At 43.8% G+C, this 128,856-nt stretch overlaps 4 protein-coding genes across 9 annotated transcripts; 1 reads left to right on the top strand and 3 right to left on the bottom strand.

Moving 5' to 3' along the window:
• Positions 1 to 486: 486 nt before the first annotated feature.
• ACTR2 (actin related protein 2) lies at positions 487 to 26,088 on the bottom strand. Its single transcript, XM_063328390.1, has 9 exons — positions 25,951 to 26,088; positions 19,736 to 19,846; positions 13,867 to 14,082; positions 9,660 to 9,732; positions 7,101 to 7,237; positions 6,137 to 6,286; positions 5,344 to 5,489; positions 4,787 to 4,919; positions 487 to 3,558 (listed from the first exon to the last, which is right to left on the bottom strand). Exons 1-9 carry the CDS (start codon positions 25,996 to 25,998, stop codon positions 3,388 to 3,390), a joined length of 1,185 nt encoding a protein of 394 aa, XP_063184460.1. The 5' UTR covers positions 25,999 to 26,088; the 3' UTR covers positions 487 to 3,387.
• Positions 26,089 to 55,912: 29,824 nt separating this feature from the next.
• Positions 55,913 to 70,548, top strand: RAB1A (RAB1A, member RAS oncogene family). The gene is given in 7 exon segments (XM_063328389.1): positions 55,913 to 56,282; positions 56,285 to 56,330; positions 63,204 to 63,276; positions 65,491 to 65,586; positions 67,198 to 67,293; positions 68,275 to 68,406; positions 68,688 to 70,548. Coding segments are annotated over 7 exon segments (1,011 nt in total). The 3' UTR covers positions 68,886 to 70,548.
• Positions 70,549 to 71,947: 1,399 nt separating this feature from the next.
• Positions 71,948 to 96,954, bottom strand: CEP68 (centrosomal protein 68). Of its 6 annotated transcripts, none has more exons than XM_063328382.1 (9): positions 96,815 to 96,954; positions 89,761 to 89,912; positions 86,765 to 86,903; positions 77,405 to 77,833; positions 75,484 to 76,932; positions 74,500 to 74,622; positions 74,223 to 74,319; positions 73,370 to 73,524; positions 71,948 to 72,283 (listed from the first exon to the last, which is right to left on the bottom strand). In XM_063328382.1, the coding sequence occupies exons 4-9, from the start codon at positions 77,786 to 77,788 to the stop codon at positions 72,233 to 72,235; spliced, it is 2,259 nt and encodes a 752-aa protein (XP_063184452.1). In that variant the 5' UTR covers positions 77,789 to 77,833; positions 86,765 to 86,903; positions 89,761 to 89,912; positions 96,815 to 96,954; the 3' UTR covers positions 71,948 to 72,232. The 6 variants fall into 6 exon arrangements, with proteins under 6 accessions (XP_063184452.1, XP_063184451.1, XP_063184453.1 ...); XM_063328381.1 differs by lacking the exon at positions 96,815 to 96,954 and adding an exon at positions 90,330 to 90,663; XM_063328383.1 differs by lacking the exons at positions 86,765 to 86,903; positions 89,761 to 89,912; positions 96,815 to 96,954 and adding an exon at positions 82,007 to 82,073.
• Positions 90,800 to 127,398, bottom strand: SLC1A4 (solute carrier family 1 member 4). The gene is made up of 8 exons (XM_063328388.1): positions 126,810 to 127,398; positions 116,696 to 116,738; positions 115,582 to 115,644; positions 109,093 to 109,259; positions 105,685 to 105,918; positions 104,377 to 104,571; positions 102,772 to 102,906; positions 90,800 to 100,412 (listed from the first exon to the last, which is right to left on the bottom strand). Exons 1-8 carry the CDS (start codon positions 127,325 to 127,327, stop codon positions 100,178 to 100,180), a joined length of 1,590 nt encoding a protein of 529 aa, XP_063184458.1. The 5' UTR covers positions 127,328 to 127,398; the 3' UTR covers positions 90,800 to 100,177.
• Between the last annotated feature and the right edge of the window lie 1,458 nt (positions 127,399 to 128,856).

Here is a 128,856-nt window from a genome sequence, read left to right as displayed (position 1 = left end):
AAGAGCTGCTTCAAGCCAGTGCATCTTTCTAAATGCTACACGTTAACCACTCATGCAGTTCTTCTAGGGGTTGAAATGCAGGTGATGTAGCATATGAGGTCATAATGCCAAGGAGATTCTTCCTAAACAGAGCATTATTATGTGGCTTCTGAGCTTAGCCAGGGATGCTGTAGTCAATAGAAGTTGAGGGGGTCTTCCCATTTCACAGTACTGAGGATAGAGCTCGAACTAGAAAAGATTTATGTCCAAGCGTAAGGATTTTATTTTATTTTTAAAGAAACTAAGATGGAGGGAGGGGAGTCTTGTCTAGAGAATGCAGTAGGGGTGCTTTTCTCACTCTGTGACAGCAAGCAGTAGGGAATGTGTTATTTTGTCATGTCAGATTTCCTCAGCATAAGCAGCTCATGATAGTTTAGTGATGGAAGTTAAGTTAGAGAAAAACTGACAGAACTGTGATTTCCCAAAGGAAACAAAGCAAACATAATCTACTTTGAAAAAAATCTGATTTTATTTTTGTATTGAAAAGACCTGTCAATTTAAATAGATGTTTATTTCCATTCATGGTCTCGACCAGTGTTGTGTGTTAACATTATTCAGAACTGTATAAAAAGCCATTTGTGTTACATCCGTTAACATCCTAGAACACTTGGAGCAGGGGGAGGGGTTTGAAGCAGCTTAACATTAAAAATAGGATGTTCCCAAAAAACTTACAACTGATGCGGCATCTTCTATTCTAATTTTATAGGAGCTGAAGCATATTGCAAATACAACTCAAGTTATTTGGTCTTCAAAAAAACCACTTTAAAACCAGATTGCTTTCATAGCAATATTGAAGCTGTCAGCTGAGAGAACACACACATACACTCTTGTGTGTGCAAACACACACATGGAGAACCACACTGAGCACAACTGGAACACCCCATTCAGTATTTGGATTACGTATGCGTTCTTCTGAATCCATGATTGCTGTAATTAAAAATGCTAGTTGCTTTTTCTTTTTTTTTTTTTTTTTTAATATATACACGGTTTCCATGGAAACCCAAGATTCTGCACAATCAACTGACATTTATTACTCATGGTGCTGTGAAGTTCTCTCGTGAAAGGGCCAAATTCCAAAACCTTTACTCAAACACGCACATACCTAACCAAGGCCAATGAACAGGGGAGAAGATGGTTTAGAAAAGAGGTTGCAAGGTCAAGGTCTAGATTTGAAAAATCACATGACAGATTGTCATTCAAAAAAAAGGTTTTTAAATCATTCTTTGGTTTATTTCCATGAGTCTCAATACTGTCCGAAAAGCCCAGAGACAGTCACATGAGAAACCATAGCTCCAAAGCAAGCCCACAGCATTTTTAAATCTTGTGTATTAAGTGTTCAGAAGACTACAGGAATTCAGAGTACCCCTTACATTCATGTCCCCAAAAATCTAGTAACTGCTTAAGTGCATGCACTGAGGCATGACCGGCATGCCTGTTAATTCATATTGTTCAAGTTAAGAGTAAATATAGCTGCAAAAAACCCCACCCACCTATAATTAAATGGTCATTACTAGCAATACTATAGTGACTGTCTTGTTATTAAAGAAATGCAGACGTGGTTTCTGCCTGTTTGGCGCTCTCAGCCAAAAGGAAACTGTCCGCTCGATTTAGAAAGAAAGCAAATTTTAAGAGTCCAAGGGAGTTTAATATTTCCGTGTTCCCGGGGTCAATTATTACTGTAAAGATGTAGACAAATGGCAAGTATATGAAAGCATCTCTCTTACATTCCAAGGTTTGGAAGTCAAAAGCAGACTTAACTTCCTTACACTTAAATGTTATGGTAGGCTTGGAAAACCAGTAAGAAGTGATACAATATTTCCATGAAAAGCAAAGTAGAACTAAGTCTAACTGGCATTTGGATGCAAGTAGTTTTTGCTATGCTTTATGTAAGGCAGATTTTATTGCAAAGATAGTTACCAGTCTACTAGTAGGAAGAAAAATACAGGCAACTATACTCAGAGAAGATGGCTGATAATTACTAGTGACAACTTCCATTTTTCAGAATAACTCATCTTTAATGTACTTTCTGGAAACAGCATTTTAATCACTGGTTTTCACTTCCTTTCCCATCACACATTAAGCATCAAAAATCAAGACTGGACAAAATGAATTGTGGATATTTACCAACCAACAACATCTCATATTCCAATGTTATTTTTAACTGGAACAAATATAGGTCATTCTCTATAACCTACTGCCAGTGGTTGTTTATAAATATCTGCTTGCTGCAATAAACACTGGTCATTGAAATATTCATTTGCAATAACTACTTGGCACTAGGTTAATATACTTGTAAAGTTTAATGGAAGTGCTTCTGATGCACACACAAGCACTTAAAACATCAGACTTTTAAAACTTAGTTTGGAGGGGGTTTAATATCTATAGTTAAAGTTTTCATGAGCATTTCTGAAAGCATTAAATCTCTTCGGAAGTTTAGAGGCTCCTGTCTCAGCACATCTAAGTTTCTCAACAATTACAGAATAGCTAATTTAACATTCTTGCTCCCTATGCTGAGACAACACGGTACCAAAATTTAGCTATAAAAAGAGGCATTTTTGGTCAGACTGACCCCCAGCTGTCCCTTAACAAAAAAGCAACACAGCTCCAACCTGTCTCCTCCCTCCAGAAAAAGACACCTAAGGCAACAAATTTACATTTGCCAGAGTATCAGGTGTTTCTCCGTTTGTGGCTACTGTGTACATGCCCACTTAGAGAACTACAGTATGAAAGCCCCACCACCACCTTTAAGGATAAACCACACCTCAGAAGCCAGTTTAGGCAGCAGTGCGTATGGAACCACATTTACATTGAAACAGTGTGTTAAAGCCATTCCAGCTAGTTAAACTAGTTTCTAAAAATGTTTAATCGAAATTCCTAATTGCAGGAAAGAAAAAAAAAAAGTAATCTTAACGTAGAGAGAGGCAAAAAGATGCAAAGATAACCACCACGATGATCCAATAGCAAAAGCTCCCGTTTAAAGGTTTTCTTATGCTAAAAAAGGCACACAACCCCTTGTGAACTAGAGACAAAAGCTAGCAGTACTACAGCAATAAACCCAGAAGAAAAAGCCTACCAGAATTACCCAATTGCCTACTGGGAAGGAACAATGAAGTAGACAGGCTGCTCTTGCTCTGTTTTGTTTGCAGGGAAGTGGTCAAATTTAATAGTCAAATTTAGCCACATTAAGAAACATTTAACAAAAGCTACCCCAAGAAACCAGAACAAAACCTGACCTTTGGGTCAAAAGGCCACAGACAGGCCTTTCCATAGCATGTAGCTGAGTGAGTTCAGAGATTGGCAATGAAAGAAAAAAAGCTTTAGACATGTGACGGGAACAAGCTTTGGGATTTATCGAACAGTCACACCAAGCTTCTCCAGCACACGCACTCCCTTTTCTTGGTATTCTTGTCGGGTCATCCAGAAGTTGTCTTTGTCTTTCATGATGTCTGCTAGAACTGCGCCACCCAAAAACACCATGTGCTTTCGACGAGGTGGATCTTCAATTCGGATCTTAAATTTCTAAGAAAAAGAAAAGAAACTGTTACGAGGATTCTTGAAATAAAGCCTTTCAAAATAAAATTGTGCTTTCCACCAGAACAATGAAATGGAAACCCTTTAGTGAGAAAAAATGCAACCAAAATACTGAAATGCTAGCATAGGGCACTCTGCATGAGCTTCCAGCTTGCGCAACCAAAGTAAAATAACTACTTTGCACTGGAAATTAGAGACAGCTATTGACACTTTCCCCAAAATTATACATTTGGTGTATCCACAAAAAGCCTAGGAGTCAGAATGAAAAAATACGGTCTTTAATTTTGTATTTCATGAACATGGTAAAGAGTGAAATACTTCCAAAGCTTCGATGGCTAAAATTGTCAGAAGTTACCAGATCATCAAATCACAAAATACTTTAGAATTATACCAAGTTGTAGAAGAGCAGATGGAACAGATTTTAAATTTACACAATCTAAACCAGCTTAACTAATTAATATTCCCTTAAATTCTTCAATGCTAAAGCCCTAACTTCAAGAGAAAAAATGGGTACAGTCAAAGCTATGTGTGAAATACTGTTTTTAACTTAAAACATCGGGTACAATTGAGTTGTTACATATAGCTGCAAAAGATCTTCAGAGAACGCTGTATTAAGAACTACGGAAGTTCAATTCAGTTCAACATTAGAAACTCCACTCACAGGAAATTTCTCTGTAAATGCCTCCCCCTTGAAAAGCAGACAGCATTACAACGCAGTGCTACCTCTGTAACATGAGTGTGGCTGTTTTCCGCTTATCAGGGTAACCACTGAACATGGGAAATTTATTCCACTTGAAGGTGTGTGAGAACTCTAGCTTTTTACTTTTGAGTATTTCACTTATAGCATGAACCAAAGCTTTCAAAAATAAAAAAAAAATATGTAATTTTTGCTCAATGGTGATTTCTAAGGCACAAAAACTCATTAGCTTTGTTAAACCTATATTACAAGTTGTGCCCTAGCATTTAACAGCCCATTTTACATTCAAACTAACTGAAGAGTTCAGGAATTACTTGCTATTAGCAAGGACTAGAAGGTGGCTTTCTTGCAGATATATACACAAGCCACCTACTCGAAAGGAACTGAGAGGCAGCAATTTTGCAAGTTGCATGGAGGGCCACACGCCGCTTCTGCCATTTCTGACTACTTGGTTCCCTCTAGTGGGGATTCAGGATAAATCGCTGCCCCACACAAATAAAGCCGCAACTCGCCACCTACCGAGAGTTTTTCCACGTCTCCTTTCAGAACTCGTTCCAGGTAGAGCTGTTTAAGTTCCCGCTCCAGTCGCGAAGGCAGCCCGGGGTACATGGTGGACCCTCCAGACAGCACGATGTGCTTGTAGAATTCAGACCTGACCAAAAAAAGAAAATAGTCTTTCTAGTGTCATATAGTACACTTTACAGAGCACAAATAGGTACAGGAGGGTAAATACAAATCTAAAAAATGGTCACTACACAAAAACCGCTTTTGTGTGTGTGTGGCAGAATTGCTCATGCTTTTCCAGGTGTCCTAGAAAGCAGCATTAAAAAAAAAAGCCCAACAACAAAACTGCACTTTCAAGATGTTATCCTTGCTTGTTCATACCAAATTCGTCAAGTTTCCAGATGACCCATTAAGCTCCAAGGAGTCATCTCAGATTGACCCCCACTCCTAGTATATACTCTCCCCCAGCAGCACAGATATTTGCGTCCAAAGCAAGAGATGTTATTTTGTTTGAACGCAGTTTTCGTGTCACCCTGCACCCTGTCAGAGGATTTTAAGCGTTCCGCTCTTACCTGGTATCAATGTCAGCAGCCTGGATGGTGTTAAACAGCAATTCAGCCACACCGACCCCCTCTACATTGATTAAGTGAGGCTGGAAGAGAGCCTCCGGTGCTTCAAACCGTTCTCCACCGACTTTGATAATCCTGCCATCTGGGAGCTAGTGAAGAAAACACACCATTTAGAAGACTACTTTTAGCCACTTGGATACTAAACAAACCCAGAGGAAATGACCTACATTGTTCCCTAATGTTTTAAAACAGGAAATTGTTGATAATTGTCACTGCTGCAAGAAGTCATTTGGTACTACTGAAGGAAGATACAAATTCTTCAATCATTACGCAATTTACTTAGCGACATCAGGGACCAGATACATCGATAATGACATACCAAAACACATTTCGTTGCAATACAGCTCCTAATATTGATTTAAAAGTCGATCTTACAGCAAGAGTAATGCTTTCCTGCAAGATCTTTTCTTTTGTGTGCGATCACAGGAAGTTTCCTCTAAGAGCAAGTTTACCATTCTTATCACTAGATACCAGCCTCATGTGTCACTGCCACATGGATGAAACTGAAACAATCTGACATGCTAGAGTAAGTCCACTTTCTCTATAAGTTCCCATAATTTAATACTCAAATTTCAAGGATCTACACTGACAAAAATGACTAAAGTCTTACGGAAAATGGGGGGGAAGGAGGGGAAGTGCGCTACTGCCAAGAAAAACGTAAAAGGAATCAAAGCTAAATGCTACCTGAATTTAAATTTCTGAAGTTTAGGACAAGAAAAGCTCTTAAGACACCCACCGTGTAGGATTCAACTAGTACTGTGGTCTCTAGTGCCAGTTTCTGCTCCTGTTCAATGTTGTATCCAACGTAACATAGTTTTTCCTTGATCATGCGAACCGTCTCAAAATCAGCAGAATGGTTGAAAGCATACCCTCGCAGTAAGAGGAGCTAAGAGAGAACACATTAGGTTAGCAGTAAATGAGAGGAACAGCCAGGATCTCTTTATCAGTAGACGTCTACATTCAAACATGTATCATTAAAAGTTTGTCTCCCTTTTTTAACTGCAAATTTAGTATTAAGTCAAATCTATCACAGTGTATCCGTTATTACCAGAAAAGTAGAATAGCAGCAGCATTACTCCATGTTGGAAATTTTCTTCTTCACTACAATTTTCAGTATAATCATTAAAAAGACAAGTGAAAGATAACCAAAAGAATTCTTATATATAGGACTTCACTTCAGAACACTCTGGTATTCTGGTTTAATCATCAAATTTGCCAATCCAGAATGTTGCTTCTATTTTTTTAAAAAGCAGATATTCTATGAAACATACTGTCTTATTTAATAGTCTTATTTAATAATGTAATCACTACACTATTTTCCACACTGTAAGAAAAAGTCTTTCTGCAAATAGATGAATAGAACTGATAGAATACAATTTTGTTTTCATTTTATGTACGAAGAAAGCCAACTTCGGAGTTTTTCCTTCCCAAATACGGAATAAAATCTCTTCCTACAAGATTGCTACTAAGAAAATGTGAAGTCTCTGAATAGTATCGATAATATCACATGTGATTTAGATGAAGAAACATAATAAGGATAGACTGAAGCAATACAGAGAATACAATACAGAGTTCTTTATGTAATTACCACATAAATAATAAAGGAAAAACGTATAGAGGTTTCTTGCTATCAAGGGATTTTAACTTGAACCAATGTACCACAGATATCAGCCTCAACCTTAAAAATTCTTCCCACTTACCTTAATGAGGTACCTAGTGATATCCCTCCCAGCGATATCTAACCGTCTGGTGAGATGAGGGAGAGAGAAACCTTCATAAACTGGGCAAATATGAGTTACACCATCTCCAGAGTCCACAACAACACCAGTCAACAAACCTAAAAGAAGGAGGGGGGGGGAGAAGTACAACTTTTATTAGCACTTTCATAAATAGAGCAGAATAGTAGTGTGTTTAAGATAGTTTTTTTTTTTCATTGTAATTTTAATACAACCTTTGTTCCCTCAGTGATCACTTTGGTAAAAGAAGTCACAATTTAAAATTCAGTTATTTCCATTCAGCTGGATTTTAAACTTAATGTTTTCATAGTAACAAATGCTTTCATACATGTGTTTTTAAAGTATTACCTCTACTTTTTCCTAGATGCTTATAACTCTACCGTTCACAATTTTATCTGTTGTTTTGACATATTAAATTGCACTCTAATTAAAGAGACTATCTAATATCATTAAATGCTTGTTGGGGCATAAATTCCTCCTCAGATTCAGTTGTATGTGTGCAACCTTATATTCATTTCTCAAATATGAAGAAACCTAGAGGTATTCAGGCCACAAGTTCACCTTGTTACAATTGTAAGGACTTGTTGATTTTGGCTGGTATTCGAAAAACAAAACAATGCTTTCATAAGGTAGAGAATTTTGGACTATAGAGCAGACATCTAATTTTTTTCCCACAGAAAAAGCGTTAGGCTGAATCAGATCCACTTCCATAGACTAAAGAAGTGAACTCTGGTGAAAAAAGTTTACCATAAACCCGTTAAATACAAAACTGAGATACCATAAGCATGTAGAAACAGAAGCTTCTATATTTCACTAACAAAATAAGTAAGAAGCAGAATTAACAGTGAAAGTTGACTAGAAAACAGTTTCCTAGTTTCTCCCAAGCTACCTAAAGCAAGAGTATTTTAAGGGGATCTGATCCCTTAAGATCAGATGATAATACTCCCTTAAGAGTATTTTAAGGGGAGACATTAAAATAACAAAGGAACATTTAATACATAATGGCAAGCAAGGTGCATTGGTTTGGCTACTGTAATTTGCTCAAGCTTTGTAAAGAGAAGGCAAACAAATTGGTTATTTGCCTCAAACGAACCAAAGAACACACCTTGGTTCAGTTGTGCGATCAGATCTTCAGATTTATTAGTGAACTGGAATAACGGCTACGCAAATGCAACAAGTCTTGCAGTCGGACTCACGCAGTAAGGAAGGAAACAGTCAGTCACAAGGGACTACACCTAACTCCAAAAGGCTGTTGTGAGGAATTGCTAAAGAATTTCCTAATTAGAACTAGGTTTTGATACATAAACCCCTTTGCCTTTAAAAGGCACACGCGCACACAGAATTCCAGGCAAAAGCAACAATTAGTCTTAAGAGAGCTTTAACAGCAGGAACAAAATGTGGTGCACTGAAGTAAAGCACGTCTCTGTATGTAATTCTAGCCGCTACTTTAATCTTTAATGTAATGTAAATAAGTAGGATGTTTTAAAGGGCTTTTTTTTTTTATTTTACTTTCAAAAGCAAATGTTCTATTTATGTGCAACTTGGTTTTTATATTTTAGAAGGTCTTCAACTTTGTTTTAGATGATAATATGTAGAAACACCATGAACTGCTCTAAGCCGCTTGGCATTTTGTTAGTCACAAAGTAATTGCACACTATATGGTAAAATACACGTACAATTATAGCAGAGTTTAAGACTATATGCGCTAGTCAATTAAATACTTATAAGGAATCAAACAAAAGAAAAAGCAAGGGGGAGGAAAAAAAAAAAAGAGTAATAGCACAGATTGCAGCAAATAAAATTAATATCCAGGTCTGCAAATATGGTTTTGGTTCAACTAGTTTTAATGACTTGCGTAACAGGACCACCCTTCCAGTATCCCATCACTTTTGCATAGAAACTATGGTGACATATTAGTGGACAAGGGTATTTATGTGCTGCTATGTGACAGCTAAACACACCGAGTCACTAGTAAACAGATATAAGGAGTCATGTTATTAGAACTGATGTGCTGGAGTAACTTCTTAAAATCCTAGATGGATTGCAGTCAATGGTAGAATTTCTGTCGAATTCAGTGAAGCTGTAATTTGCTCCTCAGGCTGAAGATCATTTGTTCTAGTTTACCTACAGCAAAAGAATCTTTTTTTTTTTTTAAACTAAAAATAGCGCAAAAGTCACCTAGCCATCATCTTGAAATTCACTTATGGTAATGAATTTTTCCTTTATCAGGAAATCAAAAGCATGCCATTAAGACTTGATGCCAAAGGCTAAATGACTACACCCTGAAACAATGACAGTTTTGATAAACCAGGTTTTTGCATTTACAAGCATGTCTCCACCATTGGTTCATGAAAATAACACCAACAGTGGTACCTATCAGTAGTTCCTCAAAAGAAAAAGCCAGCCCTTAAGTCAGAGCTGAGCTCACAAGAGCGTTGAATTGAGACCCATTAATACCATGTTAGTACTTTGGCTCAGCAACACATTTATAAACTAAACAGATCTTAAGTTATATTTGCCTACCTTGAGCATACAAAGTAAGAACAGCCTGAATGGCTACATACACCCCAGAAAACTGGTATGTCTCAAACATAACCTGTAAGATGAAGGCAAAAAATTAACATCCAAAACAGGCCAAATACTTAAAAGAAACTTCAGAGATGCTTGAAAACCGTATTTCTAGAATTCTGTATTTTTGCTAATCAAAAACAGTTTCCAAGAAATTTCATCACACAGATCCTACACAAACATTAGAAACCTACTTGCTTTATGGCAGTAAGTAGTACATTCAGTTCTATACCTTACCTGTTCACACAAGACAAGCCATATGAAATATTCCACATCCGTTTAGCAACGAAAGCGAATGCTTACAAGAAACCCACACACCAATTTCTGCAGCTTTACTAAGCCGTTTTCCAAAGTGCTTAATGAGTGGGAGGCAGTACTTGTAGACCAGCCAAGTACTTCATTACTGAAGCATGACTTGGGAATAGAGTGTTTGTTAAAGGTGTATGCTCTAAGTCTAACGAAGCGGGTTTTTTTATTCTTCCTATCAACGCTTACAGACTTTGTACAACTGCAAACCATGTCAAGTAAAGACCAAACAGACTCCTACAGGTATGAGTCTAGAATCAGCCCAGTGTCACAGGTTGTTCTCTGCATCTGGGCTGCCTTCTTCCCTTCTTTAAAGCACAACTGATGACAAACTTGTAGGATTAGTGCAAAACCCACTTCAATGGAAATAGCACAGGTAGGGCTAACTCCGTTACCACATACAGAAAACCACAGGTTTGCAGAACTCTTACTGAAACACGAAAAATAACTGCCTGTCTTGTAGATTAGGTTCCCCTAACCATTAAACTAGTTTCAGTGAAGAAACAGTCTCTAAGATTAAAGGATGTACAGTTTATAAGATCTTGGCTTCTTTATAAACACAAAAAAGGCCAAGTAAACAAACCATACTGTACAGCAGTTTTCCCCTCAAAATGCTTTACCAGGAAAAATGGCTGAACTCTGATTATTCCAGCACATACAGAAGTTTTGCTTTTGCTATTCTGCAGCCTCCTGAGCACTTCTGCAATTTCTAGGATTAGAAACTGATTAAATCCTGAGTACTCCCACAGCTCAAGTAAAAGATATCCAAATATTTTTAAAGAAAAAAAGCTGATGCCTGACAATTTTAGAATTCTGAACTATTTAAAGACCCTCCTCTGTTAGAATAGCATGATTTTAAACGGCTGGCCCATAGCAAAAAACCTGATCCTTGCAAAGTCAAGTTAATTATTTCATAGCTGTATCAAGCACACTGCAAAACCCCTGGGAGGACTGACGCCGCCTTTCTCGGGATATTTGCTGTGAGTGCAAAGTATAGCAGAAGTCAAGTGGAAAGGGACCCAGACAGGGTGAGCTGCAGAGCACCCTGCCATAAGAACATCACGCTTCAGGTTTTTATCAGCCCCCAATGTGAACTAGGTAATATAAAAGGAAATTTAATACAGCAGTCAGGCGCATGGGCTAAGGATGAGCAAGACATTACAAGGCTGGCGAGTAAATTCTGTACTGGCCACAATTTCGCACATACGCAATACCTTCAGAAACAAGAAGCAGAAGTGTCTGCCAGAAAAGGAACAGTTGAAAGGGCAACTGCTCAAAAAGAGATCCCATTTGAACAGTAGTTGTCTAAAACCAACACTATTCCAATGGATGAGTCTTTCAAACAGCCCGAGTGCTTACAAAATTAAAAACTAATTTAAGAAAAATCTAAATTGTCATCTTCATACAACAAAATGAATATTCAAATGGCATTAGTTACTGCCTTCACATGTTGTACTAAACCCTAGAAGCCACAGCAAAACCCTTTTATAACCTATATGCAGGCCTTTGGGGGGGGGTGTTTATTCTTTCTTTCAAGACATCTAGGTCTGTTCTATTTGACATGAGAAATGCCTTGACGCGGGACATATGCATTAACAAATCTTATGATGTAAACACTGAGCAGGATGTTCTGAAAAGATTCTTCTTCTTGTGACAGCAGTTTTTGGATTACCTACAAAGTGATGTTCTAATTGGGCACAGAAAGGAAGAACTAAAAATTAGGGAAAAAAAAAGATAAAGAATACTAGGTTGGGATTAAGAGAAGTGGCTGTGCTAGAGTATCTTCACAGCTACATGATATGCCATTGCAGTCCGGCTGCTCCTGGGGGTATTACAGAATGAGAACACAGCAGGTAACTGGAGCCAAACAAACAGCAAACACTCACTTAAGCTGAGGAGCAACCAGTGTCTTGTAGGTGCTATGAAAGAAACAGCACTTTTAAAATATATGTGTTTTACAATGTAGCTATCATGTGAACACTTGCTGCTGCTACTATGTAGCTGAGTTGATAGAGCGATGGGGTGAGGAAAGAGAATTACTGGAGCAGAATGAAGTACATTGTATGTAATTATCTATAATCTTGATATGGTCCAGATGACTAAGCTTTTCTTTTAAAATGCTGCTGCACTGTATCACAAAATGGAGAGACTTTATTATATTTACTGCAGGCTTTAGGAAAACTCTTAGTTCAGTCCTCTGCTTCATACTGTGCTAGCCTTCCTGAAAAGGAGGAGTCCATGTCAAAAGTGGAGAGAGTATAAGTATGTTGCAGTTAAAAACTAAATATTGCTAGTCTTCATAACACTGTGATCCATTCAAAATGTTAATAGAAACAGTGAGCTTCTCTAACTCAAATCTGAATTTACAAAAACGGATTCTAGGTCTCCCTAATCCTCTGGATTATGATTCAGTATCCACAATCTCTAGAGTGGTTTTAAAAAAGCAAATGGAGCAATACAAATATTTTATCAGGCTTCAGAAGCCATGAAAGACTTTTGAATTTATGGATTACTAAATCCCAGAATAACTAAAACCCAGCCTTTTGTGTTTAGCAGGAAGACAGAAACAAGAACACTATTGTAGACAGCTGAAAAGCAAAGAAGGCTGAACAGGAAATTCAACCATTCCTGCTACAGGGAGGCCACCCAGAATAATCTGCTATGTCTATCACACCGCAGCTGACTGATATACAATAGACGGTATTACTAATGTTGCATTACATAATACTTTGGTAACAGGTCCCTAATGTCCACAATTGCTAAGAAATCCTGAATTTAGATTGTACAGTTTGATTTTTTTCACTGAAGTTTTTCCAACTTTGCTATACTTCATTTGCTCCCAAGTCACTGAAAGAAAAGAGCGCAAACATATTCACTGCCACACTGCAGAAAGCCCTGCTGTAGCTGTGACAACAAAAGGATTTCAAAGGAAAGGTCGGCAGGTAATGATAAAGGTAAATTCTTATTAGAACTAAGCAACGGATTTGGGAAAAATACATACATACAAAGCTTTCATATTCAAAGTTCTGATAAATGGATAAGGTTTCAGATTTAGAACCCATTTTTCCTGCCCTATCAGCTACTCTAACACTACATTTTTTTAGTTACATTTTTATTACACTGAACACTTACATTAATTGAAAATACCTATAATGCTTGAGAAAAAAAACAAACCAAACAATGAGACAGGAAACTAAAGTTTTTGTTCTTGTCAAACGTTACTGCTCTTCAAAAATCAAGTCTTTGTCACATGGTACTAGAGCTAAACAACGTATATTTGACAACCTCCATTAATGTAAGGTTCAAACGGAGCTTAGGTCGCAGAGGCCAGCACTGTAAGATCGAGGATCCAAGAACCAGGCTTTCCTTCTTAGGAAGCTTTAATTGATAATCCCTAGCATTAATCAAAGATTAGTGAATTGGTTGTCATCACACCTTTGTCTCAGCTACCTCCAACAACACTGCTCCATCTGGTAGGCATCATCTTGCTCAAGCCTCATTTTCCTCTGAAGCATTAGTGGCTTACAGAAGTCCAAGTCATTTAGAGTAATTAATATTCATCTAATAGCTAGAATTGGCTATATTGATATATATCTTGGATACATGAAGATAAACATGTATTTCCAATTCTGCATCTTACTGGCGATATGGCTTGAGCCTGCTTATAGCTTTTGAATAAAGTCAGCTTGTTTGAATTTAACCACAGTAGCCTTCATGACTATGGCTGAGGATGAGTTTTGGTTAGAAAACAGGAGAATTGCTTTGCCTCAGACGGTTACCAGGTGTTCCAAGAAGTTACAATCTCTTAGCGATGCTTCAATGACAGTATATATCAGTTTCTATTAGACCGACATACCTCCACAATCTTCTCCCTATTTTTAGTTGGATTCATGGGAGGTTCTGTGAGTAGTATTTTACAATTTTTTGTGTCAATATTAAGTTTTTCTGGTCCAAACGTGTAATCCCAGAGGTGCTTCATATCATCCCAGTTCCGAACTATGCCATTCTCCATTGGATAATTAACTTCCAGCATCGATCGTAATTCACTTGCTTCGTCGCCAACCATGAGATCCTGTAAAATTTTAATACAGAAACATGTCAATGCTTGCAAAGTTTTCCAAACACCAAAGTCCTCAAGAATGACAGTGAACTGCTCCAGCCTCTGTACAATTGTGTTCTTAAACAATACCCACATTTTAGAATCATTTTCGGGTACTTAAGAGAAAAGTAGAATACATTTTATGCAGTATTTAAATTTGGTTTTTACCCATCCCAAACCTTTTCCAAAGTAAGCTTTGTTAATTCCATTCTCCAATTAACCTTAAAAAAACAAAAAACCCTGCTATAGCTAGGCCACAAAGACCTTTATAAGTACAGATGTTTCTCCACTGACACCTCCAAAATTCTTCAGTCAAATACTAATTTCAAAAGGCCAAGATGCAAAATAGCACATAAGGGTAGTAGGTGGGATTGGCAGAATATTTTTCCATGCATGTTGCAAATTTCTGTGCACAATACCAAAAAAGGAATAATGAGTGGTGAATAAGCATACCGAACAGTAGCAAAAGCAAATAAGAGATTAGAAGTTCCACACTAGACATTAAAAGAAACAATGGTTTACATATTGCCTATGTCAGTAGGGTGCAGAGAGACATATTTAAATATAAAATATACCCTCGTCTATTCCATGCCAGAAGGCCCAAGCAAAAAACCCCAGTAATGCATTCTTACACAAATACAACCAACTAATGCATAGTCTGTATAGTCATTTCACACTGATTAAGCAATCTGTTTCTTAAAGTTAGTTATGCAAACGTTGCACATTCAAATTAGTAGCACTGTATCTTCTCCTTTCCCACGTATTTCCCAGAGGAAGTATGCACAGTAACATCTTATCTTTGCTCCCTATTATATCCCATACTTTTCTAAATAAACCTTAACTGACTTGCTTATATTTAGCTTGTGAGAGCGCGTTTCTAAGTACCAATAACACTGTTTTCATACTAGTATTATATTAATTTCATTGCAAAAAACCCCAGCTTCATATAAAAGTATGCCACCACTTTGCAGTTACTGTGGCATAGAAAACTTTGACGTGAGGGTTACTCAGCCTACTATTTAATGCTAGGGAAAAAAGATGCACAATGAAAAATCCAGCATCCAGTTTACAAGTTTCCTTTTATAAAAGTAACCTAAATAGTTACTGTTGACCATAAAAAAGGAAGTTAAATGAAAATAATTTAAATCAAACCATTCCACTTCCACCCCCTCTCCCTGACAAGGCATTTTATTTGTTCTCCCTTCCACAGTAGGTCACACATCAGTTCTCTACTGTACAGAAGACAAAAGTCAAGACTCTAACATTTTAAATCAAATGTACTCTAGTGAAACAGTACTATGAAAACTCCACCACGCAGCCACGTTACTCCTGAAAATTTAAGACAGCAGAAACTCCAGCAGTTAGCAGAATCAGAAGCCTTTGTTTGTGCGTTATTCTCTGAGGATCTATGCTGCCGAACAGGACATGGCTCAGGGAAAGCCGCTATTCAAATGTGCAACAGAAGTTGCACAGAACTTTCAAGTCCTTTTAAAATTAAGTTAAAGGGCAGAACAACCATTCTCCAGAGCACGCTAACAAACATGCGCACTTCGTAGCTGAAGAGGAAGAAGGACAGCACAACTGAATTTGCAGAGAGGAACCCGTATCATGACATTCAATGTTTCCACCACTTTGGTACTCAGTAGTATTTCTCTAACTGAAATCTGAAAGTTGTTTCAAGCTCTTGGTTTGTAATATTAAATAGAGCAATTTCTACCATTAAAGATGCCGAGTTCAGGTTGATCTTTTAAGAGTTATTCTTAACATCTTGCAAACCTAGACGTTATGTAGCATTTAGAAGCAATACATAAAATATTCTCATTAATTAGTTGCTAGTAAACCAAAGCAATGAACAACGTCCAAAATAAGTGTGTATTCAAATGTAAAATGTAGAACAAGACAGAACAATGAATAGCATCAAAAAATAACATAACAGCTACTAGGTCCCATCAAGCAAAAATGGTAAACAAACAGCACAGGGGCACCTCACTTACCATCTTTTTGTTATTCTACTTCAACGGGTCAAGAAAGGTGAAGAAAGAAGGTAGAAGCAAGAAAGTCAGAAAAGGCCTAAATGAAATTCTCAAATTATTTTAATTACACAGTAGATATAGGCTGAAAAGAGACGCACGTACAGCAGGAAGTGATCTGAGTTAGTTTAGTTAGGGCCAAACTAACATTCTCAGGCTCACAGATTAAAATGTCTCTTTAAAGGAAGCTATAGCTACTTGTCAGCAGCATGTCATGTTTAAGCATCTTACGTTGCAAACAAGATCAGTATATCTGCCTGTTTCTCATAAATAGGATTCTGTGCATAAATATTCTGTAACACTGGAGTTTTAGCCCGGGCAAGGCATTTATCTGAACTAGACAAGACTCTGCACAAGGCATTTGATCATAACTAGCTCTGACAAATGCTAAATTTAAATTTTGTTTTAAAAATTCCGCTTTAAATACCTGAGAACTGAAAACTGTAACATAAAAGCATTCACCTATAAGCAGGCTAATCTGTTCATATATCACGGAACAAATACACAAAAAGAATCAAATAAGAGATATTTACTTAAATTATGGCCCCTACTCTCAGCATGGAAATAAAACAATCATGAAGTGCAGCAGTAAGAGCAGTGTCTCAAAGCTCTTTCCCTACAACAAACTCTGGAGGTAGGAAAATACGATAATTAAAGCAGCCAGGAAGCACTATGAGAAATCTGAAGTGTATGTGTACAAACATTGTCCAAAATTATACTAAAGCCATTTTCATGAGTACTGAGATTTTTCCTCCTTTGATTAAATTTACTTTGAGTAACCTAAACTGTCAAAAGCCATCTGATAACTATCAGCGCCATTAAGGCAAATCTACTTATTCTGCACATTGTGTCAGAGGAAAAGCACGTAGAGCTTCTGGCAGCTGCCTTTGCCCAGGCAGTACCAAAGAGGCTGGTCAGAGCACGGCCCTCTTCCTCACTTCAAATCCGGAGAACAACCTTCTCCAAGCTGTGTTTGGCAGAAACTGAGCAGAACTGCAGGACACAGACTATGGCTCAGCAGGTCACTGGGTCTGATCTGCCCTAAAATCCTGATTGTTTTAGCTACTCATCAGTTCCACCTTACTAGGAAGGAAACCTGCTTCCCCAAACCTGCTTCAAAGCTTGCCAAGCCAGTAAAAGCTAAGAGCAGCATCTATGCTTCCGATTTTAGAGTTTTAAGGTTGCAATTTTAAGCAAAATAATCTCAGTAATAACTGAATTTTTATATTTATGTCACGAACTGGGGACTCTGAGTAGGAGAACAAGCTATGTCCCTGCTGCTCTTCCCTTCCAAAAGGAAAACATGGACAAGGCAACTTGAAATCAGCAACTCAATAGATAGATGATAACCAGTTTTGATCAGCTTCCAGATTCTCTTCACAGAGTTTCTGAATTTCACAGGAATGACAGCTTTTCTGAATAGTTTTGAAAAGTTAAACTGATAATCTTCTTGACAGCTTCCTTTACTCAGTTTGAAACTTATCCCATAAGAATTTGCAGTGAATGGCTAGAATTGAGTTTTGGCATAAGACTCATCTCCTAAATTAAATTTTTTAGGAAATCTGCAAGAATCTCACAAAGAAAAACAGCTCTCACACTTAACAAGTCTTCCTACTGTATTATCCTACCAGGAAACCCAAAGTATCTATGGCAGGGATTTCTTCTCTTGATACAGTTTCCTTAAGAAAGAGTGACAAGCTATTATAGGCAGATGCTATAGAACTTCTAGGAAGAATCTAGATGCAGTTTATACTCTCTAAAATACACCATGCTCAAGCAGAAGATGGGCAATGCACGCGAAATTATAGTTTACTGGTTCTTTTACACTGATCTCATAGCAACTAATCACTTACACTTCCTATCCTTCCAATTCAACACTGTCATCTGTAATGATATAAACGAAGTTATCAGGTAATCAGAGGATACCAAAACTGGCAAGACAGGCTGTATCAGATCAGCTGGAGAGAAAACATGACTTCAACAATGAGATTTCATGCAAGAGAGCTGGCGGTTTTTTGGGGTTTTTTTTGTTGTTGTTGGTTTTTTTTGTTTTTGTTTTTTTTTTTTTACTTAAGACTTGTAAATCACTGCATAACTTTCATAAAACTCTACCAGGATCTTTTTGAAGAAATTGTCACATTAGTTCAAGTAGATATCTGAAGAAACACTTCTCTCCAGGTCTTGCAAGAAAAAGGAAGATGTTTTTTCTCTCTTCTTCCAAAAACTCCCATCTACTGTGAAGGGGAAAGATCTCCATCCTTTCAACCAAATTGTCCTAGCTGACACAAGGTTAGTGGTATTGCAATATTAAAAAAACCCCAAAAAACAATGAAACAAACCAAACCAGAAAAAAGAGTATTTTGGAAAGGTCTGATGTCTTTCATCCTCTTGACTTCCTAGTATGGCCTTCTGCTGATACTACTAACTTTTTACAGGCAGCAGCAGAAATCAGATAAGTGAAGTTCTCCTTGTCGCCCACAGGGTTCTGAAAACAGGGAACAAGACTGGGCACATTATTTTTTTTTTCTTTTTACAAGCTGCTGCTCAGAAGCAACAAGGAAAGCAAAACTGAAAGCCTGTACATGTGTAGTTCTACTTGACCTTCACCAGACGAAGTGAGGGCTTCTACAGTTCTGCATTGCCTCCTGCTTCTCCCTCAAGTTCCTCCTTCTGCCTTGCTCTCGAACCGGAGCCTGCACAATTGTCTACTAAGGCGGTCAAAACTTTACCTGACAAAGAAATCACTCTTTTTCAGCTGGATCAGCTCACTAAAGTGTCTCAACACATGACTGCACAAGCAGTACAACCAGCACAAGGTGAGAATGCGTGGCTAGGAGCAAGAAGGTAGGATGTGACCACAGCAGGGCCAAGACGTTTACTGAAGCCTGTATTGCAGAAGCAACTACTAATATTTGAAGCATTACTCTGTAATTACAAAATAAAGTGAGAAAGGATAGCTCCCCAGATTTCAGAAAAAGACGCTCAAACAGTGGTGTCCCCCCACCATTCCAAGCTTGGAATAATGTCCCAACATGAAGTAGCCTGAACACAGCCTCCACTGGTGTGGAGTACCTACATCTATCAACAGCAAAAAGAAAAGAAAACAAAAACAACAGAAATAATGAAATGCAAACATGACCAAGGTTAAACACCTCATACAAGAACACCGATGATCAACTGTGAATAGAAAGCAAAGAGTATAGAAAGACCTGGAAGCTCCAGCAGTTCTTCAGCATTGTCTCAGAATCCCACAGTACAGCTTGGTGACAAACATCAACCACTTCCATCTGATTTCTGCCTTCTAATCTTGACATCATTTATGTATTGGCATTTGAAGCCTCTTTTTGCCCAGAACCACTTGAGCCCTACCTCAGTTGGACTATCTGAAGGCCTCCAGTGCTTCAGATTACACTCTTAATAACTTTGTAGTTTGTGACAAGCTAAAACCCAATATAGAAATGAATCAAGAGATACTGAAACAGCATAAAGGGGAATTAAGGAAAAAGCATTTCCAAACATTACATAAGTCAAAAGCTGTCCTAAATATTTTTATCTGTCAGAAAGGAATAATAATGAAATAAAACCCACCAACTTACCTTGATTTCAATGTTTCCCACTTTAGCAGTTGATCTTATAATGGGTCTTCCAACCAAAGCTGGAAAAATGTGCTCCGGAAAATTTGAGCCTGCGTAGCCGCATTTCACAAACTGAAAACGAATAAATAATTTTATTAGAATACGCATTACTTTTGTTTACCAATAGAAACCTGCTTTGGGGTAAAAAATTAGAACCCCAAATTTAACTGCATGTGTCCCACTGGAAACCAATTGGAGCTACACTTTCAAACCAATTTTACACATTTCAGATGACACATACATCTGTAGAACCGAATTAAAGTACCTTACAGAATGTTTTCTGAATCAGACTGTCAGATTTTTGAGAAACAGTATTAAAATAACTAAGTATGTTGAGAGGTGTAAAAGAGTCCGGTGTTTGAATTTGGATTCATGCCGCTCTATAAAAAAGTTCTCTAGCAATATGAAACACATCATTTTGTAATGGATCACCTTACAATGAGTACCCAATGCGATCAAATTAAATCACCTCTCCAACTAGAGCACACAGTAGCATAATGAATTACACATCAGAAAAAAACAAAATCTTGTGAATTCAGGTGTAACACTGGTATAAAAAGTGTTTGACAGTGAACTAGCAGACAGTGCAATTCAGATGGATCTCTCAGAGTTTCATAATTTTCAGGGCTTCATTTAAGGAGAAAGACATGAGTTTGCAGTAAGCACTTCTAAAACCAACAGCACAACCAAAATCTCAGCTGATGGTAGTTCACACCAAACAGGATACTCTGAAAGAGTGTTTGTTACCAAAATACATATGAAAGGAAGCTTTGTATCACTAGGTCCCAACATAGTATATACACTAAGAAAACAGCAAGGATTAACTGAGTGTAAAAAAAAAAAAATACAGCCACTAGAGGAAGTGGAGCTGTAAAACAAGTAACTTCATGCTGGCCCATTTAAAGTTCAATTTTAGCTCGGTGATCAGCACATTATGTTCTTCAGCTATCCTACTTGATATTCATATATCACACACTGATGTTCTGCTTGCAGCTCATCTAGAGCAGGCGTCTTTTTTTTTTTTTTTGATGCACACCTAGCGTACATGCCAGAACAACATCCTGCAGTCACAAACTAAACATTAAGCATTTTCATCTGCAAAATTACTCAACCATCTAGGTGTGTAGCAGCAGCAACACAGCCTCACGGGATCATTCAGGTTGGAGGGAACCTCGGGAGCTCTCTCAGCCAACGCTGGGCTCAAAGCGGTCAACACTGAATTCAGACCAGGTTGCTTAGGGCTTTCACCAGTCAGGTGATGGAAGCCTCCAAGTACAGACAATTCACAGCCTCCTTGGGACCCTGTTCCAAAGCTTAATTCTCCATTTCAGGTTGTATTAAAAGCCATCTGCTAGAATTTCCAGAATGCTCAGTGAGTTTTTTTGAAGTGAGGTCTGAAGACTGCCACTGAAACAATTATCACAGCAAAGAGTACAGCTAATTGCAGCTGAAGGGAATTCTGCCATAACACTAACGGTAACATGAAAAGTCACCTTCTGTTGCTCTAAATTCTTCGCCTTACTGCAGTAAAAAGGGCACTTCTTTTAGAAAGAAATTTATAAAGCCAGTTACGGAAAGAGACAAGGGATATTTTAATTAAAGTTGGGCTAATACAGAGGGGAAGGGACTTTTTTTTGCTTTTTGTGACCCTAATTTCTTTCACCCATTCAGTGCTTGCTGTCTCCAAAGGCAGAGCTGCTTGGAATACCTGAGGAATGACACTACGTATACAACTCATTTCACTCGATCAAGGGTTCTCTGAAAAGGCAAGTATTTATCAAATCTTTTGCTTATACAAAGGCCAGAAGTACCTACAAGTTACACAGATCTTAGATCTTATCTGTGTATTCAAGAATGCAGTGCTGCAATGAGAAAGCAAAGAGTAGCCACAAGCATTTTTGGATCACACCACCTGAATACACCAGAAGACTTTACCAGAAGTTTTCTACCAGAGGAAACATATGAGCCATTTTAAAGGACTGAGCTGAGTTCAAATAATGGCATCCAAATTTATTTTAAAAATAAACTCCCTTTCAGACTTAGCAAATTACTGCATTCTGGGCAATCACACAATTTTTGTTGCGACTACAATATTTGGGTACGCTAGTTATAAATTTCACCATGCAGGACCTGGGCAAGCTAGAAGGAAGTTCTATAAAACAGCCCACACAATCCCATCCTCCAGCGCAGAGTTTCAGAAATTGTTCTGAGTACAATCGTAAGCACCTCCAGGTAGCCCATGCACCTTTACATTTGCTTACAGCTTTTCCTCCTTTTCTTTCCCCCAGCATGAAGCAACTTCCCTAACAGTCATCACCAACTGTGTTGGCCAACAGAAGTAACAGGACCAGTAACTTACTAAATGAATCTTTACAACTCAAGCCACTGAAGCACCCCTCAGTAAGCTCCGCTACCCACACAACAACTACTGCACAAAATCAGTAAGTGCCTCTGGGTCAACCTTAAAAATACCTCCCCAAGTCACATACAACTATGCTGACCTAGAAAATCCCAGCCTACAAAAATACTCTTCTAAGTTATTACTATTCAAACTGCAATAGTAACTTCTAGCCCCTTTCCGCGTTAAAGCCTTGAAACACCTTCCCAGGTCATTAACAATGTTGGCAATTAACAAATCCTAGATTTTAAAAGCAGACTGTCATTTCTCCAACCAGCCTAAAACAAAATGAAAACCAGATCTAATCTATGTGAACTACAATAAGCACAATTAATCTTGGACATTCACGATCTGTTCCCTACCTCTTTCGGGCCAGAATAGACCGCCTCAAAAAGGACATTTTAACAAAGTTTGGTAAACTCAACAGGAGACAGATGGGGCAAAATTTTAACTCGCTCTCTTCCCTTTCAAATTTGAAGTTTACCCCCCCAGGCTACATGAAAATTTGGTGAAGATGAGAACAAGTCAGCCTTGTACATCAGCTTTCCCAAAAATGAGAACATCCCCAGCGTAGTATTTTCCCTGACGTGTTACTGAATACCCAGCTGGTTCAGTAGGTTCATGACGATGTAGCATTGGAAACTATGGCTGAAGAACCAGATTTGGTAAAACTGCCAACAGCTAAATGCACCTAAGAAACACAAACGTATCCGCAGAATAGATCTTGAACGATTTTTGATTTTTGAAGGGGTACAAGAAACATAAGATATTTCTCCCTTCCTCACAGATGATCCTCCAAAACCTTCAGTTAAGTGTCATGAACTGCAGTAGCTTGGAATACAATCAGCTTCTCTTTTCCAGTGCCAGACATTAAATACTCACTGTTCTTTCCACTCTCAATGTGAAACCTTCTAACAAAATTTAAGTATAGCACACTTGTTTCTCTTCCGTTCCTTATTGTGCACATCCCTTGGACCAATTATCAAATAATTTCAGTACAATGCTTAGTATATACACCATGTCTTGAACAATAACACCAACACTCAATGAATTTACACATCTTTGTAAGGAAGCCAAGAGTTCATCATCATTCATTTTTGCAAGCATTTGATACACATTCAGAATATTTTAAGAATAGCTACTTAGCTTGCCTGTGTGCAAGACCACACATGTAAGAAGTTTTACCATATATAGTTTCTTCTCCATTTCACTGTGGTTTATACTGACTCTTTCACTTCCTACTGAGTCATCGAACAGTAAGAACTTGTATGTATAAGTACTCTTTCAAATGAAAAGAACAAGGAAGCTCGCAAACAGGTCACGTGACAAGTTTTAAAATGAATACTAATATTCTTATCAGGTCTCTGTGCCTGATTCTTTTGATTGATGCAACTCTCAAACAAAAACCCTAAACACAATTAGAGTAATTTTACAGGCCAAGTAACTTACAAGTTGTCCTCTACCAATAAGACCACCCATCTCTAATGCTTTAGACCTTTAAGATGCCATTGTCTGCCTCTCTGCTACACTATATGTTGCAAGAACTTCCTTCTAGTCACCTCTTCCTCATATATCGGTTGCAGCCAGATACATGAGAAGTCCTATTACAGCATAACAAGAACAGTAAATTTCAAAGACAAGCCTAAAGTTAAAATTGCACCTGATTTTTCTAAAGATATTCTCCATTTTTAGGTAATACTTCTGGCACCTGGCAAGAGATTTCATTTCAATCATGGTTTTTACGTATGACATATCACAGCGTACCAGAAATCATTCTGACATAAATCATCTCTTCTTTGTCATACAGAAAAAAATATTATCATAAAAATACTGGTTTGGCAATATAGGACCACTTGGTAATCTCAATACACAGTTGAGGCTCAAAAGCTTTACTGAATGGAATTTTCTTCAACTTTTATTACCCCATTTCTAGTTCAATTATCCTGATACAACCTAGTATTTTGAGTTTACTGATTTAACAATGATTTCTTGACACTTTGGCTCTCCCACACGATGAACCCTGTGGCCGGGGTGCTTCCACGGGCATGTTGTTCTGCTGAGAGGCCAAACACAACCCAAAGTAGCACAAGCTGAAGTGACACAGGCCCCTCCCCTCGGCACCGCAGCAGCACTATAAAGGTACCTTCCACTGTTATAGTTATTTATATCCTGCCAGTACCACTCCCAGAGGAAACAAAAAACGGATCATTCCAAGATGTCTCTTGATGTAAAAGCACACACAGATATGTTACACTGTACAAAATCCATGTTGCAAACCCAGCTTGAGACGTTGGGTAAAAATAACAGCTTTTACCCCATGCCTCACAACTTACTGAGACCAGCCGCAGCACAACACTGCTGTCACTACCGATATATTAAATGTTTTACAACCCAATGATTTATCGCTACATAAAGGATCACACTAAAGGATGAAGCTCTAAAATTTCTTTAGGATGTGGGCTTGACAATAACAGTATTAAACAATGAAAAAAACAAAAATCCAACAAAAAAGCTTCCACATCCCTTTGTAAAAAGAAAATGGTAAATGCTTTCTTTTTTTCTTTCCTTTTTCTAAATGACAGTATAAAAAGTGCCCAAAGGCTCCAGACCCCAGTCCTATTAACAACTTTTGCTACAGGAAGAAAAACGAGAAGACATCAGAACTGTCAAACCCCAGAACTGTCAAATATGATGTTCTTCTTCCTGAACTGTTCTAATCATTTCAGATGCTAATTGGAAAACCCTCTAATTCAGGATGCTGAATCTCTAACGTCATCCTTTGTCTCAAATATTAAAAAAGAAAGAAAATCTTTATTGCAAAAATAATAATCACTTCCTTTTTTTTTTCTGACATTCAAGAGATCTTTATATGCTATCTGCTGTGTTAACTCTCCACATAACATTTCTTCACTGGGGGAAACCCTAGGTTTCTAAACAAAATTCCCAAGTGGAAATACCCACCTATAGCATCTTATCTTTTTTTTGCTTTAAAACGGTATCTGACACTTCCTGTCGAGGCACCTCAATGCCTGTGTACCACTGACAAAAGTGTGAATTTCTAGTGGGTGCCTGCATGCTCATGGAGGGCAGAAAAGGGAAAAGGATGGGGAAAAAATCTTTGGGGTTCTCTTGATTTAAAAAACAATGCCAACCTTGAGCATGTTGCAGATGAGGAAGGTATTAATGAACGGTCCATTTTGACCAGCAGTTGCAAAATAAAATAATATCCTAAAAGTAATAATCCTGCATACAGAAACACATCCCTGATGGCTCAACGCACAATGCACTCATTCATAATTTTTTTAAAAATGGCATTTTTGGTTAAGCGCTCGTTGCCACAGGGAGACATGCTCAGGTTATGTACAGAAATAAGATATTAATGAGAAACCAGCAAAATGCCGTGGAGGGACACACACACACCCCACCAAAGACCTCCGAGGTAGATTTCCCTCAGAAACAAGGGAAGAACCGGCAAAAACCGCCGGGATCGGGGTTTTTCTGCCCCGAGCTCGCCCCGGCTCCATTCATTCCGCAGGCCCGCACCGCGCCACGGCGGGGCCGGAGCGGGCGGAAGGCGGCAAGGCCCCTCGGGAGATGGTGAAAGGGAAAGGCTGGGAGGGGGAAGGCGGCCGGGCCCGGTAGCGGCGACGGCAGGCCGGGCGCGGCCCGCGGGCGTGCCGGCAGGAAGCCGGGCCTTGTGCATTGGGGGGGTGAGGGGTAGTCGCCCTGCTTCCCCTTCCCCGTCGGCAGGGCGGATCCCAGTGCCGGAGCGACTCACCCCGGTGCCGTTGTCGCACACGACCACCTTCCTGCCCAGCGTGTCCATGTCGCCGTCGCCGCCCCGACACCGACACCGACCCGGCCGCCGCCGCCTCAACCTCCGCCGGGCCCCCCCCGCCCCGCTCCGCGCGCGCCCGCCCGCCGGAAGCTGTCAGCCGCCCGCCACCGCCCAATCAACGCGGCGACACCCCCCCCTCCCCGCACGGCCGCCCGCCTCTTCCCGCCCCCGTTGCCATGGCGACGGGCCCGCGGCCTGCCCCGGCCCTCTCCCTGACAGGAAAGCGGCCCCAAAAACGAGCCCGACAGCCAGGTTTATTTTTTTTTTATTTATTTTCGCGTTTCGCCGAGGCCCAGACGGGGACAGACAGACAGATCCTTTCTCTGCCGCCGCAGGAGCGCAGCATGAGGTGCCCGGGGCAGCCGCGGCAGGGAGCCAGGCGAGAGCAGCGTCCCTCACCTCATGAGGAGAGCAGGCCGCAGGCCCAGGGGCTGCCCACCTTCCTCCGGGCTGAGAGGCCGCACGCCTGCCCGCACCTCTCACACCTTCCCCTCCACAGCAGCCTGCGTCTAAATGGGTCTGTCTGCCAGCTCTCCTTGCACAGAGCGAAATAAGGCAGCCGTTAAAAGAACTATTTATCATTTCAGCCTAGGGGGAAAGGGGACTACAGGAAAGATGGGGAGAGACTCATTATCGGGGAGTGGAGCGATAGGGCGAGAGGGAATGGTTTTAAACTGCAACGAGGGGAGATTTAGATTAGATACCAGGAAGAAAGTGTTTACTGTGAGGGTGGTGAGACACTGGCCCAGGTTGCCCAGAGAAGCTGTGGCTGCCCCATCCCTGGAGGTGTTCAAGGCCAGGCTGGATGGGGCTTTGAGCAACCTGGTCTGGTGGGAGGTGTCCCTGCCCAGGGCAGGGGGGTTGGAACTAGATGATCTTTAAGGTCCCTTCCAACTCTAATCATTCTATGATTAATATTGTGTTATTTCATAGCTCAACATCCCAGAAGAGCTTTTACTCTCCCCAAGAGATTTTGCCCAGGTCTGCTTGGCAAACAGTTTGCATTTGTCTGCTACGCTTTGAATAAAAGAAAGAATAAGTATGAACCCCTGGCTTGCCTCTGACAGCCCAGTATTTTTTTCTTGTGTTGCCCAAAATTCCACTGACTTCCACGAGACCTGAGAAGTCAGGAACAAACTCCCACTGTTTACTTCTCTGCCATGAGCTATGTCAATCCGCTATGAACAAAAACCTCTTACAATTAGACATAGCAGAAAATATTATAATCGCAAGGGATTTTGTGTAGTTGTATTTATATGAGTTACATATAAATAATGGTGATCGTAATGTTGTTTTCTGCCTGGAATTTTACAGACTAGTGAGAACAATCAAATTTTAAAAATACCAGAATATAGGTCATAGTATTTGACTTTTTTTTTTTTTCTTTAATCACATCCAGATATTAAGAATGAGGAGAAGAGAGGGCATTACCTAGTAGGATGAAGAGGCTATACAAACAAACATGCACTAATCCAGTGCCATGCAGCTATAATGGAAGGACATCCTGGTCACTCTGGAGCAGTAGCAGCTTTACCTGGGTAGGAATTGCATTCTAATTCAGATATGTTCAACATTCATATTTTTATCTATTTTTCAGGGCATGACATTTTGATATTTAAACAAGTAAAGGGTTTACATTGCTGGTTGAAGCATAAAGCAATTGCCTTAAAAGCCTGCTCTTTGTCCAGAAAAATTAGTTAATCTGTATATCTGAAATCACTCGGCTTGTTGAACACAGCATGGAGGGCTCAGACAGGGAACTACACCCCGTTACCTGCTCTGCTGTTAGACTTGCTGCGTAATTCTGGACACATCACTTAACCTGCCTGTGTCTTGGTTTCAATAAGCTGGATACGGTACCATGCTGTGTCATACTAATACTCATGAGTAAAGCATCTGCAATCTCTGAATGAGAAATGTTTCATTTTGGGTTCAAATAATCTATTATTGATCTGTCAGACAGAATGCTTCATGCCTCCTCATGTACAGTGATGGCAAAATTTACTCTGCTTTGGGGCAAACTATGTTTTAATTTGGCAGACCTGAAGAAAAAAAGAGCAGACTAAAGAGCAGACTGCCTTCACTGACTTTTCTGAGATTAGATATTCGCTGGATCATTCTATATGTTTAAGATTTTAATTTTATTACATTAATATACATCCCCTGTAACCTTTACCACATGAGCCTTTTCCTACCAGGGATTTAGACTACTAGTTAAAGAAAACACTGTATGACAAAGGGTTAGTTTGAGAACTGCAGTCAGAAATTGCAGCGTAAATAAAGTTGAGAAATAGTGATACTGAAGTCTGCCAATCACTTGAAAATAAATGGTTACTTTGCTGCTTCTGGCATAGCATATAAGTTTACATATCAAACGGATGCAATTTCTGTACCGGAAATAGGCCTGTTAAGGAGGAACTTATGTACTGCGTGGTATAGTCAGTAAATCCATTGCTGTTCTTGCTACCAACTCTTGCTGTCAATTGTTGGATAGCCTTAAAAGATTTTGGTGTTTTCTTAAAGGTCACGTACAACACAGGAGAGGAAATATAATGTGGTTTGAACAGAAAACTATTTTAAAGTTTATTTTACTAATTTAGTTGAACTGAGATATTACTTTTTGTTCTAAAGGAAAAAAAAAAGCAGTGTTTGTAGGAAGAAAGTTGCAGAGCAACCTTGTCAGTAACAGGGAGGGAAGGTTTGTTGTGGTCTGTGCTTGTCAGTGTCATTTTCTGCAAGCAGAGTAACAGAGAATGTCTTCTCCGTGCCAGTGCCTCCACTGGTGTTTAATTAAACACCTCAGAGATCCTGCAGAGTATCAGTATTTGTGAAGTACTTGAGCTGTGCTAATAGTACAGTGTACTTATAAATAAATCATAGCCACAGAGATTTAATTTAATTACACCCAAAATACACAGGAATTGGAATTTCTTTTGTAGGTCAGCCACATGATGCAAAGAAATTTTGAAGTGGAACAGCTTAAAAAATCAGTGAATTGATGGGTGAAAATATAGGGTACCACATACGTTTGAATTATCTTCTTTGTGTATATATTGCACATGTTCCATTCTGCGTGTATTCTAGTTAGTGCAACTTGCTTAGAAGGTTGTAAAGAAATAAGCAAACAGAAGAATATGTTTTTTCTATTTTTAGAGTAATTTTGTATAGATACTTCATAACTTAGGTTTTTTGCAGTAAGTTGAAAAGTAATCTTTGCATAATATTGTGTAAGTAGGAGGTTTATCTTCCAAAAAGCTAGTGTCTGCTCGCTGCTGCTTGTAGAACCATGGAGAGAACTACCCACAGTTTCCTAGTAGGAGAAGGTGTGGTGACTTGCTGTGACTTTGGCGAGACAGCAAGTCTTCGTTATAGAAGATAATAAAAGTATGATGACTAAGCAGAGTGCTGAAGCTTATCAGATAAAGTACTACAACTATTTTATACTGACTTTAATAGATTTTTATGAAGTGGACAATTAAGTGCTCCATGCTTCTCCTAATGTGCAAGCATAGAGAAACCATATGAACAGAGTCAGGAAATACTCAGAACAGAATGGGAAAATGAGTTATGGGGACAGATGTCCCACAGCTCGGCTCAGTATAGCAAAGGAAGGTGGGTCTAGGAGGAAGAGAGACATCTCTCACACAGTGCAGCGAGCAGTGTGTTTCTTAGTCCCACTTTCACTTCCTACAGAGCCCTCTGTCTCTGTGTAGGTGTACAGGATTTGCACATGCCAGCTCTGTGCTGGCTGGAGAAACTGAGGCTAGTTCCTATGTTGATGAGGCCAATTCCAATGTTATTTTGTCAGAGCAGGGAAAGACATTCTACCTAAGTATTAGAATTAATCTTTTCTCTTCCTTAATCTGTTTTGTTTCTTATTGAGGCATTTTACCTTTGTCTCAGAATTATTTAATTACTTTACCAAAAATAGAAGATTAGAAATATTCACAGAAAGAGTCCCTTAGAATTGAATAAACACTGGGTATCATTTGCTGGATTTATGAAACAGTGGATACAGTAAGTTAAAAACATTCAGGAAGTCTGAATACTTGTAAATAGATCATGGTTTATAGGGCAGATAAGCCCTCAAGAGACACACCTCCAACATTGTGTGACTACCTCATTAGCATTAAGGGACTCTGACCTTTGCCAAATCTTGAATATCTAACTTTCCTGGTTATCAAAACCAACCTCACTCAGGTGCCAGAACCAGTGTGGTCGTGGTAGCCTATGCAGGATAATTTTCCTGCTAAGAAAAGACAACTCTGGTGTCAAACTGTGTCAGACCAGAGTGCTCAGCAGGCCTGGATTTCTATGAAGGACAAAAGGGTCTGGATTCTCCTCACTTTAAGCACCACCCATTCTGAGTCATCTGAGCTGGAAGTACTGGCGTAATCGCAAAACATCTTCAAACAGATGGTATGATCCAGTGTAGGTTACACTAGGATTCTTGAGTGAGATATTTGGCTGTTTAATTAAAATACAATGGGGACGGGTTTTTACTGTTGGGGATTTTTCACTAACATTTCTTCACAAGGGGGACAAAATGTTTTCCCTTTTTAGTATCAGAGGGTTACAGAGTATGAACTTTTAGTTTTGTTGACTTGTTTCCAGATAAACATAAGAACATATTGTAAAAGTCACTTTGTTTTTTAAATTCAACCCAAATTCAGTTCCATGTAGCATCTCTAGTGTGTATCACATCTGCTATTCAAAATTTTTAAAACACAACTTCAAAGTTATTTTATGAAGTTCAGACATTGCAAATCATAATGAATTTTGATCACTGTATATGTGATGATGCTTTGTCACACAGGTCCAGATTCCTGCAGGGCATATACTTATGTTGATTTCACTGAAAGTTAGGGGCCACAAATAGTTTAACGGTAAAGAAAATCTGCCTTTTCAGCTGCAGCTTCTTATTTGAAATGCTTTAATTTCTGATGACCTAAGCTGAAGCACTGAAATGTGGAGATGAGGTGTTAGACACTGGACACCTCACTCATGGTGAGTCTCTGGATGCTCTGGACCCTGCTCTCCATTGACCTAAATGTTTAGTTGTTGAGGCGTGTGCAGCAGAGGCAAAGTATTAATAAATCTGAATTCTCTGCTTATGTCACTGGTAACTTTCTAGGGACACTTTGCAGAGATATAAATGATAACCAATGGAAATTCAGAGTTTGAGGAATCTGATTTGCAGAGATTTTGAATGCTTTTTATACCAGCTGAAGTCAGTGTAACCATTTTCTGAAAATTGGGTTCCAGATATTAAAGTCTGGCAGGCAAAGCTGGATTATCCAAAATTAGATGCCACCCCTGAAAAGATAATTGTAAGTGATTATCTCGTAGAGGAAGTCCAAGACAAAGCCAAGACTAGAATCTAAATCATCTGATACCTGGTCCTGTGCGTTAACTACAACACTGATTTTTTTAATACTGTGAGCTGTCTAGTTCCATGTGAAGATGAGTTATGGGGAGAGTAAATGAAAGGTAGCGTTGAAGTGTGTTATAAGGATGTCTTATTTTAGTAGGAATACTTAGAAAAGGAAAAAAGCTCCAGAGAACATGACACCTGAGGTAACAGTAACTTACGTGTAGTATTTAACTAGTCTGTATTTACTTGCAGTAATGACTCTGTGATAAAGTACGACCTGAACAAAATGAAATCATTGGTAATCGACCTAGCTTGCATTTGTGTACACATATATATGACAATAAGGATATTGAATTTGTGATCAAAAGCACATTATTGTCAGCACCCCATTGTGATAGATTGATCTGTAACAATTATTGTGTACTTAACACCTCATGTATAGTTTTCATAAAAATGACATCCTGCAATGTTATAGATATAAGTGATTCAAGATCCAGTATATATTTTAGGACGTGTGCACGACTGTATGGAGTGTAGTTCCAGATGAGGATGAGTTATGGGGAGAGTAAATGAAAGGTAGTGTTGAAGTATGTTATAAGGATGTGTTATTTTAATTAATTTGAGGAAAAAAATAATCTGTACATACTAGAAACTAGACAGCAGTGAGTTTTTCCATTTCTCGCATGAAGAAAGGCTGAGAGAGTTGGGGTTATTCAGCCTGGAGAAGAGAAGGCACCAGGGAGACCTTATTGCGCCCTTCCAATATATAAAGGAGGCTTGTAAGACAAGTAGAGAAAGACTTTTTACCCAGGCCTGTAGTGACAGGACAAGCAGCAATGGTTTTAAACTGAAAGAAAGGAGATTTAGATTAGATATTAGGAAGAAATTCCTTACTGTGAGGGTGGTGAGGCACTGGCCCAGGTTGCCCAGGGAAGCTGTGGCTGCCCCATCCCTGGAGGTGTTCAAGGCCAGGCTGGATGAGGCTTTGAGCAACCTGGTCTGGTGGGAGGTGTCCCTGCCCATGGCAGGGGGGTGGAACTAGATGATCTTTAAGGTTCCTTCCAACCCAAACCATTCCGTGATTCTATGATTCTATAAGAAAGCAACCCAAGACCTGCTTCAAAACCGATGCAATTTCTTTTTTTGACTTTTTTTTTTCTTCCCACTGCCATGGCACAAGAGAAATAACACTTTCAGTGTTGCACTGAGAACTAGTGAGTACTGCCCTTGAAATTCCTAACTGCGGGCCTCTGGAAGCTACCCTGGTTTAAAAAAAGCCAAAAATTTACAAAGATTGAGAATGTAAATGGGGAAATAGCTCAAATCAGTAGATGCACCACTAGTTTAAAATAAGAAAAACCTCTCTTCTCTTGCTACGTTGAAAAATATCTGAAACTTTCAATTTGCAATTTTGTAGAGATTATTTGCCCTGTATTTCAAATTAAATAAGGCAAAACAGAAAGAAAATGAAAGGAAATAAAGGTATTTTAATTTGTAAATTGCAGGCGAAGATTGGGTGTAGTCAAAACTTCTGTATGAGAATTTTTATACTTCCTTACAAGGAGGATATTGAGGTCTCAAACTAGATAATAACACAGGAATGTGCATTCATTTACTTGGATTCCAGTAGCCAGACTGATGGAGAGAAAGTCTCAGATGTGAATAAAAGACTGTGAGATTGTCGCCTAATTGATTAGAAGCAAAGAACTGTCAGACATCTGAAGCCTGCAAAGCATAAGATTGTCCTCTAATTTCTCAATTTTGGCAGTTTTGATACCACTTTTACTTAAAGTTAGTATTAATTGTTGGGAAAAAAATGCAACCTTTCTCCCTTTAATCTTTCTCCCTTTAATCAATAGTTTCATGTCAATAGTTGACATTTCAGATGTCAGTAATGTATTTTTATCTGGCAATTGATTAATAAAATGGATAGGCCTGTTGAAAGACAGAATAGTGAGACACAGCATAGTGCTGCCTGAGAAGGAAATAATCTCTTTTTGGGATTTTCATTGGGTCTAATAGCTTTGGATATCCATGGAAATATAACTGTTTGTAAGACAGATACAAAGTATTGCATAGTTGCTCTACTTCCTGTAACTTATGTAAATATTTTTGTCTGATTATTTTTGAAGAAACATCCTTTCTACATAGAATTAGCTTTACCAGCAAAGGGAGTATTGGGAGAAGCACCCTGATCAAGTTACGCATCAGCCAGAGAGTGACTAGGAATTTAAGACAGGAGGTGGCGGTCTTGAGTAGCAACTCACTGCTCTCTCTGCTTAGTTTAGCTCGGATCCCAACTGGAGTCAGAGCTGGGCACAAAGATCTGAGTCCTTTTTCTTAAACATTGCAATGACAAGCAGCTTAGATATTGAAGATGTTAGCTGTTTCCTTTGTGCCTGATAATTTAAAATGCAGCTAAGTTATTTAATAATTTGGGGCTGTTTGAGTATTCCTAGATTTTTTTAATATTTGGATCAATAGTTGTAGAGGGAAAGACTGCCACACAGGGGAGAGGCAGAATTTAACCTCTCTCATTCTCATCTAGGTTTTTTTTATTCTAACTAGGATAATCATATTGCAAACAAGAATAACTCCTAATAAAATATTGTATTGTTTTATTCAAATAAGAGGTGTGTCTAATTCTGGTCCTCCTTTTAAGTATCCTGGAAGGTTGGGTGATCCTTCATCCCCTGACTGCCATCTACGAGCTAGTCATGAACTACCACAAAATAATGGCAAGAGAACCTACTTTATTAATAATATTACTGATAGAAATTTTCTAAGCAACAAATCAGCACAAAACCTTGCAATTACCCAGTCTCAGCAGAGAGGGGAACTTGATGACGTCATTGTTTTTCCCCTGTGAAAATGCTTAGTTGGAAAAAGATAAAAAAAGATTAAATGAATCACAGTAGCTACATCGACATCCCACTTCTAATCTTTATGAAGAATGTGAACAGTGCCTTTCACTGGGATGATCAAGATGGAACCAAGACAGTTCTGCAGCATTGCTTATTTCTGCTGGGTATTCATAGTAGGAATTTCACTTATAAATTTTATTGTAAATTTTGTATATCTATTGATTGGTTTTCCCTACAGCCTCGCATTTTAGAAATATGTATTTTGGACCAAATCTCAATGTACATTTTTTTTCATTCAGATGCACATGAAAAATCTTCCTTCAAAAGTTTTCAAAGCAACAAATCCTTCATATAAGTTGCAACTCTGCTCTACCTAGAAAGCATACATGCATGTAAGCCTTTATCCGTAACAGAACTGATTTTCTCAGCTTGTTTTCTGTCACAGCCTGTAGACAAAAAATACAGTCTTTTCTTTTTTCCCTGTGGCTTGAATCCTTCAGTTAGCCTGTGCATGCACAATTGTGTCTGCTCCACACAGACACAATAGTCTACCTGGATGGCTCTGAATGCAAGATCAGGTTTTCTGTAACAGTCCAGTCCTGTTAGAAACAGCAGACATTGTCATGAAACCTTTTGTTTAATCTTTTTATTAGACAAACATTTTCCTAAGTTTGCATAAGAAGTTGCCCAGCCATGACTTCCCCACAGTCCTTTAATAACTAGCAGGGTGTGGTGATTAAATTTCCTCAGAGGCTTTTCTTCCATCTGACTTCCAAAGAGTAATTTATTCCTCAGTTAACATCATTGCTTACTTGTTTTGTTTCTTAAACTCCTTTGCCTGTCGGAGATAGATCAGTGAGTTAATAGCTGTCTTTTTAGTGCAAAAAGGGGGTGGGGGATGATTCCTTGAGCCTGATTCCCTAAAGAAATAAGGCTTGTGTGATCATACTCTGTCTGTCCCAACAGTCAGCACAAATAACATGGAACCCCATTGGCCGTTTCACTTCAGATGGAAGAGAGACGAGGACTCCAGTCTTCCAGCTTCCTAGCAATTTTATGAAAATGGATGGCTGGGAGGAGGAGAGAGATCCTACTACTACCTTCTAGTAAGGGAAAGCTTGCAGTGTGAACTCATTTCTTATTAGACAACTGAAAATTCATTCACGCTCTCCTTTGAGGCACAGATGTCTGAGGTGCTGGTCTTCACTAGTGAGTTGCATTGCTGAGAATTTATTCACGTGAGGACAGCTCTCACTTCAGTGGACACTAGCAAAGACAAGACACAGGCAGTATTTGTACTTCAGGTGTACAGAAGTTCTGCAGTGAGATGATAGCTATCACAATGTGAATGCATGCCTCTCCTTTGTAGTGAATATGAACCTGTGCCTCTTATGTGTAGATGGGTACCTGTGTGTGGTTGTCATGGTGCTCTTTCAGATAGCACTGTCTTTAAACATTCCTGTATCCTTCTGAGGGTGGAATGTACTGTACTTGATGCTGAAGAGGTGTGGAACGCATATAATTTTTGAGTGTCTGCAACAGAACAAGGTATTTGTTCATTTAAAAGATACATGTTAAGTTTCAAATATCAAAATGATGCAATTTTAGATTTATTTGGCGTCAAGATGAGCACTTGTCTCCTTGTGTGTATTTGTTTTTTCAATAAGGCTACTGAAACTGTGAAAGAAAGTGTGAAACTTGCTTCATACAGCTGATCAGTACTGATTGGTACTCTTAGGTTGAAGGCTGAGTCTTAACAGTTGTTCTGTGTATTAGTTCAATTTTCACCTCTTTACAGTCATATTTCCAGGTTTGGAGAATGTGCCAAAAGGTATTTTGCTCTATGAAAAAGTTCAATAAACTTGGGCTTTCTAGTGCCTGTGTTGCTGGAGAAATATGGTTTCCTTTTTTTACATAGGTATTTTTGGAGTCCTAAGGACTCCGTTTCTGTTTCTTGGTTTTCTTAGACAACAACAGCTGCAGTTGAAGCAGGCTAGTTTAGAACATGGACAGATGTTTTGTTCCAAATCAGGTGTGCAGAGGAAAGAGGTTTTCCATCCACAGCCGCATGGGTCCTTCTTGCTGCTACAGACTGACCTGTCAGAGAGCAGGTTTTGTGAGTTCTCCCTGATTCATATTAAGCCCAATTAGGTACACTATTTTAAGCAGTTTAAAATCCTGGTCTGAGATATGGCCACTGGCTTTGCCTCACCTGAGTTAGCAGTACTCCCATAAACTCTTGTTAGCACATCTGAAGAGTGGTGAGGAACTTCTGCAGTTATTAATCCTATCCATAGGCATTGCTTGATGTAGAAGAAAACATTTGTAGCTCTGATAACCTGAAGTTATATGGCCCTGTTGATAATGCACAAGCATATGGCATTGCAGGCACGGCTTCTGCCTGCACAAAAGATAAATGAATACCATTTGGGTATTGAATATCCAAGCTCAACAAGCAGAAAGAAAAGGACTGACCTGTATACTTCTACAAACTAATGCCAGTGAGCAGAATCACATTTTAAACAAAGCCACCTATGGAAATGGTTTCTTACAGTGAGAAAAAATGTAGATATGTGGAAGTAGGCTATTTGAAGAACTGTTTAGTGGTTTGGGGCACTAGGGAGATCTATTCTGACTGTGGAAAAAAGTCCTCATTAAATATACATTGGAGTTTTTAAGGAGAAGAGGTAGTTGGAGTAGCTGGAGTATAAGGGATAATCTTGGACTGTGAATGGCATGAGCAGGTATTTAGGGAACCCTAGCTCTCTGTGTGGTAGGAAAGTCTAAGAGAAATGAGCAAGTAAGTCCATGAGCAATGGAATCAGTGAAGCCTGCTTTCCAATGGATTTGTGTCTCATGCAAGTTTTTTCCCTGGCCTGGATGGATTGTCTGATGTCTGTTAAGCACGGGGCTTTTACTACATCCTTTTCCATGGCTGGAGGCACCATTTGGATCTCCTCTTCGTCCTAGCTGGCTGCCTACTTCCACTAAACTTGTGACAACTTTGTATCTTGAAACCTGTGATTCGCTTTCAAACGTAGTTGAAAAGCAGACACTGGATTCAAAAGTTACTCGAAGAGGAAGTGAAGACAGCGGAATAGGCACTCATACACAAAATAGATGACAAAGGCCTTTTTTCCCTCAGGAAATCAGAACAGTTGGAGAATGCACTTCCTCCAGATTTGGGGGTTTCCAGCACTGGCAAGGTCATCTCAAATAGGGGCATAGAAAGGGTAAACGGAAGCAGCCCTAAAACCTGTTTTCACATTGCAGCCCTTGAAACTGTTTCATAGAGAGCTGGGTACAGGTTTACAATATTGTACTCTTGTGGTGGGTTTCTTGGCATTTATTTGGAACTTGGCTATTTATTAGGTGAAAATATGTATAGTTAGAATTCCAGATGTCAGTCTAAATCTATATGTAGATTACATTTTTTTAACTATTTGTTAGGCAGGTGTTACTGGTACAATTAATTTTGCTTAACATGTTAGTCATTCCAAAGTAATATATATATTTTTTCCGAGGTGGGAGCTGCAGTGTGTATGGATGGGAACACAAAATCTAGTAACAGGTGCATAAAACAATCTACCTGAACATGTATCTCAATCAATTTTAATAGGTACATTTTGTGAACCAGAACAATTTTCTGTAGTTCTTATCAACATTTTTATCAAATCTTCATCCCAGTAGGTCAGAACTCCATTGTTTTGCTAATGCTTTGGTTGACTTGAAATATAACCCTCCTTTGACTATTTGAGAACCTGTAGCTGAAATATGTGGCAGTGGCAGGCTGTGCTTTTGTCCTAGGGAAATAAAATGCTTAAATGGGAAATGAAAGAGGAAACTATCAGAAGAACTGTTCAGAATAAACAGCGCTCTGTTTTTCCCCTCTGTCTCTGAAAACTTCATTTAGCTCCCGGCATGGGTTTGAATAAGCTACCTCATGTTTGCTAACACGGGCTAAAAATTTATTCTATACTGAGTAATATATACCTTGTATCAGACTTAATAAAAAAAAGAATAGGTTTCATGTAGATTATGTTATTGCACGTTAAAAAAAATACATCTTGACTGCACAAAACAAAATGCTTTATCTAGGTGCTTATCCAAGTGCAAAAGTTTTTCCACCAAGTAAAAAAATACCTGTTGAGATAACTAGGACTGTAGATAGGTGTGATAAAAAGACTTACGTGCCTCAATAAAATTCTCCGTAAGAATGTACCGGCCACTAGGACTTGTAACAGGATAGTAATTCAGTTAAACAAACTATAACTTATGCTTCTAGAAAGTAGTAATGCTTCTACAGGCTAGGCCCTAGGATGTGTTGTCTAACAATGCAGCTCTTATACATGGATAAGTTCTTTTTAAATCCGAGGAAGTTAATTTCTCTTCCCCGCTTTTATATCATTTCATATATTACTCTATGATATAGTAGACTTTGGTATTCAGTTCCTGCCTTCCAAGCCGTGCTTTTTCAATTCTAATAAGCAGTCAGCTTGCAGGGTATAAGCCCTACTTTCAGCAATTGTGGTTTATAATATTGAACAATACTGAGGTAGTTCAATTAGGATTCCCCTCTTTAGGCAGTTCAGGGTGGTGACAAACCTGCCAAATGACTCTTTCACAACACTCTGATAGAGGTGGTGTGACTGGTGTGTTCAAATGACTCTCCCTGAGCAGTGCTGGGGTTGTTTGTAAACTAGCATGGGTATCTAAACTAGCACTGTTCAGATCTGTGCCTGCATAAGCTTAGCCAACATCTGAATCAACTCCAGGGCCAAGAAAGGTAGTAGTGGTAGGGATTTAGGCCCCTTAGACCATTTTCCTGCATTGAACGTAATGTTTGCCAGCAAGTTAGAACTGACCCTCGGGTATCATCCATGAGTTTGCTGGGTGTGTATGATAAACAAGAGTTGTTTCCCAATTCGAGGCCTCCTTCAGATATCAGGAAGGTTAAGCGCCCTCTTTCTGTTTATATCAACACTTTATGTACTACGTGAATCTAAATGAGTAGTTTGGGGTGCTGTTTGTACTTGACGTAGTATGTGAACAAAATGGTTCTCATGATTCTGTGAGTGGAAGAGGTCTTTTCGTGTGACCTTGGCAGCAGACATGGGCATGTCTTCATGAGACAAATGGTTATGGAAGCTGGAAACTGGGAGAATACTTATGAGAAATATCACTACATGTTCACCTTAGCCTGAATAGTCTTCCTTTGACTTCCTTTGGAAGTGTCTGTGTCATGGAAAACAAGATATAACCACAAAGGCTATATAGAGTGTGACCCTGGTGCCCGAGAGCACAGACCACACCCATAGCAGCCACAATCTTCCTCTTAACATGCTCAGCGTAAGTCACCACATCTCAGATCACCTTTTCCAGTACCACTTTCAGTGTTCCTTGGGTAGTATTTAGCATATTGTCAGCTTAAAAATTAACTGTTGCTCAAGAATATTTCACTGATTTAATTGGTGAATATCTAAGAAAATCTGAAAGCTACAGCTCATGAACAGGACAGTCTTTCATTTAATTTCTTTTTCTTTCCTCCTCCACATTTTTTTTTTCTCCTTGAAACTGACAAAGCCTTGTGTATAGGGATTTTTGCTCTCTGGACTCATGCCCTGAAATATGACCTCATCATTCCACACCAATTTGTGGTAGTCATTTAGCAGTATCTCTGCTGGATATGGGGATATTAAAGTTAACAAAAAGCATGTGGCTTAACTTCTACAATGCAGGCTAAAAATTTAGTGCCAAAGCATGGAAAGTCTGTTATTTTCCCAATGAAAATGAATAGACTGAATTATTAAGACAATAAAGATGGAGTCCCATGATGGTATTGTACACAGCTTTGCTTTTCTTATTGAAGAGAGCTCAGAAGTAATTGACAAAGTAAAATGAATCACACCCTAAATTCCAGCCAACTTGTCTCAGCAAATGGTCAATGGTCAATAAAGAGAAATAGGCAATTCAGAAAATGATTCGTTCCATCTATCTTTAATACCTGTTTCAGGACAGAGGAACTCGTCCCTCAGAAGGAGGAAGGGGGATGCTGTCTTGTATGTGCAGCTATCATTGCTTAGCTTTCAAATTAATTCCACTCTAACTAGCCTATCCAGCCAGTTTTTGTTACTAGGAACAAATGAAAATGCAGTCAGTATTTGCAAATGCAAAATACTGCAAAAATAGAAATCATTCTGATGTATTTCACCCTGCTCCACAGAGCAGCAGAGAAGACTTTTTAATTTACCCACTAAGAACAAAGTGCTGATTTGGCTCTGTGGTTCTTGGAAACCGTCTTTGCTCTGCTATTTCCTGTTATTTTCTCAGACTGTGTATTTTAGATGTGAACAGGGACCTACCTAAAATCTCTTTATGTTTGTAGTGGTATGACATGATTCCTTGGACAGATGTAGATGGGTGTTATTCGCCAGTAAAAAGGGAATGGAAAGCAAAAGCATGGCAGAAAGCTTTTTCATTTTAGTTTTGAGGATTTGATGCTTACTGCCAACACACCGTGGTTAACAGCCTTCCCCAACGCTGACCTGGCTTGACATGTTCAGCAGAGGCTGCATGCTAAATCGCATTTCCTAAGACTTCCAGCGCTTTGCATGAGCGTTGCTCCTTTCATCCTGAGACACACTTTACATGTCCGCACAGTGAGAGGGTCCGTGTTTGCTTTTGTAGCGTTGGCAGCGGTGCGTAAGCAGCTCCTTTCACACAGTCTGACACCAGAAAGTTGTCTGCAGGCCAGACAGTGCTGCAGGAGATGCAGACACTTTTGAACATCATTTCTGGCTGCATTAACACAAGATTAAATTTAAAGATGAGGCATTGCCACCATGTTCGTGTGAATGACTGTGGTGCTTTGGCGTATGCTAGTGTCTGTTGACATATGTAATTCATAGAATTTTGTTTGTGTCTTTTGGGAGGGGGGAATATATCACTGCAGTGATCTGACACCTCACCTGTGTTGGTGGCCTTATTTCAAACTGTTTTGGATGCCAAAGCGCATTTAGAATCTGTGGATGACTTGGTGGGAGCTGAATGATTGTCCTGAAAACTATATGTACTTTCTGTTTTGCGACCTTGGCAGATCAGTGATTGGGAAAGTTGTTCACATGCCATCTGCACCTGCTAGCTTTGCCATGCAGCAATAGGTCATTTCCTTTCCAAACACGACTGGCTTTTGATACCAGTGGGAAATTGGCAGCTCTTATATGAAAGCAGTAGATTCCAGTTTCCTCTTTCGGCTTTTCACTGAGATAGGAAAGGAGTTGTTATTGTTATGGTCCCAGTGCTCTGTGTCAGAGCTCTCTTCCCCACATAACTGCTTTTGCAGTCATTCAAAAACAGTTTGTCAATAGTATATGGCATCATATCTTGTATTGTGTATTGGATTGCCCCAAGATCATTTTTTCCCAATATCACAGACTTAATTCTAAGCAGAACTGCACAACGTATGGTGAAAATACTTCCCTCTTGTCTCTTGGTCTTTCTTGCTCATTTCTATTAAAGAATAAGAGAGTGCAGAATAAAGTGGCTATCTGGTGGCAGGGCTTAAGAAACAACATAGTGGAATTGAAGTGTACTTTTCTCCCTATTTCCTTGTCATATCAAAAAGATGAGGTGAAGTGGCATTCATTGTTCTTTCAGTTCTCTTCTCCAGAAATGATGGAAAACTGTTGCGTCGTCATCTTTGTAATGGGTGTTTAAATCAGCAGGTAGGGAATCAGTGGTGTTGGGCAGGACGCAGGCAATTGCATCATCTCCAGCCCAAAGTATCACCTTAGCAGAGAACTGCAAAGGAGCTGTGTTGCTGACAGCGAGGTGGTGAATTCTGTTTCCACTCTTAACAGCATAAAGCAGCTGCACTGGCTTTACAAGTGATTCAAAGATTTGCTCTTCCTGAATGTTAGCGTAAATTGTTTGTTGCATCCAATGCATGTCTTTATAAATGTGCACTGTCTTTTTCTTCTGGTCAGTTACTGGAGATGGAGATAGAATCATGTGTTTTCATCTGTGCTTTCGTGTAGCATTATTAATGAAACAGGTAATCCTATTTGTCTTAAAATCCAGGCAAATATCTCTTGTGTTCTGTCCATCTGTTCCAGACACCAACAGCATGCTCATCACCATGGTATTGGAACAGCCTGGTACACAAATAGCAATCAGCAGTTATTAACAGAATATTATTACTTGGTCCATAAAGGTGATATTGGCAGAGATACTAGACATCACACACTGTGATGAACATGCTTTGTTCTGGCAGCATATGATAATATTCTGTACAAAAATCAGTAAAAGGATGAATTTTTTTATTATTTCATGCAAGCAGCATAAATTGCCAGTATAATATATGTCAAAGTTTTCTCTTTGCATCCAGTACTTTATGATCCATTGCTATCTTGTTGTAGAACAGCATTCTTCAGAAAACGAAGGGGTTTTTTTTCCGTGCATTAGATGAAATCAAACCACTGAAAGTTCCCCTTTCCCATCCTTTCTCCCCTAGCTGTTGATACAGACTGATACAGGAGTGGCTTTTTACATGCAGAAGGCCATTTATCTCAAACTTGAACTAGACAAGTTAAGGTTTATTTAGCGTGCAGTCTGCTTTTGTACTATTGCGGGGGGTGGCATGTTCATTGCAGCCCGCCAGGAAACCTTAAGTCACTCTCTTTCTGCAGACGCTAAATCTGCTCTATGCTCTTCTAGCCTGTGGAAGGAACATGGACCATTCAGACCAACTTTTTTCAGGACTTAACTTACAAGGGAAGCAGACTGCAGTCCCCCAAAAGATCCTGAACACCTTACAAAATTCAGAGGTTCCCCACCTGTCCTTATTCCCCTTCAAACATCTCACTTACACACATTCAAAAGTCCAACTTCAAATGTCTCCTTTTTATTTGGTCACTTTTCCTATGATATAATGTATAGATTTGTTTCAGAGTTGAACAGCCACACTTTTAAAGTCTCTGGTATTTAAATTGCTAGTTAAAATGAGTAGCCTCCTCTTAGGTGGCATATTTGGGCTGATCTGGTTAAATGAATAGCCCATCTAGATATCATTTTTCTTCCCTTCTTAATAAGAATATATTCTTGGGAGACCTATTGTGCAAGCTTGTCTACAGAGACTGCTATACAGAAGCAAGATGGAGCCTTTTCAGATTGCAGCGTCACAGTTTCAGTGTTTTAACTATGAAACAAAAGTGAAACTAAGGCATTAAGAGTTCCTAGTTCTTATATTCAATAACTTTTGCTTGCTTTAGATGGCAAATTGCTGCTCAACTAACATTTCTGTAAGCATTACAGTGTCCATACAAGTGCTGCTATAATGAAAGGGAACGTCAATCTGAGCTGGTTGTGATTATGTCGGAAGGCACAAGCAGACTCTGTCAGCCGTTATTAGTCTTTCAGTAAACATGAAACTTACTGGTCGTGATACTGGTTCAGTCTCCATTTTTATATCAATTGCTTTTTTTAAAAACAAAGTTAACGACAATAATCAAGCTTTACAGTAAACTAATTAAAAGTGTAAATGGATTGTTAAGAACTCTATTGCCAAACGGGATGTATATATGTGGAGCCTAACTGAAATGGATGGAAAGGCCAACAGGAATCTTGTTATAAAAATGGAGGCTCATTCCCTACAGTTCAGCTCTGCCTTGAACACTTGGCCATTGGCTCGACTGTGGGAAGGAGTCTAAAGTACTGTGTGACTTTCATACATGTCTAGATACGACAAAGGGCAAAGTGCAGCATTTTTATCCTGTCATTCCCTTTTATCAATCTCAGTTATTAAGCAAGTGGTGGATATTAAGATCAACCTTGACTTAAACATTTAATAGACATATCTCGTTAGACAAACTACATGCGTCCCATTTATATTTCTTTCAGGGTCTGTCTCTCATTGGATACATGCCAGACTGTCCTCCAGGATATAGTCCAGCGAGCAGGAGAAGAAAGGTGGAATAATTGCAATGAACATAAAGGTATAGTTGGAACTTTCTTGGAACACTCTCTTCCATCTTGCTATCGTAGGCCAGTATCTTGGTTCTCTGCAGTCAATTGCTTTGGAGCAACGTTATTGAGAAGAATGAGTCACTTCTGGCTCAGTTTAATGGGTTTATCAGGACTGAAAAAGCTGTAGCTGGACTAAATGCCATATCTGCAGTTCATTTTATGTAGCTCTTTTTATCGTGTACAGTGACTGCCCACCAAAAGAAAATGAAGATACATTACTTTCAGCTTTTATAAGGAAGATCTGTAATGGTTTTTGTCATCTCTGTAACAGAAAATAGTTACGGAGCTCTTTAGCTTTCTCTGCTCCCTGGTTGCAACGTACATCACAACATTACATGTTACCATTGCACAGTTTTCCCTTGTCCCTTTAATTTTAGATAGGCTGCATCCTCCTCAGTAATCCTTCAGGTTTATGACATGGAGCATAAAATGTAACCACGAAAATAGGGAGGATGATTATTTTGCACAGTTTTTAATGACTACTCAAAGTAGGAGCTGGGGAAGAGTATGGCCCTACAGTTTTGTAGTACTGGATGCCTCCCAAAATAGCTGCTCTGAGTGAGATGGTCACTCAGTTTACCAAGTGTTAAATTAGTACATGGGCATACCCTAGAAAAGATCAGGTGGTTTGATCTGCTTTGAATTAGTGAAGGAGGCTGGGGTTCTCTGATAATGCTAATTACGTGTTGATGGAAAGCACAGCAGTCCATTGCCCTTTCTGAACTATAGTTTTAGGACAAAAGCAATGAAAAATCATCACAGTGGGAGCTGTCACCCTTGTTCCCATGAGTGTTACATCTCTTCTATGAGGATCTCCTGTTGATAACAGATAGGAAAGCAAATACAGTTGTCCTGGTTTTTTTTCTTCAAGTGCTATCTCATGTAATAAGCCTCTGTGGCTTTCTGCCCCACCCCACTTTTTGATGCTCTTGGTTTAGATATGATATTACGATGTCTTCTGAACCGTGTATTTTAGCAGATTTTGTATTTGGACATAAAACCCCAACTATGAAATGAATATTACATGGGGCAGTATTGTGTTAGATAACAGCCGAATTTGAATAGTTAATCTCATGTATTCAAAACGTGACCTTTTTTTCCGCAGTACAAAAAGAATCTCATTAGTTAATGAACATAGGCAATGCACGCATTGTATAGGGAATGACTGCATTTAAGTATGAATTACTTAATCTTTAAATAGCTTTTTTTTTTCTTAAAGTAAAAGGAACAAATAACTTCAGTACCCTATCTTGAATAACATTCTTTCTAATTATTTTCACCACAATAGCCAGTGGAATGTAAGTAGTGAGGGGTTTTTTAATTTCTTCGTGGCAAATTTATAGCTCCTGAAATGATATATCTATTCTCTCCCCCTTTGTTTGCTTTTAGGGAGAAACTGGAGATGCTTCATCAGTGCCATTTCCAAACTGTGGCTGGTCTCAGGAAAAGGACTGCATTGATGAATTAGTGCAACAACCCTCCCAGCCATGGAGGAATACATCTTAGAAGAAAATCCATAGGTGACTAATAGGCCAGATTGGTCATCCCTCACCCACAGTGGTAAGCAGTCTTTTGAGAGCTGGGAGAAACTTTTTGGTATACCTGGAAATCAGTCTAGATCTAAATTAAATTAAACATCTAAATACAGAATTTGGAATGTAACATGGTGTGCCTTATGAACAAAAACAAAAAAAGAAAAATGAATTTCCATGGTGGATATTTTAGTCTTGAATCACGCTTTTCTACCACATTTCAGCAATATGTCTTGTATCTTAATACCTTTGCTTTCATTTTTGTTTGTTTGTTTTTTAAGTTTGTCAGTCATTACACAATGTCATTTAGAACCAACCCTTCCATTGTGTTGAGTGGTTTCCAGTGAATAATGATTGCAGGATTAGCCTGCTAGTAATTAAACGTTGCTGCCTCTTAGATTGAAAATGAAACACCTCTATGGAATTTAAGAGTGTCTTGCTTTATTTAGGTTGTGTGTCTAAATAGTACAGATAGGTATACCAGGTCAGTGCAGACAGAGTGCCTTCTTCAAAAAAACAAAAAAAAAGCGCAAAAAGAAAGGATGGGGAGAAAGAAGAGAGCAGGAAAGTGAGAGAAGGAAAACAAATTCACCCAATCATTAAAACTTTGAATTGCATGGGAAATTTTCCATACTTAGCTGAATCCTGGGGGTAATTTCCTAATTTTGCCTTTGTACAATCCAGATAAAGGCCTCACATCCGTACTCATTTTCACTCACAGATGGGTCTTCAAAATTTGCAAGCGATAAGTTGTGTAAAATAGAAAGTATTGCCTATTTGTTGAAGCCTATAGGTGTACCTATTTCAGTAAAGCAGAATCTAAGTTCTTTTACTGCTTGTGAACTAAAGAATCCGTTCAGTGCTTGCTTCTCACATTGGGATTACTGATAGGCGGGGAGGCAGCAGAACTGCCACCTTGGATTTTCGAAGGGCAGACTTTAGCCTGTTTAGGAGCACGGTCGAGAGTGTCCCTTGGGAGGCAGTTTTGAAGAGCAAAGGTGCCCAGGAAGGCTGGTCATACTTCAAGCAGGTGCTCTTAGAAGCACAGGAGAAGGCCATCCCCATGTCTCGAAAAATGAGCCGACGGGGAAGAAGACCAGCCTGGCTAAATAGAGAGCTTTGGCTGGACCTCAGGAAAAAAAGGAAAGCTTACATTCTCTGGAAAAGGGGGTTGGCAACTTATGAGGATTATCAAGATATAACGAAGCTATGTAGGGGGAAAATTAGAAGGGCCAAAGCTCAATCAGAACTCAGCTTGGCCGCTGCAGTTAAAGACAATAAGAAGAGATTCTTTCAGTATATCAATAGAAAAAGGAAGACTAGGGAAAATGTAGGCCCAGTGATGAATGAGACGGGTGCCCTAGTGGTGGAAGACACAGAGAAGGCAGAGTTACTGAATGCCTTCTTTTCTTCGGTCTTCACTGCTAAAGCTGTCTCTCACGAATCCCATACCCTGGGGGAAAGAGGGAAGGTCTGGAGAGAGGAAGATTTTCCCCCAGTTGAGGAGGACCAGGTCAGAGACCACTTGGCCAATCTGGACATTCATAAATCCATGGACCCTGGCGGGATGCACCCGCGAGTGCTGAGAGAGCTGGCAGATGTTATTGCTAGACCACTCTCCATCGTCTTTGAAAGGTCATGGGGAACAGGAGAGGTGCCTGAGGACTGGAGGAAGGCTGACATCACTCCAATCTTCAAAAAAGGCAAGAAGGAGGACCCAGGGAACTACAGACCGGTTAGTCTCACCTCTGTCCCTGGGAAGGTAATGGAGCGACTCATTCTGGAGTCATCTCCAAACGCGTTGAGGAACAGGAAGTTATTGGAAGTGGTCAACATGGATTACCAAGGGTAAATCATGCTTGACCAATCTGATAGCTTTCTATGATGTTATAACTGGTTGGCTGGATGAGGGGAGAGCCGTAGATGTCATCTACCTTGACTTTAGCAAGGCTTTTGACGCTGTCTCCCATAACATCCTCATTAGGAAGCTGAGGAAGTATGGGCTAGATGAGGTGACAGTGAGGTGGATTGAGAGCTGGCTGTGTGACAGAACTCAGAGGGTTGTGATCAGCGGCATAGAGTCTAGTTGGAGGCCTGTAACCAGTGGTGTCCCCCAAGGGTCAATACTCGATCCAATTTTGTTCAGTATATTCATTAATGACCTGGATGATGGGACAGAGTGTATCCTCAGCAAGTTCGCTGATGATACCAAACTGGGAGGGGTGGCTGACACTCCAGAGGGCCGTGCTGCCATCCAGCGTGACCTGGACAGGCTGGAGAGCTGGGCAGAGAAGAACCTAATGAGGTTCAACAAAAGCAAGTGCAAGGTCCTCCACCTGGGGAGGAAGAATGCTAAGCACCAGTATAGGTTGGGGGTGGACCTGCTGGGAAGTAGTTCTGAGGAGAAGGATCTGGGGGTCCTGGCAGAGAGTAAATTATCCATGATCCAACAATGTGCCCTTGTTGCCAAAAAGGCCAATGGAATCCTGGGCTGCTAGGAAAGAGTGTGGCCAGTAGGTTGAAGGAGGTCATTCTCCCCCTCTACTCTGCACTGGTGAGGCCACAACTGGAATACTGCATCCAGTTTTGGGCTCCCCAGTTCAAGAGGGACAGGGAACTGCTGGAGCGAGTCCAGCACAGGGCAACAAAGATGACTGAGGGACTGGAGCATCTCCCTTATGAGGAAAGGCTGAGAGAGCTGGGACTCTTTAGCCTGGAGAAGAGAAGGCTGAGGGGAGACCTTATTATGGCATACAAGTATCTAAAGGGTGGGTTGAAGGAGGATGGAGCCAGACTCTTTTCAGGGGTTCCCAGTAACAGGACGAGGGGCAATGGGCACAAGTTGGAACCTAGGAAGTTCCGTTCAAATACACGGAAAAACTTCTTTACAGTGAGGGTGACAGAGCACTGGAACAGGCTGCCCAGGGAGGTTGTGGAGTCCCCTTCTCTGGAGACTTTCAAGACTCGCCTGGATGCAGTCCTGAGTAATGTGCTCTAGGCAATCCTGCTCTAGCAGGGGAGTTGGACTAGATGATCTCTAGAGGTCCCTTCCAACTCTGAAGATTCTGTGATTCTGTGATATGCAGTTTTACCACCTGAATTCACTGATTAATGTTTTAAGCAAAATGAAGCCTTTATTTATTTTATTTTTTTCCAAATCTGCTACCAAAAATCACAGTATTTCACCGTTCAAAGACAGTCCTTTGCTTCTTCAAAGACTTTATAAAACTGATCTGTACCATCCTCCTCACAGGGCTGTAGTGGTCTACCCTCGTATGACACAAATGATGAGCTTCTGTCTGAAATAATAGGGATGATACCTAATCCTAAACTGACATCTGAAGGATTTTAAATAAAGGTTATCAATGACAGGTCTGTCATCTACCCTTAGTTAGTTCTGTCTGTCCTGTGTTAGGATGAAGATGAAAGCATTTGACTCTCTTAACAGATGCCAAGCCTGAACATTTTTCCTTGAGCTTTTGTTACATTTAAGGACTCATGATGAATAACAATAATAAAAGATTGAATCCCATCCGGTTTTCTGTTGATTGTTAGTTTAATTTAGTGTATGACTACTCAAAGTTTAGTCTGCCAGCCAAGGAAGGTATGCAGTTATCAACATTACTGATAGGATAAACCAGTTATGTAAGCTTATTTTCAAGTCTCCCTAAATCCCGTAATTCTTAACCAAGTGAAACTCTTGAGCTGAAATGCACCTGTTTACAGAAAGATACAGCATCAAACAGAGGTTTCATTTAGAGCTTTGGGTAGACTAAGTGGCCTTGTTGACTGATTCTTTGCCTGTTGCCATTTTTAGGCGTGAAATATAGCAGGAAACTGAAAGGAAAGTATGTACAAGAAAAACACAGGGTTGTAAGAAAGACTTTTGTGCTTAGAAGGCTGTGGAGGCCCAAGCACTGAAAAGATCAGTATGTGCTGTGTTTCGGGGGTCTAGTTAGTGCTGCATCTTGGAGCTGTAACAGGATTTCTCAAACTGTGCGTCCAGCCATTGCCTTGGCAGGACTCCAGATCAATCCTGTGGGGGGAGAGGAAAGTGCCCGTGGGGCTTGGCAAAAGTTGTTTGTCCTTTCCTCATGAAGATATGCATTTGTTCCTGGGTAGTGTGGGAGTTGGCTACACCTTTCTCTCTGCATTTGTAGCCACCGTGAAAACAGATAATTCCAGGAGACAGTCTGATATGCAATTGCAGACCCAAATGTCATTGTAGAAGTCTGAGACTCTCTCCCCTGACACAGAACTGAATTGTACGTGCGTGTGCAAGCAGTTTCACCAGCCTGCTAATGAATGCCCCAAACCAAATTAGATGGAGCTCCCAAGGGATGAGTAGAGAGAGAACAAAATGCCAAGGGGCAAGAAAGATTAAAAAGCACAAGAACAGTGAGAAAGAAATTCAAAATGTAGATCATGGAAAGTGTAAAACGGTATCATCGATGTCAGGCCATGAAACAAGGAGGGGGCATTCTCATGTTGAATCACCTGTTGCAGGCCCCCATAAGTGTGCAACACACAAAGTATGGAAGATGCTGCACAAGGCAGGTGTGTGAAAAGGATGCGCAAACGGAGGAGGATCATGAACAAAGAAAAATTGAGAAGACAGTTTTTGAACAAGAAAGAGGTCAGAAGAGAGAATAATGGCACAAAAACGGGTATTGAAGAAAAGAGGTGGGACAGTAGAAGGAAAAATGAAAGAAAGTACAGCCACTGATTTGATTTACTGTTTTTCATTAGAAAAGTATCCTTTTGCCACTTCTGGATGCCATACACATATATTAGAAAATACAAGCTTTTCAGCTTAATGGGGTGAATCTCCCTTTCAGCACCGTGGCATCTAAACCACCTGTAAAACCCAGTAAAACAACCTTCAGTACTAAATTGATGTCGGTGGTAAATACCATCCTGTGCCAAGCAGGGAGATGCCAGCCCAGCTGGATGAATACATGCCAGAGCATTTAGATGATAACTGGTTTGATGAATTGAACTCTTAAGCAAATAGATACCTAGGAAAAGACCAGAGGGACCAAATTCCACGGTGCACTACCCTGCTATCTCTGCTGGGTTGCAAAATGTATGAGTCAGAGGTAGAAGATAGCCCTTGGCAGTATCTGTGGCGAGTACTATGATCCCCACTTAAACAAACCCGAGTGTTCTTACTTCCTCATGTTTCTGGGCCCTTTTTAAGCGTACTTTCTAGCAGCACTCCGCCCCAGTGTCTATGTGGCAGTCAACCAAGGTCTGCATCAATAAGAAAGGGTTGGTTTACTAGAAGGAAACGGGTGCTGCAAGCAGGACATCAGGAGGCAGCAACCTCAGAGTCCGGCCTCCTGTTGCACAGTTGTGGTCCAGAGTCTAAGCTGCCATTATAAAACCAACAAACAGGCTGGATCCTCAGCTGGCATACAGCCACAGAAGCTCAGCACATTAGCTTGAGCTCTCTCTTTATCTCCTGTGGCACCGAAGATTATGATTAGAAAGATGTCCAGGATATAACAGATGAAGTAAAGTGTACTGAATTCACCAATAACCTTAAGTAAAAGCCTAAGCTGCTTAATTTGTCCTTGGAATCATTTTGCCACTGAGCTTTTTTTACCTTTCTTGTGGGTGCTGTCATAAATGGGCTGTGGAAACAGTGGAATTGTCATTTCTGGAGGTTTTCAAGAATATCGCTATTGGGATTAAAATAGATGCAACTGATGGAGAGGAACTGATTAGATCATCTCTTGGTGTCTCGTCCAACTTGGGTTTTTTTCTATGATTTTAGCAAATGCATTCAGTTACTGTCCTAAGCTTGCAGCGTTACGCTGCTTCCACTGGGTTTATGTAACAAAAGCCCCAACTACCAAACCCCTCTGCTTCCTCCATGGCTACTCATGCAAGACAAAATGTGGTATTGTCAGTTTTGCATAAGGTTGGGAAATCAAGACCTGAACCGTGGCAAGAGCGTAAAGTAAAAAGTTAAGAAAGATATCAAAGTTAATATGCAGCTAGCTTATTACAGTGTTTCATGTCCTGCTCAAAATAATTTTCTACTTCAAATTTGGGTGACAGGTGCCACAAAAATTCCCACATGCTCACAACAGTGCTGAAGCAAACTGGGCCTGGATTCTGAAGAAAGGACCCAGAGCAAGGTGATAGTTCTCCTTCTAGGAGTTTCCCAAGAGATTTAACTTACCAGAGTTGGACATCTGCTCTCTTCTCCTTTGCCCTTTACTTCCTAAATCAAGAATTAACAAGGAGAAGAACTTGCTAACACCATTTTAATTGTGCCGCCGGCATATCACAAATGGACTGGTTATATTGTCAGAAAAACACTGGTAGCTGACAAGTCCTGCAGAGAGATTAAATACAGGGGAGGACTGTGAGCAATACGAGAGAGACCTGCTGCTATTGATAAGCTGAAATCTGTGTTTCTTCCCCTGCACTCCTGATATCAAAAGAGTCAGTTGCAACATCTCAGCTGGCTGTTGTGCATTCCTGGTACGTGCCCTTCTCCACAGGGCTGTTGTGCATCTGTTGGCCCGCGAGCTTCCCACTACATGGATCAGATACTGGGAAGGGGGAGGGGAAAGGAAGAACAGAGTAAAGCAATAAGGGAAGTAAGGGAAATAAACACCTAAATTGTTTTATTCTGATTTTGTACATAGTCTAGGGAAAAGGATGCTGGCAGGAGCTGAATGGTATTCGAAAATGCTGTGCTAATGTGACAGCTTTGTGGGGAGGCAGGCTGGGTCTGGAGCCTGATTCCCCCTACCTTTGGTTCAAGAACGGTTACCCAGGGAAAGAGAGATTTACAGGGTGGAAACTGTGGTGGAGTGGTAGAGAGCAGACCTGAAACCTTCCTTTGCCCTGTGACTGCGTGGTGTGGTTATATAGCTACAAAATATTGACCATTCCATATGAAATAAGGGTGGAAGAGGAAGGTAGAACGAATCGTATGCCGGTCACTGCTTTCTGCAGGCTGCAGTCCACGGGGGCGGATTGTCACTGGGTCCTCCCAGTCCCAGTGACAGCCCCGCGGCAGAGCAGGCATGCGGGCTCCCTGCTGCAATGCAAAACCTGAGCTCATGCAGCTGTAACCTTCCTCCTCCATCATCTGTGCTGTCTTTCCTCCTTCTTCTCCCCTCTTACACCTGCCTGCAGGCACTGCAGCTTGCTTTCTCCCTCCCTCCTGTCCCCTGCCCTCCTGTCCCCTCATTTCCCAGAGGGAAATGTCCCTGTCCTCTCGCACATGCCTTTTCTGGCCTAGGGAGGAGAGAGATGGGAGCAGGGGATGGCAGGTCACCATTACAGTTCAAGGTAGTCTGTGCTCATGGCTTTTCCTGGGCTGCTATGGTAGAGCGCCATAGCCCAAGCCAAAGGCAATTCTGCAGCTGATTTCACTAACAGGATAAAATCAGCCTCTCTTGGCGCAGGCAGAATTCAGCCCTGAAGGTATATGAATAATGTTTCCCTAACTGGCATCTGATATTGCTCCTTGCATTACGCTCCTATTAGCGAGAGACAAGCAAGGCCTCTCTGCCTGTCCGGTGGTTCGGGGTGGCCAAACTATGAATCCCTACCGAAGGAAGGAGGGGACACAGGGCAGAACGTGATACACAGGTTATAAATCATTGCTCTGATCCCAGTGAGAAACCAGGCGGGTGTCCTGAGCCTCTTCATCTAGTTAAACGGGTACACATGCAGGTGACATCACAGCAGCAGATGACCTCACCCTGCAACGTGGGCAGCAGGAAGCCCTCCCTGCAGAGCTGAAGCAGACCCAGTTTTCCCACTGCCCTTACACTCAGCCTGGAGTCATGGGTCGCTTCGCCTGCCGTGCCGCCCGTGCAGTCACACAGGCTCAATATGCTCTTCTCAGGCACAGACACTGTTATTTCTCTGAGATGAAACAGCATCCCACACTCCTATTAACCCGTGCCCCACTTCAGAAGGAAATGTAATTTGCGGCTTTTGTTGTTAGCTAGTGCTGGTGTTGGTTTATCCCCGTGTCTGCTCTGACTTCACTTTTATGCAGTGCTACATGCGGAGAGCCCTCTGTACTGTGTGGCCTGTGAGCATTATTCCTCACAACAGAATAAGGAATTGAGGTGGTTGGAGCTTTTTGTTTCGCTGGGGAAGAGAGAAGTAAAAGCACAAATGTCAAAAATATCCCTGCAAAACCAATTTTTTGTGTTCAGCGGAGAATGAGGTGCTGTCTGCTAAACAAAGTTTGTCAGCCAGGATATTCCTGCACATCCAGTCACCTTCCACAGAGCGTCTTGAGAGTCGTGCTCCACAAGAGAGAGTTTCAGAGGGTTCACTGGATTTCTGATGGCAAACCTCACATGAAACAGCCATTGTTTCACAAATACACAAAGTGACGGGGAAAGGGAAGTGGAATCTTCAGCGATGGCCACCACAGCAGCAGTACATACAGTCATGCGTGTGGTAGATTCATCTGTTACCTAACAAGCAAAGCAAAGAAAGCAAAGGAAACTCAAGACCTTTTTTCACTGATGCTCAATATTTTCAACTATAGTCGGCACAGTTTGACCTTTTTTTAAGGAATTGAACAGAACTATATCAAAACCATGAAGATGCATGGAGTGCAAGTGACTTTTCACAATCTTACTTGGGGGGGGAAGGACAAGATGGTGCAATTTCAGTCCTTCTGGGGATTCAGATCTGTTGTGTTGATGTCCAACGGAAAGACTCCCGTTCATGGTGGTTATCCCGGTTGTCCCTTGGTGTATTGACATGGTCAGGTGACTTGCGGCCCACCAACAGGCTAACATCTCAATGGCCACAGCAGCACTGTCCATAGGAGGACGAAGCCCCTACGCGCATGGGTTGTTTCGACGATCTCGCAATCCATTCGCAGACTGTCCCTCCTGTTCTTGGAGCCGGCTGGAAGATAAACGTTGGTCAATGTGTTATACTATGCCCTTTGTCATGAAATAACGCCAGATAATATGTATTTAGTGGGGATTTAAATTCCCCAGCTGATTACAAGGAGCTGTAAAGACTCGTAAGGTTTAGCAGTGTACGAGTCTAGAGTGATGTATAGCGTTGTTGCTGTTCCGGTGGCACTGAAAAGGGCAGGACTTTGTTAGAAATAAATCTGAAAGCATAAACAACGAAAAATGCCAGCGATACAACTTGATATTCAGTAAGAATTTGTTTGAAGTTGTTGACCAGAAAAACAAGCTCCTGTATTCTGAATTCTTTAAGAAGTCGTTTGCTCTGACACCCCAGGCATGTGACATGTAGTGGTATGACGAGGGGAGATGGTTTTAAACTGAAAGAGGGGAGATTTAGGTTAGATATGAGGAAGAAATTCTTTCCTGTGAGGGTGGTGAGACACTGGCCCAGGTTGCCCAGGGAAGCTGTGGCTGCCCCATCCCTGGAGGTGTTCAAGGCCAGGCTGGATGGGGCTTTGAGCAACCTCGTCTAGTGGGAGGTGTCCCTGCCCATGGCAGGGGGGTTGGAACTAGATGGTCTTTAAGGTCTCTTCCAACCCAAACCATTCCATGATGATCCTGTGAACCTCTCCCTGCCCCTTTCCCAGCAGTAAAACATTCACTGCACCCAAAGAACATTATGAAATGTGACTGGATCATGCTTTTGAGGAAACAATGTCCTGCTTTGACAAAGATGCAAAAAGGGATTGTTACTGATTAAGGCGTGGAGAAGAGAGCTCCGCACCCCCATGGGCACCCATCGACGCCGGCCACCCCTGCTATCCCTGTTTTGATGACAACGCCTCCATTTTTACCCCCCACCGGGCACGAAGGCAAGCGGTAAACCGAGCAGCAGAGCGAGCTGTCCCCCTCCATCCCTTCCCTTTCCCTTTCCTTTCCCCTTCCCCTTTCTCTTTCCCTTGCCCTTCCCCACCCCGCCCGGGGCGAGGGGCGACCGCTGGCCCCCGGCCCGCCGAGGCCCCGCCCCTTCGCCCGAGGCCCCGCCCCTCGCCTGCCCGCGCCGTGACTCGTCCCAGCTGCCACGTCTCCCCGCCGACGTCACCGCCCGGCCGGCTCCTCCCCGGCCAATCGGCGGCGCCCAGCCCCGCGCCCAGCCGACGGGGCCGAGGGAAGAAAGGCCGCCCGCCGCGCATGCGCCGCCGCCGCCGCGGGGGCTGCCGGGAAAGCGAGTCCTCAGGGACGGGGGCGGGCGGGCGGCGGCGACGGGGCGGACTCGGTTTCCCGGCATGCCCCGCCGCTACCCCCCGGCCATGTAAGCGCCGCTCGGCTAGAGGCCGCCCCGTTTCCTGGTTGGGCTCCGGCAGCCATTTTGGGCTGAGGAGCGAGCGCGGAGGCCGCGGAGAGCGGGTCAGGGCGCCGGCGGAGGGGGGCAAGGCCGAGCCGGGCGAAGGCGGGAGCCGTTGGACGCCTGCATCCGCGGAAGCGCCCGCCTCGGCGGCGGGAGGTGCCAGGCCGCGACCGCCTTCCCTCCCCCCCCGCCTCATCCCGCCTCACAGCGCGCTCGCCGGGCCGCGGGCCCCACGGACATGTCCAGCATGAATCCCGAATAGTGAGTGCGGGACGGGGCCCGCCGCGACCACATCGGCGGACGGCGGCGCCGGGGTGGGGGGGGCGGGAAGGAAAGGCCGCCGGCGGGCCTGGCGCAAGGGGGGGGTGCGGGAGGGGAAGGCCGGGCCTTCGGGCCTACGCTGGGCCCGCCGGTCACTGGGGGAGGCGTTAGGCCTGTCGGTGTTGTCCCCGGGGGGTTGGGTTACGGCCACTGGGGGCTGGGGGGCATGAAAAGTTAATGATGTTTCTGCTATAAACCGGCGCCGTGATCCCTGTGGCTTCGCCTTTGCCCCCCCCCCGCCCCCCCCTTCTTCCCTCCCTCCTTCCCCGGGAGCGCTGCCGGCGGCGGGGTGAGTATGGGCGGTGTTTTTCCCGGTATTTCCCGGACCTCGAAAATGCGGAGCCCGGGCTCCAACAAGTGAGGTGTGTTTTGGGGGGGGGGGGGGGGGGTTGGGGGCGAGAAGAAAAAAAAAAAACCCAGCCCCGGCTCTTTGTGAAAGCCGATCTTCCTGGCCGGTTGCTGCTGGCAGCTTAGTAGTCAGAGGTCCACCCTTCACTTTAGCTGCAAGTCATGTGTGTGTCACATGGCTCTTGCAAAACACTTCTTGCCTATGTAGATTTTGCAACGCTGTGACTTGATAATGAAATGCTCTTGGGGCTGTCTTGAGCTGAAATAGCTCTTGCCTAGAAAACCTGGTCATGGCACAGTTTTTGGTTGGTTTTTTTTTTCCAGAGGGTCGTTGTACCTCGTTGTGTGAATATGGCCTTTTTCCTCTAATTGGCCTGCTGGGGAGTAAGGGTGTCTGAGCTCTCTGGTCAGTAGTTGTCTGTATCCTGGCAACTGTAAGAGCAGTGGCTTGGCCACCAAGATGTCAGGGACAATAAACCTCATTTTGCTCATGGCTTTTTTTGAGTGAATTAAGAGGACAGACTTGGGACTAGTTTAAAAAGCACTTTAAAAACCATCAGCTGTGCTCTCAACACTTTAGTGTTCCAGAGTGTTTCTAGGATTCCTTCACTGGTGCTGGCTTTTCTGGCACTCCAGTTTGGGATGATGAAGCCGCTGTGCTCTCCAGTGTAACTGGAGTTGTTATTGTACTGAAATGCATGTGTAGTATGGCATTAGTGCTCTAGATGCCCATTGTCTTTGTTCATGGATTATGTTTTAACAACTTCTGGATGAAATTTTAACAGCTTTTGTCCTGAAAACATTTTCCATGCAGCTGAGGCTACTGACTTGCATGGTCATGGCTTTTATGCCCTCTGCTTATGGCAGTGTGGTTGGAAGAGCTCTGGGCCCATTAAAATCACCTGAAAAGCAAGTAGGAGTAGAAGGCAAAGTAATCATCAGCTTGTGTGAGGGAGTTGGTGAAAACTAAGAGGTACAGCCAGGAACTCAAGTTACATCTTGGCAAGGTTACCAAACAGCCTTGCGTGTGTGGCTCTGGAAAACACCAAAACAGTAGCTGGAGATAGTCAGTGGGTGAAAGACCAATAAATTGTTGGTGCTTCTGTGGTAGTAATGACCCTTGGGGATTTAACTCAAATTTACTTTGCAGGCTGGTGGGTTTTTTAGTCAAAAACTGCCTGCAAAGTGTTAGGCCATTAACACTGTGCAGAAGCAGGACGAAGAGGGCTTTTTCTGTAGTTTCGTTGCCTTTCCTAATGCCTCTCAGCTTTCTAGACTGATGCAGAGGGTAGTTCCCTGCAGTGAGATACTGAATGTTGCTATAAAGATGGGGAAAACGTTTTGAGGGAGACTCATTCTTGGTGAAGAGTGCCCATTCTTGGTGAAGAGTGCCCATTCCTGGTGGTGGGGATGGCTGAGTTTCCGAAAGTGAAACAGAGGAAAAGCTGTAGTTTAAGATTAATTTATAGTATTAAATTGCTGCTTTCTGACAGGGCTGTGCCTGCAGGATGAGGATAGGAGATGGGAAGGTTGTGGTGAGATGGACAGAGAATATTTGTCACTGTAATATGTATACTTGGGTTGATGTTAAACCAGGAATAAGACTTATGGGATTATAACGTTATTCCTTCTAGTTACCTGTAACAGATACAGGTACAGGTGTCCATTTGTCCTTTAGAAGCACCTTGCCTGTAATGTAACACATTCCTGCTTCCTTATCACAGCTTCCGATCAGTCTGTAGCCCCAAATCCTCTCTCCCAGGCATGCTAGAACTCCCTGTCAGAGGTCAGTGGGATAGCTTGTTAAAATTTCTTAGTAAAAAGACCTGCCTCATTCAGTTTCCAAGAATTAGAAGCTGCTGGTGCCAGGGTTTGCAGGGAGTGTGTGTTTAAGAGCTTCCTTGAAACTTCAGGGCTGTGGGGCAGCCTAGTGGACTAGTTAGTGTGCTTTTTCATTTGAGTGAAGGAGCCCAAGAGGGGTGGATGAGATGTAGGTGCTAGCATTTGGAAGGTAAATTCTGAAAACACCTGTCCACCTAGCCCTGGGATGTATGTATTCCTTTTGTGTTACCACCACCATCATCCCCCTTATGGTGTAAATGAGCAAAATGTCAATATTGACTCTTGTGGCTCCATGGTGCCAGGTTCAGCATTTCCTACCCCTTCTGCAAATTGCAGGTAGTCAGCTGGCTAGCTTAAACTCATTGGTGGGTGAGCTATCAAGCAGCTAAGTGGTGTCAGGAATTGATTTTGACCAATGCTTTATGGTGTCTGGATCTTGTTTTAGATAACCTCTTCAAGGGGAGGTGGGGAAATGAAGTGCTTTGTGGAGTAAATCTGGGGTTTTCTGCATTGAGGTTTTCAGTATTGTATGAGTTCAGTCAATGACAATCAAGTGACAGCTGCTGGGTTGTGGGAATTATCTGAAATTGTTTGTGTTCTAGCCTTTCTAAACAGCAATCTGCGATGCAAAGTGGCATTGTGTTCTGGATTCTGTTTACTTACAGAAGCAGTGTGTAATCAGAGTGACAGTCATGCTTCTCTCAAAATTTCTTGGGTGGTAGAACAAAGACTGGGGATTTGAGGCTGCTGTGAGTACCTGTTTACAGTAAACTTGCAGCTGACACTGGTGATTAAAGCTGATTCCAGCAGTTCCTTGTTGGAGATGGATGACTACCTAGTCTTGTCTGTTCTGGCATAAAACCTTCCTGGCATTTAGAAAAAAAAAAAATCCCCATGCATCTACCTGTATAAACAACAGTATCTGAGGCCCACGGGTCCCTTGTTCCACACAGCTTTGGCCAGGTCTGTCCTCAACTTGACTTCCTGGTCTTCTGCTGAACTTGTGCTGCCTAATGCATGGAAGATGCACATAACAGGAGGATGCTGCTCTCTGCTCAGAATTGTTTTGGAGGTGCATTTTTTGCAAGACAGAATTAAACTTAGCGTATCTATCCTCTGTCTCTTTTGCAAGAGGAAGTTGCTGTATCCTCTTCCCGATGGGGAGGATTTGAAAGCCTTGCCCTTACTGATGGTACCTGCCTGCCTTGCTGCATGTGTTCCTCTTACAGGCGCTAACGCTGACTTGCCTGTATAAATGGGAGTGAGAAATAATTGAGTGATAAATCTGATCCACGCTATCTCCAAGTAGCGTGGAGAAGGCTATGCTGCATAGCTCAGCCCGCTTTGTTAATGCTCCCTAAACTGAAAGAGCTGATGAATTAATTCTTCAGGTTTACTGCAAAACTTGTCATTTTTATTTTATTTAAGCTGTTCCTATATCCTGGGAGCTGTCTCTAGCATCACACTGGGTGTAACAGGCTGTTGTTCGAGGCCCCTGTGTAGGCACCTGCTGTATTTTAAAAGGTCCTAAAGCAATTGTAACTAGAAAGCAACTGGAATGTGGAATTATTTTAATTTTTTTAAAACCTAAATGGCAAGGTTCTACTTAAATTACCTCTGAATGGATGCAGGTCTAAGTGTCTGCCTTGCTCACCTGGCAAAACTAGGTTTTTGGGACACAACACCCATGTCGAAGGTCAGAGGCAGAGCAAACTTGGTCATGGCTGTTCCCGCCCTGCTGCAGCCTGAGTGATGCTGGCCCGGGGCTTGGGGGGTGAGGCAGGTGGCTTAAGTCACCCTGTGAGCCTGGGGTTGTCACTTGCTTCTGCAAATACTGAAGCCCAAAGAGAGGTAAGGTCTTAAAGACAAAGATGTCAAACCCAGTATTCAAGGCGTTTGGGTTCTTGTTGTGTCAGCTTAACATTAGTGCTATGTGTAAACCATTATCGTTCTTATCTGCTTCTGAGCAGTGAAAGACCTAATAGTGGGGTAGATAGATCTGGCTGGGAGCCACTCTTAGCACTGAGGAACAGAGGAAGACAAGTCACTTGATGTTTGGGGGCTGGGGGGACCTGAATTCCCCTTGGAAGCAAGGGGAGGCTCTTAAGTGCATCCTCAAGACTTATAGCTGAAGCCTTACCTACTCCAGGAAGGAATTAATTTTTTTCCCCACTAATTTTAGTGAAGACAATATAGTGGTAATATTCATGTGTTACCATTCTTAAGGGGATTATAACATGCTGCAAGCTCTCATTCTTTCAAGTGTATTAGTGCTTACCGTAAGTAATAATTTAACTTCAGGATTGCTAAAAATTCTGCTTTTGTGGAGAACTGAGCAACCAAAACTTCCTGCTGAAGTAGGAAGGAGCTGTTTGAAGGCTGAGGCGATTGTAGCTTCAGTTTATGCATAATCCTGGGGAAGCAGGCAGGGGTTTAACAGTGGACCCAGTCTCAGAGCTGCTGTACCTTAGCTTGGGCTCCAGGTTACACAGCTTCTCTCTTGGGGAACTAAGCTGTTAGTGAGGGTAAGAAGTTTTAAATGTCTCTTGCTGTGGTTGGTATTCAGCAGCATCTTGCCTGGGTTCCTGGGTGATGATGATGGCTGAGAGGTAGCAAAGTTGGATAGCTGAGGGTCACTAATGCTGGTCAGCACAGTCCCACTTCAGTGATCCTTAGGCTTAAGACACTTTTCTTTTGTGATAAAGTACAACTCTGCCTTCTCAACCACTAGCTTGACAGTGTGGCTGCGGTGGCGTTTCTGCAAGGGGAAGTGCAGGAAACGCAGCGCTGCTGTTTTGGAGTACGCAGAGGGGCAACGCTTGGTGCTCCGGGATGTGGGGTTTTGGTGTCACCTCATGGGCAGCCCCAAGCCTCAGGAAACGTGTTTTGTCAGTGATCACCAGTGTAAGAGTACCAGCAGCAACAGTGCGTCTGGTCAGTAATAGTGCCTCAACGATCTTGAAGCTGTTACGATACGTGGGTTATGATGTAATGTAACTTATCTCCCCTGAACAGTTTGGGTTAATAACTGTCACTTTACTAAAACCATCTTCCCTTCTATTAGTACATGACTTGACAGATGGAGTAGTGAGTTCCGTGACCGTAAACTGCTAGGTATCCTTTGATTATTTTTTTTAAATACTATGAGTGCTTTTAGCTTTACACTGTGGGGGAAGGTTGCAATTTGAAGGATCAGCTTGTCAGTTCCTCCGTTTACCTTCTTCCCTAGCCTTGAGGAGTGCTGTGGAAACTGGTGAAGGTTTCAGTTGAGTGTGTCTTTGCAGCCCGGGACCAGCCAAGATGCCAGTCCTTTGGGCGCTTGAGCAGAGGAATGGTGAAAAGCCGAGTGGTTGACCATCTGCTTGGCTGTTGTCAGCTGGGGATGGATGCTGTTTCCTGGCTGGATTCCTGCCAGACAAGTCAATGGTGATGTTAGTAGGGAATAATAGGTGGGGATGGGTGACTTCAGGCATTTGCATAAATCTTCTCAGTTTGGCAAAGTGGGCATGGAAGTATGTCTGTTGTAAACTTGAGTGGTTAAATGAGAACAGGACTTAATCCTGGATGCTACAGGGCTGGAAGCTGTAAACCTAGAATGGGTTAGTCTGGTACTTAGAAAGCAAGATAACTCAAGTAAGTGGTGGTTCATCGCTTTTTCTCTGCTATCTGATCTCTAGTATTAAACTGTCCCATTAGTCTTACGACTGACACAAAATCTAATGTTTTGCCAACAATGAAACCTTCACTCCCTTTGAACTATAAGACTAAGTTGGGCATTGATGATACTGTGCTTGCTCCCTCAATATTGGGAGGAGTCAACATCAAGCAAAACAATCTTTGTCACCCCTGCTGGGGTGAGTTCAGGATTACTAATATCACACCTGACATCCTTGAGAGAAGGGATGTATCCTCATCTGGCAGTGGCTTTAGGTTTTTTAGTTTCTGAAAGGCAAGCAGAGTATGTGGCCAGTGTCAGCTGTTAATAGTCTGTTGTGGAAGGTGGGTGTTCATTTTGCTGTAGAAGGCCACTAGACATGGTGTTAATAGCTCGTATGTTTGAATTGCATGTGGCACTAATGGATTCTGCTGGAACCTAAATTTGGGTAATGTAACCTGAGGGAAGAATGGGCTGCTTTTGGCCAGCTATGTGGTGTTTGCGAAGCTGGGCAGTGGAATCAAGCCTTTGACTGTAAAGATGATATGAAGATAATGGCTGTGGTGGACAGCAGGCTGTTACTGCCATCTGCGTGGCACTTGTGTCACTCAAACAATGAGGCTTGCACTTAATTGTGAAGCAGGATTTTAATGTTAGCTGGATCACAAAGGGTTGAAGTAGGACGGTGCTAGTCTTGGTGATAGCCACATAAATATCCCCAGAGTAACTTCCTAGGAAAGCACAGTTCTACTCAAAAATACTGTGTTCAGAGCATCTACCTCACACTTACCTTAACAAGTAAATTGTGGGAGTGTCTAAGCTGGGTGGAGAAGCTTGGAATTGTAGGTGACTTCCATAGTAGTGAATTAATTTACCCATTTCAAACATTATAATATGCTCGCTATAAGGAACTTGGTTCTTGGTAGTGTTTTTCATTAAGTGACTTAATTTTCTTTTTCCTTCTGCAGTGACTATTTATTCAAGCTACTTCTGATTGGAGACTCCGGTGTTGGGAAATCTTGCCTTCTACTTAGGTTTGCAGTAAGTGATCACGCTTGAAAACTCTTATGTAAAAAAGCTACCAGGTACTTAGCAAGGATTTCTCAGCTACAAGAACTACTTGAAAGGACCGATGTCTGTCAGGTCTGGTATACCAAGGAATAATTGAAGTACTGCAGAGCCCTCCTGTCTTCTGCATTTGTTTGTAGCTGAGGTATTTGTTCATGAGCGAGTAATATGAAAAGAAATAGTATCAAGAGTATGTCCAGTTAAGCCTAATTCTCATTTTCTTAAGAACAAGAAGATATCTTAATTTAACTTCCATCATTACACTAGTGGTAGAACACTGAAGATGGAAGAACATACTTGAATTCTGGGGTGTGTGCCTTCAGGCATGAAGAGTACAAATGTGTCAGGGTAAGGTCTTGATCGGTTACTACTTGATCTGAGTATTTTCAGCCAGATGAAGCTTGATCGCACCATTGAAAAAGCCTACTAATTGCTTAGCTAGAGGGAGAAGTAATTTAAATGATACTCTAGGAATAATAAGGCCTTATGGTTCCTTTAGTGAATGAGTATATAATAAACATTAAAACTGCCAGTGGGCTGATGTGGCTGAATTTTAATGCAAGAAGCTGTAGCTTTCCTGTCAACAGGAAAAGTTAAAATGGGTTTGACAGCTCTTGGTAGAAAAAGCTGGAGCCCAGTGAATGCCTCATCTATGTCTGTGTCAAAGTGCAGCTTTACGTTGCTGTGGGAGGAGAGGCAGGAAGGGAGAAAATGGGGCATTTGTTTAGAAAGGGGAGTTTGATACTACTGCAAGATGATGGTGGTGGTTTCACAGCCTCAACAATTGCTGTAGGCACCTCTGGGAAGAGCCTGTTGTGTTTCGTGTTCTCAGCCAGGAAATGGCTGGCTGGTGTGTACAAACAGCACCGCTGCAGTTAAAGCTATTGCAGCCACCGCTTGTGCGGTGTTAGGACAGGGAGAGGCTCAAACCAGTACGAACACTAGAAAGATGCATCCTGCTCTGCCTTCAGAACTGGAGGCGGTGGATTGGAAGTGACACCAAGGCTGGAGCAGTGCTCCCGGAGCAGTCTAGCCTGCTTCTCTTGCAGACACTCTTGAATTAATTCTGGCTTCATGTGAATAATCCAACTTATCCCTTTTTTTTGTTATCCAGCTTTAGTTCACGCTTAGTTATCTGGTGCTTCTTCAACTAAGTAGCTTTTTCCCTTAGAAGTTTGACTTTCTAACTGAGCTATTTTACTTTGCCATAAGGAATTACCGCAGCATTCACTTCCCTGTGTTCTTCCTGCTGCAGGTTAAACGGCACTGGGCTTTTCAAACATACCCGTTTGAGTGTTGAAGTGTTAAGGAAATAAATGTTGTGTCATTCTAAAAAGCTTAATGCTTTATTCTTACTTGCACATGTATCATCTAAGGTATCTTCCATTCACAACCCCAAGAAATCCCTTGCTTTTGTGGTAGCTGTTGGTTGCAGGAAGCCTTTTGTGGTATATTTTACCTGAAGTTCTATCCTATTGGTACTCTGGGAATAGAATTTTCCTTCATGCTGGCAGGCTAACTGTTGCTAGAAGGTAGCAAAGACTCTGATCCAGCGCTTCCTGCTGGAGACTGCCGGCAGGTCCGTGTGAGCTGCCAAACCAGCGCTGCCTTGTCCTTCCTGTATTTACACAGGCTGTGGAGCGGGGGACTTCACAGGAGGACCCAAGCTGTAACTCTGAACTGCCTCAGTAACCAGCTGTGGCAGCAGAGGGTCTGAAATTCAGATGGGGAGTGCCACTGAGGCACCGCCGCTCGCTTGTAGGTAGCTGCTGTGTAATACAGATGGAAAAAAACATTGGAGGAAAACAAAAATCTGCGGCACTTTAATAACCATAATGGTTATTTTAAGTAGCTCTTTGGTCTGCCAACATGAACAAAGACTATTTTTTAAACTACAGTTCAAAAGGACTTAATTCTGTTTCCAGAAACTAGTTTTATTGGCTAGTTTTTGGAATGTAAATCTTACTGTATGAGGTGCTGCTTTTAAAAAATAAAAAAACCAACTTTGCAGAATTTTTGAAAAGTAAATACTCGGTGAAAGTACCTAGCTACCTCCTGGACTTTGCCATGAACGATGAGGCTGTTTTTGCCAGGGAATTAAGTACCTTTGCCTGCCTGGTGCATAATAACGTAGGTGCCTGCAGAAGAGGTGCAGCAGGCTTGACTTCTGTTCGCTCTTTCTCCTAGGATGACACGTACACAGAAAGTTACATCAGCACGATTGGTGTGGACTTCAAAATCAGAACTATAGAACTAGATGGGAAAACAATCAAGCTTCAGATAGTAAGTAGTATTTCTCAACTCCTGGGTACTTTAATCTGTCAAAGCACGGAATTGCATTCATAACTATTGGTCGTTATCTTTGTACTTTAATCATTAAAATATAAGCGATATCTTCCCTCTTACAATAGGGTAGGCAGTTTTTACAAGATTACAAGACTTCCCATGACCCTGTCCTTAAAGAAGGATGCTTATCAAGGCTGTCTGCCTGAAAGAGAAAGTGACCTGTTACACATGTATTTTCCTGGGAAGAAAAGAAGGCTTCAGTATTTAAAAGGCACTGTGAGCTGAAGAAGGGCAGAATCCTTGCTGGATTCTGCTATCAAATAGCGCGTCAGATTCTGCTGTCAAAACCGATGTAGTTCTGCAGTATTTAGCAAGGATTTGTGTAAGTGGGAGAGTATCCTACAGTTGTCCAAGATGCCTGAATCCTACAGCAGCTGTTAGTAGTTGGCTGCACTGTCTAGTGCTGGAAGCACTGCTTTTGTTGACCTGAATGGAAAAACTGACACAAACGTGTTGTAACTGGTCTGTCTGCCTTGGCACTGGGTGGTGTTTTCTGGTTATGCTTTTGGCCTTTCACTTGGAAGAGGCAGGGGAAGAGACTTGGCAGTTCTTTCCTCTAATCTTGAAGCACTCTAAAAGGGTGGCTGGTGTAACGAAATCTAATATCTATGCAAGGTCATGCAATCCTTGTCAGCTACTGCTTCCAGCTCAAGCAGAGGCTCTTGGGACTTGAAGGCAATGACTCAGGGATTCCAGGCCGTGTTGTGGAGCAGCAGTCCGGTTTACAGCCAGAAGCCTGAGTCTGAGCCTGCAGGCTGTCATGTAGCTGTCCCCAGTGCAGAGCAGCCTGCTGGGAATGCTGTCCCACTGACATCTGTGAGCCTGGCTGTGTTTAATACACGGCTGGCCCTATTCTTGACAGGGCTCGAGGGAGAGAAGGGTTTGGGTGAGTACTGTTCCTGTCCTGGGCTGTAATGGTTTGGCCACTTACCCCTGTTATGCTGCTTCAGAGATGCCCTTTTCTGTTGCAGAAAGGATTTGGAGACCTTTTATGACTAGTTTGGGAGAGGTCAAGCACCTAATGGTCCCTCCTTGACTCTCCCAGCAGGAGAAGGGAGCCAGGCTTGGTGTGAGTTGTTTTACTTCATCCTCTGAAGAGGATGTTGCCCTTAAATACCATTGCTGCAGCTTCTGTACTGAGGAATTCAAAGGGAGTGGTCACGTTAGACACCCACATCTCTCTGACCTTATTCCTAACAGGTTTTCAAGCCCTGTCTTGTGTTTATTCTTCTGACCACTGAACCATGGCTTCTTCATGGGTCAAAACTGCTTAATGTTTTCCTCGGTGAGATCTCTTGGGTACGCTTGTCCGAAACCAAACAAATGAGCCCTTCTAGAAAAGCACCTACTGAAGTGTAATTCTTCCCCGTTCAGATACCTTGATCTCCTCAAATCCTGTTTGTGTACAGTTTCAGAGCCACTCCTGTAGCTGTAACTCGGACACACTTGTAGTTGGATGGCTGATGAGCTGAGCTGTATTTCTGGAAGCTAACGTGCAACACGGGTACAGCTACGCTGCAGTAACTGATGCTGTTATTTGTCTTGTAGTGGGACACGGCGGGACAGGAGAGGTTTCGAACTATCACTTCCAGTTACTATAGAGGCGCTCATGGCATCATAGTTGTGTATGATGTTACAGATCAGGTAAGTGTTAAACCTGTGTCTGGAGACTTTCTCCAGGTGGAATATATCAGGCTGATAAGTAAATAAAAGTGGGAATTTAACAACATGGCCCTTCTTATGGAGGCAGTGACCGTGCTCTTCAGGCTGCGTTAAAGTTTATGAAGCCACACAGAAATAAAAGAATCAGTGGGATCTGTGGCTCTGAAGCAGTTGGATCTTAGGCTTAACCTAAAACCTGCTGGGCAGGTGAGTGATTGTTCTGTGTGAATGGTTCTCACCCTGCCTTTGGTAGCAGGAAGTCTGAGTTACCGATGGAAGCTGTTGAAAGGTTTCTGAATGTACTTGAACTTTGGTCTCCAATAAAAACTGGCATTTGAAACAGAAGACTGTCAGCATGTGTGCAGGGTACAACTGAGCCAGTGTTTTCTGTGAAAGACTCTCTGAAGATTACTGGCGCAGGTGTCCTGTTTGAAGGGATCTTAGGAAGTGTGGAGTTTCCTGAATTAATAGGAAAAAGAACAACCGGGTTCAATTGCTCACTTGAGTATCTGTTCAGCATGGCAGCTCTGCAGTTCTGGAGTCAGTTTGTTCCAGCATCTCTACAGCAATGTGGTTTGCACCTGGTATCTGGTGCTCTGTAAAGGCCTGGGATTCTCCTGGCTTCAGCTGCGAGCTGTGTCTTATCTCTGCTACAGGAGGAGGAGGAAGAGTCCCAGATGATAGAACTTGTTGACTGTTCAAGATACGAAGCAGGGAAAAACAACATGGGGGGAGTACAGCGCGGGAGGAAGGGCTGAGGAGCTGTGTATTCCCTGGGATGACTGCCCTGTCCTGAGGCGATGGGGGGAGCTGCTCTGCAGCAGAGGAAAGAGTTCCCTCTCTCTTGTGGTTGTGACACACTGCTTTAAGTACACCGCTCTGTGTTCTTTCCCAGTCATTATGGAATACGGCTGAGCTTTCCTCTTGGTGAAGGGTCTTGCTTACAGTTCTCTTATCTCCTAGGAGTCTTTCAATAATGTAAAACAGTGGCTGCAGGAGATAGACCGTTATGCCAGTGAAAATGTCAACAAGTTGTTGGTGGGGAACAAATGTGATCTGACCACAAAGAAAGTAGTAGACTATACAACAGCAAAGGTATGTGGATATTGATGTGTATTTGCTTTGGTTGAACACCTGGTCTGGCTGGTAATGTACTTGAGTATGTTCTAGTGCAGGACGTGTCGTGGTGCCCAGATGTCAAGGTGCCATAAATGCAGGTGGTTTAATCACCCCGTGCAGCAAAGTCACTGTTGGACTGGAGTTTGGGAGTGGGGTGGTGGTCTAGGAACTCACGGCTTACCCAGAAGTGCACCAGGAAAGGAGGTGAGGTGTGAATCAGTGTATGAGCTTACTGTTCACTGTTTCTTGATTTGCAGGAATTTGCAGATTCTCTTGGAATTCCATTTTTGGAAACCAGTGCAAAGAATGCCACAAATGTAGAACAGTCTTTCATGACCATGGCTGCAGAGATTAAAAAACGAATGGGTCCGGGAGCGACAGCTGGTGGTGCAGAGAAGTCCAATGTTAAAATTCAGAGCACTCCAGTCAAGCAGTCTAGCGGAGGTTGCTGCTAAAACTTGCCTCCCCCCTTTTGTCTCACAACAATGAATTTGCAATCTGAACCCAAGTGAAAAAAAAAAATTGCCTGAATTGTACTGTATGTAGCTGCACTACAACAGATTCTTACCGTCTCCACAAAGGTCAGAGATTGTAAATGGTCAATACTGACTTTTTTTATTCCCTTGACTCAAGACAGCTAACTTCATTTTCAGAACTGTTTTAAACCTTTGTGTGCTGGTTTATAAACGTGTAATCCTTGTTGCTTTTCCTGATACCAGACTGTTTCCTGTGGTTGGTTAGGATGTATTTTTGTTTTGATGTTTCTATTGGCATGTTTAGATGTCAGGTTTAGTCTTCTGAAGATGAAGTTTAGCCATTTTGTATCAAACAGCACAACAGTGTCTGTCACTTTCCATGCATAAAATTTAGGAAGATATATGTAAGATCTGATTTGCTAGTTCCTTCTTGTAGAATTATAAATGGAAAGATCACACTATCTGATTAATAGTTCCTTCATACTCTGCATATAATTTGTGGCTGCAGAATATTGTAATTTGTTGCACAATATGTAACAAAACTGAAGAAATGTTTAATAAATATTGTACTTATTGGAAGTAATATCAAACTGTATGGTGATAAATATTGTCTTAATTTGTATGGCTAAGGGGGAAATCAGGCTTGCATTGTGCACAAAACATATCTGTGTGCAGCCATGGCTCTCAGACCTTCTGGTAGACCAGAGACCTTCCCTGCAACTGAAACTAGTGACTGTGGCCCAAAAGCCCGAGCCGTCGTGGTGCTTAAGGCACGTACGCTGTACCAGGGACACCCGGCCCATGTTCACGGAGGCATAATGCACTCTGAATGTACAACAGTTCCCTAACTTAGTCTTGGAACTTAATTTATTTCTCAAGGACTTGATGTGTAGGGAATTCCTGTCCGCTTTGCCTAATAGGGGAGAGAACAGTATTTCCCTAACATGAACGACGTCAATGTAACCTTGAGGTGGTATAACTTCCTACCAGTATATTATGTCTTTTCTATATACTGTTAATTCCATCCTCTTTTAATCAGTACTCTTCTGACTTAGTGCAACAGCTTAAGTTTCTATTCTGTTATGCATAGAGGTGTCAGAAGGATGAGACGGGGACAGTAAGGCCCCACACCAGACTGTTGCTCAAAATAGGCGCTATCTTGAACAATTTGGAACTAACCAGCAGCCAAGTGGTTTCGGACAGTGTGTGATTCTTTGTACAGAGCTAATCAAATCATTAGTGCCTGATGTCTAGCTAAAAGCCACAGGAAAGCTAGCCTATAACACTTCCTATACATGTAAAATTGTTCAGCTTTATCTAAACTCAAATGTTCAGCTTATTCTGTAAATAGTCTCATGTTTGAAAGACCATGTAACATTCCCCTAGTAGTAAATACACCCTGTGATAGTAAAAAAACAAAAAAATATAGCCTAGGTATGTTGTGAGGTATAAACTAAAATTGGTGCAAATATCCTCTGACTTTTTTTTTTTTGGGGGGGAGGGGGGTTGACTTTGGCTAACAGCTTTCTTCAACATAGTTGCATCAATCAACAGGCAATTGTAATACATGCAGTATTGTCATGGTTAAGTTGAACTCTTCCACTTGAGACCTTCACAATAAAGTGATGTGCTTTCTATTAGAGATGTGCTTGTCGGTATAATTCATTATCTAATGTGACTTGCTCCTCCTTGAGAGCAGGAGCGGTAGGAGTAGTGAGCGCTGCTGAGATCAGGAAGTGAAGCAGAAGGAGGTGTATTGAGGGTAAAACATCTTCCCTTCAGAGAAGTGCACAAATGAACTTAAATGTCAAGATGCCTGCTGCATACTATCCAAAACAATGTTAATATATACAGTAATAAAAGCATTGCAAAACCAACTTGGCCTACACCAGTTGTTTGGTGGTTATTTTTTTATTTTTCCCCTAAATCATTACTGTGTTACGGTGCTGTTCAGTGCTAGAGCCTGGGGTGGAAGAGGGTAGAGCAGGCCTAAAGATCTCAGACGAGGGCACTGTAGTCTCCTCCAGGAGCTGAAATAGTAAATACCTTTGCTGTAAGACTCGCGGGTGGTAGCGAAGAGGCAGCTGTAGCCTTTCCCTGCGTGTAGCACCCGTCTGGCCCCGCTACAGGCTTTATTTAGGCATCACCCTGAATGCCCAGAGGTGCAGAAGCCGCTGAGACCACTCTTGCTGTAACCATTTGCTTGAGCCTTTTTGTTGAACTTCCCCTGATTTATAAATGTCACCTGCAACTCAGCAATAAATATATTTTTTTCCCTTTAAGCCAAAGAGGCAGAAGATAGGAGAGTATCAAAAAAACCCCAGTGAATTATTTGTCATTTATAACTGCTTCAGTTTAACTATGCTTTCACCTTCTGACTTGCGCAGTGCAGAAACTTCACGTTGTGTTCAGAAGAATGGGAGGAAATGATGTATTCTGCGCGAGAACATGATGATCGCCATTTAGTTTAAAGGTTAATTAAAGCCAGGTACCAACACTCTGTAGCTGGCTGTAACTGGTTGGCCACGTACCTTGTTAATGCTGCTTCAGAGATGCCCTTTTTCTGTGGCAGAAAGGGTTTGGAGCGCCTTTGCGAGGGGTGTGTGAGCAGCGGTGGCCTGCGCTGGCTGTAGGAGGGGACAGGCACAAACTCCTCACCCAGGGAAACCAACTACTGCAAATAACAGCGGTTTCTGCATAGCCAGGTTCTTCCCCGAGCGCACCCACCTGGTTATGATTTTATGGAGATTCATAGAGCATATTGGCTCTTCAGGTATAAGCAAGCTGACAGTTAACTAGGCTCTGCGTCAGCAGGGAATGGTAATTACAAACACCAGTTCAGTTTGCTCCCAAGAACCAGGAGTTGCTATTTCTTGGCTTCTAGCGCCTGTTTTTGAGGAGCGTAAACAAACCATGAGCACACAGCTAATAAAATCACACGGCTTTTACTTAGAAGTGAGTTGCACGGCACACTATGGATTACTCAGTTAAAAAAAAAAAACACAACCCAGCGTGCTCCTGACATTTTGCTAATGCGTGGAACAGGCCACTTCAATAAAAAAAGGAAAGCTACATTAAAAAAACAAACCAAACCAAAAAAAAAAAAGGCCAGCTGTACATTCCTCACGCACAAACCTCCCAGCCGTAGTCGTCACTATTAACGAGCCATCCGGGTAGCCAAATGACTGCTGTACAGCTTGCCTTTCTCAAGCCACGGCAAATAAACCCGACCCAACTGCCATCAGGCGGGGCTGGCTGACTCCGCGCACAGCGCTCGTGCCGCTTTGGCATCGCCGCGAGAGGCGGTTTGGCGCTTGCTGCGGCTCTCAGCCATCCCGCGACTGGCTCGCAAAGCCCAGGGCCGACGGAGGCAGCACCTGAAATGAAAAGGATTATGTTTGCTACTGTGCTTCGGCTGCAAGCCGACCACCCACCCCAACCCCCCCACCCTGCCCCGCCGTACTTAAATCCCCTCCACACACGCTTGGTAGCGTACAGCACCTAACGATGTATATTAACCTACTTAAGACGCTGTTACTCTCCTCTAAAGAGCTAGAAATAAATTTTTTCCCCTTTGCAACTCTAAATTTTAAGGCATGTCGTGGCTTGGGCCATGGGGAAATCTGAGCTGATGGAGGCGGAGAGCGGTGAAGGGTTATCCTGCAGTTCCTAAATTCCTACCTGGTGGTGCGCAGAAGCTGTTGGGAGCCTTCCGGCGCCTTGCCAACACCCGGGCTCGTTTCGTGCAGACACGGTTTGACAGTGATTTCCCATCACGGCTGGAGCGGCTGAGGGCTGTGGCAGCCCCCAGCTGACCCCATTTACGCTGCTCTGACTGCCCTGGGCCCCCCCACACCCCTCCACCCCTTTACACTAACCCTCGGCCATGCCCACCTGAAACCCTTCTGTGTCTGCAGCCTTATTTGGAGAAAGCTGTTCAAAAAAAAATCAGCAACCAAGTTTCCTAGCCTGCATTTTCCCACCTGAATTCACTTCCCTCCCTTCCCCACCGTGACATGGCAAGCAGAATTTTTCTTTGAGAAAGAGAGTGGAGGAAAACCACCCCAAACAAACAAAAAATTGCCCTTTCCCCTCTTCCCTCTGCTGCCCAAGTGATTTGGGCAGGTGCCCATGCCGGACTGCTGCCCTCCCCTCCACCCGCAGTGACGGGGCCCTGCCTGCTGCCCCCCTCCCCAGCACTGCCACCGCTCTCGCCTCGCTCTTGGGTTTCACCAGCTGGTTCATCGACACCCTGCTCTCCCCCAACACACGTTTAAAGACGGTGGGGCAGCTATTTTGAGCTCGCCCTCGCTTCCTTCTCCTTTTAGGCTTTCCAAACATCAGATTAAAAGAAATAATAGTAAAGCCTGATGTATAGTGTTTGCTAACTTAAGTGTTTCTCTTCCTACGCCTCCCTCCCTTTCCCCCTGCCGCAGAAAGGCTGGTTTGCCCCCCCTGCTTACCCACGGAGCCGCCTTCTGCTGCACCCCCTCGTCCTCCATTCCGTCCTCGCCCCGCATGGGACCCACGGCAGCTAGAACAGACTCGTACAAGTGCTCCGCGTGGGTTTCTAGCTCTTCTGACTGTTTGGCAATCAAACCCAGCGTGTCTTTCAGAGCTGGAAAGCAAAACGTACGATGGAGGTGGCAGTAACGTGCCCATTCAATGTCTGTCAGAGCAGTAAGAGTTCCACTCACCCGGAGAGACTTTCAAAGGAAATCGAGTGTTAGAAATCAATACGCTGCTCTTCATCCCATCCCGGTTGTGATGCAGAGTTTGGAGGGGGGATAGGGAAGGAACTAGGAGGCTCCAGGTTAAGAGTGAAGATACATAAATAGGGGCTCCCGAAGGAAAACTTTAGGAGGGTGTAAGAAAGCCCTTCCATAACGCAGCACTTGACCGCTGCGTGGTCCCCATGGGCGAGTGCAGACGCAGCCCGCCCTTGAGCACTCCCTTGTGCAGGATGCACCACGTCACCGGTGTGGAAATCACCTCCTCCCAGCTGCAGGCCGACAGCATCCCACAGCCCAGTGGGATCAAGATAAAAAGATAAGGACACATAAGAGGCAGAACCACCTCCACCACCCACGACGGACGGCATGGCACAAGGCAAGGGCCAAGGCATGGTGCAGCTGAAAGCGCTCGGGTGTTAATTGCATCAAACCTCCAAGTCTCTGGGCAGCAATGGAGGTGTAAAACCCTTTTACTCCCGCACAGCTGCTGAATGGCAAACTCTGCCCACACAAGTGGGGCCAGGCGTTTTGGGGGGGCAGTCTCACCACTGGCTGCATCCGTGACACATGTGCGCCTCCTCACCTGGCGAATTCGACGCCATGCAGTCGAGGAGAGCTTCTCCCCTCTCCAGCACACTCTCCGTCAGGCTCCGGTGGTCGGCCACGTCTTTCCTGAACTCCTGGGAAGGAAAGGAGAAGAGAAGCGTTGCTTAGAAGATTTTTTTGGGGAAGGCACACACCTGCGGCAGGTTGTCTGGGGAGCTGTTTCCCGCCCCCCCCCCCCCCCCAGCAAGAGTTGCTTCACGCTGCGTGCTGCCCACAGCGCTGAAGGGGGAAGAAACGCCAGCGGCGATACCTACCAAGCAGCGGTGCAGCGATGCCTTCAGGCTCTCGGCATCCGGTGAGGGTGGTACCCAGCTGTCGGTGATGTCCGCGACGTTGTATAGCCAACGGATTAGCTCTTGCAGCTGGCAGCAAAACATCTACTTAACGAAGCATAACAAAAGTGGTTACTTATCTGTTTCTGCAACAACGACAGCCCGGGCACAGCAATAGGTGAGCCAGCGGTGTTTCAGAAAGCTCCTGCTCTCCCGCCTCAGCACACAAGTACCCCTACGCTTGGGAAACCAAGGGGCGACAGAAAACAGAAAAAAGAAAAACAAAGGCAAAAAGCAAATTAAACCCCTAAACACTCCCCAAACTCACTGTGTGGCAAGAATTGAGGGTCACCCTGAAATGGCCGCTACGCAGAGGTGTTGGAAGCCAGTGGCACCCAGGCTGAAGGCAGGGGTTTGCCTCCACCACCTCCCAGCCGAAGAGACGCCCTCCTCCTCTCTGGAGCCACACAGTTAATTCGCAGTTGCTTTTCCCCAAGGGTTTGTCTCGTTCAATTAAGTGCTTTCATTTATTTTTAAAGCGTCTCGGTAAGGGATTATTTTTGTAAGATGCTGCACAAGACCCAGAGGCCTCTGCTCACACTAAAACCAGACTCCAGCCCGGCTCCTGCTCCTCGGGAGTCGGGGTTTTGCTATAAAGCTGAGCTGCTTCTCCCCGGCACCGCCATTTGGGGCAACAGATAACACCCTAATGCTGACAGTAGAAAAGACCCTTTTATATCAGAAGAGTTACTGCCATGCAAGAGGAAGGGATGAGTCGCACTGGTGCTGGCAGCTGTGTGCACGATAATAATAATGACTCTCTCGCAAACAGCGCAGCATCGCTTCCAAATTCAGCCCGAGGCTGGGGAGGAAGATGGAGGGGACGGCGGGGAGCAATGCCATGAATACAGGCATGTTTTATGCGAGATCTTCCCATAATAAAGTTTCTTTCTCATCTCAGCCTACCTTAATGCACTGGACAAGGGACTCGCTCTGCTGGCTCTTCTTTGGATGCCCCTTGACCCGTGGTTCATTTAGGTACGTCCCATCCAATGTGTCCCTGAGACTGGTCGGTAGATGAAGCCCCCGCAGAGGATCCCTATGGATCTGGCCACGTGATCCAGTGTTTTCCCAGCCGGGCTTTCGAGAGCTGCAGGGGTGCCACAGCCCAGCGTAATCCTCAATATTCCCTCTTTTGTCCCTGCCACCCGCTTCTCCGAAAGGAGCCACCACAGAGGAAAGGGGCCGCCTGCCGTCGCTGTGACGTGGAAGGTTACGGTGGTCGTGCCTGGGCGTCCTTATAGTTAAGGAAAGATCGGATAAGAAGTGAGCCAGCCTTTCCAGCTCCCGCAGTCTCGGAGGCAGGGAGAGAAATTCTTCATCATCCTCCCACTCTTTCCTCAGAGGGAGCACTCGCGTTGTAGGTAAAAACCTATTAGTGCTTTTCGCCTGCCCGTTGTAGTTTGGGAAGGGGCTCCCTCTGGTACACCAGCTTCTCCCATCCGCAGCAGGGCGGCCAGATGAACCCAGCCCCACTGACTCCGTCGGTACATCCTTAGCAAAACCTCTAGAAGGATGAGAGGAAGCACTCTTTGTGAAGGATGCTTTTGCAATAGGTTCATAGGACGAGCCAGCTCCTGAGCAGTCTCTTTTTCCAGGCCCTGGAGTGGAAGACCTCACTGTAGAGGCCACAAACTTCCGACGTCCATTTTCTCCGCTTCCCCGAGCCTGCCCACCTCGCCTGTAGATGCTGGTGGACCTCGACGTGCCCTCGGGGGAAACAGAAAAGCTGTCCAAACCTATTCCTGAGTCATTGAGGAAAGGCTCCGGCATCTTTCCCAGCTTGTATCTTGGCTTCAGCGGATAAGCATAATCCAGCAAGTCCTCGTACTCTTTATTGGGGTTCCAGTGGGGTGAGTGACGGTCTGGAGAGGGGGGTAACGAATCTGGTATGGCACACACCCAGTAATCGGCTTGGTAGGATGACATCCCTCTGATGCGCTCCATGATGGAGAGGTCATCAAGCAGAGGACTGATGGGCTTGTGCGCCTGCAGCGCCCTGCCTTCTGCCGCACCCCACCGACAGCACGGGTCCTGAGCGGCAGTGGCCACAGGAGAAGGCACATCCATGCTGGCTCGCAAGCTTCGGGACGGCTCTTCCGAAAGGCCATTTTCTTCTGAAGACAGACTGGAGAAGCTCAAGGCAGAGCGGCTCCGCAGGGCGCTCTCGGAGCTGAGAGGGGTTTGGGGCCGCAGAAGCTCTGGGGTGGAGGAAAACGGGGATTGACCTCCCAGCTTTCGGCTCCGCCGGCCGGCACGGGCACCGTGGCAGCCGCCAGCGTGGATGCTCTCCTCTGCAGAGCTGTGCTGGCTGGGAGGGCTAGATGCTGGCTCCCAACAGTTTGATGCCTTCACCTGCTCGAGGACGGGGGGAAAAAGGAAAGGGAGAGAGAGATGTGTGTAAAATGAAGCCCAGCGTCCAGACAAAAGGCTCCTTTGAGCCAGGACATGGAGATAAAAGCCCAGCCCCGGACCTGCTGTGAGGAGAGGCTGGAAGGGGAACTGTTCCATCTGCGGGACGGCACAGAGCTGCCCGGAACCTGGAGTGGGGCTTGTTTTTAAGGAAAGGGCTTGGGAAGCTTCACAAGTCATTTGGCAGCAAAAGGCGCTTATATAAGGAGCCCCGTCCTGAGCAACTTTCCAGCTCCACAGTGGCAATATGGGAATAGAGCTCAGGTGTTCGAGCCCAAGCCCTTCCCCACCACACGGCTTAGCCCATGGGCTGGAGGAGATGGAAAGCCCTTGCTAGAACAGCCCAGACACAAGTCCCCACCTCGCCTGGGACCTCCCAGTGATGCAGCACCACCTGTACATACAACCTTCTCACCTGCTGCTCTCCGGAGGAGAGGAACCGGTGGCTAACATGATGATGCGCATCACCATCATCATCCGCTGTATAAATTAGCGTCTCTGTCTCCAAGAGGCTTGCTCTTGCTCTGGGAAATCTGGATGCAGATGCTGAAGACACTTCTCGATGGTAGCTGGAGCCTCCCTGGGTAACACCAGTGGCCAAGTGACTGCGTCCACTCATTGCCACGCTCTCTGTCCCTTGTGGGCAGGGCTTGGCTTCCTCTGCCCCTAAAAGCTGGTGCAAGCTGTCCGCTAGCTCTGGGTAGTCCGTCTCCACCTCTGCGCAGTCCCACCTACTATCGCCCTCCGCCTTCCCACTCAGTGAAGCTTCAGAAGGTGATTTTCCCACATCCACGGCCATTGGGACAGAACTTCTTCTGCGAGATGATGCCAAGCCTCAGGCTCTCTGAAATACACAACACACAGTAATGGCAGCTCACCATCCCCCCTCGTCTCCAGGTCAAGTAAAGAAATTGGATATGTCTAATAAAGAAGAGCTTAAGCATGTTCTGGGTCAGACACCCAAAATCATAAAGTCGCATCTCGGTGCATCAAGTGGGACAGAGGAAAGAGCAAACCTTCGCATCTCAGCAGCGTTTTCTTGTTTCGAGGACATGACACACAGGGAAAATCTAATTAAAGCTCGGGCCGCACTGAGAACAAACCTGTACTTGATACCTTGCTGGCACGGTGCAACTGTCTCCTAAATTAATGGCCAATTTCACAAACAGTTGGTGCACTATGAAGTTACTGAGCCCAAATGAGACATCATTAATTAGGACATAAAGCACTTATTAGTGTGGCTGAGCCCTGAAGGCCACTGGGGTAGAAAGCTGAGGGTTTTTTAAGAGATAAACTCTAAACCTTGAAAGAGAAGTCACCCAGAAGTGAAAAGTATACATAAAAAGTTAGAGGGGGAGGTAGGAGGCTGTAAACCCCAAACCTGGCACTTAGCTCTGCAGTTTCTGCCTCAATTCATGAAATTAACTCTTTGTGAAATTAATTAATGGAAATACTTGCTCAACCAATGACACATTTTCAGGCGTGCTGTACAGCCAAGCCCATTGCATCTTGCTGCAAATCCTTCCAAAACAAGGTAATTATTCTCGAAGCGTGAGCCCTGGGTGCCCCACGCAGGGAGATGCTCCACCACAACCCTCTCGCTGCCCACGCTGGACTCGAGCAAGGAGCAGGACAACCCGATGAGCCAGATCAAGGGAGGATCTTGTTTTGCAAACACCAGCCAGAGCCGAGCACCTCTGCTTGCGTTTGCCAAGCTAGCAGGACTCAAAAATACATTCTCAACACCAATGACACCTTGGGGGTTCCCTGGAGAGCATCTAAACCGGTGCTGACAAAATCCAAATTGCTTTGGCAATGCCGAAGCCTCTTCCAGCAACCCCAGTCCTAACAGGCTGCCGGCATTAGGAAAACCCTGGCAGAGTGGTTTTGCCGTTACACACCCAGCTAGTGCCGGGCTAGCAATGGAGAGGCCAGCCAAGGGAGTATCAACAGCAAACTCAACTTTAAAAGAAATTAAAAAAGAAAAAAGGAGGAAAGAGTATTCCCAAACAATACGTGGAAGTGGGAAACAAGTTGATACTCACACCCTCCGTCAGCAATTTTTGTCGCGATCTCGTTTTATGATCCACCCCTCCGGCGATGGGGGTTTTCCCACGGGCCGAGCCCATGCAGGCGAACAAAGGGCGGCGAGGCGACGCGCCCGTCTCCAGGGGAGACCGAATCCCCAGCACAGCCCATGGCAGGCACCGCAGCTGCCTTCACCCTCCCCGTCACACTGCCAGGCAGCTATATTCAGCACGGCAGCAGCAGCTGAGGAGAGGGCAAATAAAGCCTGGGCTCTGCCGGCCCTCCACGTGAGCCGTGTCCCTCTGCCGACACCTGGGCTCACCCCTTTGATCGCTTAAGTCGCTACCAAATACAACCCCATGCGCATTGTTATCCTAAAATCGACACCATTGCTCTCTTTTTTTGCCCCAAAAAAGGTTGTATATCCCAACAAAAAGGCGTGGTGATTGCAATAAACGTAATTGATAAACCTATCCGATAAATTCCCTACATATTATACAACAATCTATCTTTAAAATATATGTAAGCATACCTATCTTCTTTAACAGAAGGCAGATTTCTGATGCTAACAGAAAGAGTATCCCAAACCACTCACGAACCCACGTGTGCCTCCCACACAGCGTGTGTGGGATTTCTTCACATACCCACCATACAGATTTCTAAGGCCGGAGATCTCCTGAGGCCCAGGCAGCAGCCCCCTCTTACCCGCCAGCCTTCACTGACTCCCGTTAGTCTTGTTTAGACAGTCAGGCAAGCAAGTATTAGCGAATCAAATGCCAAAGCCAACTTACAGGTGATTTAAACGGCCAGAAAATCCCCTGAGATATATTTGTTTAGTGGCTTTGAAAGCCAGGGCCTTGGCCGCAAGCAGAAACGATGCTCACTGGTTGGATTCTTCCTCTTCCAACCAAAACCTAACGAGCAGAAAGATGCCAGGCTAATAAATTGTAAGGTACTGTGCATTAAATTCCAGGATCCGTTTCAGAGCCTAAGAGCCTGCTTCAAATTCACCATTTTGGGCGCTTTCCTCTGTGACAAGCAGCAGGTGATTCAGCAGAGAACGGCAGTAATTATCATGACGTTAACGGGCACCTCACCGGCTCTAATCCCTCCTTGCACGTGCCGGCAGCACTGCACATACAAAAATGATCCAGTAAATATAAATCTGAACAGAGAAGAGGGTGCTGGACACCCATAGCTTAGGACATAAGTGCCTCGACATCAGTTCTGTTGTTGGGTAGTGATTTTAAAAAATACATAAGCGAAAGACAAGCTTAAGAAGGCACCGAAGCAGACTTTAAAGTTTTAAATTGAATGTGCAGTAATTAATAATTGACCTCGGTACCTCTTTATTTTAAGAAGATGCCGTGTTAAAATCAAAGTGTTGTTGAACATCGTTATCTCCATCAGATTCAGTGGCTTGAGTCATGTGTCAGTCAGCGCAGTAAAAACAACTATTAAAAACATATAGAAGCTTGACCATAAATCTGAAAAGCACGTGTTAAGCAACATTAAAAAAAAAACAATTATAGGTCACAACCCATCTGCTATTTTTGTAACTGTATGCAGGAGCGCAAAGGTTGAACTATTCTGAACTTCAAAGACTATTTGTTGGCCTTATGGAGGCAGAATGCAGTGATGGACATTTCTACAAGGCCATCAGTCTTTAAAGAAAGAGCAAACGCTGGTGCACAGGTTCATTAAATCTCCAGAAGCTAAGTGGAAGTTAAAGAGAAACCAGGAAACCTGCCAATACACAGGAGTGAGAGTAAATCTGCTTATTTGAGAATTAGTAAGGATATTCTAATAGCCACCAGAGATTTCGCTGCATTTTCAAAAGTCTCTAATTCAGGCAGCTAATTTCAATTAATTTCAGGGGGGAGCTGGACATCCAACCACACTTGATGCAAACAAGATGGGGAAGTCACACGCATCCTGTATGCAGAATGATCAGGCAAAAAGTCATATTTAAAAAGCAGAGTGAAAACGCTAACGCCCAGCTACAAGAGCATCTAGGAAGCAACATTTCTCACCATTTTCCAACAAAAACGCAAGAATTCAGAGGTCAGGCTGACAACGGTGGCAACAGACCAAGATTAACCCTCATGATGAGGAGAAGCGAGCCCAAATCCTCTGGTAGGACTGACACGGCTCTGAAGAGGGACGTATGACCGCAGCTTTAGGCATAGCAGAGACTTTCCACTGGCCTTAAAACCACAGGAAAACAGCCACAAATCCCGGCTACACCCAAGCCCTCTATTGTCTCACCAGCGACGGGGCGGCACAGAAACGGTATACGCATGGCTGATAACTTTTTTCGATAAGAGCTGAAGGCAGCGGCTGTTTCATTCATTTCAACGGGGGAAGGTCCACGGGGATCTCTCAAGAAAAGCAACCCCTGAACTTTTTCAGGTCGCCAGAAGAAAGCTGCCTGCCAAAGAGCTGCACAAAACCCGGCAGACAATGGGAGCTCTGTCCCAACGAGTGACATCCCACCGCCCGCGGCTGGGGGACGTCGGCAAGAGCAGCGGACACTGAGAAAAGTCTCCATCTCCCACCAGCTCGGGTTTTGCCGCGGATGGGTTTTTTGGGGGAAAAAACCCCACCACTCTCGCCTTTCAGGCCTGCAGGACCTGAGTTTTGGTGTTTGATTGGGGTTTTTTGCCCTTTTTCTTGCATGCTTTCTGCCCGAAAAGCCTTTCTGCAGCTGAAAAAAAATGGCAAATTAACGTAAAAAAAAATGTTTTAAAAATTAAGAAATAAAGGCAATAAAGCCGAGGAGGCACCGCACCCCGGGGATGCCCTGACCCGCCACGGGAAACGGGGACGGGCTTCCAAAGGGAAAGCCGTCCGCTTCCCAACCCTCTCCCCCGCTACGGGTGGCCACCGGGGCTGACTCCCCGGTCCCGGTCCCGGTCCCGGTCCCGGTCCCGGTCCCCCCTCCCCGGGGACCGCCCCCGCGGCCCGTCCCGTCCCGGCCCGCACCTACCGATCAGCGGCCGCCGCCGCCGCCACGCCCCCCCGCCCCGCCTCTCAGCCAATGGGAGAGGCCGTCGCCACGTCAACGCGGGCGCCCCGTGTCGGCTCGGCAGCCAATGGGAGCCGAGCGGTGGCGCGGGGGGCCCCCGCGGCGCCGCCGCAGTGGCTCAACACCGCTGGGCGGGGAGAGGCCGCCCCGGTCACGCCCCCTAAGCAGGCCACGCCCAGAAACCCTCCCCGGCCCCGCCCACTGCTCCTCTCTGGCCACGCCCCCGGCCCCGATCCGGGACGCGCTCCCGATCCCGCTCCCGATCCCCGTCCCGATCCCGGACCTGTTCCCGGCTCTTGACCGAACAAATTGGTCGAGGAAATTAGTCGCCGGCCACCGAGGACCTGAGGAGTCCCCCCCCGGGACCGGCGGGCACTGTCCTGGCTGGAGCAGCGTCCCCTCCAGCGCCCCTGTGAGGAGCTGATTGTCACTTTAGGGTGTTTGCTTCTATCCCATACAGGGACCTTCCCGGGGCGTTATCCTGCTGTTTCTAGGGTGGAAAACCGTAGAATCATAGAATGTGTTTGGCTGGAAGCAGGGACATCTTTAACTAGATCAGGTTGCTCAGAGCCTCATCAAGCCTGGCCTTGAATGTCTCCAGGGGTGGGGCCTCCACCACCTCTCTGGGCAGCCTGTGCCAGTGTCTCACCACCCGCATTGTAAAGAACTTCTTCCAAACGACTAACCTACTAACGCTGCTCTAGTTTAAACCATTGCCCCTCGTCCTATCGCCACATGCCCTTGCAAACAGCCCCTCCCCAGCTTTCTCGTACCCCTTCAGGTACTGTGCTGTGTCTGGGGTGGAAAACCATCTAAAAACAGGATTGCCTGAGCAATGACACTACGCATAACAGCAAACAGATTTTAGCATCCTACAAGGGCAACGCAAAGGAGGAGGTCACCAAGACCTTCATCCTTTGCAGCAGAGCAGGCCCAGGGTTGTCCCCCAACATTTGGGCAGCTTTCTGGGTTGGGTCCTCTCTTCACGTGGGCAAACGGTTTGCTCTGGGGTTTGTACCCACCCTCCGTTGGTGGATGGAGCAGCCGTATGTGCCCATGTCCTGTAGAAAATACAAGGCTGATTCTGGTCCTTGTCTGCCTATTAATGAGCAAATCCGTTATTTCACTTGCTTCTTTGGAGTCCAAACATGTTTGCGGGGTGAATGTTGCTCTGACCAATCAAAAAGCTTTTGCCACCAAAAAAAGTCTCTATGTTAGGAACTGGAGCGCACTGAACTTTCTCACTAGGCAAGAAACCAGCACTGGAGGAGGCAGGCACCTCTAGAGAGCGGTTCAGGCCACCTACGCTGGGATAGGACCAGCCTCCTGACCAGGTTTTCTGTCAGGTAGGATGAATCTGGTCCTCAGAGCAGCGTCATGGCTGTTCTTGCGCAGCTGGATGGATCCTCTGAAACCAGGAAGCTGATTTCTTAGATAATACTGAGATTTCCTAGAGGTTGGTTATCATAAAGTGCTTTATGAATGACACTGGTGCCAGCTTTAGGTCATGAAGGACCAGAGTGACATCTGGGGTTCTCTCAGCAGGCTGGTGGCAGGGTGAAGGGAACACCACGGGTACCCCAAGTCCCTGGCTGGTGTTTAGATCTGCTGGCCACACTCCTCAGCCAACCCCGTGTGTTACGGTTTATTCTACCAGGTTTATACTACTGACCTCACTGGAACCGGACCCATTTACCATCCCAGCGGATCTTCTCTCTAGAGACACAGAGCAGGAGTATCTTTTTCAGGGCTGCTTTCAGAAGCTGTAACACCGTGGCGTAACATGGTACGGCGCTCTCAGAAGAGCTCGCAGCCAAGAAAAAGCTCACACCGTCTCTGTTCCCGCAGAATATTTCTATATTGGGGGTTTCTTTGATGAATGTTACAGCAGGTCTTCCGGAGGGCTGCACAACCCCCTGCCTCAGATGCACGCTTTTTTTGAGAGATATCTTTTTTTTGTTGTAATTCACAAAGCCTCTGTGAAAGAAAAGGCCTTTAAAAAAATGTTGTTTATTGCTTATTCTCCAGGGAGCCAGTTGCCTGCCAGTCGAGGCCATGCTGACTTCAGGGGAGCCGAAAGGCCGAAGCAAACATGGATGGGTCATGATTCATACCCCGGCTCGGCTGTTTTTAGCTGGTTTAAATTACTCGCAAGCTGCCAGACATTGTTCTTGAGCTGAATAGCGCTCGGCTGTGGTCTCAGCCCCGGCAGGAAAGGTTTACGTCCTGTTCCGCCTCTGATCAAACGAGTGCCAGGATGTCTACAAGAACAGTCAGAGCGCTGCAAAATCTTTCTCCTCTCCTTGGGCTCCTGCTGAGAGGGTGTCAATAAACAAGGCAGGGGAATAAACTGTTGATCTAAAGGAGAGATTAATTAAAAATTGCAGGGAAATGATACCATTTTTCATCCGCTGACATCTGGCCCTCTTTGTTAGGTAATTTGCCGAAGATAAACTAGTTTATTTGATCTTTAATATAGGGTCAAGTCCAGCCAACCTCCCACCCCAGGTCACTCAAGACTGTCAAAGACTAAGATGGATGTTTTCTTGCTGATTTGAGACCTCAGGATTCTTTCAGATTTGTGTTTTTCCGCAAGAAGGTCCTCCAGCAAAGACAAATTATTTCACCCATTCTGTGGATGACAGCACTCCAGCAGTAATCCCCATATCTATGACATCAAGAAGAGCTTTCTTATCATGGTCAGATTTCAAAGTGGTGCATTTCTAGTATATGAGAAGCTGGGATAGGAAGACTCAATTTGCTTCAAAAACTTCTACCTTCTTGGTGGGAATATCCATGTTTTTCTGCAGAACTGGATCCATCAGGAGCACCAACTATATATATCCTGAGTTTTAGTATGCCCAAAACCAATGATATGCTGTTATCCAGAGTTTTTTGGCACATCAATTTGTAATTTCTTACTACCTTGAACAGTCTCACACTACAAGCCAGACAATTAACAGCCTGCGACGAAACCTGAAGCACGGATGTGCACCATATGCTCTTGCACAGCATCTGCACTATCTTCAGCATCAGATTTCAGTCTAACAACGCAAATGTTTGGGATGGATGAGATGTCAGCAAATGCAGGGCTTGGGCCTGACCTATTTGTTCCCAGAGCATTGCTAGCAATATTAATAGGAGTACTGCAGTGAAAAGAAAAACTGGTTGTATTCACTTTGCCATCTTTTGTCCAGCAGTATGGCATTATCTGTGGGAAGGATTTGCCTGCCTTTGGAAAATTATTCCATTTTTGATGCTGTGTCTCAGACAGCCAGAGAGTTAATATTACACGTAACCTGTTAGTATACCTGCCCGTCTTTCAGTGTTATCATCGAGGTGGGAAGGAGCTGCCACAAGCCTTCTTTGTTTCTGTTGGCTACATCAAAATGATTGACATTATTCCTCTCCTGTGTTAAAATTGCTCAGGCGCTGATTTATAAAAATACCTATGTTGCAACCCAACAGTGCCACAATTCCTCTCTCCCTAAGGACAGGCTGGCTGGCAAACGTCACCTGTGGTTCTGGGCAGGAGCCGACTTCATACAAACTGCTGAGGACTCTGTTTGCGGTGCACTTGCTCTGCCTAACCTCTCTCTGAAAGCTGTTTGCAGGGAGAAGTCCGTCTCTTCTTGAGGGTAACAAACCTTTTCTTTTCCCCAGAGGTCAGGATTTCCACAGCTTGAACTGTTCCCCTTGTTCTCCTCATGATTCTCACTCTTTGGGCCATATTTTTTGGAAGCTCAACACCTAAATCCGGTCCAAAACTCCAGCGTGGACTTGGCTATGATTAGGCAAAACTGGTATGGTAGTCCAGGCTGCTTTTCTGTTTACACACCCTGGTATAGTATCTATCTGCCTTATTCATAGTGCAGGGCATTTGGCTCACGCTTCTGACTGCCCGTAACTTCCTGATCCTGCTCCTTGATCTACCGTTTCCCACCAGTATTAGGGCAGTTAACTACTCTCTTCTAGATTAATTCTTTGCAGCCTCTGTTGCCGAGACCTTCTCTCAGTTTTTCTGATGTTGCTATGAATTTCAACCCTGCATTTTTCCGTGTTCCCAGACCTTCTCCTCCAGGTGGGGCCTAAAGATTTTCTCGGTTCCAACATTTGTGTCACTAATCAACCACTTACGGTCCTGGACCTACGGTAGGCCCCTGAGGAATCCAGTCATTCAGCTGGACAGTCGCTTTAGTAATGTCTAAAGAAGCGGGTTCAAACTCAGCCATGTTGCTTGAGCTTCTTTATAAAGTCATGAGAAGACTCATCAAAAGCCCACAAACTTTCCCTCACTCTTTTAGATCGTCATAGCTACTACTGCACTATTACTAAATATTTCCTAAAAAAGGTGGCTGCTGCTTTTTCTTCCTGATTTTGGGGAAGCAGCTGAAAATATGACTTAAGCACACCCAAGGCAACTGACACATGAAACACGTAAGGCAGGATTAACAGAGGAAAAACTAGAGTGACATCTATTTTAGTGACAACATTGAAGGGCAGGGCAATGAATCCCAGTGCTAGCAGCTGGGCAATTTCAGTTCTTTACCACTTGGTTGCTCAGCTGGACAGAGTGGCAGGATTTAGCCCAAGAAAAAGTCAAACAGAAATTGCACTTCTCATTTCTGGCCACACGATGTACCCATCGCACCACAAACAGCCTGGCCGCACAAAGGCAGGTGTTTCAAGTTTCCGTATTCCCCCCAAACATCTCCCTACCTTTCTCCAGGCCCTCTAAAACACCCACACAGCGGTAGATTAGGGCTAGGTCCTGTGGTGCAGAAGGGGGTGAATGGTATGGAGTTGGCGTGGTCCAGACGCTTCCTCTTTCCTCTTGTTGGATGAAGGTGATACATTGCTGTGAAATAAAAATAGGAGCCGTCTGGTCAAGAGGCAATGAATAATTGGGATTAATATTACTTTTTAAATGTGAGATTTTACTGCTGCTTTCAGTGGGGAATGCAAGGGATTTCTTTTTCATTCTAATTGCTGGGTCGTCTTGAGCCTTTGTCATTTGTATGTTGTCCTGAGCAGAACTGAGAGGCTCTTCAAAACCAGAGCTGGGATCTGGAAGAACCAGTTGTCAGTGCAGGGATTTGCAAAAGAGATATTGGGACTGGTATGAATGAAAATCTGTTTATGTAAGCATCAGAAGAAATAGCAGAGCAGGGGAGGGTTAAGAATGGCTTCTATTTGTAACATGAGACACCATTCCCAGCCAAAAAAATGAGACTATGTTGTTTCTGTCAAGCCTGGAAGGCCTGCACACCGATAAGACCACGGCACACACAACTCATCCATGAAAGACCGTCTTCTCTGATAACAGGAGGATGGCGGCATATCACGTCTCCCATTCCTTCTCCTGGCAGCCCAGCAGGAAGAGAGACTGCAGCAAAGGACCATCATAAAAAAACCTATCAATTCTTAAAGATTATTAAAGAACTGTCTCAAAACTGGGAGGTTTAGTGAAGATTTGACAGCCGTCATCCCTTCTTGTGTATGTTGCATGCAAGTGATTGGGGCCAGACCACTTGAACAACCATGTCTTGCTGCTTGCGAGCATGAGTAAATGAAAACTGTAAGAGAACAAGTGCGGGAGGGTAAAATCACCTTGTGTGGATTTAGCTTATGGAAATCAATAGAATCCCAGAATGGTTTGGGTTGGAAGGGACCATAAAGGTCCAACCCCCCTGCCCTGGCCAGGGACACCTCCCACTAGACCAGGCTGCTCAAAGCCCCATCCAGCCTGGCCTTGAACACCTCCAGGGATGGGGCAGCCACAGCTGCTCTGGGCAACCTGGGCCAGTGTCTCACCACCCTCACAGTAAGGAATTTCTTCCTAATATCTCATCTAAATCTCCCCACTTTCACTATAAAACCATTACCCCTCGTCCTATTGCTCCACTCCCTGAACAAGAGTCCCTCCCCAGCTTTCCTGTAGCCCCTTTAGGGACTGGAAGGGGCTCTAAGGTCTCCCCGGAGCCTTCTCCAGGCTGAACAACCCCAACTCTCTCAGCCTGTCCTCACAGCAGAGGTGCTCCAGCCCTCTGAGCATCTTCATGGCCTCCTCTGGCCCCTCTCCAACAGGTCCATGTCCTTCTGATGTTGGTGGCCCCACAGCTGGGGGCAGCCCAGCAGGGGGGTCTCCCCAGAGTGGAGCAGAGGGGCAGAATCCCCTCCCTCGTCCTGCTGGCCATAGTCCCCTTCTTTATGATCTATACTGAGTTTGGCCTCATGAGTTTCCTACCTCAGCAAGAACGCTACTGCTATAACAACAGAGCCCGGTGCTTCAGGATGTTCAGTGAGTCAAATTACTCGAGCCGATTAACGATGCAGTACCAGGGAAGTTCAATCTTAATGATTTGCCAGCTGTTGGTTGGAACCTACTCAGTTTATGAGACTTGAGTTGCAAATGTTTGTAGGCCTCCCTCAAACTCTAGTAGCTGTAGGCATCGCCATCTAATTATACTCTAGCACACCATGATGAAGAGAATCCAGATCTGCCTGATTGTGTACATGTTTTGGTGACACAGTAATTACACCAATTTACATCACATTGCTGATCACTATCCTGCGGAAAGGGTGAAGTCCTGTTACCCAAGCCTGTGGAGTGGCTTTGCGTTGCATCTCTGGTCCTAGGTTTCAGAGCCAGTTTGTAATTCGTCTGGTCCCTGGCATATATTTTGACAAACTCAACCCTTACGATCATAAGGATAACTTTCAAAATGTGGAAATAAATTCCAGCTGCTACCCTGCCTGCCCTGTTTAAATCCACAGGTATCTTCCGTAGCGTGATGGCTCAACTCTGACATCCACGATGCAAGAATGTGAAAGAACAGCAAGTTAGGTGTAAGCTTGCCAAGCTGTTTTCATACATATCACAGCTCACGAAACTCCCAAGAGGTACAATGTGCTTGTACGTTTGCTTGAATGATCATAATGGGGAGATAGCAGAGATTTGATTTTTCAACCAGCTAACATCAGTCTACATATTTTAAAGATGACCTGCTAGCACAGCTGTACCACAAAACCTGTTTGACTCAAACCATTCATTTCACAGCAAAACAAAATGGTGGTGTCTTGCGTTTAACTAACTCACAAAGCACTTCTCTATAATTATATCCATCTTAATCAGACAAACTGGGGGAGAGGAGAGGAGAGGAGAGGAGAGGAGAGGAGAGGGAGAGGGAGAGGGAGAGGGAGAGGGAGAGGGAGAGGAGAAAGGACTAATCTGCTCCTTGGCCATAATTTGATTTCCTCTGTAAATATTAAGTTACAACAGTAGCTGCAGCTTTGTTTACGAACTTATTTTTAAATGCTTTTCTTCGTGTGAACTAGACAAATGCACGTCACCTGCCTAGAGCTTTTTAGAAGGAAGAAGTGGGGAGGATTTTCCCCAAAAACTCTCTTCCTCTTAAAAAAAGATGAAATTATTAAGAAATTGGAAAGCATGTGGCCAGACTGGGAGGTTGTGGTAGAAAAACAAAATAAAGTCATTAGACTTGAATTAGAACTTCTAACTTTTATCTCTTTGTTGAAATATCGTAGGAAACTTTATCTATTTACCTATAATAATGCCTAGCAAGCTGTAATAATGTCTGGCTTGAGTCAGCTCTCATTAAAGACAAGCAATCATTCCACATTTTTCCATGGGTCTCAAAGTTTCATGTGTTTCAAAATGTCAAGGCACTACAGCTCTGCCAACCACCACTTACCTCAGAAGTCTTCAGAAAACCTGCTTGTTTTAGGCAGCAGCCACCTCTGTATCCAAAGCTGACATTTGAATGGCTAGAGGCTAAGGTTCAAGAGGACATCTCTGCTAGCTCATTGGTCTAGCATTCCTCCAGGTATCTCCTTGGGGTTTCAGCTAGGAAGCAAGAAGACAAAGACACAACCATGGGGTCAGACAGGCTTTTTGGAAACCACCACATTGATGGTTTTGTAAAATTCACTTGCCAAGACACAATACCAGTCACAATTTGTAAATCATACATGGGCAAGTCCTTCAATTCTTGCAAATTTTGCACCCTTGTTTATTAGTTCTGGGACCAGAATTTAATGCTTGAAACTAACCAAACTACACTTAAGTAGTGGATTTTTTTCAAGATTTGTGGTATGGTGTTGCGCACCTCAGGATAAAATCTACCCAATGGAGACATATGAGCTTTTAATGGAAAAACTGTATCACAACCACTTTGATAGCAAACCCAGTCCCTCAATTCTGGAACCAGCACACTGCTCAGACCGACTGTGCATGTCAAATGCAAAATTACCCTAAACTCACCAGCCCAGTTGCCCACTGCAAAGGATTTGCTGGATGATTTTTCCCACTCCTCAAATCCTCCTCCTGGGCACAAAGTCTGTTTGCTTGGCAGAATAGGCAGCAGGTTTGTCTGTCAGCCCTTGTACTCCACTATGGCACACATTGATAAAAAATACCTACTGATCTGGGCTCTGCCAAAGCCCCTTCAGAGCCGAGTACCCGTGCAGAGGGCTTGGAAAAGTGCTATGCTGCATAGGCTTGCCCTGGGCTCCAGGGGTAGGAGTTATATGCAGCAGGATGTCAATAATCAGTGTCAATAAACCGGCATGATGGCAAAGGGCACGGTCTGGGAAAGTGGACCCGATTACCAAGTTACACAATTCTCATTCGGGGGCATTTCCAAAGGAGTCACAGAGAGCTTGCCAGCTGCTTAGGCAAGGTTGATCCAGCTAAAAGGCTAGCTCTTCTCCAAACAAAGATGGAAACGTGAATTCTATTCGGGATGATTTTTATTTCGGATTGAGAAGCTACACAAAGAGAAAACAAATATACATTGCCATGAGAGAAGGGAAAAACAGAGAGACAACATCCTATTGTATCACCTCCCTAATACAACAAACCATCTCAACCTGAGCCAACGGACTGTTTGCTCCCCAGGCAGGCAGGGAGAGTTTTTACACAGTAAACATCTGTAATATCTACCCCAGGGTCACACACCCCCAGACACAGCAATATGGTCTTTTTTTTGCAAATGTGCATGTACATCTGTTCTTGGTAGATAATAAAAAGGCTGATACAGAGTCACATGGATCAAACTCATAGCTTTAAAAGAGGAACAGCTACAGATGTTCACAAGGATCAACACACCCACATGGCACAAGTACTTACTCAATGGATGGTTACTCTGAGCACTAGTTTTATGTGAAGGCAGATATCTTTGTATCAATGATACTGGATTGTACTGGAGCAGATGGCAGTGAATTTCAGAGTTCATCTGTCTGTTGTTTTATTAAGGTAATTAATCAAATGGCTTAGCATATAAAAATACAAGAACCCTCCCTCCTAATCAGAGCAATTTGTGTTCATGTAGAAATAAAAGCACACACACATACACACATCTGAGGCAGGGTTGCTGACTGAGAGCTTACAGGATAAAGAAACTCACTTTCCCCATCCCACACTAGGACATCACGTTCTCCCTCACGATTCCAGGGATAACGGAGTCTCTCACCTTTGGTGCATAGTTATATTCGAAAGCCAAACAGCAACTTGGAAGTTGTCCTGAAAGGAACCAGGACAAGGCACCTTTAAGGATAATAAGGCAGATCGTGTACCTCTGCTGCAGAGACTCCTCGTGTCTCAGGGGTGGTCCTGCTGTCCCTGAATCTAGAGGGATTAATCAAAATCTAATCAAAATCTTCACCCTCACAAAGCGGTGAGTGAGTCAGTCTCAGTTTGCCATAAACAAGCAATTCAGAAAAAGAGGCTTATCTCCCATTAGTAGAGGTACACTCAGCTATTTGTAGTGCTATACATGGTCTCCATCCTGTACAGCACATGCTTTGAGGATGACCTTACAAAGTGTAGCCAGGATAGTGACAGAGAAAGTCTAAATAAGACTATATTCTTAAAAGATTGCATTATTCAGGGATGGCAAACACATTACCTCCACACTGGTCCTCAGGGAAGTAATGTCAACAGAGCATCTATTGTGGGGCAGAACAGGGAGGCGGTCAGGGCTGGGCTAGCTTGGTCACAATTATTTGACTTATTAAGTGTAAAATGTCATTAAGGTATTGCCTTAATGAAGTAGGGTTTTCTTCAGCCCAGCCCCTCCTCCCAAGTTGAAGCTACGTCTTTGTCCCCTCATACTGGGATGTGAGACAGTCTATGTCCTTGCATGGAACTAGAATACCGCTAAGTTTAATCTATGTACTATAGGAGCCTTGTCCTGCTGGAGTCTCAGCAGACTGCAAGGACCACAGCAGACTCTGCAAGAGAGATACAGAGAAGGAAAACCCATCAAAAAATGAGGAAGCTTTGCTTATGCATCAACAATGACCATCTAGAAAACACATTTTTCTTGTGGGAGGCGCCATGTCATAAGAATAGTATAAGCACATAAAACGCCTCTAGTTATAGCCAACGAGTTTTAAAAATGTTCCTTTACTGACCATGATCATCTTAAGAGGACCAGACCAAACCCCTGTGCTGCTATGGAGGTATCATCTCCATCAGAAGTCCATGGGTCACTGAAGGCTCAGGAAATTACTTTATTGCACACCAGCGAAGGCCCTGGCCCATCTACTTTGTGGCATTCCTTCTGGTTCTTACAAAAGCTACAATCCAAACCAGTTAATATTTGGAGTATTTTTTATGGTTAAGCACAATTCTTTCTGTGGGAATGTAATCCAGGGGGATTCAGGCATGTGTAAACAGTTTCCTTCAGAGAAGATTTCCCCTGGTAATTTCTTTCTGCCATGTGTTACTGCAAACCTCAGTTGCATTGACATGCCATATGCAGTTTAGTTTCAGTTACTAAATACATGCTTGCAAAAGAAGTGTATTACAGCACTGTTATCTGAAGGAGCAAGCGAAAGCTATCCTAAGGAACATCTAATACCGAATTTCTTGGTCTCTGTGGCTTAAAACCACACCGTTAACTTTGCATTACAACAGGGTTGGCTCAAAATTCATTTCCTCGTTTTGGTTCCCATTGGTAGGCCTGCTTGCCTTGCAAACAGCATCTGTGGCCTTGGGAAAGACAAGTAGAAATGTTTCTTGTGCAGGAACTTCAAGTAAGAGCAGTTGGCCTGCTGAAACATCCACAAGTCCTCGCCTCCTGCTGGCACTGAGATCAGAGGTTAAATCCAAATGAGATTTCATAGCTGATGAGGAGGATGTATCTGCTGACACTGAGATAAAATTAGATAAGTAACCATACCATGAACTCCTCAATGAAAGAGATTTTCTTTTTCCTTTTCTATTAAAACATCCATCCCAGGGGGAAGATAACTCTCCTACTTCTACACTTCTCTTCTTCCATTCCTCCCAAAAGAGAAGTGATCATTCTGCAGTAACATGCTATTAATACTCCAGTATCAATACTCAAATAAATACATTTATAAATCCCTAGACGTTAATTTTTTTGGGTAGGTGATAGTTGTTAGCTAACAATGAACTTCAGGATTCGAGGTCTGCTCCGAGCCTGCTTGATGATTCTTCACGTGACTCGAGAAATGTGTTCTTTCACCTTTTTCTGCGTGCATTCACTTCTGCAGCTGTGAAATGGTGCCCGCTGGTCACAAATGTCTGTAAAGACCCCATGCAGAGAATGAATATCATGTTAACATTAACTTTCCAAGCCAGTGCTCAGATGTGAAGACAGACAGCTACGGGAGCCAAATAAGGCTCTTGATCGCTTCTTGTCAGACTTAAAATACTCACTGGCAACTCTCTCAACGTGTTGCCCAATGTCTGGAAAAAGTTTCAGATCGTTTGTCGTACCCTTTTCCCTCTTCCCTGAAACTGCAGCAGCAAGCGAACACGGCTTTCATCAATATGCTTGCACAGATAACAAGGTCGTCTTTGTCCTCGAAGAATAATGGCTACCATGCCATTTATCTGAGGAGCATTTGTCCCAGCTATCCTGCAAGGAGGAATGTGGGTCAATCCCTGATCCAGAACTGTACCGCTATTTCTCTGTGGTCATGGCTAGCAGCCAGGAGCAGCTTATCAGAGCTCCACGCTGACACGCTGCATTGTTGCCCAGTGACGGCGCGCTTCAGAAAACAGCACTCAGCGTCTGCCTCTCCCTGCAAATGCTGGCCAGGCAGCGGGCACGGATTTGCAACCTCTCTGCTACATGCCGGACAAATGCCTGTGGACTTTTTGATGCTATCTGTATCAAAACACAGGAAAAGATGCTTCTTTCAGTGTCTTAGGTTCTTTATCCACTTGCTTACCCTGTCCTCTGTGATGCTGCCGTGCAATCCTCCAGCTCTTCCTTCTTTTTCTCCACCTTTTTGCCCGTACTGCCAAGATAACTTGTTTTTTCAGTTGAAAAGCTCTTTCTTTCATTGAAACTAGACAAAAACAAAGCTGTCAAGACTTCTAATTTAGACATCAAATCCATGGTGAGGTCTGTTATTTTACCAGAACCTAAGTTTTCATGGGCGTCCCAGGTGGAGATGGAAGGAGGCAGATGTAAGAGGGTACTCTGCCCACCTTGAATAAATCACATCTGCATTTTGAAATGCAACTCCCACTGACAGTAGCTCCCCTGCTTCCCCAGAGTTAGCCCAGCGAACGCATACACTGGATCTCCTTTCTGTCACACAGTCATTCAGACTCTAGCACAGTGCAACTCCTGACTTCATGATGCTTGCTTTAATTTTTTGATTCCTTTCCGATTTTTGAAAAGTTCATTGTTATTTAAGATTTAGTGCTCTGTGTCTTAAGAGTGCTTTCCAAACACTACGACGACTCACTATCCTCCACACTGTTGCCTGTGAGAGACAGGTAAGTATCTGTAAACTTAATTTACAGAAAAGGAAGCACAGGCAGAGGATTTATGTGACCTGCCTAATTCTGTGCTGTTCATCAGTCACAGGATCAGTCATTACAGGCGGGTCTGCGAGTGATTATGAACTGCCATGGCCCAGTTAAGAATCAATGAAGACTTGACATTTTTCCTTTGGTGACAGTTTGTCTTTTTGTCTTCCTACCTGAGGCCCATTGCTCACTGCTTGTGAGAAGGTCAGGATTAAAAATGATGATTTCCAACAGGAGGATGCTTTCCAGTGGCTGCAGAAATGTGCTGTGCCACCAGAGGACCAGAGTGGAGATTCAGTCCGGATTGTTGCCCAACACTGCAAATATTTGCAGAAGGAGGTGTGGGTTTATACCTTTCATAAGCTCTGCAGGACATCATAACCTACAACACATGGCAGGGTGGTCACAGATTCCAGGGCCTTTGACTTGACTGAAAGAAGAACTGCCTAACACCTCAGTTTTCATTATTCCTGCTGGAAAATATGGAGGAACCACAGGAGAATGAGCCTAAGAATGGTGACACTGGGTCACGGCCATCTCTGGCACTGGCCACAGCAAGTGTCCAGGGAAGAGTATAGGAACAGAGCAAGCACATATGAAACCTTCCTGCCCCTCATACTGTCCCCCCAACCTCTCACCACCTCCAGCTCAGGACACTGCCTCTTCAGGCAGTAACAGGGCTGCCCAGAAAAGACAAAGCAGAGGTTGTTTCATCAGCTGATTTGGTACTTTGGCTGGCTCCACTTTTCTGTTATGTCTGAAGGACACAGTCCTGTTTGTCACAGCCCTGCAGGGGAAGCCCTGGGTTTGACCCTAGTCTGTTTTCAACACAAAAGCCATCCTGATTGCAAGAGCCATCCCAGAAGGGTTTTACGCCCTTTGCAATTACTGAATCTTGCAGTGCAATTACCAACACAACAGCTGAGACTCAGCTAAAGCTCAGTTCCTGGGAATAATGGTTTTTTACTGAAAATATCCTAATAGCAGCCAAGTGCTGGCTCACTACAGCTTCTAATGCATCCATAGCCACATCTCACAGCACAGAACAAGCACCTTTCGCAGGATGACAGACAGATACTGCTCCGTACTCTCAGAGCAACTCTTTAAATTACCAAGTCTCACAAACCTCTGGTGAGTTAAGGACAGGAGCAAGGCAGAATTCAAACTACTTTCACAAGGACCACGTGGAGCCCTCAAAATTTTGTCCACTCTCCCATTTATACCTGAGCCACTATACATCAAAACAGCATAGGGCATTCCAGGGAATGGGATAAGATAAGGCAGTGATGGATAAAGCATGGAGTGGGAAGCCAATCCTGGAGAAGAAGTAATAAAAGGTAGTCCAAAACAGTCAAAGAAACTTCACTGAAAAGAGAAGTTAAAAGTGGAAGAATAAATGGCATCAGAGACAAAATGGGATTGACTTGTTGATGCCAAAGACTTGCAGACTCTTCTCTTCCATATTCCCCTACCTTTCTCCCCAAAGGCAGCCGCTGTACTAGAGGGTAGGACATGAGCTGCTTGTAGCCTGCTCTCCTAAGGAGAGAATTTGTACCTTCCAAAAAAAAAAAAAAAAAGACTAAAGCCAAAAAGAAAAATAGTGTTTTCTAGATGGAATTTATTTCCTCTTGAAAGAAAAAGCAACTGACTAACGGTTTCCAATGTACAGTCATGCTGGAGAACATAAACATAAGTCTGGTCAAGAGACATTGGAGTTAAGTACCACACCAGCACCAGATTCGTGGAGTGCCCGGGTGAGAGCAGAGCAGCTACTACTGGCTGCACCTGCGCTGCCGCCGAGCACCTTCTCAGCTCAGAGCCTCTTGGAGTGAGGCTGCACGGGGATCCAAAATAGGAAACTCCCAGTGTAACACATTGCACTGCAGGTCAAGGACAGCATCTAAAATGCACATCCTTTAACAGCCCTTTCATTTTTCTCCCAGTGGCCTTACCTGAGGACCTTGACCACTTGAAGCAAATGGCAAGCCTTCTATCTCATCAGGCTTTTGATCAGGATTCGTGTTGCTACAAGGACAGTTACTGGAACGTGCCAAATTTTTACAGTCCAAGAAGAGTGTAATATCAGATCTTTTACATTTGTAACTTGAGAAAAAAATCCGAAGCCAGGTGAAGAGCCCTAGAAGATGCGGCACAGCCACTGAGGAATGGGAACATCACAGAAAAACAAGAAATATAATTTCTGACACAGATGATACAGAAAAGACCAAGAAGATGTTCTGACAAGTAGTAGTTACCCAGCGTGCCTGCTTCCATGGAAAATGCTGGGATCTCTCTTGCTGTACACAAATAAAAAAAGAACTAGCACCTTTGTAAGTCAAAAGTAGGGCTTCTGTAAAATTACAGATTTCTGGCAGGTTAAGACCCGAATACTCATGCTTCGTATAAACCCTATGGCACCTGCTTCCAGAAGGAGTGTTACATTTCCTTGGTTAAATTCCTGCTACAAGAATGATTTGACCTTTTTAAATCTGACTGCTCTAATAAGCTTTACATGGGACTAGACATTCACATTGATGCAAAATGTGGCAATCCACTAGTGGGGACTGGGAGAGGCATTCTTCAGCAAAGACTCTGAGCTTCTGCATTGCTATTGGAAAATACTACAAAGACTCTGAGGTATTGACTTTAATTTACCATTTCCTGGGATCTGCTGTCAGAAAGAATGTGCCAAACGCCTATGGCACACTGCTACAAGGACAAGGCACAATCAAGCTGCAGCACCAAAGGGAAGAAAGATTGACACAGCAATGGCAAGGTGCTGCCTGCGAGGAAGCACAGCCTTTGGACTTGCCCAGGCGAGTACTTTTACCTGTAGGCAACAACAGCTTTGGGGTGGAAAAAAATAAAAATTGAGAAATGTTCTAGTCCAGAATGGTGCTGTGATGCTTCATAGCAACGTCATTTGAGTGCTGCATGCTCTCATGTCCTGATCCCAGCTGCATGTGCCATGGAGAGGACAGGGAACAGACATGATTTTCAGCGTCCTTAAGACATCCATATACTGCTTTAAAAATCAAAATATTTGGGGTTCTGGTGCATTCAGATTTTTCAAAGAAATACTTAGACTTGATTAAAAAAAAAAGAAAGACAAAAGGTTTGTTGAGAACCATTTTTTCAAAACTCCATTTTTCAAAACACCTCATATTTGTTGACTTTCATTGTCAGCTACAAAGTGCGCTTTTGATTTCCTGAGTTGAAAGGAGTTGGGATGATTCTAATGGGAGGAAATGCAAAGTTTCAGTGGGTCTTGATCTGCTAAAAATGAAATAATAAATACTGGGCAAAGGATGTCCCTAGAGAATTGTTTGTCTCCTTCCATTTTGAAGATGAGCCAAGGAATGACCAAATTTCATGGACGTGGTTATAAACAAACAGGTTAAAAAGAAACTCCACCTGCAGTTTCTCAGTGAGCTGACTAATTCTTTCCTACCTCAATTGTTTGCATAGCCCTGCTGCACATGATTAAACAGCCAGGAGTGACGCACTCACTGTGTTTTCCCTCAGAGGTAGCCACATCTCATTCTGAGCGTCTTTTTGCAAAATTCATTGTGTCCCTTTACCAGGAAGGATGCTTTGCAAATGAAGGCTGCTGCTGCTGCTGCTATGAAATTGGAGCTGCCTCTTCCTAGTGCCGTGAACATAAACATCAGCAACTGGTTATCTTTCCAAGATAGCTTCCTCTGAAGCAAGAGAGGAGAAAGAAAAAGGGAGACTTAGCATTATTTTATATCAAAGCTAAGTGTAAATATATATTGCTGAATTAACAGTGTGGAGTCTGACCATATGCAATTATCTTGCTGAAGTAGCCAAGGGAAAGCATCACAAGTCCAGGCAAATCTTGGCATATGCACAGCCGTTATTTTGTAACTATTTGCTGTCCAAAAAGCCAAGAAAAATCAACAGGATCTTCACAATGAGTTTGCCAGACTTTGTTTGGGTTTGGGGTGCAAATTCAGGAAGTATGTTGTAAAGGAAAAAAGGTGGAGTCAGAATCCAGATGCATTTGGCTCAGCCTCAAGCAAAGGTTTCCATCTGCCACGAAGTATTACCCTGGCCCAGCACCACCCAGAATTACGAAACGTAAGCTGCTGGCAGAAGGACATTTATAGCAGGACCAAACTACTAGCAGGCACAGGTATGCAGCTACCCCAACACACAGAGATCACTGAACTACACGGGGTTATAAACTCACCTCTTCTCCTCCCCTTTCAAGCCAACACTGAGACTTGCCTGTCATCAGTTCCCAAATGATGTGTGTTCAGATTTTTTCCCCCCCTGTTCAATTTTGCTGGAAGAGGGATATGACTTAACTTGTTTGGACTGACCCATTAAATAGACATGAGCAGGATGTGGCGTGCTAGCAAGGGAGCATGCGTGTTTTCATGAAGGGAACTGACTTCTTGATCTCTTGATGTTGTCACAGACAAGCCTCTTCCAGACAAATTTATGCTGGAACGGACTCTACATTTTTTTCATCCGCAGAGGGATTACACTAACAAAATTTGTGTTTCCTCTCGATTTTTTCTTTAACAGCTTGGTTAGAGGAAATGCGTCCTTGATCTGCATGATCTCCTATGTTTGGTCCCAAAATTTGGGAGTTACTCACCAAAAGGCAGGAAAGCTGCTGTGAGCTGCAATGCAGTGGGGCAATGGAACAAGGTTTGGACCCCTGTAAACTATTAATTCAGGTATGAAACAAAAATTTTTTTAAAAAAGAAAAAGCTAGTTTTCAGGATATATGTGACGTTTTTAAGGGATCGAAGAACAGGAGAGGAAGGGGAGTGGGAGAAAAATGTTGCTTCATGTAACGTCAGTAATGGTCTGTAAGTGTTTCCAGGCCAGAAACTAAATTTAAGCAACATTTTCATCCACTCTGGAGTTTCTAGACTGTATCTCCATTTGAACAGCAGCACAGTAAGCTTACTAATTTTTCCCTACAATAAGCACATACTGGGTTTGTCTCCAACCCATGAGCCTTGACTAACAGAAGTCTTGTTAAACCAGAAGCCTCAATGACATTGTTTTCACATACATGTACATGTGTGCATGTGCAACACATATACATGTATACATAGGAATTATCAAAATACTATTATAAAGCGAGTGTTCTTTCTCAACACCCCTTCTCTGCCCACCCCACCTCCCTCCCCTTCCCCAGGCCAGCATATTTCAAAAAAGATTGTAACTGAAAACTTCCAAGAGCCACCCAGCCCTTGTTAGCACTGCAAATGTCTAGGTGCTTTAACAAGTCCCTGGTCCACCTCTAGGACGCGTGTTGACGAATGGCCTCTAGTTCACAATACTGATTCCTTGGATTCAGGGTCTGCTGTACTGGTTGTGTTGGAGACTTGGTCTTTGTGGGTTACCAAAGGTGATGTTTCCTCTTCAGACTTGCTGTTAGCGACTGCTTCTACGTTGACTTCCTTTAGCTCCTGCTCTTTTTCTTTCTTTTCTTTTTCATTCAGGTAATTAAGGATGCCTGCTCCTAGGGCATCCCCTTCCACATTCACAACTGTGGTGGTTCGATCCCTGGTCGAGATCAGAAAGAAAAAACAAAGCAGCAGGCTTTTAGCTTAAGAGAGTTACAACACAATAAGGGGAGCTGATTCACCCCTGCTGATCCACTAACATCAGTGGAGCTGGACAAGGGAGACGTTACCATCGGTATTTTTCACAGAAGTATCACCATTTCAGAACCGAAAATGTGCACTGGAGCTGGTTTAAGGTCGGCCCAAATGTTATTTTCAACTGGTTCTGGTCTCTCAGTGGGTTGCAACAATGGTACTACTCTTTTTCAGGCATCCTTCTTTTCCCAGCCCACCTCCTTCCTCTTTCCCTTCCCTAGGCCAACATTTTTCAAATGCAAATTCATAGCAAGAACTTAATTTGGGCTTATTCAGAAGGTGAATCCTACCCAGACCACCCAGCTCTCTCTAACTATAGAGACTCATACCTTAACCCAAACACCTACTTAAGGGGTCCTTCCAAAAGCAGGCAGAATGACCATGTTCTCTGGATATCTTGCAAGTAACACTGTCTAATCTTTGGTCCTACAACACAAAACTACTGTGTCCCAGGGTCTAACAGAAGAAGTTTATGGGTCATAAAGAAGAACAATTTTTTCACGTGCCTTTTGAGACTTCTGTTAGTCATTCTGCAGTCTGACTTCAACATGTGCTCAACCTGCAACTGTGGTCCTCTCTGGTAATTAAACGGCTGGCATTAAAACAAGACACAGGAGTCTCCTCTCTCCTTTCGCTTTTTGTTACGATAAGGCTGAGTTCCTTGACTACGACAACAGTGTTGACCACAGAGGGATGCTACATATTTTGAAAGGAATGCAGCCAGCACAAGACAGGCTTTTCATTCTTGCCTCCAGGCACTTGTAAGTACAGCTTGCGGAAAACACAGCTACTGCTGTAATCCCTGTGGAAGACGGGATACAAAGAGCTAGCCGCTGCTTTGCTGATTCCCAAGAGGTGACAGCAAGAAAGAGTTTGATGGCCCTAATGAAGCCGTAGGAATATGATTATGCTCCACAGACAGTGGAAGGGAAGGAGGTAATACAGCTGCAGCCTTCCCCAGCCTCTGGAATTCAAGAGTGTCCTCAGGCATCCTAATTTCCACATCTGCTGTGGAAATCTATACATCTATACAGAGAGGCTGGTGTTTCCAAAAAGCAATGCAGAGGGAACTGCCCAGAAACCCACCAACTGGAAAAAAAACCCAAGGGGATTCAGATCACTTGACCCATACTGACCAGTCATTTCAGCCCACTACCCAACTCCAACCAGATGCTTAAAAGCAGATTATGCTTTTAAATTACCAGATCATGCTTACTTCACTAGCCTTTAAACTCCAAGCATGCTATAATTCATAAGTGCTCAGAGAAGTCTTTCCAGTTTGTTTTTCTAGTATTTGAAGAACAGTAGCCAGCCAGGCTCGTTCGAGGAAAAGCGGAGACACCCTTTTCCATGGGGCTCATCTAAGCTATAAGAAATGACCTGCATGTGGCATTTACACTTATCATGCACTTGTGGCTGAGTCCCTGATAACTTAAAGCAAAACAAATATTCTAGGCTTTCCTTAATCTAATTTATGTGGTACAGAAGGTAAATTTAGGCCTTAACAAGGACATAACTACACTAAGTGGTGATATAAGCTCTTCCAAACAGAGCTGGGCAAGGAGATAATCTCTCATACTTCAAAGAGGGGAACGGCTCTTGGAAAGAAGAGAAGGAGCTGAGCAAAGATCTGACCTCTTATCTCTTTCCCAGAAGATGGAAAGGATAGGTGGTTATACTGTGTACTAAACTTGTTCTCCCAGCAGCATGTTCCAGACATGACAGTGCTCACAGCTGTGATGAGGGCCACAAATCCTCTGTTGTCCCTGCTCTGCCAATGGACAGCACCTCTCTGTGTTGGTGCTTTGACCAGACCTGAACTACAAAAATAGTTCAAACAATGGCTGACAACAGCTTCTAATGAAGACTGCTTCCCCCATGTGGCCAAGAAAGCTTTCCACCACTATTCAGATTCAATTTCCTTTCCCCCCGCTTCCCTCCTAGTGTCCAACTAATTTCCAGCAATATCAAAACCTTCTGAAAAAACTTTTAATAATCCTTCTAAACAGTACTGAAATCAGGAAGAAATAAGTTTCAATAAAGGCTGAGTAAAAAAGCTGAAGAGGGATTTTAGCACACTAACTGCTTTAATTGAGAAGGGACCACCTTTCCCATTACCTGTCAAGAGTCACCTGTCCTATAGGCAGCCATATCTTCTACATTTTTATTTTATCCTGTGCTACATTAACTACCCTGTCCCATGTTTCCAGCTGAACGTGCGAGATGTCATGCAACAACAGATACGTGTGGCCTAAAGTACTTACACAATCCAGTCCACTGCTAATATCAAGGAGAGATCGTTGGTCGGAAGTCCAATGGCCTCCAAGATGATAGCGATGGTGAGCACTCCTCCGGCTGGAATCCCAGCTGCACCCACGCTGGACGCGGTAGCTGTCACACTGCAAATCAATTTGTGTACCCAGTTAGCAGAAGCTCCGCAGCACTCGTCTCCTACACTTACGTCACACATTTCCCTGCTATGGGAATTGTAAACAAACTCTACAGCATGGGACACACAGATCATTTGCTTCCCGGGCAAATCCTTTCTTGCCTGCTGATGCAAAGTAATGGGTACACAGCACATTTGCTCAGCAGGCATCCACAGCAGCTACCAAGGCAATGGCTGTGTGTTTAATACTACAATTGCCTTTTCAGAAAAAAACAAAAACAACCAACACAACTATATCCTGCTACCTTACTAATATACCCATTTCCAAGTCATGTATCAGTTCAAATATGCTAAGTACATTACATCTCCTGGTCCCAAATGTGTAAAGGTAAACCCTGCCATGCAGGGTACTGTCCCTTCTCCGTGTCTCCTTTACATTCAAACACAGAGACCAAATCAGGAGCCAGAAACCTGCTGTGCATGTGCTGTAGTCATCATGGACAACACCTTTTCGTGTGCAGACGTCTACAACAGAATTTTCCTCAGGCTATCACTACATAATCCTCAGGCCTGTGTTAATACCTGATTCACTAAGAGTACCTGAAAGGCTAATTCGGCCATCTGCAAAGAAAGTAATGCCCCGGCCCTGCCTTAAGTAGACAAACAATATACTAGGAAATGCAATAAGGAAGGAAATAAAACCTGGCCAGAGAGGGTAAAAAAATGCCAGGAACCATTCCTAGGAGGCATCTGGTAGATACAGCTATGGCTTCTTCGGACAGTGAGGGGCTAGAACTCCTTTCAGGATCCTCACTTTAGGGATTTTAAGGAAGGAAATAAAGAGAATGACACTTCATGGGATAAGGGACGTGGGAGGATATTCCCGGGATAGAGGGGGGAGAGTCCTAGAGAGACGGAGGCAGGACTGAGAGTTAGAGGGGATAATGGAGCAAAGCAGTCAGGAGGAAAATGATAATGAGTCTGACCTGGGAAGCCAGCAACGTGATGGTAGGAAGGGCAGAGGTAAGCAGGAGCAGAGTCTTCATTATAAAACTGATACATAAGGAACTGAGGAGCTGGCAGAGGGATTTTCTAAGACATGCAGAGGGGGAATCATGGCTAGCTGGGTAAATCAGCATGCCTCGATTACCCAGCTTAACGGTGAGTGGAGGGTGGGGGAGTGAGATGTGTAAGGAAGGAGAGGAATTTCATGTGAGAAAGAGCTTTAAACAGCTCAAAGTCTGTTTTGGAATTCAATTACCCCTCCCAGGTTCCACCTTTTATTAAATCGAGATTCTGGCAAATCCGACAAAGCTTGAAAGACTCCATCCTTTAATCGCCCTATAATTATGTTTCATAGCAGTTTGTAAGCTTTAGGTCAGAGATGTGGAATGCAAACTGCTAGCTATTAAGAGAGAGACCACAGGCTTGAATGTGTCTGGGGGCCAGAAGGATGTGGTTGCAATAGCAAGCAACTTACAGAATTGTAAAGATTTGCCCAGGGTTGAGGTCGACATTGTTCAGCTGAGCAATAAACACAGCTGCCATGCACTGAAAAATAGCAGCTCCATCCATGTTTACAGTCGCCCCGATAGGAAGGATAAACCTGCTGATCCTCTTGTCGACTCCATTATTCTCCTCAATACACTTGATCATTGATGGGAGAGTGGCTGAGCTAGAAACAGGGAACAGGGAAAAGTCAAACACAAAGCATCAGAGCGCACTGAATGGAAAGTCAACATCTCATGGCTTTCATGTTTCTAATGTGCTGCAGACAGGACTGTCAAGACAACGATGCCATTTTATAATCTCTCTCTGTCACGATAGCAATGAGGGACCCTCCTTGTTGGGCTTGAGCAGCAGTATTTAATAATCTGCTTCCATCCAGAAATAGCTAAGGACTCTAATCTCTCAAAACAACTCATGACTTAACATAGTATGCAGCCTAACAGGGCTGTGGAATGATCAAGTCTCAAGCCACAAAAATACACCAATAGATCCCCATATAAACACAATCGATGCAACAGCAATCTCTGTTAATGTTGTACCTTCTCAAATGAACAGAAAAATAATAAATAAAAATAATAAAAAAATCACTGTTGGATTTATTTCTTGAATTATAAATTACATGGTTTTATTCATAAACTCTCTCCTTCATGTACTTCAGCTCCTGTGACAGACATGCATCTACTTTTGGGGATGACCTGAAATGATTTTATATAGTTACAACATTTGATCAGGTCCTTGCCCCTTGAGAAAAGCGTAAATTACATACTTGATAGTTAGGTTATGACAAATAAAAGCTGATCAGGCCAGATCTTTGAAATCAATAATATTAAGTCCCTTTACGCTAGCTAGTAAGCCTGCTTTGCTCCTGCAAAATTAGTCTAAACTTGTTCCAGATCCTTCTGAACTTGGAGAATGAAACTTCTAAGGACAAAGTCCCTCGCTACTGACCCTCATTTTACTTCAAATTGAAAGGACACCTGACAGGATCTTTTTAAGGCAAGTACTTTCACTTTTTAAAAAAAAAAAAATAATAATTTCCAACTCAGCATCATGCTACAGTCCCAATATTTTGAGGAACTGTTTTCAACAGCTAATTATCAGTATGTGCTGTGTGTCAGGCTGCTGACAGCAGTGAGACTCTATGCTCAAAAGTCTCTTTCTGCAATCTCAGGAACAATATTCACACCTAAAACTCAACACAGCTTGGTGCTAGGATATAACCAGTTTACAGTGACAAATATAACCAGGCTATAATACCAAAAGAAGAACAGAAACTCACCTGGAACAAGTGGCAAAAGCAGTGGCAAATGGTGTGATAAGTCCTAAGAGAAAACGATATGGATTTTGACGTGTGGCTGCAAAATAAATAAGTGGCAGAATGATTCCTCCATGGATGAAGTGTCCCAGAATAGAGGCGAAGATGTATTTTCCCAGACTGGTCACTAGAAGCACAATATCTTCCATTTCCACAATCTTGCTCCCAACAAGGAACATAATGCCAATAGGTACATACCTGTATAAAGAAACATTGCCTGTCATTAAGTACAAACAAAAAGTCCTGAAAAATATGCCAGCTTCTGTCCTGGAGAAAATATTCTTCTAATGAATATGCTGCTCCTACTGAGTGGTAGTGCCTTATTCACCACGCACTCAAGTTACACAAATATGGAAGGCCTCTGTAACACTCTTGCTTGGTGGATGGCAAGCAGTCAAACTGAAAAAGCTCTGTTCACCTAGGCCCTCAAAGACACAGCAGCTAGGAGAGTGCCAAAGGAAAGCCAAGTGGGAAGCAGTAATGCTGGCAGAAGCTATCAGGACAAGACACTGGTAGGGAGTTTTAGTCCATCGGGGAGGAAGGCAGGCAAAGACCTAAAACTAAAGTCACTGCTGAAGGGACAACAAATGGAGGAAAGAAAAAGAAGCAGTATAACGTCACTGGAGCAGAGAATGGGATGGAAAAGTAGGATCTTACACATGAGGTGACTATCAGCAAAACTATGAAGTTGGGTCATTAAAATGGTAAACATACTGGGTGCCAACATATTCAGTGTGGGAAAGAAAAAGCTATGCTCATACCAGAGAGCTCAGCTAAAGGCTGCTGATGCACATGCCAAAGATAGCAATTAACTCTACTACTTGCCTACAAAAGCTCAAGTTAAATGATTAGGCTTACAGAGCTTCCCTCAAGCCAACAGCCACGTATGCATACATTGCCATGCCTCCTATCTAGAAACATGCCACGTCTTAGGACGTCAGCATTTGTTTGAGGTTTCGTTTGTCAGGAACACTTGGAGCTGCTCCAGGGGAAGGGCCACCTGCAGGCCACAGCCACACCTCTGGTCCCAGAGGTGCAGCTGGGAACAGCCCTGAAAAGACAGAATTGCCCTTGCACCTAGAGCACAACAGATACTAAATAAACTGCAGGAGTCACTTCAGGCCCAGGGTCAGTTCCTCCAAAGCTCTACTTGGAATGTGTGTGTCTGAGTGCCTCTGCTGATGCTGTCTATGCTCCATCCATTTCTGCTTCTAAGATTAAGAAATACTAAAAGATCACTCAGCTCTCCAAAACCCTGCCCCTGGCACACGTGACTACAAAAGATCTGCCTGTACATCTCAGGAATAAAGAATGGTTTTTCTTCCACTCTCCCCTCCAATCCAATGCCCGTGTTCAGAGAAGCTGATCTGTGGAGTCAGGACAAACTTCAGAAGGTTTCGTTAAGCATACAAAGGTTTGGAAAGGTGGGCAAGCCATAAGGTTGCCCAGATCACTCACTTCCTTCTAGCCTGCCTCTCCCTCAGTAGTTCTGCAGCTCCTCTGTTCTGTGCAGAGAGCACCTCCTTATGTCCCAGATCAATGTGAGCATCCTCTCTCTGTCCTCCTTTGGCCAAATGGCTAGGGGGGCCTGTTGTACCTTCCCCACATAGCCTCTGCCAATGCTGTGGCATGCTGCTTTTGAACTATGTTTCTGAAACCCCAATTAGCCAGATCAAGATCAAGCTGAGCTCTGGTCCTGCACAAGCTCTGCAAACATGAACACTGGATTCAGAGCTGAAACTGGACCCCTGGAAGGGAACCCCTCCCCTGGAAGAGGGAGGCTGGAGAGGAAGGGACTGAAAGTTGAGACCAAAGTGCTGCTAAACACGAGAGTGGCCATTGAATGGGACTAGATATGAGCTCAAGCTGCCTTTTTTCTTGGTAGTATGATTTCACCCATTCCAAAGTACCCTTTGGGAAGTACATGCAGCTTGACAGATTTTTAACAAATACCAGGATGACACAAGAGCCTTAAAGAAGGAAAGAGAACAAGTAAGGGCTACGGTGCACTGCAGTGTTAAGAGTCAGCTGCAGTGCCAATAATCCACAAAGTAAAGGATTATATAGCAACTGATTGGCTTGAAGTGTTAGCACTGTAATCAGCTGAATACAAGAATACAGCCTCTTATCAGTATTCAGTGTCCAAGGAATTACACACAAGAGTAAAAGACTTAAGCTGCTTTGAGACTTTGAATTTTTCAATCCCTTATGACAGCAACTAACAGAGATCTGCCTGTGTAAAATCAGGTGTTTTGTTAAAACCTTTCTACTTCTTAGAGGGAGGAAAATAGTAGGAATGAAAAATGCAGAAGGAAGGGAGAAAAAACACCTCTGCTAAGGTAAGCTTATAGCTTCTCTAACAGCTTTGAAAAGGGAGTGAGAAATGTCCCACTGTTAATTTGTTAGCTAGCTGTCCTTATGAATATTTTTATTTTTGCGTGTGAGGTATTAGTACTGTTGGTTTCACAGGAGCAGCCTAGACCCATCCAGCTGCACAAGAACAGCCATGATGCTGCTCTGAGGACCAGATTAATCATACCTGACAGAAAACCCAGTCAGGGGGCTGGTTCTTCACCATCTTAGGTGGCCTGAAGTGCTCTCTAGAGGTACCTGCCTCCTCCAAAGCTGGTTTCTTGCCTAGTGAGAAAGTTCAGTGCGTTCCAGTTCCCAGCCAGCACTGCTGTTTTGGTAGGATGGAGAGCATGGCCCTGGAGACTGTTCCTCCCTCCACACAACAGGTCATAGGTTCTCCATCACCCTTTGATGCAAGCGAACAGATGGAGCTCTGTATTTATGCAATCAACAGGGTTTGTTTTTTTCAAACCAATACCAGCGAGTAGGCTATTTTCTGATTTCCTCGGATATCTTTCAGGGCAGTACAAGTAAACTTTTGACCAACAGAAAAGTCAAGGCATGAAGCTGCAAGTATAAATTTAATTAAGCATTGCATTTGCAAATGCACTCCAAGCACAAACATCCCTGGCCTTCGCATGACCATATTCCTCACTTGCTCATATCTCCTTTACTCTATTAAGGCCAGTGCCTTTAGGCACATGATGGCAGCTAGCCATGTGTTTCTGCTGCCTTGAAACAGAAAGCCTTCTTTCCACTAATTAATCGAAAAGGAGTCCTGGAGAGGATTTTAAAGCAACCCTCTGAAGTGTTCCAGACTGACACCTTAAGCTATGTGTGACTGTCTAATTACAGGGCACAAGCAAGAGGAAGAGACCCCATTGTGTGACACCATGACATTCACTTTTGCTATGATAAGGGATCTGGTAGGAAAAAAGCTGGAGAGATGGATAAGCGGTGAGATTCCTGAACTGAGCATAACATTGTACTGCAGATGTATCTGCAATCACACACACTTACCACATAATCCAGGAAACCAAGACCATAGTTGCCTCATTGAATGAATTAAAGAAGCGAATCAGATCTTCCCCTTCCTGGCCAAGCTTTTTCAGCGCCACTCCTAAAACCAGAGCGAACAGCACCAGTCCCAGGATATTCATTCCTTCTATCTCAGTACCGACAGGGATCTGTAGAGGCAAAAAAAGGCAGCTTGTTAGATGGAAGACCAGCACAAAACCCAACAAAACGGTCACCTCATTTTGTTGCTGCTTGATTGATCTGAAATCAACAAGCAGAACCTATTTTGGGAAGGAAGAGCCTATTTTCTTGATGGGAACCAAACAAGACCTGGACACAGTCCAGACACAAACCTCCCTAGTTATGAGCTGGCATGGATTCACTGGAAAAGAAAAGGGCTTGCCCCTACCTCCCCTCATGCTGTTCAATATGACACATGCTCTCAGTGACCTGAAGAGGATACCTCCCCTGTTTACTCAGGACAAGCTCCACTGCAGAGGGGAAACAGCATGGGCACCGATCACACATGTGCGGTTAAAAGACAGAAACTTTCCTCCCTGTTTCCCCGTGAGTGGACATAAGTGTTGGAGAGACTGCAAGTATAAATAGCAGATAGTGGTGATATTGATTTCCTATCTCTGCTTATTCCACCAAGCATCATTCACTGTTGGCACTATGATATTCTACCGCCTAAACAAATCATACCTGCAAGAGGCTTGCAGCGGTCTGGCCCCAAACATGATCTTATTTCCTGACACCTCTGATGGGAATCTGCTCTCAGAAACTGCCAGCTCCATCACTTTAGTGCAATGTTTATACCAAAGTGAAAACCACGAGAAAACAACCAATGTTATGAAGCAGAAAGGGAGCAGAGAGGCAGAGAAAGGTAGCAAACCGTGGAAGCCTACTCATTCATCTTTCCATGTCAGCTGTGGGAGATACAGAGAGAACAGAAGAAATATCTGTTCCCCTTCTCAGAAACCACGTGGCTGCACATTAAAAGTAAGAGGATAAAACTAGGATCCATCTATTGACAAAAACTAGTCTACTCATAAGCCTGCCCTGCTGGTTGTCCACATTTGGTTTCTCAAAGAGAGCTGGAGTTTGGCAACGTAGTGTTATATGAACTGAATGAGTGTCCTTGTGGCTACATAAAAATATAATTGTTTTGACAAACCGGTTTTTTTCCCTCCCCAACTTGGCAATACAAACTCAGTATGTCAAATTGTTGTTTTATTTGGAAGAGCTTCTAAAACAGATCAGGTTTGCGTACAAGTTTTGGCCTTCTGTATAGTTTAAGCAGACACTAGCTCAACACTAGGAAAGAAAAATATATTCTGAGCTAAAAGCTTGAAATGAATATTGACTAAAGAACTTGGGATACTGAGCTGCTAAATCTGATAAAACCAGCCTGCTTGAGGCGATATTTTTGCTGAAAGTATACTGCTGAACTGGACTGTCTCTTAGTGGCAGGTGGAAACAAAGTACTGCAGGGAAGGGGATAAAACAAATTATGCGCAAAAGCATGCAAGCTGAACTGCTGTCAACAAAAGTGCTTACAAACAATGAAGTTTCTAGCTTTTTTTTTTTTTTTAATTTATTTGCTAGCTACAAAATAATGAGATGGAGGATCTGCAATTTTTTTATGGTAGTTCCTTGTCCAGGGCTGAGTTGTCAGTATTTATTTGATTTCCATTTGCAAGAACTGAAAACCTCACCAGGATATTAAGAATGTGGCACAGTATCTCCAGAGATGTCTGAAGAAACATGCTGTTCTCTCCACACACAGTAACACTTTTCTGTCTTTATAGTTTTGTCTATATTCTGTTTTGTGTGCCTGAAAGCCCTGAACTCTTCTGTGGTTAGAAAAGTAAAACAAGAAAACAAGAAAAATTATACCCTCCTATTAATTGAATAAACTGTGTACAGGGCATGTACATGTTTTTCTGTTTTTCACTTCTGTTGGTAAAATATAACTCTAGGGTAGGAGATAAGGTTTACCATAAGGCTGAAGAGAATCTAACAAAATTTCAGGGACAATTTGTCAGTAACAATGCACAAATCAATGTACAAGTCTCAAATTTTATGACTAATTTATTAGCAGGAAAAAAGTAAATGGGCGGTAAAATGATGCTGCCGCGTCATTTCATCAAAACCAAAGCTTTCTCTGGGAAATGTCAACTTGGGCAAAATGTGAACATTTTTACACCAGAAAAGAAACATTTACTTCATTCACATGGAGTCAATGCAATGCTTTTTCATTTTGATACAACTTTTCATGTTCGTTTTTGGGGTTTTTTATCCAACTCATTATTTTATAATATAACATCTTATATCAGGCTCATTTGATACAATATGAAGAGTTCAGCTTGGCATAATGGGCCCAAACTTTTTCCACAAATAAACCACAACTAAAAACAGTCAATGCTCTCTTGTTCTGGTTCTCATTCAGAAAAAAAAAAATAATAGATATCAAACTTTGCTATGGAATAGAAATTCAGTGTTTCAAGCTGCTGTAATTGCTCAGCATCCTGACCTGGATGCTACTGGGAGGGAATTTCATTATACTACTTTATACCGATGTTTCGCAAAGCATCTCTGCTTTTTAAACTCCTCCTACGAGATATTTGCTTCTCAACTCATTAAATGCAGTGGCGTGAGCCTGAAGCCCAGTGACCCCCTACCCTTTGGGTTTCTCAAAGATCTAGTCTCAGGAACAAGGCAAAAACATACTGAATCTGCAAAAAGACTGCTCAGCTTCCCACCAGCTGTTTAGGGCACACAGGGTCGCAGAGCTTGGGAGGCACACAGGACAACCAGGGCCAGAGCTCCTAGTGCTTGATTTGGAAGGTGACTTCGCTGGCTAGAGAACTCCAGGGCTCTTCTTCTAGGTCATTCAGTCCCCACAAGCATCAGCCACTCCACCTTCTTCAGAGCCATGGGTGCCAAAGGCTTGACAAATTTTGGTTTTGGGAAGCTAGAAGAGGGCAAGAGGTAGTAGCATCTCCAGCCACACAGGTGGCTCCTCACCTTTCATCTTAACCTTCACAGTGGCCTACTGTGCATTAACTGGCCAAATCTCTTTGAACCCCCCTATACCTCTTCAGAATGACAATACACGGAGTTTAGTCTTCTTTTACTCTTGGACATGTCTCTTTCCACCTTGCTGCCAGCGTTGAGATCACTGCTGCTGTTCTCCAAGTGCTCACACTAACTAGTCCTTCAAGCATAGCTCTTGTGAACTGTGGATCCCTGAATTCTTGATGACCAGAGGGAAGACTGTGCACAACTACCAAAAACTTCTTAGCTGTTACCCTCTATCCACAGTAATCTTGCCACCCCTTTCAGGTCTTGGTCTCCCTTTCTCCTTCTTGAGCCAATTTCTTTACAACACACAACATTCACCATGTAGGCAGAAAGTACATCATTTGCACAGAGTAGTAACTTACTGCAAGAAATTGCTCCCTGCAAATCAAGGAGACAATGCACAGCACTCAGGGAATTTCACCTCCTTGCAGCACAATATGGAAAGAGTCCAGCAGTAAATCCTCAGCAGAAGATCCTCACAATTCCAGCCTCTAAAACTGACAGATGCTGAACGGCCGTTTTGTACTCTAACAGAAGAGTGCATCATCCCAAAGGAGTTACCAAACCAAGCAGCATTGTGAACACCAAACAAAAATAGCTTTCATAAGAGCTTTGTTCCTGGATAAACTATGGGATGTGTTATTGTTTGCTTGAAATTATGTGTTCTGTAGGAAGATTCACAGAACTCTTCTGGTCCTTGAATCTCTCTGAAGATCCTATTGTTTTTTAGCTCTTGAAACAAAATGCTTATCAAGGAAACAACTGCCGACATTGAGCTGTCCCAGTAGTAGGTGGCTGAAAAGAAAACGCAGCCATGTGATGTGAGGAAGAAGAGCAATCACCAGTTTGTGTATTTTTACTGCTATCACAAGAGGAACTCGGAGGCCCCCACAGCCTCCCTGCGCTGCAGATGTGGAACTGAGATAGTCTGTGCCTCAGGAACCCTTGCTGCTGAGAAGACAGAGAGGATGTAGCCATAAAAGCTAGGTAAACATGAGGGGAGCATGTGAAACAACAAAAAAAGACATGGCTGAGCAGATATCTACATGCCCCGCTATTAATATCATCAGCAAGAGAAATCAGGGCCTATTAACCACCGGGAGAGGGGGATGGGGGGAAAAAAATCAATGGAAAATTTTGCTCTGAACTATTCATATGGGGAGTAGAAGGAAAACATTTCTCATCTTCAATCAAATATTCTGCTGATGAAAGAAAACACTAGATAGGAATATCATCTTGTTTCCATGGAACCCAACTTCTAGTGCTGCTAGTTATACTACCTATTATCCAAAAATCATACTCTTCCCTTTCCAAACTTAATCCTCATCTATCCATAAATAATATGGTCAGACTAGTACTGAAACTGAGCTAACACTTTCTTTTTATTTGGCCCACTCTTCCCTAGAGACAGTAGGGCGTCTTCCGGAATTAAAGAAATTCAGCTCTGGTTTTGCTCCAATAACTGAATAAAAGTTTTGGAAAAGTAATAGCGGAAATAGCCTTTACATCATAACCACTGGCAAAAACAGGCACTGGTGACAAATTCAGAATATTTTTACAGATATTGCATCAAACAGGATTCTGATAAGTGGGAAAAGGAAAGAAGAAAACTGTAAAAGAATCCCATGTTTTAAATTGGCAAAAGATGCATTCTTATCTCTTGAGGAGGAGTGATGGCTTTGAACAAGCCTTAAAAAAGTACTTGACAACCAAGCTTATGTCCAATGGATGTGGCTGGCCCTGATCCATTCTTGGTTGCCAAGGAATCCCTATCAAACTTGACACTGAAGATGAATAAGAAGAGTCTTACCTTTCATTTACCCCTGCTTAAATGAAGAATAACTCTACACTCTGTAAGCAAACAAACATGCCTAAGTGCACATTGCTACAGCCTTTCATATTGTACTTGGTTTTTAGCAGCATGAGGCTGCATGGGCACGTACTGACCAAGGATGTAATGCTGTGAGAAGAGAAAGGGCTCTTTTTGGAATCACGCGTCCCTTCTGCAGTCACTGCCGCGCATCCATGTCAGATGGGGTGAGTGCAGCTCTGGGATGATGGAATCTTACAGGCACAGGCAGAGCCCAGGCAGATGGCAGCTGCCTTCCTTCCCCAGGGAAACTGCTCACTGTGTGATAGCGGGCTTCTAGGCAAGGGCTGACTTTTCCCCTGCTCAGGTCTTGTGCCATCCAAGTCACCTGTCACCCTGCCTCCGAGGCTGGTGAAAGTTCAGGCCTTCAGCCGAACGCAGAGTTCAGAAACACACTGTTCTTTATCATCTGCTCACGCATCATGCATGGCGAGGAGAAGGTAATGAGGCCAGTACTTCCTGCGTGCAGGGATACGCTTCAGAGTCCCTCTGGGTGAGCATAAACTGCTTTTTCCTCGATGGTTTTACAAACTGGTGGGCAAGCCCCAGCTGAACCCTTCCATGACAAATACAAACATGACAAGGCTTTTGCCCTAGGGACATTCAAATCATATTAAAAATATAGTAACCCAACATCCGATACTGATCTCAGATGGTCAGAATGAGCCTGAAAACTAGAAAATAACCCTGAAAGTAATTTCCAGTCTCAGACCTGTCTCCCCAAAATCCCATGAAAGCACATGAGATATTTCATTTGGAGTGAGGTGACACATTGCAGGTGGGGATACTGGGTGTGTTTCATAACATGCTGCCTGTAAGACAACGGTAGTTATTGCTAGACCTGAAATATGTTGGCTCCGTCCAATAATAAAGACGTTTGATAGCCCCATGTTGCAGGAGATATGCCACTCAATGGGATACAGACCACCTCTGGAAGTCCTATGAGCTACATACAGAAGATATCAGCTACACATGCAAATTATTTTTCTTTTTGACACCACTGCAATAGCATCTTATTTTTAATGTTCTGTCTATAAGTTTTACTCCTTCAGACCACTTGTTACTGCTTTAAACAAAATTTCAGCAACATAGCAACAAGAAAAAATTCTCAAGTAACTTTTTTTTTTTTAAAAGAGCCTTGGAGGTAGTGGAAAAAGGCTCATTCTTTCCAAAACTATTAATGAAGAGCAATGTTTAGGGACATATTCAGGCAGCCTGATTGCTGTTTAATTCCAAGTCTACAAAAAGTTATTTGGAAACATTAGATGGAGTGACTAATCAAAATTTAGACCAAGTGAGACCAGCTCTAAGAAAACATGGCCTAAAAATAAGGTCTCAAGGGTCAGATCAGTTGAGACCAACTCTCCTATCCATCGTAGCTTTCCTGTGTGGCTGTGGCTTGTGTGTGCCTCAGTTCCAGGCAAAGAAAAGTACTTGTTTCTTTCCAATGACTGCTGGAAAGGATTAAAGACTACGAAGTAGTCAAATATTACAGAAGACAAGGGTTTGTATGAAAACCTAAGAAGTGATCTTACCTTTTCCCATGTGACATTTCCAGAGGTAGTGTTTCTGAGCAGCATCTTATATTCTGTCGCATACTGTGGGTAAGAAAAAAAAAATCAAATAAAACTACAATGTTTGCCAATCATGTAGCATTTCACAAGGAGAAGATTACTGTTAGGAAGACATTTTCTGGAGACCATACTATGGAGGCTAATGAGCTTGTCCTGAGCAAGAAAAGGCAGTGACAGCAAACGCAGCTCCTTCCCTATGTGGCAACAGAGAAGTGCTCTGTGATCTCCTGAGCTCCTAGGCTTGGGCAGCAGCTGAGGAACTTCCCTTTCCTCCACCCTGCTGTTGCTCACACACCATGCTGTCGCACTAGCTCCTGCAGAAGGCAAGTGGCTGTTTCACTGTTAGAAATGGTGAGGCCGCATTAAAATTGTTAGTAAAAATATCTAAAATCTAGGGCAACAGTTTACTTTGATAAATAAGCTAGACACCTTGCAAAAGCAGGGCACTTCTTTGGGCTTGTTTTCTTCAGATATAAAAATAGGAGAGAGAAAAGCTTATGTACTTGCCAATTACCTGGGACAACAGCAGCACAGAAGAAAGGAGGACTTCATTATTTCATTCTGAACATACAGAACCCTGACACTCGAGGTACCACAGAATACCTTTTTCTGAATTATATTTTTGTACTGCTCCTATTATTTTTATTTACAGCATATTGACTTGTACTGTATTATATATACACTCAAAGCTCCAAACTACATACCCAACGGTTTCCCAGCTAGCTCCTGCAAAGTGATAAGCAGCATGGCACAAAGCAGAGTTGCCATTGCTGCCCAACACAGCACCTGAAGTATAAAAGTTTAAAGGAAGTTTTTGGTGGAGGTACAAGACATAGGCTACAAAACATCTGCTTTTGTTTGAGGAGTATTTTTCAAAATCAAACCCTTTGCCAAGGAAGTTGTGTGTCTGATTACGTTAGGTGCTTTTAAAAAAGACCTACTATAAGTAAACTTTTGGTATTAACTTAACTTTTGGTATTTTCTACACCATCTTTCTAGTCGCCTCTCAAAAAAAGAGCAGTCACTTTTTCTGTCTGTGCACTGTACTCATGTCCAAAGTCCACACGTATCTTACCGTTCGGAAAGCTGCAGCAACAAGGTTTGCAGGAAACAGGTTTCTGTAAAATATAAACAAGAAAATGAAATATTTCTTGTAGAACTTTTAAAACGAATGCACTAATGTTTTTCACTCTCAGAAACTCAATTCCTTTTGCAAAGGAAAGCATACTGGCATTTGTGAGATACGTACTACAGAAGACACTCTGGTAGCACGGAGCAGATGTCTCACCACATCTCCAGAGGTGTGAATGCCATCTTCTTCGGCTCACGTAAAAAGGTCCCTGCTCATCTGCCACACCTAACCATTTGGGTAGGGACACCAGAGGCAATGAGACATGCTGCTGCTTACACACACCCATCACCCAGTGGCTACAGAAACTGGCTTAGCCACACCAGCTGCAGCAACAGCTTATGGCCTCCAGGGTCGGGCAGATTTTTAACATTACTCATGTGATTACACTTTGCTCATAGCATCAACGTGAAGGACAATCCAATCAGCAAAATCCACTTAAGAGAACGGATTAACCCTTCAACACAAGGTCAGCTTCCCTGAACAGTGAGGTAAAGCAGAACAATGTCACGGGCCAGAGTTGTCTGTAAAGGGCTCAAGTGGTTAAACAGCACAGATGAAAGTAGGGGCAACTCATATGGAAAGCTGCAACATCTGAATTCGGTTGTGCCTTCATGCAGAAATGCAAATCGAGCACCAGTTTTGCACAGAGAGGATCGCATGCAAAATGACACACGCTTCTACTGGGCATCCAGTATATATGTGCATCTATGAAGAAACAAGGACAGGAAAAATGGTTAACTGGATGATTTAAGGAAAACGCTGGTTCTTGTTGTATTTGATAGTTGTTGTTAACGCTACACTTCCTTTCTCCCCTTATGGTGGGCAAAGAGCATGTGTTTCCTTAGCAAAATGGCAGTTTTTTCTGTGTCAGAAAGCAAAATAGGAATAAAAGCTGAACTCTGGGGTAACAGCAGGACTCTAGTGGACAAGGGCAGGAAGGTTAGGGGTATGAACTGAAAATACTGCCAGCCAAATGCAAGAAGAAGGCACGAGAACTCTTATGGTACGGAAAAAAAAAAAAACTACACTACAAAAAAAACACACCTTACCCAGAGTGAGTTAACTGTGGCAAAAAACATTTGTGTAGCTGCTCCCCATCCTTTGCTCCTTGCACTGCTCCAAGGAAGACTCAGGTACCTACAGGCTGTGTCCTCCTAACCTGCCCCCAGTTTTTGCCATAGTTACCATGGCAAACATGATTTTAAACCAGGCTTCTGGTTGTGATCATTCCACAGATGACACGGAAAGCATAAATCTGAACCACAGCAAGAAAACAGAGCAGCAGAGTCAAATCTTTGAAAGCAAGAGGGAGATTAAGATATGGCACAGGTAAGGACTCAGGCCTTTTCCATTGCATAGCTCCACTATCCCACCACACAGTGAGGGTTTTCCCACAGCCTTGACTGCAATTTAAAGTACATGGACCTTCATCAAACAAGTGGCTGCTGTGAACTACCTCAGTCTCTCTCTCTGTTGCATTATTTCAAGTGTTTTAGCAGGCAGTTGCAAAAGCCAAACTGCTGTAAGAATAATGTGGCTTCTGGAGTCTACATTCCACTGAGCATGAAAGAAACAGCAACTTTTTCTCCTTAAAATTTGACAATACAGCTGGCTGTCTGAAAGCAGGAGAGCAAGCTTTAACCCTGCAGAGATGATAAGGAATTGGTCAAATAAGATCAACAGAACAGATAATGTGCATCAATTCTTGGACAGCTAGAACTCTCTGGTGGATGAAAACCTCATGTAAAGTAAAAGCAAACTTACTTTTATCAGGAGTAAAACATCACTTATATAAATGGGCTCAGCTCAGTGCACAGTTTTAACCAAAAAAACCCCAACACATTGTTGGGAAAATAAGAATATTTCTTTTCAGCTTTTCATAGCAGGGTGATTACTTTTTTAAAAAAGAATTGGCTGGATTTTGATGAAGCAAAGAGATTAAAAAAAGACTGAAAACCAACAAGAAATCAAATTAATTTTTTTTTTTAAATCAGCTTTTCCATCCTGACCAAACAAAGCCAAAGGAAGCAATTCCTAAAGCCTAAACAATACGGTTCTCCAATGTTTAAATGTGGCCAAGAAACCAAACCCTCTATAATTTACACAGTATGTCAGGCATGGGCCTCAGTAATTAAACACTAACTTAACTCCAAGCATATACTTAAAGCACATACTTGAGTGATGCCAGCAGCCCTGCTACAGCAAGGGGCAGGTTCTTGCTTCGGGTGTAAATAGCACTAAAGCTATTCAAACACAAGCATATAGGAGTCACTCTTTTTTATCCATGGAGCACTGGTCACAGGACCCGACTCCGAGGACAGCGAAGAACATTTTTTACTATCTACCAAGTGAAAAATTGCAATCTTAACTCAGCAGCTCAAAAGGAGCTGTGTGTTTTGTTCAGTCCCACTTTAAGTATACCTGCTTGCAAAGTCCCAACAACACGTGAAATAATGTTTTGCTCCTCTTTGTTTCAAATCTTGAAGTTTAAGAACAAAACATGTCAGGTCACAAGAAGCAACCAACAAATAGATGTCTTATCTTAGAGGCACGAGTTCTGCACAGACTACATTGCTCACCTAAGATCAGTCAGCTTGCAAATTAAATTAAGCTTTAATAACGGGCGGGTCAGACTGCGGGTTTTTAGCTTAAGATGGATTTGTGCAAGAACACCACAGTAGTGCCTGAAAAAAACAGGTTGGGATGCCTCATGCTCCAGGGAGAAGCAAAAGCTGGCTGGTGACCTGCCCGGGCTCATCATGTGCTCGTGCCTGCAGGCTTTGCTCATCATGCGCAGCAAGGCAAAGTTCACCCACCACAGGAATCCAGACCCAGCTCTGTCCCTCTGTTCACTGTGTCCCCCAACCCAAGCAGAGGAGTCGCACGGGTAAGCGCAAACATCCCTCCTGTCCAAGTGAACCAGTAAACAGGAAAGCTAATGAGCTGGATAATTGGGCATGCAAATTAAATGCGGGTGTCTGCCAGTCAGTTTTACAACACAGACCAAATCTTTAGAAGGTTTTTTAGCTTTGAAAGCCCATACCAGATGTGAACATGAAGTTTAAAGAAATCACCACAGTTATATTACCGGATTGCTGACTACTGCTGCTGTTTCTAACATCCCCATCCCTGACACTGCTATCCCCCACGCTAGAGAACATGGTTGCCTTTTTGAAGCAGACACGGGCTATCGCAAGAGCACACTGCTGAGGAAACCTTGAGTCTGGGTGATAAGGAGCCCAGCACCAAGGTCTGGGATCAGGCAGCCTTGGCCCCGTGAGGCAGAAAGACAAAACTTGGCGTACGCAGCAAGAATAAGACGAGCCAGCGATGCATGACATTACAGCAGGGGTACAGACATGCACCCTGGGAGCTCCACTGCTGCCGGGACCTCGCTCCCCAGAGAGGGATGGATCATCCACGCACAGACCCAACGGCTCTGTGGTATAAAGGCGAAGTAGGTGGTACAGAGAGACTTTATTCCCCATGCCAAGAACCAGGCAGGAAGGTCTCTCTCTGCCTGTTGCAAGTCACGCAGACAGCCCAGAAAAAAATATATCAGAAATGTATCGGACAGCTGTCATAGGTGACAGCTGAGTCCTGGGGCTGAAGCAGCAGCTGGGCTGACCCAGGAAACCTCCACGTACCTGCACAACACACAATGTGAGAAAGCACGTCTCGGATCCTCTTAAAATAGGAACCAGAAAGCAGAAGCACCAGGGGCGGGAGTTTCAGGGGCTGAATACTGTACTCATTACACCATCTCCCCATGCACAGCCAGATAAATACAGCTTTCTCCTTTCTCCAATGAAACGCTGCTCCCACCAGGCAAGAAGGGACCATTACTGCCCTAACTGAACTTAGCAGGAAGGTGTCACTGTACTTTTGCTGTCACAGAAGTCTTTAGTTCAGCTGCAGCATCCGCTACTAGAAATCCTAGATGACTAAGGAAACCTAGAGCTGCAAAGGGAGCAAAAAGGGGCTGTAGCTCCCATTCTTCTCAATTTTGATACTACAGGCAAATTCCTCTCTTCCTTACCCTGTATCTTTCCACCAGCAGGATAAGGATGGCACACGAACTCCTTCATTACATGTGTAAGGGATTATCATTAATAACTGTTTCTGAACAATTCTTTTGCTAGAGCTCTGCAAACAACCTTGCTCTGTGAGGAAAAGCATGAAGGGAAATCCAGGCAAGCAGAACGAAACCCTAAAATACTACGCATTCCTCTTGCATTGCTTCTTACAAAAAGGTTCCACTTCCAAGGCCAAAAACCTTGCTGTTGGAAAACATATTTTTGTGAGGAAATCTAGAAAAAATGTTCTGTTGCATTATCTCCTGTTTCACTTTTTTGTTTGGTTGTGGTTTTGTTGTTTTTTGGGTTTGTTTTTTTTTTTTTTCAATGAAGTGTTTTCAATGGTAGGAGTCCATTGACAGCAACTTTATTGCCATCTGTGGCAACCTGCCAGACACCAGTTTGGATTGCTCTTTTGTTTTTCTTTCTGTCCCAAGCTTTTCATTCAAGATCACACAATTTTTCTCATCTGCTGTTTGATATGTATGTGGATGCACAATACATGCCCTGAACATATACATATTTATGAGTGCTGTAACACAGAAAAACTTGAAAATGCGTTTACTTATAGCAGATATTTGTTACTTTTTTGCCTTAACAGTCAGGTCTGCATCTGTGTTGCTTGGAAAATAAAACATAACTGGGGGGAGTCAGTAGTAAAAGGTAATGAATATAAAGAACAAAAGAAAGGAACAGAAATGTTCAGAGACTTCCTAAAAAAGCCCCACCAGACAGCGCAGGCACATGAATGAAACAGTGAAATTCTTCCTACAAGAATCAGTCAGCAGTCGCTATACTTCAAGAAAGGATCCAGGCGCAGAAAACACAAGCAAAGGTGGACAGTAACATCTACTACTTTCCTTCTTCTGAGTACCCCGGAGTTAAGAGCTAGCCATACAGCTATGAAACCCAGTGGTTAGCCTATCTCGGGGACCTGCCGTTGGTGTAACTGCAGCTGTTCCCTGGCTACTTCTTATTCTATTTATCACTACCAAAGGTGGCACCTCACTCTCCTCTCCTAACAGTCAAGTTTTGCTCTTTTTCCACACTGGGATTTCAGAGACAGCTCTCATGGTTGCTCCTTTTTGGGTCACCCACTGGGAAGACCAAGGCTGTAAGAAGCAAGTGCTACTGGAGCCCGAGCAAGGGTCACCGCATGAGTGCTCTGCACCCCAAGGTCCACCCTGGCCCTCTGCTCTGCAGCTCAGCCAGCAAAATGCAACCGATGCTTCTCTCTATGCTCAGGTTCATGCCTGCCTTCCCTCCAGCTCCAAAGGCGCTTGGAGCCAATGCACGGGCTTGCTGATGGCACTGTGGGTACTCCCTTTGGCAGCACAGCTGGTAACCTCTGGCAGAGAGACAGAAAGGGCAGTGAGGAGCAATAAAATTTAAATGGCTTTTGCAGACTTGCCTGGCAGCCTGAGAAACCCTGAGTTTACTGCTTAGGGCAGACACCTGGACCTCTGTGTACCCTTCCTATAAAAAGCAGATGATGCTACCACCTCTTTCCCTTCCCGGACTGTTACAGCTAGAGCTGGATTAAAAAACAGAATTCTCTTCCCAAAGCCAATTCCACAGTTTCAAAAACATGTTTTCATCCCAAAACTGGGCAAAGAAAGCCTGTTCTAGATGTTTTTTCCTACTAAAAAAATATTGTAAGATATTCTCTTGAAATGTTCCTTTTTGATGAGTGAGATTTTCTACTCAAGCTTTTTGTATAAAATTACAGCAAAACATTGACCTCACTTAAAGGAAATGCCAGGATCACCCGCTGTTGGAAATTGCGACAGGATCAATAGGTTCCTGGGAAACTGTTTAATTTTATTGAATCAGCAAATATAAATCAGAGCTAAAACAAAACTCTGACCTTATCGAAACATGCAGTCTTGACAATTGCCTGTCAAAAATGTTAACAAATCAATAGATTCTTGCAAAACACTTGATCCTGATGTTTCAATCACTTTCCAACAAGCTATAGGTGGGCTGTGTTAGCTGGTGGCTGGAGTCACCTCTTTGTCACCACCTCTCTCTTCCTCACCTGTTTCTCACAGATTAGACACCCAGAGTGATCAGAATCAAGCTGGCTCTCTGCAATGTCACCTACCCAGGTGAGTGCTGAGCCCCAGAGGCCACCATATCACAGCTAGCCGCTTCCTGCACCTGCTACCCACTTCACAGCCAAGCTGACAAACACTCTTTATTTTCCATTGCTTTGCCTTCTCCACTGAACAAATGTGTAAGGGATGAAACCAGAAATTCTAAAATTTCCCTTCACTCTCCTTCTCTTCTGCTGGCACTCAGCCCTCTCCTATTTGGTACAACTGAGCTGCTCTCCATGCCAGATGCTCTGGAGAGGTTCACAAAGTCCACCTTCAGCTAAGAGCATGGAGAATGAGAGTGCCCTAGAGCCCAGCTTAATGCAAGAGCCTGAACTGGGTGCTTTGGAGAAGCCTGTCTTTCTTCTTTGACATGGGACAGAGTTAAGGAAATCCAAGGTCCTCCTTGGGTTCAGAGCACACCCCACTTTTTGTTTGGTTTGGTTTAAGCCACCAACCTTGTGGAAGCACCTCTGAACTCTTGATGGATCCCTCCCACCATCACTGAGCTGCAGACTCTCCCTGCCTTTGGCCATGCTCATCTTTAGGGAGCTCCAAAGAGCTACCCACATGGAGATGAGATGGGCTATCAACATCCCTGCTGTGGGGCACAACGGCATCTTCAGGACAGCTCTGCTGTCCCCACCCTGCCTCCTGGGGCAGGGGACAATATGCCTAAGCCCTAACCGTAGCCAAGCACACTGGAGGCTTGCCTCCTGCACTTGCCAGAAGGGAAACCAGGATGGTGTACCAGTCAGAAGGCGGCAGACAAATTAGACCTGGAGGTTATGGTCAAGGGATGAAATAAAACAGAGAAAGCCTTTCGGTTCACCAGTGAGTCATCATTCATCTGCTGCCAAAGCCCAAGACAAATCTCTTTTCCAGAAGTCATGTCTGCATGCATACATGCATGTTTGTGTGGAAGCATTAGACTTGGAAACAGAAAACCACGATGAAGAATTAAGCTGGCTTCCAGACATCGCTGCGACAATGGAAAGAGACATCTTTGCTCATTAACTAATACACTTCCCAAAAGCTGAAGGGATTTGCACCCTGGAAAAGGATACCCTGTGTCATCCCTGCAGAATCCATGGCAAATACTGACTCACAGCTGTGATTTCCTCTTAGCTGTTTCTTCCTTGGGCCATGTTTTACATCTGCTTGCAGTGCTGTAGGGGGACTCAGTTTACCCATTTGCGCCTCATTTTTACCTTTTACCTAAAACTGAGCAGTGAAGCCTTGAAGGACACAGCCAGTCTTGTGACACAATTGAAAACAAAGTTTTCTTGCATCTAATAAAAAGTTTCATGAACAAAAGAGAGAAAAAGAAGAAAAAAGAGCAGGATGCTGCGAGACCCACGCACACTGAAGGCAATGGCTTCCTCAAGGCCTCATTAACTGAAGATGAGGTTACTCTGGTACCTTCGACCACAGCAGGGACCAAGATCGATGCTCAAACCAGAACACCCACATTTTCAAGACCAGTTTTAAAAATAAAAAATTTAAAAAATAAGAAGGCAGATGGAGAGAGATATTATTTCCAGAAAAATCACATAACTCACTCCATCCCTAGGTCTGTCAGGGATTTATGCTAAGACTGTGAGTTTTAGTGATGGCTGTGTCCAAACACATCTTTTCTGGATTGGATTTTGCTGTCACTGCTGTGACAACTGGACTGTCTGACAATGTGGTTGTAACAGCGCTTCCAAGAAAAAGCTGAATTCACAGCCCACTGTGGGAAAGTCCCCGGCCCAAAAGGAAACCCCTCTGCAACCTGCGTGCTTTGCCCAAGTCTTATCCTTATGAGTGTTACTTTCGAGTTCAGGACTCAATCCCACCACCATTACAACCCCTTTGAAGATGAACTCTCCACTTGCATTTACAGACCAGAACAAGAAACAGCTTTCTGCTCCCACTTCACAGATGTTACCCATAGCCTGAAGCTTGCTGGAGCATCCTCGCCCCATTTCTCAGCCACATCCTACTCCGTGTTACATGGTGACACAGGAATGAAACACCAGCTACAGCAACCACACCAGGACACACCTGGGGCAGCTACCGCTACAGTTGTCTTCCCAACTCTCCGGGTTGTGCTGACTCCTTTTTTTTGTAATTTTCCTTCACCTGCCTACACTTCCATTCAACTCCATGTCACCTTCACAGCCAGCCCATCTACCCCCACTGTCCTGTTATTACTTCTTAACGTGCTCTGACAGGAATTGTTGGTCCTTAAGAGAGGTGGGCTGAGGACACAAAGTACACAGCCTGCCAATGGGACAAAGCGGACTTACTTTCTGTCCAAAGGGAACATGTCTCTGGGGGAGGAAAGGACATTAACGTGGAGTTGTAAATACAGTTTTGGTTTTGTTTTTCATTTTTGTATGAACTCTTTTTATCTTTGTTGTCACATCTGTTTACCCAGACACAGTGAAAACGTTTCTCAGCTGAATAACTTAACTCATAAAAGCAAAGCAAGTGATCTGAATAAAAACCCCCCACTCAATTTTGCAATTACGATATCTGCTAAGCACAACTCTCACGCCACTTCACTGGTACACAGGTCACCTCCCTTACTCTTCTGTTTGCATCCTGGTAACAACATCCTCCACCTCCAAAGCCATTCATCTTCCAGTGTTTCAGCAAACCTCCACACTTCCCATTGATGCCCTATCACTTCCCATCCCTCCCTCAGTTACAGTCGCCGGGAGAGACACAGCTGCTGCTCTCAGCTTTTTTTTATTCCACTGCTTTTCTCAGGTGCCTGTAATATGCTTTTCCATGACTGCCCAACACTGCTCAGATGTGAATAAGTGGCAGAGCCAGACCTGGGATAACCTGGGAAAATACACCAGCAGTTCACATCTGGGGTTCTGCACCAAGATTCATCAAAGTACGGGAGACTGCAGTTGGAAATTGGATACTTAAAAAGCTGGCTGGATGTTTGCCTCATTTGTGTAAGTGTTCCTCTCTTATTGAGAGAGCTGGACAGATCTCAACAAGACACGGGCTCTGAGGAAAAAAAGGTTAATTCTACAACTTTGCAAGAAGGGGTAAGGATAAACCAAAAAGACTATGATCTGGTTAGAAGCGGAAGCCTTACTTCCAGGTAGTTCTGTGGAACGCGAGTCTTGTCTTTGCAAGGTCCAGAGGTGGGATGGGAAGCTCATGAACATACAGGGTGTCCTCAGGCCGGGCTATGCTTAGGGCATGTCCTCAATGGAAATACAGGGTTACATTTCCATGTCTGCATCTACGGGCTGGGGGGGCACTATAAAAGGTAGGTTGGCATTTGCGTGAGGAGACTGAGTCAAGGGTAGGGGAATAAAAGAAAAAGGTGCGTGTGAAGGATGGGGAAAGCTGCCCTGCCCTGCCTGCGAGACATGGGCAACAACAGGCAGCAGCAAAGTGGAAGGTGCCAGGAATTGCCATGCCTGCCCTACAGCGAACACGCAGGAGCCACTCTCTCTCCAGGTAGGACCAAAAACGGGCCCAGGCACCCAGAGCTCCCAGCAAGTCTCGACTCATCCTCACAGCCACCCAGCCAACATTAAAAATAAAGGCGGGGGTGGGGGGGAGACGTAGAGCACCACACAGCCCTATACCTGACCGGGCTTGTGGGTACCTGGGCAGAAAGCGGTGCCTCTGGAGCAAGCAGGAGTAAGATGAGGAGGGTGAAAAGAAGAAGGAGGAGGATGAGGAGGAGAAGCAGCATCCAGGAGGAGGATGAGGAGAAAAAGAAGGAGGAGGATGAGGAGGAGGGGGGAGGAAGGGGGGGTTCCCCCGCCGCTAGCTGCAGCGTGCAACACCGCCGAGTCTGTCATCATCCTCCGGCGGCGGCGGGGAGGGCGGGAAGGAGGAAGGCGGAGGAGGCGAGGGGGGGCTCACCTGATGAGGTCGAGGAAGGAGTCCACCGTCTCCTTGCTGGTGGGCACGTCGCCCGACAGCCCCAGCCTGGGGTCGTTGAGGGCGGAGGCACCGGCGCCGGGGCGGATGATGAAGCCGAGGGCGACGGCGAGGCCGGAGGCCAGCAGCGTGGTGCCTAGGAAATAGGCGAGGGCGATGCCTCCCAGGCGGCCGAGAGAGCGGGTGTCCAGGCTGGCGGCTCCCGACACCAGGCTGCAGACCACCAGCGGCAGGATCACCATCCGCAGCATCCGCAGCAGCAGCTCCCCGGGGAAGGCCAGGTAGGCCACCTGCGCCGGGCCCAGCGACGCACGGCGCACGGCGGCGCCCAGAGCAACGCCGGCCACCACCCCGGACACAGTCAGCAGCACCAGCGCGTTACGCCGCAGGAAGCCCCGGCAGCCCCGCAGCCCACCCGCGCCGCCCCTCTCCTCCGCCGCGGCCGCCGCCGGTCCCTCGGCATGGCCGTTGCCCGCCTTCCCCTCAGCCGCCGCCGCCATCCCGCCCGCTCCGGCGGCACCTCGTGCCCCGCTGCCTCGCGAGCGACTGACGGATTGACTGACTGGCCGGCCCCGCCCCGCCGCGCGCCCTCGGGGAGGGGCGGGAGAGGGGCGGAGCCGGCCCCGCCCCGCGGGGGGCGGGGGGAAGGCGGGCCGGGGGGGGTCGCCTCAGCGGCATGGCGGGTGGGGGGGTCCGGCGCGGCGGGCCCGCGGGCGGCGAGGGGGACCTGCCGTGTCCTCGGGCCCCCTCTTTGTCCCTTCAGGGTCCCCTCATTGTCCCAGAGCTCACGTATGTCCCCTCAGGGTCTCCCTCAGGGTCACAGAGCTCACACACATGTCTCCTCAGCAGTCCCCTCAGTGTCCCCACAGCTCATACGTGTCCCCTCAGTGTCCCCGAGCTCACACATGTCTCCTCAGCCACCCTATGGTTCATACACATCTCCTCAGTCTCTCCACGGTTCACACAACATGCCTTCTCAGTGTGCCCATAGTTCACACGTGTCCCCATCAATGTCCCCACAGCTCACACGTGTCCCCTCAGTGTCCCACTCAAGTGTCCCCATGGCTCATACATGTCCCCTCAGCATCCCCATGGTTCACAGACATACCCGCAGTGTTCCTATGTTTCACACATGTCCCTTCAGTGTCCCCATGGCTTACACACATCCCCATCAGTGTCCCCACAGCTCACATATGTCCCCTCAGTTTCCCATGGTTCACACACATCTCCTTAGTGTCCCCTTCCTCTCTCCAGGAACCTCTCAGAGAGGCAGGAGCCATCGTCTGCACCAGAACAGGTTGTGGCTGTGGCTCCTGTCCCCATGCTCAAAGCCATCTAGCATGTCCACAGGCTCATCGGTGGAAGGATGGCACAGACACGTGGGCTCTGGGCATGCTTCCTGGAGGAACAGGGCTCAAACCCACGTCTGATCACACCAGCAGGTTGTCTCAGGAGCAGATGATGCCTCTGATGGTCCGAGGGGCTGATAAAGGACACCTAGGTCTCTCAAATCTGCAAGGGCCTCGGAGGTTCAGGACTGTCATGTTTGCCCACAGAGCCAGTTGCACAAGTTGCAGCTCATGTTTGGATTTTAGAAGGGGCTTCGTTTCAGTTCATTCCCTTGACATCAGCAAAGCACAGCCTAGCAGAAAACATGCTGTGAAAACAACCAGCCACACATTTGCTTTTCAAGTAGACCCGGATAATTAAAGAGACTGACAGGGCATGATGGGGCAGTAATCCCAATGTAATAAGACTCTTCTCTGCTTTCCAGCCTCATGGATAGACCCAAAGATCCCTACGCCATGGCTGGAGCTTCTGGGAATAGTCTCCGTCTTCACCGACGAGCAACTCCGTCCACCACCACCCACCTCAGAGCTCGATGCCAAGTCTTGACTCGCAGCTTGCTCTTGCACTGAAGTTTGAATCAAGATACCAGGCATATTTTTACTGATTTTATAGCTTTTTCCTGACAACTTTCCCTTTGAGGAATGCTTGGTTTGTGGAAGACTGCGAATGAAAGTTCCAC

This window comes from Chroicocephalus ridibundus, chromosome 3 (genome assembly GCF_963924245.1).
Source record: "Chroicocephalus ridibundus chromosome 3, bChrRid1.1, whole genome shotgun sequence".
NCBI lineage: Eukaryota > Metazoa > Chordata > Aves > Charadriiformes > Laridae > Chroicocephalus > Chroicocephalus ridibundus.
The sequence above is the reverse complement of the archived record's forward strand: the minus strand, read 5'-3'. Positions and strand labels throughout refer to the sequence as shown.

Excerpts from the sequence above, each read along its gene's own strand:
- ACTR2 (XM_063328390.1), bottom strand. The coding sequence starts at position 25,998 with ATGGACACGCTGGGCAGGAAGGTGGTCGTGTGCGACAACGGCACCGGG. Across the intron at positions 6,287-7,100 it reads TCACTAGGTACCTCATTAAG|CTCCTCTTACTGCGAGGGTA; the intron begins GTAAGTGGGAAG and ends GTTCTCTCTTAG. Across the intron at positions 5,490-6,136 it reads TACTAGTTGAATCCTACACG|CTCCCAGATGGCAGGATTAT; the intron begins GTGGGTGTCTTA and ends TTTCTTCACTAG.
- CEP68 (XM_063328382.1), bottom strand. The coding sequence starts at position 77,788 with ATGGCCGTGGATGTGGGAAAATCACCTTCTGAAGCTTCACTGAGTGGG. Across the intron at positions 74,320-74,499 it reads CATCGCTGCACCGCTGCTTG|GAGTTCAGGAAAGACGTGGC; the intron begins GTAGGTATCGCC and ends TTTCCTTCCCAG. Across the intron at positions 72,284-73,369 it reads AGCAGAAGGCGGCTCCGTGG|GTGCTGCCTCCGTCGGCCCT; the intron begins GTAAGCAGGGGG and ends TTTTCATTTCAG.
- SLC1A4 (XM_063328388.1), bottom strand. The coding sequence starts at position 127,327 with ATGGCGGCGGCGGCTGAGGGGAAGGCGGGCAACGGCCATGCCGAGGGA. Across the intron at positions 115,645-116,695 it reads TTGCTGCAGCTTTCCGAACG|TATGCGACAGAATATAAGAT; the intron begins GTAAGATACGTG and ends TCTTACCCACAG. Across the intron at positions 105,919-109,092 it reads TTGGTTTCCTGGATTATGTG|GTATGTACCTATTGGCATTA; the intron begins GTAAGTGTGTGT and ends TTCTTTATACAG.